Below are 144,179 nucleotides of genomic sequence, written 5' to 3' on the forward strand. Positions count from 1 at the left end.
AGTTAGGTTTAACTAGTTCTAAGTTCTAGGGGACTAATGACCTCATCAGTTGAGTCCCATAGTGCTCAGAGCCATTTGAACCATTTGAACCATTATATCTAACAAACAGATTACATAACATATATAGTTCCTTCCTGCTGACCCCATATCTTCTATCTAACTCAGCATCTCTGTATTTGTTAAAGACATCACTGACAGCTTATATCCCATCTTCTTCTCTTTCCTCCTCCTTCTCTTCTTCTTGTTCTTCCTCTTCTTTCCCACCTCCATCCATAGCATGTGACAGCCTCTTTAGACTGTCAGTTATTGGGTTAAATATATCCAAGGAAGACTGATCTTGTTGCAACTGCCCTAAATTCAACAGTCATTATTTCCATCAAAAAGCTTTCCGCGTTTCAATGACTTTGCACTTTGTCGTCGACATCCTGCTGTTATTATTTTTTTTTTAGTCATCAGTCTTCTGACTGGTTTGATTTGGCCCAGCATTAATTCCTCTCCTATGCCAACCTCTTCAGCTCAGAGCAGTAGCACTTGCAACCTATGACCTCAATTATTTGCTGGATGTAATTCAATATGTTTTCCTCTACAGTTTTTACTCCATACAGCTCCCTACAGTACCATGGAGATTATTCTGTAAGGTCTTAACTGATGATCTACCATCCCGTCTCTTCTTCTTGTCAGTGTTTCCCATACATTCATTTCCCCTCTAATTCTCCAGAGAACCTCACTTTTCCTTGCCTTACTAATACACCCAATGTTGAACATTTTTCTGTAGCACCGCACCAAAAATGCTTCAATTCTCTTCTCACAGTCCATGCCTCACTACCATACAATGCTGTGCTCCAAAGGTATATTCTCAGAATTTCATTCCTCAAATTAAGGTCTATGTCCGACACTAGCGGAATTAGCCAGGAATGCCCTTTTTGCCAGTGCTAGTCTGCTTTTTAAGTCTTTCCTGCTCCATCCATCGTAGGTTACTTGGCTGCCTAGGTAACCGAATTCCTTAGCATCATCTACTTCGCGATCACCAAACTTGATGTTAAGTATCTCATTTCTGTTACTGCTCATTACTTTTGTCTTTCTTCGATTTACTCCCAATCCATAATCTGTACTCATTAAACTGTCCAGTCCATTCAGGAAATATTGTAGTTTTTCCTCACTTTCACTGAGGACAGGAATGACATTAATGAATCTTATCAGTGATATCCTTTCACCTTGAACTTTAATTGCACTCTTGAACCTTTCTCTCATTTCCGTCATTACTTCTTCGATGTATAGATTGAGCAGTAGGGGCGAAATACTACACTCCTATCTTACAGTATTTTAATCTGAGCAATTCCTTCATGAGCTTCCACTCTTATTTTTCCTTCTCTGTTAGTGTACATTTTTATATTACCCGTCTTTCCCTATAGATTATCCCCTTTTCTCAGAATTTCGAACATCTTGCATCGTTTGAAATTGACAAACGCTTTTTCCAGGTCGACAAATCCTATGAACATGTCTTGAGTTTTCTTTAGCATTGCTTCGATAATCAACCGCAACCCCAAGATTGCCTCTCGGTGCCTTTCCCTTTCCTAAGCCAACACTGATTGTGACCTAACACATTCTGAATTTCCTTTTCCATTCTTCTGTATATTACTCTTGTTAGCAGTTTGCAAGCGGGACCATTTAAGCAGATTGTCCGATAAATCTCGCACTTGTCGGAACTTGGAATCATCAGCACTGTGTGGATGATGTTTTTCCGAAAGTCATACATTCTACACACCAACACGAAGAGTCGATATATTGCTACTTCACCAATGATTTTAGAAATTCTGATGGACTGTTATCTATCCCTTGAAATTTTAACGAAGGTGGTTTTGACTTTTCTCTGTGCTGAGTCAGTCGTTCGCATAATCATACCTTTTTCCATACAGCCATTTCACCTTAGCCTCCCTGCATATTCTATTTATTTCATTCCTCAGCAACAGATATTTCCTGAAACATTTTTGTACTTCCTTCTGTTTTCGGTCAACCGAAAAACTTCTTCTTTTTCCATGGTTTCTTCGCTGTTACCCTCTTTCTATCTGTATTTATATTTCCAACTTCCGTGATTGCCCTTTTGAGAGATGTCTTCTCCTCTTCAACCGAACTGCTTACTGGGCTATTCCTTATTGCAGTATCTATAACCTCAGAGAACTTCATGTAGCTCTCTCTATTCCTTAGTACTTCCGTACCCAATCTGTTTGTGCATCAACTCTTCCTCGCTAGTCCCTTAAACTTCATCCTACTCTTCATCACTACTACAATTGATCTGAGTCTATGTCTGCTGTAGGGTACAGCTCACAACCCAGTATCTGATTTCGGAATCTCTGTCTGCCCACTATGTAACGTAACTGACAACTTCGCGTATCTCCCGTCCTTTTCCGAGTATACCTCCCGCTCTTGTGATTCTTGAACAGATTATTCGCTATTACTAGCTGAAGTTTAACGCAGACCTCAGTTAATCTTTCTCCTCTGATTTTCCTAGCACCAAGCCCATATTCTTGAATAAAACTTTCTTCTACTCCTCCACTACAATTGCTTTCCAATCACCAATGATTAATACCTTTTCATTTCCCTTTACATAATTACCCATTCAATATTTACATATACATTTTCTGTCTCTTCACCTTCGGCTTGCCATGTCGATATGTACACCTTACCTATCGTTGTCAGTGTTGGTTTGCTGCTGATTCTAATGAGATGGACCCTATCACTGAACTGTTCACAGTAACTCACACTCTGCCCTACCTTGCTGTTAATAACGAATCCTATTCTCGTTATACATTTTTTGGTGCCCCTGGTATTACCCTATGCTCATCTGATCAGAAAACCTTGTGTTCTTTCCATTTCACTTCACGTACGCTAGTGTTTCTAGTTTGAGCCTTAACATTTTCCTTTTCCAGATTTGCTAGTTTCCCTATCATGTACAAACTTCAGGAATTCCACGCCTCATTTCGTAGAACGTTATCCTTTCGTTGGTACTTCAATATTTTTCTCACAGTCACCTCCCAATTGGCAGTCTCCCCTTATGGAGATCCAAATGGTGTACTAGTTCGGAATCTTTTGCCACTGGAGAGATTTTTGACTCTTTTTTCAATTACAGGTCAATGTCCTATCGATACGAATTATTAGTCTTTGGTGCAGTGATTTCCATTGTCTTCTGAATCCTCATGCCCTTGATCATCGCTAATTATTCCACGTTTTAGGCGGAGTTTCCCAACCCAAGAGGAAGAAAGTGCGCTGAACCTCCATTCGCTACTCCGCCCTGTTTGAAAAGACCATTGGCAAAATGAGGGTGAGACTGATGACCTCACCATTTAGTCCCTTACTCCCCTCAATCGTTCAGTCAGTCAAACTGAGGGTGACTTCTGATACCGATAATGTTCGGGCGCCATTACTGATGATTTTTATTCACAGTTTAAGTGGTGGTGGGGTTTGGACCTGGGACCAAGGAAGTTTTGATTACTAATCAAAGACGCTATCTCCAGACCATGGCTATCTATGAACTCTTTTTGAGACAGCATACAGCTTACATATACTCTGAGGCTACTGATGGTGATGGGCGTTAAGTGCTTTCGCTATTGCCTTGATAAATCCACTTGTAACTGTTAGTTTTTTTGTGGATTTTTTTATCTTTCTTTTTGACGTATACGTCACATTGCTGGATTCTAGCATTACCGTTCCAACACATCACTATTGCTCGCTACCACCTCGATAAGATTTTTTAGTTCCATTAATTTTGCGTTCATTGCCTTGAGTTTACTGTCAACTCACTGATGCCTGTGCTTTGCACCGCGGAACGAATGTGCGAAACACGTGTAAATGTATCCATTGTCCACATTATATTGATACAGTTACGTTTCTGTACACTGACATTTATGCAGAACCTTGTCCAAGTTTCGTCTATATCGACCCTCATTACTTTCCTAGTTTTGTAAGTAACCAGAAAGGTATGCTGTGCATTACTACAGCAATCTCCACATATGGCAACAAATTCATTGAATGACACGCTGGTTTCTACATGTGCTTGGCAAATGTGCCTAGAACTGTAATTGTCCTGTATGAACCTGCTAATAAGGTTTAAATTGTCATGAACCATCCGCTTCAGGGTCCTTGAGTACGTGTGGCACAAATAAAACGTATCAAGCTGCATATATCAGCCAAAGCAGAAATATTTCCGGATTTCATCGTAGTTTTGCGCTGTGACGTCATCAAATTTGACTATGCTGTTTGATTTTATTTTCTCAGTCAGTAGAATATCTCTGATTTGCTTGAACGTCTGGTACGCTACTCCCTCCATGCCATGAAAAATGTCCTGCAGTAGCTGATATTTTGGCTGAAATGGGGTTTCTGAAAAAAAAAAAAATACACATTATTGAAGCGAATTCCCCAAGGTTTTATAACAGTGTTAGAACAAGATTAGTCCTCCCACAATCTTAAGGAACAATAATTAAAGCACTAATGTTATGGGGAAGTAATGAACCGTTCCTCTTCTTCCAGTTTCGGGCACCATCATTGCAGGACCACTTTATTACTACAAGTATCTTGTGGTGTGGTTGTTTTGTCCACTTGGACATGATGGTAACTGTTCGTTTACATTAGGATACAGGGAATTTTATAGGGAAATAAATGACACACACACAGCGTTTAAACTTTTCAAATTTATAAACATGTGCATGTAGATGGGTATATATGAGCTTAAATAAGATCGTAGTTCTGTGCCCGTATCTGGCAAAGTTGATTCGCGCCTTCCTACATCCACTGATGCACAGCTTGAATCATAGAACTGATGGATGGAAAGTTTGGCGAGATAAGTCCCGTGGATTTCTCCACAATGCTGATTAAATCAGCACACATATGGCTGCCACCTTAGTCAATACTCTAGCTTATGATGTACAGAAAACCTGCTATACACTAAATTCGTAGAAGTCTGCAATTGTAGATGTACATGCTCTCTGTTGTTAAATACCTTGATTGTTCCAGGGAAGTCCCCTGCATAGATTGTATGATCACCCAGTATCATCGATGGCGCATCAACATTTCTATGGAACAAGACTGAAAGCTGCATTCACACATCCCACAGTCGACACCATTCATTCGCGGCGTTCATTCGTGGATAATGTAGCTTTTTTGTCACTAAATCAAAGGTTTTGAAATACTACCACCATGAACAACTCCTTATTCGACGCCATACCAACACTGACACACTCACAGTCTCTGGTCAGTTGGTTGCTGCTGCTAGATTTCCAGGAAAAATAATTGTCAGTTACACACTTTTTTTTGTCGCCTATGTACCTGTTAATCAGCATCGGCGTCAATACTTTACCCTTTGGCGGTTGTCTCATAAGGGAGTGAAATTTTTATCGATCACTGTAAATATATACAAGTCATAACCTTTTATAGACTAATACGCTGACCTCCATTGCCCGTTCATCATCGTCATAATCATCATCATTAACGTGAATAAGGTTATTATTATCTTTGACACTAAATGCAGGGTGATGATGTTCATTGTCAAGTTAAAAATGTCTGAATACAGTTAAAGAAAAATACCCATATCTGAGTGGTTAAAATGCAAAAAAAGTATTCTAAGCGGTTTGTGTGTGCTGTGAAATGGCGTGCTGAAGTCACAGCTGTAAATGTTACCACGAAGTGATGAGGTATGATAATTATTTAATATCACGCTGTGTGGATGATAAGCAGAGAGTCAGAGGCAACACAGTCACACATCCTGCCTTGCACGCAATTGCTAGATGCCATAAATTTGAAGTTATTGTTATTATAATTATTATTATTACCGCTGCAACATCACATAAAAGGTACCGTGTGTCTAGAGTTAGTCATAACTGTCAGTGGACACAAACAATATTAATGTGTACATCAACAAGGTGCTTTATGAACTTCAAATGTAACTGCTGTTATTAACAGATTCAGTTGAAAGTAAAAACATAAAATAAAAGAAATAATATATATTTATTTACATAGCAACCATGTTACAATATTCCTCCTTATTTCTATACATACTTTTGGGCTGTTACTGCTGCTACTGTAAACACCTCCATGTCCTAGGCCAGTAGCAGTTCTGCTAGAGCTGTAAAAATAAGAAAAACCCTCAGTATAACATCAAACAGACATAATAATAACAGTAATTATAGATGAGTGAATACTTACTGGAATCACTGTTATTATATGGCTAATGCTTCTTGTGTGTTGGGAGACAGTACTGACATTTTAAAAAGGGTATACAATTCTAGCAAACATGGGTTCCAAAGAGATGATTCATCTCCTTGCCATTCTGCTGCATTGCCATTATTTATGCTTCTCCGTTAGTATAGCTTTCCATACTTGATGCATAAAGCTGTGAGTATGTTTTTCTGATAGATATTCACAACAAACAGGCGTCTTAAATTCTACTTTCCTGAAAGCAAGCGCCTTGGCATTTGTTGTATGTGCTAACATCAAAGAAATGACTGCTCTCATGCCAGCGTCATGTATTTTAATAGTATCGCATATAACAAGTTATTCTCGTACCGTCATAATCACAGGCTTCGCCATCTCACAGCTTCTTTACAATACAACGATGGGAAAACTGCACTGCATTCAGACTGAAATTAATCGAAGGGTGGAGAGCATGAATGGCGTTGGCAGGCAGTTGATGACATCGATGAAAGAGGTTTGGTGGGGTTGGGTTGGGAGGCAGTGGGTGACGGGGAGGGGTGTTCTTAATAGGGCGGTAATGTGATGATGTCAGGAATCCCAAAATGCGATGATACAGAACTGCTAACGGATGTTGAGCCAACAGTTAAGCCCAGAAACTGCAGAGGCCCATTACTACCACTGACAAAGGCTACGATCTAAGTTAACCAAATAATGCAGAGAACAGCCAAAACTCAATATTAATTTATTTTATTAGTTAATGACTAGTTTGGAGCCTAAACTCATTATCAAATTATCTTAAAAGAAACAGATACCAAATACTAAGCACTTTGTGTATAACAAACCGTTGCCACGGTACAGAGGTAACTGATGAAAACTGGTGCATACCAACAAGCTATGCAATAGCATACAACAGCCACATGAATTTATGTTGTATTATATTTAGTATAAAACAGTGCAGGGCTGAACTTCACTCAACTAACTGAGACATCGAAGTGTGGAAGATATTAGGATGATTACGACAGGGGCTCTTATCAGATATGCGCAACTTCGTTTTACATTTTTTCTCTTTGCTCAGTTTTTTATGAAACTCTTCCGCGCAGTTGTGTACAGCATAACAAAAGACATATTTCAACTACACCCAGAAATCTTTACAAACAGACATTTAAGTACAATTTGTGACGGAAGGAAAAAATAGCCTGTATATCATCATGCCAGCGCCACACTCGAAAAATCGATGAAACAAATTTTGAACGTCTCGACGAATCTAGTAACACAAAAACAAATTTTCAGAACACCAAAAAACTGAATAACAGACAAATTTAAAAGACAACTTAGTACGACATAGAAAGACAGGAAAGTCCGTGATGAATAAAACCAAACATTCTGGTATAAAACAATTACATGGAATAGAACGTGCAATAGTGGTAGGCCTACATCTGCCTTTAAAAACATATTAACAGAGCCCCATACGCACAAAAAGAGCTTGTATTCATAAACGTTGTAAATTATCATACGTAAACGTAAGGTCTTTTTCACAGTGTGGAACTCGAGTCTTTCGCCTCCCAAAAAATGACTGTAGAGCAGAAATCAATAATAAGACATTACAATATTAATATAATAATATATTTCTAACAAAACTGTACAGAAGTGCTTCACCGGTAAAAGATAGATACATGAATATAAAAACTGAGGACGCCAAAGTTGTAAAGGCTAGTTTCTGTATCATATTGATTACGAACCTAAAATACAATACTCTCACATAAGTTAAGTTACCTAGTTTCAGAAATAAAACATAATATTCCCCCGTGGCAAGCGTACTTTCGGCATGTGAATTAAGACAATCAACCAAACTAATGGACCACGGGAATGGATATGTATCACGTTACAGATCCTCCTGAGGAGTGGTAGTGTAAAGTGCAGCACTAATCTGACTTGTCATGAAGCCGAGCTTATGAATGGACTGATAGCTGTGCGAATAAGCGAAAGTAACCAACACAGTGGCTTAGAGAAGCTCTTAAAATTTTCACAGTGGGGGTTGATGTTGCATATTAGTTGATCAAGCGAATACATTTATTTGTGTGGTACTCTGTACTTCTGTGAGCCAGTGAATCGGTTACTGTTTCTTATTCGCATAGCTCTCAATACATTCACAACCTCAGCTTTAAATTCGGTTCTCCTACCCCCCCCCCCCCCCATATTACCCCTCTAGCTTCAGACATGCATAACAAGAATGTACGAGATCTGAAAGAGTAACTATATCTACATCTACAAAGATCTCTGCAAGCCACCATACAGCGCGAGCCAGAGAATACCCTTTACAGCTACTAGTCATTTCCTTTCGTGTTCCACCTACAAATAGAGGGAGGGAAAAACGACTATCTATAAGCCTCCATGTGAGTCGCAGTTTCTCATATCTTATCTTCGTGGTTCTAACACGCAATATATGTTGGCGACAGTAAAATTGTTCTGCAGTGAGCTTTAAACGCCGGTTCTCACCTGTGGACTCCGCAACGGACCTTGACGCTCAGCTTTCTACCTAATTCTGCTCAGTATGTTCCGTACTTCCCTGTATAGCTGTATTCAATGACCCAGGCCACACGTTCCTTTTGTTAAATGTTAATCGTTTGGAATCAGAATTGTGATTGGCTTCGTTGCGTCACTTCATTTATGATTCATGTGCGGACGTAGTCTTATTACAGGACGTGTTGTTTAGTAATTTCTGCTTACCTGGCTTTTGTATGATCTTTAACGTAGCATCCGAATGTTCTACTAAGGCTGCCTTATTCTTTTGTGAAGGCATTCCCATAGCTGGGGTGAAAATGTTGGATTCTAGCAGGGGCATAGGCTGTCAACCTTTTAATCTTGCCTTGGCTCTTTTACATGCCCCTTCTGGCACTGGTTGCACAGTGGATCGTTCGCGTTTTTATAAAGAGGATATTGTTTATGTGTTGCGTATGAGTCCTCCGGGTATTCTGTTGGATGGTGATTTTAAATGTGTATTGCGTCATGCGGATCAATCCTCTAATTTTAATTTCTCTATTGAATTACATGAATTGGTCCGCTCTGTACGCCTCAAAGAAGTCTCGATATGTAAATACCCGACGTTAGTTAAATTTATCCACTTTACTGCGACTTCTAATAGCAGATAAGGTACTTATCAGACAGCCTGAGCGATTGCATTCTTAATGTTGAAGTTATCCCAGCTCCTTTTACGGATCACTGTGCTGTGGCCACAACTTTCAATCTTGAACAGCAACCATTCAAATTGTTTTACACTCCGTGGATGTTAAACGTCGCTCATCTAGTTGACCTCACTCTCGGAGACGTGATGCGAGCCGTGTGGAAGCGTACTCTACGGTCCAATGGGTAACACTCTTCCACCCTTAACTGATGGACACAGCTAGAAAAACTGAGGCTCAGGCAAACTTTGATACTTCTTTGTGCTGCCAAGGCGCCAGACTTTCGGAGAACTTACGAATATTACTATTCCATCCTGCGCGAGCTTTATGTTGCTTCGGATCACGCCCCTCTGCAAATTGTGGATGTTAGGCGTGTAAAGGCAAAATGGTTGACCTTGAAGAGAATACAAATCGAAGGTTTGAAAATCCGATCGAAGCGGAGTTTATTGGGAACGGAAGAACTGACTTCGTTCTATTATTTTCTTCGGCATCAGACCAGTGGCCGACGAGCTTGCATTCATTCTCTCACAACAAATGATGGACGTATCGTTATGACGCAAGCTGATATAGTGCGTATCTTACACCAGTACTATGTAGACATCTACTACAGCGATGAGTCCAATAAACCTTTTAGCACTCACTTGTCAGCATCTTCGATACGACAATTGCACCTGAACATAATGCAACGCTCTCTGCTGCCTTTCAGCCTGAGGAAGTTTACAAACTTAATGTGGGATCGCCTTCTCAAAAGTCCCCGGGTCTACATGGACTTCCAAAGGAATTTTACGTGTGCAGTTGTTGAGTGGTACCTTTACCTCCATTTTGAATGAAATGTTACAGGGAAGAGTAGTGCCGACCTTACTCAAAGTGGGAAAAATTGTCTAGTTCCGAAACGCACTGGACCGGCTGCTCCTGAAAGCTTTTGCCCACTTCCTTGGTTAAACTGTGATTAGGCTGGTCCTGGCGGAGGTTCGAGTCCTCCCTCGGGCATGGATGTGTGTGTTTGTCCTTAGGACAATTTAGGTTAAGTAGTGTGTAAGCTTATGGACTGACTACCTTAGCAGTTAAGTCCCATAAGATTTCACACATAGTTAGTAAACTTTTCCCATAAGATTTCACACATAGTTAATAAACTTTGATGACAAGACTGTGGCGAGGGCAGTTAATTTTAGGATGTCAGCTCTGATGAAGACAATTGTTGCAAAACATCAAGGCCTGTAGTCGAGTGTCGTGACGTGGTTTCAGTTGCTGTTGTAAAGTCCGTCCCATGTGCACTTGCTCTTCCAGGCGCCGGCCGAAGTGGCCGCGCGGTTCTGGGGCTGCAGTCTGGAACCGCGAGACCGCTACGGTCGCAGGTTCGAATCCTGCCTCGGGCATGGATGTGTGTGATGTCCTTAGGTTAGTTAGGTTTAAGTAGTTCTAAGTTCTAGGGGACTAATGACCTCAGCAGTTGAGTCCCATAGTGCTCAGAGCCATTTGAACCATTTTTGCTCTTCCAGACTTCAATAAGGCATTTGATCGTGTTAATCACGACTTCTTGCTTCAGATTCTGAAGGTAGTAGGTTTCACTGTTGACACACTGCGAGTGCTCTCAAATCTGTTTACGGGTATTTCGGCTTCGGTTGTTGTCAATGGCCAACTGACGCCCTCAATAAATTTCCGTAGGGGAGTGCCTCAAGGAAGCCCACTGTCAGTAACTTTGTTTGTGTTGTCTCTGGAGCCTCTACTTGGGATGCTAGCATCCCAGATGACAGGCCGGACGCTTTCCGGAGGGACTATAGCTATTCGTGCGTACGCGGATGACGTGATGGTTCTACTTCGCAATCCTGCTGAGGTACCTCGACTGAAGGCTGTAATCGATGATTTTTGTCGGAGTTCAGGTGCAAAACATAATGAAGGGAAATGCAAGCATCTTCCCTTGCGAGGTTTTGATGACGCGGTTGTTCCATGGGTTACTGCGGTGGATCGGCATACGTCTCTCGGTATCGTTGTCCACTCAAAGCGGCGGCGCTCAACTGGAAGTCTGTTACGGAAAAAATTCAAGGGGCGATACTAGAGCATGAAAGGCGTTCTCTTACTCTGCTCCAGGAAATCCGAATACTGGATACATAGGTCTTATGCAAAGCTTATTGTGTGGCCCAAGTTTATTCGCTTCCCTCGATGACGGCGAAGAAAAACTACAATTGTCTGGTCGTTTCTTACGAAAAAGACATGTTTTTCGCTTACGGTATCAGGTGATCATGAAGCCTCGTTCCTTTGGGGGGCTGGACCTGACTGATATATGAAGGAAGGCACAGATGCTGTATGCGCGTCGTACTGTTTTCACGATGACTCAAGAAACTCACACATTCACGTCTCCTTTATTTCTCTGTGTCCGTCCTGCTAGTCTTGATCCCCCTATTGATGATGGTCGCATAAACTATAAGTTAAAACACATATCTGACTTCTATCTTACGGTGAGCTATTTAGGGGCTGACATCTTATGGAGACCTGTCCTCACCAAGAAATTCCTAAAGACTCGTTGGGAAGCAGTCCCTTACTTGAACCTCGTTGAAAGAGAATCGCCGCAAACAGCCTGGACAACAGTTTGGTTCAATATCAGTCTTCCGATTTTGCCGATGCGCGTAGCGTCCTCATGGTATAAGGTAGTAAATAGCGTGATTCCAATGAACGTGTGACTATTCGTTATTGGGCTTAGTGACACGGATTCATGTAGTCGTTGTACGTCACCCGATACGATACGACATCGCTTTACTTATGAAGGTCATATCGTAAACTGGTCTTGGATCAGGACACGACTGGCCTTCTTTACTCGATCTTCTGAGACTGCATACACTACGGATATCATATTGCGCCCAGATTCTTCTTCCTTTCCACAGTCTAAAACCCATACCATTATGTGGTTACTGGGGAACTTCGTTCATTATGTTGTAGAAGGCGAGGGGGAAGATCATATGAACTTCGTGCAGTACATGGTCACTGCCTATTGGACATTCTTGCGAATGCCTCGATATCGAGACGTCTTCGCCAACATGTTGAATCTTGTTTTCCGTCGGTAAGGTGTTGGTTAATTTAATTTTTCTGATGATAAGTGTTTTTCTTTGTTATGTATGTTCCCACCTGATTTTCTTCAGCTCGTCCTCTCCTGGTTTCCCTGTTCGTTTTGTTTTGTGTTTTGACTCACCATCGCTCCAGTTCTATTGTCAAATGTGTATAGATGAAGTATAGATATACATGAGCGTATTCAATCCTTGCTATCAAATTGGGATTTTTCTTAGTTTGCTATTTAGAATGTAATCTTGTTTCGTTTTCCTTCTACTTTTAGATTCTATTACAAACTATAAAAATATATAAAGAACACAAAACAAAAAAATTAGAAAAATTACTAAAGACCATATAAAAATAATTGCTGATACATATTATGTGAGCTTGGTGGTGGTTTGTCGGCTATGTTATCGTTTTCTTCCTTTCTCCATTTATTTATTATTCTGTTGTCATAATTAATTTTTTCTCCCATTTGTAGCTTATATTACATAATGATTTGACTATGGTCTACTGAAGTGTCATGATAGTACAAATTCATTCTGATAATAAAAAAAAAAAAAACAAATGCGTCCCTAGAAAACGTATTACACGAAAGATTTTTTGAAGCAAGGCAAGCAGCATATTGCAGTTTTGTACAGAAAAGTGTCACCCTGCATTACTGTAAGAAAATGCACTGCTAATCTCATCTGAGCTACTTACTTGTTTATAATGTACATTATTTTCATCACATGCACAAAAACGTGAAATGGGAGAAGAAGCCTTATCCACAGCTGTAGACCCCGTGTGCATGTAAAATTGACAGACAACATGCCTGAAAATATTCGATACGCAATTTATTAGAAGTGCATTGCAGGTAATATGGCGTGAGCTTCATATGGAGACATACCGAAACAAAAATTTAAAAAAAGAGTCAAGAAAATTTAGCAGTAAATATCCATACAGGAGTATTAAAGAAGACTTAGCACAAATGAGGATTTTGCAGAAACAGGAGAGCAGTCATTCCATCCGAAGTCCTGAGCACATCTTTCATCAACATAAAGAAAAAATACTTTACCTACTTTTCAAAAGCAAAATCGATCTTAGCACAGGATCTACTGCTGAAGGTGAACACACACACACACACACACACACACACACACACACACACTCTCTCTCTCTCTCTCTCTCTCTCTCTCTCTCTCTCGCACACACACACACACACACACACACACACACACACTCTCTCTCTCTCTCTCTCTCTCAAACACACTCTATGGACCATATGATTAGCAAGTTTGGCTAACGATCGATAAGATTATGATAAAATTATTCAATAAAAGTAGTTTTGATCTCAAGTAAGTTATTTATTTCATTCGCTGACGGGTTTCGATCTGTTATAGGGGAGCCATAACACCATTTTACCCTGTAAAAAGGGCAGTACAGTTCCATATTGGCCAAAGAACTTAAAATAATATCATAAGAACAAAATAATATAAAAGTACTGCTGAAACACCTATCGGGATAGCGGGCGACAACGGTGAGTGGTAGGCCGCTCTGGAAGTTGAGAAGAACACTGCTGAATAAAGCTCAACCGCTAGTAGTTTTTTTAATAGCGAAAGTTCCGTCCACCATCTATGACATAACGTAGGTAATCGCCAATGTTTGTGAGACATGACTACATTTTGCGGAATCCCTTTACAAAAGTAAATACTTATTAGAACATGGTAATACAATAAACAGCTAAGGACGTTTTAAATATTATGTAGAAGTCGTGAATCACAAAAAGCTCAAAAACAGCGAAAAAATCGGTATTCAATGACAAAGGCTGATTTAAAAGTAAACTTCCCTCTACAGTGACTTACGGTAGACGTAAACGTAGCGTAGATTCTCGGTATGACATCATCTGGTAACAAAGTAAACGGTACGGCAGTCAACAAGTACTGCCCTTAGTCAAAGATCTTGCGGAGTTACCTGAAGTACACTCGACATGCATATATTATGCGCATGTACATGTGCAATTAGCTACCTGCTACACCGTTAAAGCTGAGTAGATGTAATGATATCGTTTAAAAGCTCTAGCCACTGGTTACAAGTCAAACAGAAGTATAAAATGGTACAATCTTACTTAAAAATTACAAAATGAGCATATTCGATTTACACATATTCACCAAGAATACAGCTGGCCTCCTGATCTCATGTGAATCTTAGTCAAGAAAGGCCGACAAAGCTAATAACGGTATCAACATAATGCAGTTATAAGGTTGTGTTTAGCTGTTAGGTACTGTATTTACATTATGTAAAATGTAGTAGCCAAAATAGAACACTACATTCTGTAAGAAGGGGCTTATGTAATAAAATAATATTTGCAAGAAACTCTAAGAATGTAACCTAAATTTTGTCACACACAAAAATATTTTAAATGGTGAGATATTCTAAATATTGAGATTTTTAAATACTAAAAAGGACATGAAGTGAGAAAAGGACAATAAGAATCATCTCATTTTTACACAGTACTTTGAAGTTGCACTAACGGATGTCATACAATAATATTTGTTTATTTGAAAACCCAGATATTACCAATAGTGCCAAATATCCTCTTAATTTTTTGCCTCCTGTAGTGTATATAAATATTATGAAAAAGCAACTGCTGCTGAAACAGTAAAGTAAGAGAATAGAAACATAAACTGTAAATTGCCATAAGGTATACTTGTCAGGTTCAAAAATGGTTCAAATGGCTCTGAGTACTATGGGACTTAACTTCTGAGGTCATCAGTCCCCTAGAACTTAGAACTACTTAAACCTCACTAACCTAAGGACATCACACACATCCATGCCCGAGGCAGGATTCGGACCTGCGACCGTAGTGGTCGCGCGGTTTATACTTGTCAGGTCAGACATGTAGTAAGTATGATATATAAATACAGTTACGAATAATGTGTAAGTGTCCTACAATTAGATTAACCAGATGTATGAGAAGCGTAAATTATGGGCAGGTCTGACTTTATACAATGTGCATAATAAAAAGAATAAACTTAAAACATTATGTACAATAAAAGTATTTTGTATTTGAAGAAAATTTCGTTCAAATGTAAAAAGACCAAGTGCAATTATAACTCAGCACAGAAGGTTCTGTGCAAACTTAATCCATCCTGGGGATCGAGAAGTTCAACGATTTTTGCCTGTTTTCGAAACATATACTGGCAAGATACCGATCCTTGAAATTTTAAGACCTTACCATAATCTCTGCAGCAGTTTCTCAGACTAGCCCACACATACAAAAGAATCAAGCACGGGACTTCACTCTATGCAATCTATATAAGTAGATATTGAAACGTTAATAAAATATTTTTAATTACGTCCTAAAACGTGACTATAACTTACATTTTTATGCACGCACAGTGATGTTCATGTATTATGATTTTGACAGATGATCAATGCAATGTATGTTGAAATGGCGGAAGTAGTTTTTGTTTGGTGTAATTATAATTTAACAACTTTCATATTTTTTTACTTTGCTTCTACTGTGAAACCTTGCTTCCCGCCAAATTTCATGATTCTGCATCAACGGAAAGTACCCTATAGATTTTGATCAGTGGGTTTGCGAGTTTCAAAATATATTACATAGATTTAAGCTTGATGCAGCATTCTGTTCCAGAGAAAAAGAGGTCTTAGAGACAGGTGGATAAAAAAGATAAAAGTATTTTTTTCGTTTTGACATAATTACAAATTAACGATTTTCTGATTTGTTCTTTACTTGTACTGTGAAACCGTGCTATTAGTTAAATTTTATGATTAAAGCTCAATGGCGAGTAGCTTACAGGTTTTGATGAGTGAGTCAAAATATGTGACATAACTGGCCGAATCTTTTGATTGCATTGACTTAGAACCTTAAAATTGTTACACTGCCAAGGGAGCATAGACCATAATGTGTGACATAAATTCGAATTTGGTACTCCAATCTGCTCACGAGAAGAAGGTGTCTTAACAGACAGACCGACAGACAATGAAGCGGTCCTGTGAGGGTCCCGTTTTTATAGACTGCGGCACAGAACCCTATAAACTAGTGAAGAAATAAATGGAAAGTTAACAGAAAAAGAAGGAAAATAGTATGTAACATATATCGAGAAAATCTGTGCTTGATTAAAATACGTAATAGATATAAAGACAACAAGTGATATAATAATGTCATATATATAGTGAAATCTATGAACGAGAAGAGCTGGGAATTTTAAACGAATTCATAAAAATATCGAAAAACTTCCCTCTAAAATCTTACAGCTCATTAAGGAAAGACGACTGTTACTATTTATGACGAATAGAGATTTCAGGTTCCTGTAAGGAATTAAGTAAACCAGTTTTAGGAACCATGGAGAGAACTTTGAGACTATTAGTAGTAATCTGTCTGTCTGACTTACGTAATTGTGTCACAAGTGTTACACATTATTTTACAAACTCTGGAGTTCAGATATAGCGCTACTACGGTTGTCAGTTGTTTCCCTTGACTTATTATGCGAAAGGTTATTCGTTGAAAGGGCTATGGTTAATTCAGTATTTCAGCAGTGTATTAATCTTTTCATGGACATCCCCTAGATAGGCCATTTTAGTAGATCTATAGTTGCCTTTAATTGTGGCTTGAACTAGATTTTCATAAGGCATTTTAAATTAGTAAACAGAGCATCAAAATATTCAATGTCATAGTTATTAGTTGTAGATCTGTTTGATCACGTTCAATCCCTTCTGAATTGCATCTGTTTCTTATGACAGCTTTAGAAACGTAAAATCATGGACTGAAGAAGTGCCTTTTATATCCAAATGATTACCAAGAAGAGGCGTTAAAAACTACATCACAAGTTATAGGTTTTCTGGGATAGAAAACTGATGTTTACTATTATGATGTAATTTGCTATCTAGAAAACTAATGTTGTTGTGGACATCATATTGAACAGTGAAACGCAAATTTAGGTGAATACTGTTAAGCATAATTGTCAGGAATTCAATTTCTTTTTGGAAGGTTTTATAGACCATGAGGTTATCATATACGTATCTTTTGTAAAGATGGCTTTACTGTGTGTATCACAGTTACGTTAAAATATTGTGTTTCTCGGTAATTAACAAATAAACAGCCTATCAGGGAGTTACCAAAGCAAGGCCATCTTTTTGAAAGTAAATTTTCTCTATATATGAAAAAGAGTTGAAGGATAAGTTAAGCTTGAGTAACGGAATGACTCCAAAATTTCCAGTAAGTTCAAAACTTTATGCTTGATGAGGCTATCTTTAATAATTGCAATAGTTTCTGTAATTGGAATAGTGGTGTAAAGCTTGGTAATATCCAGTGATTCACACGTAACACCAAGAGAAATACTGCCTCTGTAAATTTGTTCAGCTAATCGAGACGCATTTTTTAGAGAAATTTTTCTTGAAGACATAAAAAGGTTCCAGAATACTAGTTGATTTTCTGTCTTCTTTTTATGATGGACAATTCTTGTTAATGACAATGGGATGGATGGGAGACCTTAATTTCAGAACATGTGGACTCATAATCTTAAGAGAACTTTTGTGATTTGGCAGAAAAAGATAATTATTGTCATCATTTAATTGTTTTAAACTTTGTTTGAAACTTTGATATTAGCTCTTTTTCAACCTCTGTGATATCGTTTCTGGAAGAAATTTGAAAGTCTTAGAAATATAAGCCTGCTCATGTACTATAATTAGGATGTTCCCTTCATGTGCTTAGTATAGTAGCGTTTGCAGAGAGCTACACTATGTGATCAGAAGTGTCCGGACATTTGACTGACAATGACTTACAAGTTCGTAGTGCCCTCCATCGGCAGTGCTTGTATTCAATATGGCGTTGGCTCAAAGGAGTGCTGTTACTGAGGACAGGTGTTGATGCCGATCGGTGAGGCCTTGCACGAAGTCGGCGTTCCATAACATCCCATACGTGTTCTATAGGATTCAGGTCAGGACTCTGTGCAGGCCAGTCCATTACAGGGATGTTACTGTCGTGTAACCACTCCGCCACAGACCGTGCATTATGAACAGGTGCTCGATCGTGTTGACATATGCAATCGGCATCCCCGCATTGCTCTTCAACAGTTGGAAGCAAGAAGGTGCTTAAAACATCAATGTAGGCGTGTGCTGTGATAGTGCCACGCAAAACAACAAGGGGTGCAAGCCCCCTCCATGAAAAACACGACCCCACCATAGCACCACCGCCTCGGAATCTTACTTTTCGTACTTCACACGCTGGCAGATGACGTTCACCTATCATTCGCCGTACCCACACCCTGCCTTCGGATCGACACATTATGTACCGTGATTCATCACTCCACACAACTTTTATCCATAGTTCAATCGTCCAATGTTTACGCTCCTTACATCAAGCGAGGTGTCGTTTGGCATTTACCGGCATGTGTGCCTTACGAGCAGCCGCTCGACCATGAGATCCAAATTTTCTGACCTCCCGCCTAGCTGTCATAGTATTTGCAGTGGATCCTGATGCAGTTTGCAATTCCTTTGTGATGCTCTTAATAAATGTCTGTCTATTATACATTACGAGTCTCTTCAACCATCGGCGGTCTCTGTCAGTCAACAGACGAGGTTGGCCTGTACGCTTTTATGTTGTTCAAAATAGTTCAAATGGCTCTGAGCACTATGGGACTTAACATCTGTGGTCATCAGTCACCTAGAACGTAGAATTACTTAAACCTAACTAACCTAAGGACATCACACACATCCATGCCCGAGGCAGGATATGAACCTGCGACCGTAGCGGTCACGAGGTTCCAGACTGAAGCGCCTAGAGCCGCACGGCCACACCGGCCGGCTTTTGTGTTGTACGTGTCCCTTCACGTTTCCACTTCACTATCACATCGGAAACAGTGGACCTAGGGATGTGTAGGAGTGTGGAAATTCCGCATACATACGTATGATACAAGTGACACCCAATCATCTGGCCACGTTCGAAGTCTGTGAGTTCCACGGAGCGCCCCATTCTGCTCTCTCACGATATGTAATGGCTACTGAGGTCGCTGATATGGAGTACCTGGCAGTAGGTGGCAGCACAATGCAGATAATGTGAGAAACGTATGTTTTGGGGGTGTCCGCATACTTTTGATCACAGTGTATGTAAATATGGACTGACCTTTTTGGTTCATTTTTTTACTTCTTGTACAATTTATTATTTATACTATTTCCATATTTAAAATATGTTTATATGTATGACAACATTCATGAATCTTTCGAATTTCTTGAAAATGTTATTTAATTTTATTTGTCTCTTATCACGGACTTTAGCATTTTACATTCGCTATTACATTTTATGTAATGCCACTGTCTCCTACTGTCACTAATGGTATATCAGCCTACTTTTATATTATGTTATTCTTATGACTGTATTCAAGACCTTTATCCTCTAAGAAAGTGTATTACTTTATTTCACAGAGTAAAATGGTCTGATGTTTATTCTGTAATAGACTGAAACACACCACAAATTGAAATAAATTACTCACTATGGTATGAAGACTGATTTTACTGAAATAATTTCATGGAAGGAGTCCATCCCATTTCCTTTCAACTTTATTTCCACTGCTCTCCTTAAGTGTGGATGATCACAAGGCAAAGAACCAAGTAGTATCAGATGATATCAACAGTGGTAAATTATTGAGCCTATATGATGTATAAAGATCACGTGAAATTGATAGCAGATTATGTGAGGGAAAGTTTAAATTTGTTGGAAGGTTTCTGGGAAAGTAAAATTTAGTTGTTATGGAAACAACATACGATACTTCAGGCAGAAAATTCAGCATTACTGCTCCTTCGTTTGAAGTCCCTATCATGCGGTCAAGGAAATCTGAGCTCCTATGTTACAATAATGAAAGATTTAATACTTAGGACATCAGGTGTAGCAAATATGTAAAAACAAAGACTAGGCGTGTTCCCAGAATAAAATGAATACTGGGACAAATTAGGCGAAAGCTGATGAAGATAATAAACAAAATCAAGAATCAGAACTAAAACCAGGCAAAAAAATTATCAGGACATCGTCAAAATCATTTTGCTGAACTGAAGTTTAATCAAAAATTAGATTTCGTCTATGCATAATAATTATGTCACGTTCTTGTTTCTTAACTATATGAACAAATCTGTAGTTACTGTATATCTATTTCAGCAAGAGAAAATTTCAGCAATATATTAGATTCTTAGAATATCTCACGATGATCATATCGCGATGCTATATTTCGCTCCATGGCAATATATTTGCATTTGTGTGACCCCTGTCCCTTGTCTTACATGTGCCGTTGAAGAATTTATTAATTAAAATTCCGTCATCAGTCCTAACATCTTGCATTATTTTTTATATCCAGAGAGTCATGAAATTAAAGATAAGTGAAGCTGTTTACTTACTCAATTACACCTAACATAGCCATTAATATATAGACTGATTCAAAAAGAATATACATATTACAAAGTATTATATTGTCAAAACTATCAATCCGTGCGCCATGGCTCAGTTATTGGAAGAACGAATACATTGTCTAGTGTATATTCACTGTCGCTAGTCGTAGGTTATCTTCTGTATGGTTGGCTACTCCAGAGCAGAGATCATTCTGTGTTCTCTAGTTTGCTAAGAGTACCTCCGTGATTACGGTGAAAAGATGTTTCACGTCCAGGCACCAAACTACTCCTCCGAATGGACGGAAAATTTGCAGTTGGCATCGACGGTTTCTATACATAGGATGTGGGGTTAAAGGAAAGAGTCCCGGCAGTCCTTGTCTTTGCGACAAAAATGTTGCACGAAATCAAACCGCTTTCCAACGTATTCCTACAAAATCAATTCGTCGTACCAGTCGGAAGTTACAACTGCCAACAAAAACAGTTTGGCGTGCTTTGTGATGACGGTGATTTGAAGCCGTGCAGTTTACAGATGTTACAGGTTCTGCGTCATGACGACAAACGCAAGCATGTGGCATTTTCTGACGAGGTTTAGAATGCTGCTGACAATGATAACCCTTTCGCACAACGCATCGTGTTCAGTAATAAAGCGAATTTCTACGTTAGTAGGAAAGTTTACAAACGCAATGTCAGAATTTGCGACCTACAGAACCTACATGCACACATTGAACGAGTACGAGATTCACACGAATCTATATGTTTTTATATGATATCCCACTCATTCTTTTCGGCCCATTCTTCTTTGACGGAAACACTATTAACGGTCAGCTGTATCTTGTATTGTATTGTATGTTAACCGGGGGCCTGGAAACGAGCGGAGAGGCTCCGTCCCCGCCGCAGCTTCTGTGGTCCACAACACTACGACGACTACCGCAGTCCACTTCAGCCCTCTGCCGTCCCACACCGAACCACTCTTTCAGGGTTATTGTGCGGTTCGGCCCTCGGTGGACCCCCACAGGGAACGTCTCACACCAGACGACTGTAACTCCTACGTTTGCTTGTTAGAGTAATGGTGCTGTAAGCGTACGTGCAGAACTTGTTTGCGCAGCAAACGCCGACATAGTGTAGCTGAGGTGGAATGAGGGGAACCAGCCCGCAATCGTCGAGACAGATGGAAAACCGCCTAAAAGCCATCCACAGACTGGCCGGCTAACCGGACCTCGACACAAGTTCGCCGGGCGGATCCGTGCCGGGACCAGGCGCCCCTTCCCAGTCCGGAAAGCCGTGAATTATACCTCACGGCTAACCGGGCTGGCCAGCTGTATCTTACTATGTTACAAACGTGTTGTGTCCGAGGCTGTACAAGGACAACTTCATTTTTCAACAATATGGGGCATCCCCTCACTGGAGACATCAAGTATGTGAATCTCTGAACGAGACTCTCTACCAAGCCGTTAGATTGGTCGTCAAACACCCGGTAACTTAGCACTCCTCGTCTGATCTCCACGGCCACCAGATTTGTCGCCCTGTGACTTCTTCCTGTGGATTTTTATTAAAGTCAACGTTTGCGCACAACAGTACCGCAGAAACCAGAAGACGTGAAGAACCGAATCCATCCTGTTACACACCATTGACGATGGACGTGCTTACCCAAGTATGGGAGGGATTCTAGTTTCAATTTCGTTCTTGTCGCTAGTGGAGTGCATATTGAACATCTGTAATCTAAACATTTGTCCCAAGGCTCATACTTGTATGTTGTATACCTTAAAAAATATGTGCATTCGAAATATGGATTTTCTTTCCGAAACATGCTGCATTTACGTGCTTACCTTGTTAGTAAATCCTACAACGAAATAGTCCTTAGGGCGTAGGAGTAATAGCAAATAAACAGTAAACACGAAACGCTAACATTAAGGAAATATCACTTTTTAATTTTATTTGACGTATAGACATGAATAAATATTTATATACATTCATTTAATGAAAGTGATGAAGGTTATCTCTGAAACATAAGGTACCGTAGCGACATAAAAGGCAAATGAAAAAAGGAACTATAAAAGTTATTTATGTTTATACATGTCACTGACAAGCAATGCTTTAATTATTTTTAAAAATAAAATCGTCCTAGTAACATTCGTTATTGATGATATTCTGATGTGTAATTTTACGAGTGGCAGTTTTTGTATACCTATTGTACTAACCTGACAAAATGTTGCGTGGAGGCCGATTGGTAACTGACCCAAATTTAAATAACATGTGTCTCATATGTTCGATGTAGCTGTTAGATGTAGTGATATTGAATTCGACGAGTGGAAGCCGCACTTCTTCCACGATGATACCACATGAAAAAAATTCTGAAACTTTCTGTAGTATGGTTTCACAGCCTAGGCTTCTGTATGTTCGTTTTCAACTTTGAAAGACATGTTTTTCAGTCATCTCATTCTGTTACGTCTTGACACACACTGTACCATTAGGTCATCTGGAATTACGCGAAAAGTTTGATCGTGGACACTTCAAAGTTACGTTTCATTGATGTACGCTGCTCCCGAATCGTTTAATAATAACAAATGGAAAGCAGCAGTTTGCTTTTGTTCTACAATATTGTAGAACAAAAGCAAACTGGTGCTTTTCATTTATTAAAATGTTGTTCTACCAAGAACCAACGAAAGATTCTGCTAATACGTTTAATAATAGTACGAAATGCCAGAAGTCACTACTACCATTAGTTCATGCTGATTCCAGAAGCCATAGACAACTTCCGCAAACGTCTTCATCAGTGTTTGTCACTAATGATGACCCCTTAGTAGATATTATGACTGAAAATTGTATCATAAGTGCTTTCTATAAATTAATTATTTAGAGGTTTCTTGATTCACGTATCCAGAGATCTCTGAAATACGTACGAATTACCCTTCTATATGTGAATGTTATTTATGCTGCACCCTGTACATTCAGACAATGGCACTTCTGTATTCACAACCTAAGAGAACACAATAAAAACATCGTTTTAATATTTTAAGATAATCCTCAACATGAAACTACCTTTGTGAGCCTTCAGATACATCACTCTAGACACGACGATTGCACTCACAGCAACATAGAGTACACCATGATAGTTTGGAATGGAGATGGTATTACTACTAAACTTACGAAGAATGTTAATTGCACAGTTTCTCCTTAGAGAAAATAAGGTCACCATGAAAGAAGTGTCATGCTCTTGAGGTTATGAGCAACCGCTGGCTGTGCCCGACCTTAGACTTCGTTGCTGTCTGAGGTCGTGGTCCTTTGCGTAGTGGTCGTCGTGGTCGTGGTCGTAGCTGGCCGCAGAGCTTGCCGGAGAGACTCGCGGAACTCGGCACGTGTTTGTGCCACATTGCGATACGAATCCTGCAAATGGTTAACATCCAGTATAAGAGGCAGTATCAACTTTGTCCATTGCAAAGTAGACCAACTTTTAAGAGACAGCTGTCCTGTTTCCAAACAACAAAATGAGAGGTGTTTTCAGAGGCAATGCTCTAACAATATATTGAACAATCCGCCTCAGCTGTGAAAATTTGCTGGTCTTTACCATGGTTTTGGCTAGAATAATCTAGCCTTCTTCAGAAGCAAGACATTACTATAACATGCCAGAGTAAGGCACAATCAACATGACAAATTAAAACCTATAGTACCGAGGTTCCATGTCGAGTTAAAACTACTTAACTGAAGTCCAGTCCCGGCATCACTTCACCACGCGGTCGGTTGGCAGCGGCAGCGGCAGTGGCAACTACGTTGGCACTGAATGAGTCAGTGCCAACGTAGTTGCCGCTGCCAACCGACGGCGTGGTGAAATGATGCCGGGCCTGGACTTCAGTTAAATAGTTTTAACTCGACATGGAACCACGGTACTATAGGTTTTAATTTTTAATGTTGACTGTGTCTTACTCTGGCATGTTATAGTAATATTATGCTTCTAAAGAAGGCTAAATTGTTCTAGCCGAAACCTGGGTAAAGACCAGAAAATTTTCGCAACTGAGGCGGATTGTTCAATATATTAGTCTATTACAGTTGTTGACGGGGCTGCAATATGCTAAAAATTCTTAAACTCTAACAATCCTTCGAAGTATTTGCAAGCGAATTTACTGTACAACTCAAATAATTACAATTTTTTCTACCATTGCCAATAATAATAAACCCACCATCTGGATTCCAGGAATGTTATTCGACAGTTCATTGTTTACTCAGAACATTCTACAGAATTAAGTAATAAAATGTCATCAATCGAAGTTATTTGGCTGTAGAAATATCAATTTCGAGTTATATGATATCAGATTTTATACAATTTTTATGATGTTAATGGTGTAGCTAAGAGCTGGAGCCACGTTAAACAAAATGACTACTGATAGCTTTGCTTTACCATTCAACAGAGGTAGTAGGGCGAGACTTTTCTATCTGGCGAGTAATTTTTAATACGATTCCAACAAGATTCATCTTATGTTACAGTATGTTTGGAAATGGCTTTGGTTTTTATTCAAAATAATAAAAATTAGTTCTCTTTGCGTAAACAGTTAAGTAAAAGAAAGCGTATAAAAAGCATATTCATTTTCAAACATCAAGACTTAAGGCTTTAGCGGTAAATTTAACATGCAGTCAATAGTTAGAAAATAAATCAAAATCTTGCCTTCAAACAATTCAGTATGTTAATATACTGTGATTATCTTTATTCAGAACTGTTATACACCATCAATTTCTTAAGTATTGATTTTTGAGAAGGAAATAAATCATTGTACAAAATCGTTCTGTCTTCTACAACATATTTTGTCTCAGGAAAGTGAAAGGAATAATTCTGCCTTGCAGTACAGAAAAGTGAATATTACGATTGTCCTTTTCGTTGAAATCAAACTCAGCTAAAAAGGAGCAATAACTTCTGCTTCCAACATCTTCGTATTTTACCTAATGACATAACACGCCTGACAGACAGATTTCTAAATCAGAAGGACAAGTTTATTTGTTGTAAACCCCATAAAGCAATAATAGCTGTAATGGTTGTAGAAGTAGCAGTTTTATCTGTAAAATTCTGTGTACAAATGTAAATGAATTAAATACAGACTACTGTTATCCATGTAAATATTTTGGTCTTATATATAGTCCTGTATGTGAAGTAACTATACTTAAATTCGATTGTAATTACGTTAAATATCCAGTAAAGTGTCTTTCTCAGTCTCATTACGGTACATTGTACACATGACACCTTGTAACAAATCAGAAAATATATAAAAATATTAGCGACGGAAGTAATCTTATCAGATGTCATGTGTATTGCTGTGGGTGAACAACGATGAATGAACATGTGTTTTAAACCATAAACAGCTATATTCTTCATAAAAAACACGATATTTTTGCATTTGTCCGCCATGAGGATTTTTTTCTGTGAAAGCTTCTTGTAAACTGTGCCGACATATCATCACAAGCTATCCAAGTAACCAAGCCAGTAGTGGGAGGCGTAGATCAATTTTAATCCTAGCACCACTTAGCTCGGATCTGTCACATGGATGTCTAGGGGGGGGGGGGGGGGGGGAGGGCAGGCAAAAGTTGCCCTCACATTCTTTTCACTTTTTAACATTTTTTGTTCATTTGTTTATTTTCTTTTGATTATTTAATGATCTAGGAATTTCTTTACTATGTTGCAACACACTTTCCACAGCTAATCAGGAACATTATGACATATAAAAATACAATAAATAAAGTAATGAATATGAGAAATATTATTATATTTTTATCATGAATCTAACACTTTCATATACATAAATTTTATATTAACAAATCACATAGGAACGTACAATAGCAAACCACAAATAAGAAAATAGAAAATCAAAGTCAGAAATTACATATGAGTTTTTCCTTTCTACTCACTTTCACTTTCAATTTCACAACCTTTGCATATGATCGTTTTTGCAGAATGAGTGGAACCAAATATTTGGAATACCTGCAACAAACTATAGACACTTTTGTCATCTTGTCTTTTCCCTTTTTAGAGTTTTTATTTTTCAAACAGGTGTGACATCTTCCTCTTGAATAAATTCAACAGATTGAACAGTTGTAGTAACGCTGGGTCGCGTTTTCCCTAGAACACTTTCCACTGCAGAGATGACAGGCTTTTGTAAATCCATGATATTATTTGCTCTCTCATCCACAGCTGGTCTAACTACGTGTTGACCTAATTCTAGCAGATACAGCCTCCTTACATTATGCTTCTTCATATTCCAGTTTGGATCGCTTATCATTAAAATCATTCCAGCAGGCAATATCTGTCAAGGTGAAAAAGAGAGATAATGAACACCTTCTCGTCCCTAGTTTTACTGAATGATGTCGTGTCATTTGATCAATGCCGTCTGTGCCCCCTTTTGTTTCATTGTAGTAGAGATCGATGTTTGTCTTTTTTTTTCTCTCTGTCTGTCGACTCATCCACCTTGTTAGGATTGGGTTGTGTGGAAATAAGTAGGAGATTCTTAGTAGGCTTCAGTTCGGAGATGTATGAGACCAAGGTAACTGCAGCATTGCCTGTTTTCGGATCTGTGAATAAGAGGAAAACAGCGCTCGACCGTGTGTCTTCTTTAGCTGTTCTGGTATGTGTTTTCAGTTACTCTTCAATGTTCCCACCAAAGTTAACCTGTCATCATTGTAAAGAAGCTCGTTTAGGTCTATGCATGTATAATAACGATCTGTTGTTAAATTTCTTCCACTTCCTGCCAGCGGACTCACAAGGCGTCTAACAACTGCATTTGCACTCCTTTCTTCAGCAGCCCGTTTATCCTTCCCTGCATAGACCTAAATTTTTGGAACATACTGGGCGTGTGCATCGGATAACATCCTAATCAGAATGCCATATTTCCCAGGCTTGTCTTTCATAAAGACTTTAAAGGGACATCTTCCTCGAAATAGGGAGAGCATTTCATCGATCGTTAGATCTGCACTTGATATGTAATATTTCACAAACATTTCGTCAATTTTGTCGAAAACTTCACGAAGGGGGAAAGACTAATCCTGCTTTCGTCTTTCGGTTCCTGTTTCTTTATTATGAAATCTAATCAGCGACAGAAGTTCTCCACATCGAATACGACTCATTGTAGCAATGTAGATATTCTGTCCCAGTACGTTGCCCCGTAAGTCGTCAAGAGGCAGTCTAGTGTCATTATTTGTTCCCATGAGTATCAAAATACCATAAAGTTGTTGAAAGATTCTGACACACTAGAGATCAAGCCTTCATTAGTAAAACCTTCACGAACATTCACTATATTTTGTACTGACCTGCGCACTTGCCTTGGAGTCGCAGTAACATAATCCCTACCACTTTGCTGGAAGCTTTGCTGGAAGCAGCTGCATGCTGTTCATCAGGGGATGAACTCCGTGGACTTGACTCATTTTCAATTGCCGTGTCACTATCGTACGTCACAACTGAATAATCTTCTTCTGGATTACTTTCATCACCTTCTTTTGCTTCATTTATTATATCTGACACCTCTTCCTCTGTGAGAAACATCTGACACTGACATTTTATTAGAACTGCGAGTAATGTACAACTGCTTGAACAACAAAGGAGATTTATTTCAAAACAGCAATGGCAACACAATACATCGGTACCAACAGTCAGAAACTGCATTTCTTTCTGCCATATTGAAAAATATTTCAATGAGAAAAGTTGTCTCACCAATGTCAAGAAGGGGTGGGGGGGGGGGGTGGGGGGGCAAAAATTGCCTGCACTTAAATGTAATAGGCAGATTTAAAGACTTAAATAATTCACAAAAACTACAAAACCTAGACAGCACACACTCTACATACTTTTGTACAACTACCTAAATTCTTCCTTCTTCTCTCCAACAAATAGATGTTGTTGTTGTGGTCTTCAGTCCAGAGACTGGTTTGATGAAGCTCTCCATGCTACTCTATCCTGTGCAAGCTTCTTCATTTCCCAGTACCTACTGCAACCTACATCCCTCTGAATCTGTTTAGTGTATTCATCTCTTGGTCTCCATCTACGATTTTTACCCTCCACGCTGCTCTCCAATACTGAATTGGTGATCCCCTTGATGCCTCAGAATATGTCCTACCAACCGATCCTTTCTTCTCGTCAAGTTGTGCCACAAATATCTCTTCTCCCCAATTCTATTCAATACCTACTCATTATTTATGTGATCTACTCATCTAATCTTCATCCTTATTCTGTATAACCACATTTCGAAAGCTTTTATTCTCTTTTAGTCTAAACTACTTATCGTCAACGTATAACTTCCATACATGGCTACACTCCGTAGAAATACTTTCAAAATGGTTCAAATGGCTCTGAGCACTATAGGACTTAACTTCTGAAGTCATCAGTTCCCTAGAACTTAGAACTACTTAAACCTAAGTAGCCTAAGGCCATCACACACAACCATGCCCAGGGGCAGGATTCGAACCTGCGAAAGGAGAGGTCGCGTGGTTCCAGACTGTAGCGCCTAGAACGGCTCGGCAACCCCGGCCGGCAAATATTTTCACAAAAGACTTCCCGACACATATCTATAGTCGATGTTAACAAATTTCTCTTCTTCAGAAACACTTTCCTTGCCATTGCCAGTCTACATTTTATATCCTCTCTACTTCGACCATCATCAGTTATTTTGCTTCCCAAATAGCAAAACACATTTACTACTTTAAGCGTCTCATTTCCTAATCTAATACTCTTAGCATCACCCGATTCAATTCGGCTACATTCCATTATCCTCGTTTTACTTTTGTTGATGTTCATCTTGTATCCTCCTTTCAAGACACTGTCCATTCCGTTCAGCTGCTCTGCTAGGACCTTTGCTGTCTCTGACAGAATTACAATGTAATCGGCAAACCTCAAAGTTTGTATTTCTTCTCCATGGATTTTAATTCCTATTCCGAATTTTTCTTTTGTTTCCTTTACTGCATGCTCAATATACAGATTGAATAACATCGGGAAGAGGCTACAATCCTGTCTCTTTCCCTTCCCATCCACTGCATCCCTTTCATGTCCCTCGACTCTTATAACTGCCTCTGGTTTCTGTACAAATTGTAAATGGCCCTTTGCTCCCCGTATTTTATCCCTGCCGCCTTCAGAATTTGAAAGAGAATATTACAGTCAACATTGTCTAAACCTTTCTCTAAGTCTACAAATGCTAGAAACGTAGGTTTGCCTTTCCTTAATCTATTTTCTAAGATAAGTCGTAGGGTCAGTATTGCCTAACGTGTTCCAACATGTCTACGGAATTCAAACTGATCTTCCCCGAGGTCGGCTTCTACCAGTTTTTCCATTCGTCTGTAAAGAATTCGCGTTAGTATTTTGCAGCTGTGACTTATTAACCTGATAGTTCGGTAATTTTCACATCTGTCAACACCTGCTTTCTTTGAGATTGGAATTATTATATTCTTCTTGAAGTCTGAGGGTATTTCGCCTGTCTCATACATCTTGCTCACCAGATGGTAGAGTTTTGACAGGACTGGCTCTCCCAAGGCTGTCAGTCGTTCTAATGGAATGTTGTCTACTCCTGGGGCCTTGTTTTGACTCAGGTCTTTCAGTGCTCTGTCAAACTCTTCACGCAGTATCATAGCTCCCATTTCATCTACATCCTCTTCCATAATATTGTCCTCAAGAATATCGCTCTTGTATAGACCCTCTATATATATACTCCTTCCACCTTTCTGCTTTCCCGTCTTTGCTTAGAACTGGGTTTCCATCTGAGCCCTTGATATTCATGCAAGTGGTTCTCTTTTCTCCAAAGGTCTCTTTAATTTTCCTGTAGGCATTATCTATCTTACCCCTAGTGAGATAAGTCTCTACACCCTTATATTTGTCCTCTTGCCATCCCTGCTTTGCCATTTTGCACTTCCTGTCGATCTCATTTTTGAGACGTTTGTATTCCTTTTTGCCTGCTTCATTTACTGCATTTTCATATTTTCTCCTTTCATCTATTAAATGCAATATTTCTTCTGTTACCCAAGGATTTCTACTAGCCCTCGTCTTTTTACCTACTTGATCCTCTGCTGCCTTCACTACTTCATCCCTCAAAGCTACCCATTCTCCTTCTGCTGCATTTCTTTCCCCCATTCTTGTCAATTGTTCGCTTATTCTCTACCTGAAACTCTGTACAACCTCTGGTCTTGTCAGTTTATCCAGGTCCCATTTTCTTAAATTGCCACCTTTTTGCAGTTTCTTCAGTTTTAATCAGTTCATAACCAATAGGTTGTGGTCAGAGTCCACATCTGCTCCTGGAAATGTCTTACAATTTAAAACCTGGTTCCTAAATCTCTGTCTTAGCATTATATAATCTATCTGAAACTTTTCAGTATCTCCAGGCTTCTTCCATGTATACAAACTTCTTTTATGGTTGTTGAACCATGTGTTAGCTATGGTTAAGTTACGCTCTGTGCAAAATTCTACCAGGCTTCCTCTTTCATTCCTTACCCCCATTACATATTCACCTAATACGATTCCTTCTCTTCGTTTCCCTACTATCGAATTCCTGTCACCCATGACTATTAAATTACCGTCTCCCTTCACTATCGGAATAATTTATTTTATCTCATCATACATTTCATCAATCTCTTCGTCATCTGCGGAGCTAGTCGGCATATAAACTTGTTCTACTGTGGTAGGTTTGGGCTTCGAATCAATCTTGGCCTCAATAATGGGTTCACTATGTTGTTTGTAGTAGCTTATCCTACTCCTGCAATACCCCTATTTGATTTTTGTATTTATAACCCTGTATTCACCTGGCCAAAAGTCTTGTTTGTCCTGCCAACGAACTTCACTAATTCCCACTATATCTAGCTTTAACCTATCCATTTCTCTTTTTAACTTTTCTAACCTACCTTCCCGATTAAGTGACCTGACATTCCACGCTCCGATCCGTGGAACGTCAGATTTCTTTCTTCTGATAACGACGTCCTTTTGAGTAGTCCCCACCCAGAGATCCGAATGGGGGACTATTTTACCTCCGGAATATTTTACCCAAGAGGACGTCATCATAATTTAACAATACAGTAGAGCTGCATGATCTCGGGAAAAATTAGGGCTGTACTTTCCCCTTGCTTTCAGCCGTTCGCAGTACCAGCACTGCAAGGCCGTTTTAGTTAGTGTTGCAAGACCAGATCAGTCAATCATCCAGACTGTTGCCCCTGCAACTATTGAAAAGGCTGCTGCCCCTCTTCAGGAACCACACGTTTGTCTGGCCTCTCGACAGATACCCCTCCGTTGTGGTTGCATCTACGGTACGGCTATCTGTATCGCTGAGGCTCGCAAGCCTCAGCACCAACGGCAAGGTTCATGGTTCATGGGTGGGAACAAATAGATATATTACACAAATAAAACAAATACTGCAGGCAGTTGTTTTTTTGATACGACAAATCAGTGTCATACGGAGGCGTACAGACAGTCGTTTTTCCCTGTTAGAAAGTGGAACAGGAGGGGAAATGGCAAGATGTGGTGCAGGATATCCTCCGCCACAGAGCGTACGATGGCTTGCGGAGTATCCATGTAGATGTAATGGTTTTGTTAAGTATAAAATGTGACTGAGGTTGCCGTTTTGTAAGACAAAAATTTTCCTAGTGACATATTTTTCCTAAATTTTGAGGAAGCGTTGTACTTAAGAGTATAGCCAAGGATAGAAAGACAGAACATTTCAGTGAATACCAAAAAATGAAGGACACATGCAGCCTTTAAGAATAGGTTTATTGCTTTTCCTTAATTTATCTATCAAACATACATGAAAAAGGGATGGCCGCGTTTGCAGAGGCAACAAATTTTATAAATAATACTTTTAGAGATGAAGAAAATAAATGCTTAAAACTTATTTGAAAAATTAATAAATGTTTCTCTGCAAATGTACTAACCTCTAACTTTTTTAAAAAGAGTTATTTGCATCTGCTCAACGAACTGAATATATTAATAATCAGTGTGATACATAAACAGGGATCAAGAAGTAGGGCAGTACATTTCACCTTTTTGGGTATATATATATATATATATATATATATATATATATATATATATATATATATATATATATATATATGTTCAGATTTATATATACACTCCTGGAAATTGAAATAAGAAGACCGTGAATTCATTGTCCCAGGAAGGGGAAGCTTTATTGACACATTCCTGGGGTCAGATACATCACATGATCACACTGACAGAACCACAGGCACATAGACACAGGCAACAGAGCATGCACAATGTCGGCACTAGTACAGTGTATATCCACCTTTCGCAGCAATGCAGGCTGCTATTCTCCCATGGAGACGATCGTAGAGATGCTGGATGTAGTCCTGTGGAACGGCTTGCCATGCCATTTCCACCTGGCGCCTCAGTTGGACCAGCGTTCGTGCTGAACGTGCAGACCGCGTGAGGCGACGCTTCATCCAGTCCCAAACATGCTCAATGGGGGACAGATCCGGAGATCTTGCTGGCCAGGGTAGTTGACTTACACCTTCTAGAGCACGTTGGGTGGCACGGGATACATGCGGACGTGCATTGTCCTGTTGGAACAGCAAGTTCCCTTGCCGGTCTAGGAATGGTAGAACGATGGGTTCGATGACGGTTTGGATGTACCGTGCACTATTCAGTGTCCCCTCGACGATCACCAGTGGTGTACGGCCAGTGTAGGAGATCGCTCCCCACACCATGATGCCGGGTGTTGGCCCTGTGTGCCTCGGTCGTATGCAGTCCTGATTGTGGCGCTCACCTGCACGGCGCTAAACACGCATACGACCATCATTGGCACCAAGGCAGAAGCGACTCTCATCGCTGAAGACGACACGTCTCCATTCGTCCCTCCATTCACGCCTGTCGCGACACCACTGGAGGCGGGCTGCACGATGTTGGGGCGTGAGCGGAAGACGGCCTAACGGTGTGCGGGACCGTAGCCCAGCTTCATGGAGACGGTTGCGAATGGTCCTCGCCAATACCCCAGGAGCAACAGTGTCCCTAATTTGCTGGGAAGTGGCGGTGCGGTCCCCTACGGCACTGCGTAGGATCCTACGGTCTTGGCGTGCATCCGTGCGTCGCTGCGGTCCGGTCCCAGGTCGACGGGCACGTGCACCTTCCGCCGACCACTGGCGACAACATCGATGTACTGTGGAGACCTCACGCCCCACGTGTTGAGCAATTCGGCGGTACGTCCACCCGGCCTCCCGCATGCCCACTATACGCCCTCGCTCAAAGTCCGTCAACTGCACATACGGTTCACGTCCACGCTGTCGCGGCATGCTACCAGTGTTAAAGACTGCGATGGAGCTCCGTATGCCACGGCAAACTGGCTGACACTGACGGCGGCGGTGCACAAATGCTGCGCAGCTAGCGCCATTCGACGCCCAACACCGCGGTTCCTTGTGTGTCCGCTGTGCCGTGCGTGTGATCATTGCTTGTACAGCCCTCTCGCAGTGTCCGGAGCAAGTATGGTGGGTCTGACACACCGGTGTCAATGTGTTCTTTTTTCCATTTCCAGGAGTGTATATACATAAATCTGAACAAAGAGAAATATTACTTTCTATTTCAAAGATTTCTACTCTTGACAAAACGTTTAGTTTGAGAAACAAACAAACCAGCATCTTAACATACTTTTCATATTTGAACCTAATGTCTTCTGGCGTAAGTTTCTGAGGTAATGAAATTTAGAAAGGACTAATTAAGGAGAAACGAGCGAAAGCAGAAAACTACCTTCATTACCTAAAACTAAGTTCCTACATGACACATAAAGGTACGAACTAGAAAACTGTCCAACACTGAGCAACAAACCATTTGTCGTCTGTCTAATACCATAAAGTGCCTGACAAGGAAAGAAGTAGATTTTAAATCTAAATTGATATCGTTTCTTCCAGAAAATTTCTCTTACTATAGAACTAAATTATTAACTACGAATTAACGATATTATGGTACCGAAGATAGAGGTGTTTATTTTTGTCATTAACTTGAACTAGTTCGTGTGGTATGTTTAACTTTGTTACGCTTGAGCCCATGTGCTATTAGTAATCGCTAAGTAAGCTGAATGTTACACACGCAGATGTTTGGTAATCTGTAAACTCACTCGTCCTGCTAAATTTCAATAGAAATTCTCGCCATGATCTACTGAATATGAAATAATCGATTTACGTAACTATCTAAATATTGCAACAATAATGTCACTGTTTTACCACCACAATATTTTCCAATGATAAATAATTCTTCTTTCAGTTAATACTATAATAAACCAACATTTGGTAACGTAGGGTAAGAACGTTAAAGTTATAAACCAACTGGTTAGTCACTTAATGCAAGTGATTCTTCTTTTTCTTTTTCGTAGCGTTTATCATGTTTTCCAAGAGGTCTGCTTTTTCAGGATTTACGAAGTTTATTATTTAAGTCTGTGGCCGGATGCCCTTCGTGGGGACATCTGTCTGCATATAACGTGAACTTTGTTCTGTGTGTTATCGTATTTTATTTGTTTATGAATCGTATTATATGAGGTGGATTTAGGTAACTAGCCCAGCATTTGCCTAAACGAGCGTGGGGAACCGACTAAAAACTACACTAATGCTGGCCATTGTGCAAACCGCACGGATCCTATCTGGGTCTAGCTCATCTCCCTACCTCACAGTCTAGCCTACCCCATGTTACGCTGTAGAGCAGAGCACTTGACATGAATAATCAGAAAGCTAAGAGTTTTACCGTCTTATGTAAGTAGAGTGTGATTTTCCTATGAATGAACCCTATAAAACTAAAATCATTAGATAATATAAGTATCCAATAAATTAGATCTTATTTCAAATTATCAGCAAGCAGATCAGTGAAATTCATGATTTAGTATAGAACAAGTACAAGGATTTCGAAACGATGTTCATATTTAAGTACATTAAACTAGTTTGCTGCATCGCAAGAAGATCAGTATTATTGATTTGTAGATCGAATGACTCTCTTCAAAGCATTTTGACTTGTATTGAACTGGTGAGTATCTGAGTTGATAAGCACTAAATTGATACAATCCGAACATGAACTGCTATGTAGCAACCGCGTGTATGGAATTATTGAATCAATGTTGCTCTGTTGTATAATCCCAGAAGAAGATAAGACACTACAGGACTGTCTCATTAAATCCTTCGGTGCTAAACGCAAAACTAACAATTGGGACAACAATAGGAAAAATTGCTTTTATGTGTTATCTTGGAGGTGGAAGTGCGTGTAACTGTGGGGAATACTTGATGGTAATCTACGCCCATATGAGAAGAAATCTGTGGCTCGACTTACGTCGACATCAGTGTCAGTCTCCTGGATGAACATCAGAAGTATTCGGACGCCACTATGTAATGCGGAAGTAACCACTATGTGTTACGAGCGGGGACCACCATTATAGAACGAGATGGGGAGAATAGTGTGACTGCTAATAAACTCTTCCGAATCCTGAAATAGCCGACCCCTTAGAAAAAGTGATAAAGGCTACGGCAAAGAAGAAGGAGAATCACTTGTGTTAAGTGGCAACCAGTTGGTTTATAGCAGTAATAGCAGAATCGATCTGCCAGAAGAGTTCAGCGACTTAGAGTGTAGGCTAGCCATTGAGTGTCATCTGAAGCAGAAACTCATCAGGGACGTTTTAACCCTTGTAAAGCCGCCCCAGCCGACTGTGGGTGATGAGGCTGTGAAATAAAACACGAAGAAGCAACCACAGTTAAAACAGCAACAGGTAGATCTCCAGTACCGAAGGACAGGGCCCGTAGGGTATTGCAAAATGTGATTGCAAGAACTCGCATGAAATCAGCAGAAGGAACCACTCGTGACTTTGTAAGTGCTACCCGGCTAGCAGAATGAGTGTGGTCGAACATCTCATGTCTAAAGTTTCGGTAGCCAATAACAAACGACCTTGGAGGTGGCGTAAATAGAGACGCCACTCGACTGTGGAAAATTGTAAACGAGTGATTTGAGGTGATGAATCACTCTGTATCCTTTGACAATCCCAAGGAGGGGTTTGAGTCTGGTGAATGCCTGGAGAACTATATCTGCTATCGTGGCAAGTGACGATAGTGAAGTATAGAGGAGGTCGTGTTGTAGTACAGGGCTGCTTTTCGTGATTAACAAGACGCTAAGTGCGGAAGGATAAGAAATCACTTTACAGAACTGCGTGTTGCATACAGTAGAGAAACAACTCGGAGAGCGTGACTGTACCAGCATGACAATGCACTCTGTCATAAAGCAGCATCTGTGAGTCAATGTCCTGTGGACAACAACATTCGTTAAGTGGACTATCCTGCCCAGAGTCCCGGCCTGAACACAATAGAACATCTGTGGTGTGAGTCAGGACGTCGACTCCGTTCCGGACTCCAGCGTCCAGGATCACTCCCTTCTGTCTTTTCTGTTCTTGAGGAATGATTGGCGGCCATTCCTGGATAGACATTCAGACACCTAACTGTTGGTGTCCCCCAGAATAGTTTAAGCCATATAAAGACGAGGGTGGACACAGGTCTTATTAATGGCCACGAGTACACTGGATGAGATAGTTTATTCGGATGGTATTCTACACACAGCAGAGATGAGCAGTGGATCGCGACTTACGTTGACAGCAATGTCGACCTCCTGATTGAAGAGCCGCACGAGCCCTCGGATGTTGAGACGCGCGATCCTCAGCAGCTCCTGGCGCGTCAGCACGTACTCCGTGGTGGTCGTCATGTTGTCGCCGCCCTCGCCCGGCGGCGTGCTCTGAGGGGGAGGCTGCGGAATAACAGTGGAAGGTGTTAACTGCGTGTGGTAGTTATAACAGCAATACGCATAGACGATATGCCAGCGCAACAAGCAGAGACTGAGCGGTGATATGCTGAGACATTTGTGTGTTGATTCTGAAGGAGGAACGTTCATGAAATTGAACGAAAACGTCACTTTCCAATCAGTTTTATTTTATTTATTAGTACATCTCATGGACAGTAAGTGACAGAATAAAAAACTTTAGGTTCAGCTTTAAATAGCATTTCCCGAAAATTATGTTATTTTTTTAAAGTTTATGAGTCTATGAAGGCTATAATTATGAAATTTTGTACACTTATTTCTAAAAACCTAGTAAATTAGGCCTGAAGAGTAGGTTTTGTAATTTTCAGCGTAAGATGATGAATGGGGCAAAGTGCTTGGAATTTTGCACGAATTCATTATACTTGCAGTATTAAAATTCAAAATTTATTTAAATTCTCCTAGTCGATTTGCAAAGAGGTTAAACTAAAAAAAAGTATGGAAATCTCAAGAACAGTTTCTGACAAAAATGTCCTTATATTATTTTTTTAATAGAATTTTGTAATTGCACAAAAAGTCAAAAACATATAATCATAGAAAATCAAAAGTAAATCTGTTAATTCCATGTAAAACCATGGTACAAAATTTCATTACTGTAGCTAGAAAACGGTGCATTTGGTGAATATTTTAAATAATGTATGTTTTTCACGGACGTCCCCTGCTAATACAGTTACCTTACATGCCCAATGATACTGGCGCAGCAATAGTTTAGCTGTCTGATCACTAGATGAGGAGAACCACTATTTCCGCCGGACTTGGCTTTGGAAGCAGATCGGCAGCAGCCGTTCTAAGTAAACATTTCGGCACTTGAACTGCTGCTTCCGTATACAACTTATCTCGGGATATGTAGACGGGAATTTATGCCTTGGTCGGTTGGCGCCTGTGTTTAAACCACACGACAGAAATCAAACTAACCACACAACAAAAAACAATATCCTCGTGGAACGGAAGAAAAAATTTTAACATAAATAAATAGGTAATATTTTTATATAGAAAGGAATTCTTCGTTATTATTGAAAATGTTATGAACTGCCTTCGTCTGATTTGCCTTCATAATTACAGATAGTAAAACAGTGGTATGAATAACAAAAATAAACCTAATTTCATAATATTAGTAAAAAATCACGAAATTGTAAGTATTTTTGCAGTATGGAGGATTTACTTTATTAAAATTGATTCTATCCATGCACTTACTAAAAGGATATTTTCACAACTTATTTCAAATGGTTCAAATGGCTCTGAGCACTATGGGACTCAACTTCTGAGGTCATTAGTCCCCTAGAACTTAGAACTAGTTAAACCTAACTAACCTAAGGACATCACAAACATCCATGCCCGAGGCAGGATTCGAACCTGCGACCGTAGCGGTCTTGCGGTTCCAGACTGCAGCGCCTTTAACCGCACTGCCACTTCGGCCGGCCACAACTTATTTGTTTCCCTTCAAACAGTTAAGAAAACTCACTATAGTTGGCTGAAAACTGAAGATGTTTTACATTTACTTTATTTTTCAAATTCAAAAATGATTGGTCCTCTGATTTCTGTAGTGCCGTTCATTTACTTATAGTTTTTTATCGACTATGTCTGCTTACATGCGGATGTCTTGTTCGTGTGTACGTTGCACATTAATTTTCCTGAAAATTCGTTATTTTTAGCACTCGGAATATTCTATGCGATGCAACACATTTACATAATATCGGGAATACTTGGAAAATGGGGAGGGCGCTATGAGAATTAAAGAAATCTAATAATTCTCATTGCAGTACAGGAGTGGAGATAGAGATATTGAAAATGATATAATGAGAGGGAGGGACAGGTATAAGTATCAGGAACACAGAGGCTTGGAGCGGAGTGTACAGACACACACTGAAGAGGGAGGGAAAACTCTGAAGGTATATAGCATCCAATCCACATTTGAACCCTCCAACCACAACGCAGTTTTTTCACAGTCCTCTGTATTAGCGAGTGCACAGCACTTTCTGGCCACGGGCAAGTTAAGTAAATATTTTTTAAAGGTAATTATTCTGTCCTTGGTATTATTTCAGAAGCAGTACTGGGAAGATGAACCAAAGATGGCTTCTAAAACAATTAATGCTCTCGCATGTTTATATCTGAAGAAGCTAATGAGCCGTGGCGCCATTGAGTTAGTAGACTGTTCCGTCTGGCGCCAGTGGCTCAGGTGTAGCATCGACTACCCCTCTTGCCGACCCATTGCCAATATCTATGAGGTAGAGTTGCTACATGTGGATTGTGTCCTTAGAAGGTCTTTCCTTGCCGATATATACACGGGGTTCGCTGGCCCGAGGGGGAGTCACGAAGTTTGGGAATTGGCGGTAGCATCGCGACAAGAGAGAGTCACGAGGCCCGAGTGGCCGAAGCCACGAGCTGCGCTAGGAGGGCCTCTGCAGAGCGAAGATACCTGAGTACTTGACCGGCGCACCGTGGATCCATGGAATTGCTTGCTGAGAAATGGGAGTAACATTCTTTAAACCTCTTGGTGATGTGCTTCATTGTCTACCTGCCTTCCTATTATTTTCTGGTTTGTACCCGACCCTCAGAGTTGTACTCGGTCGCCTCTTTGGTCGCATATGTAGGCAATATTATTGTACTAAGACACTAGTTGTCGTTTGAGAATTTGTCCTGCTACTATATGGCCTTTCCTTTCTGTTTGTATCCATGTTCTAATTAATCAGCTCTTTGTCGTAAATACAGTCGGAACAACTCTACTAAGGCACAGATCGCCTTTAAACAAAAGAGGGACCTTGTGGTTAGATTTAGCTGTTAATCGGTTTAATTCTTTGAGTGTAATCTCATTTCTCAGTCATTAGCTATAATCTGAACAACCTGTTGTATTAAGGTGTTCGTTTCCGTGTTCGAAATCCCGGTAATTATTGGTGTATTTTAGCTGGACCTTGTGGTTCTGTCGAGTTAGTTCTCTTGTAATAAGTGTTCAAAAGTAATGTTTTCACACGTTCCTTCAGAGCGGTCTTAATAACTGACAATCAGTTTAACTTTGAAAACATTAACGCCAACTGTCACCATGGGATCCAGTCGCACCTTGGTTGCCGGTTGAAATTAAAAGATTGGTGGCTTTGAAGTAAGCCTTATCATTGTCATATTGTTTCCTAATATGTTTAACCCCTAAGCACAGGTGCGCATCTTAACCCCGAAACTTCCGACATAAAGCTTTCAAATTAAAAGTTAAATCATCTGTTTTGAGTAACTGAACCACTCTTGTCATCAGTGGGGTTTATATAGTTTTCATGTGTTGCAGAAGGGCATTTAATAAGAGAGACTGTGTCCAGCGCGGTAGTAAACACCGCTGTTTAATCCGATAACGGGCGGGCTGCAGGTCCGGCCATATTGTAATCATTGACATATTGTTTGGTGTTTTGCAATACAGCACTTCAGATTTCTTTTGCAAAGATCAAAAGCTTATTCAACTTAAGGCTTAGGATCAAAAGAATTTTTCAAGTTTTTCATTTTGTTAAAGAAAATTTTATGGTTATATGCTTCGATTATCTGTTAAACACAGTTTATATGTTGTTAAATAAATAGGTTGTGTGAAAAGAAAGTTATATTGGTGGATCCTCCATTCCCTATTTTTCTTAATTCCAGTAAGTACCACGCATGAAATAAAAATTGGAAAAGAGTACTGGTGGAACTACCAAGATGGAGAGACATTCTTCATGTTGTTGCAGTATGTGACACTGAACACATGGAGAAAATTATCTGTACTGAAGCAGTGTTTATGAGAGCATGGTTCCCTTAGTCAGAATGGTATATAAGCTTCAAATTACTTGAGATTGGTTGCTCTAATCTGGTATGTATTCAATGATGCCATACAATGTTTTGTTTTCAATGTTTATCTGATCACTAAGCAGACTTTTGTTGAGTGTCAATGTACTATATATTTGACAGTCTCTCTTTATGAGGATGTGTATGCTGCCACTCAATTTTATTATATTCATGTCTTTGGGTTTAGTGTTAGCTGTCGGATGTTATTTTTGATGTTGTGTGTACTGTGCTGCATGGTCTGATTTGTTCTTTATACTGGGTGTGAAAGATCTTAGTTGTCAGCATTGTGCATGACAAAGATTATCTCTGCATATCACATGTAACTCTGGTCACGCCCACTTTCTACGATATATAAGTCCACCGGAGGAGAAACACCCCTCTGAAGATGTCCAGCGCAGCTCTGGACGAAACGTTAGGAGCCGAAGAGTTTCATGGACCACGACCTTACATCCCGGAAGGTTTACCAGAAGAGGTGTATGATTGTTGGGAAATGGTAGATACTGGCTATTGATAGCGTATGTTTTTGGTTTTAATATCAGTGTATATTTCTATATTGTATTGTGTATTTTCTTTCCTAAGTATATTAATGAATGACAGAAGTAACAAGCAACTAATCACTGTTCAGCCATGGGGATAAAAATCATTGCTGTTGACACCAGTTCATTAACTAAAGCCGTTTTCCACTATAAGCTGGGTTTGAAAAGTGTCCTAGGCATGGACCGAGCGAGGTGGCGCAGTGGTTAGCACACTGGACTCGCATTCGGGAGGATGACGGTTCAATCCCGTCTCCGGCCATCCTGATTTAGGTTTTCCGTGATTTCCCTAAAATCGCTTCAGGCAAATGCCGGGATGGTTCCTTTGAAAGGGCACGGCCGATTTCCTTCCCCATCCTTCCCTCACATCTACATCTACATCTATACTCCGCGAGCCACCTTACGGTGTGTGGCGGAGGGTACTTATTGTACCACTATCTGATCCCCCCTTCCCTGTTCCATTCACGAATTGTGCGTGGGAAGAACGACTGCTTGTAAGTCTCCGTATTTGCTCTAATTTCTCGGATCTTTTCGTTGTGATCATTACGCGAGATATATGTGGGCGGTAGTAATATGTTGCCCATCTCTTCCCGGAATGTGCTCTCTCGTAATTTCGATAATAAACCTCTCCGTATTGCGTAACGCCTTTCTTGAAGTGTCCGCCACTGGAGCTTGTTCAGCATCTCCGTAACGCTCTCGCGCTGACTAAATGTCCCCATGACGAATCGCGCTGCTTTTCGCTGGATCATGTCTATCTCTTCTATTAATCCAACCTGGTAAGGGTCCCATACTGATGAGCAATACTCAAGAATCGGACGAACAAGCGTTTTGTAAGCTACTTCTTTCGTCGATGAGTCACATTTTCTTAGAATTCTTCCTATGAATCTCAACCTGGCGCCTGCTTTTCCCACTATTTGTTTTATGTGATCATTCCACTTCAGATCGCTCCGGATAGTAACTCCTAAGTATTTTACGGTCGTTACCGCTTCCAATGATTTACCACCTATGGCATAATCGTACTGGAATGGATTTCTGCCCCTATGTATGCGCATTATATTACATTTATCTACGTTTAGGGAAAGCTGCCAGCTGTCGCACCATTCATTAATCCTCTGCAGGTCTTCCTGGAGTACGTACGAGTCTTCTGATGTTGCTACTTTCTTGTAGACAACCGTGTCATCTGCAAATAGCCTCACGGAGCTACCGATGTTGTCAACTAAGTCATTTATGTATATTGTAAACAATAAAGGTCCTATCACGCTTCCTTGCGGTACTCCCGAAATTACCTCTACATCTGCAGATTTTGAACCGTTAAGAATGACATGTGTTCTTTCTTCTAGGAAATCCTGAATCCAATCACAAACCTGGTCCGATATTCCGTAAGCTCGTATTTTTTTCACTAAACGTAAGTGCGGAACCGTATCAAATGCCTTCCTGAAGTCCAGGAATACGGCATCAATCTGCTCGCCAGTGTCTACGGCACTGTGAATTTCTTGGACAAATAGGGCGAGCTGAGTTTCACATGATCTCTGTTTGCGGAATCCATGTTGGTTATGATGAAGGAGATTTGTATTATCTAAGAACGTCATAATACGAGAACATAAAACATGTTCCATTATTCTACAACAGATTGACGTAAGCGAAATAGGCCTATAATTATTCGCATCTGATTTATGACCCTTCTTGAAAATGGGAACGACCTGCGCTTTCTTCCAGTCGCTAGGTACTTTACGTTCTTCCAGAGATCTACGATAAATTGCTGATAGAAAGGGGGCAAGTTCTTTAGCATAATCACTGTAGAATCTTACGGGTATCTCGTCTGGTCCGGATGCTTTTCCGCTACTAAGTGATAGCAGTTGTTTTTCAATTCCGATATCGTTTATTTCAATATTTTCCATTTTGGCGTCCGTGCGACGGCTGAAGTCAGGGACCGTGTTACGATTTTCCGCAGTGAAACAGTTTCGGAACACTGAATTCAGTATTTCTGCCTTTCTTCGGTCGTCCTCTGTTTCGGTGCCATCGTGGTCAACGAGTGACTGAATAGGGGATTTAGATCCGCTTACCGATTTTACATATGACCAAAACTTTTTAGGGTTCTTGTTTAGATTGTTTGCCAATGTTTTATGTTCGAATTCGTTGAATGCTTCTCTCATTGCTCTCTTTACGCTCTTTTTCGCTTCGTTCAGCTTTTCCTTATCAGCTATGATTCGACTACTCTTAAACCTATGATGAAGCTTTCTTTGTTTCCGTAGTACCTTTCGTACATGATTGTTATACCACGGTGGATCTTTCCCCTCGCTTTGGACCTTAGTCGGTACGAACTTATCTAAGGCGTACTGGACGATGTTTCTGAATTTTTTCCATTTTTGTTCCACATCCTCTTCCTCAGAAATGAACGTTTGATGGTGGTCACTCAGATATTCTGCGATTTGTGCCCTATCACTCTTGTTAAGCAAATATATTTTCCTTCCTTTCTTGGCATTTCTTATTACACTTGTAGTCATTGATGCAACCACTGACTTATGATCACTGATACCCTCTTCTACATTCACGGAGTCGAAAAGTTCCGGTCTATTTGTTGCTATGAGGTCTAAAACGTTAGCTTCACGAGTTGGTTCTCTAACTATCTGCTCGAAGTAATTCTCGGACAAGGCAGTCAGGATAATGTCAGAAGAGTCTCTGTCCCTGGCTCCAGTTCTGATTGTGTGACTATCCCATTCTATACCTGGTAGATTGAAGTCTCCCCCTATTACAATAGTATGATCACGAAACTTCTTCACGACGTTCTGCAGGTTCTCTCTGAGGCGCTCAACTACTACGGTTGCTGATGCAGGTGGTCTATAGAAGCATCCGACTATCATATCTGACCCACCTTTGATACTTAACTTAACCCAGATTATTTCACATTCGCATTCGCTAATAACTTCACTGGATATTATTGAATTCTTTACTGCTATAAATACTCCTCCACCATTGGCGTTTATCCTATCCTTGCGGTATATATTCCATTCTGTGTCTAGGATTTCGTTACTGTTCACTTCCGGTTTTAACCAACTTTCCGTTCCTAATACTATATGCGCACTATTTCCTTCAATAAGCGATACTAATTCAGGAACCTTGCCCTGGATACTCCTGCAGTTTACCAATATTACGTTAACTTTTCCTGTTTTTGGTCTCTGAGGACGGACGTTCTTTATCAACGATGCTGATGTTCTCTCTGGTAAGCCGTCAGGTATTTTATCGTTTCGCCCAAGGGGGGGTCCCTCTAACCTAAAAAACCCCCGTGTGCACGCCACACGTACTCTGCTACCCTAGTAGCTGCTTCCGGTGTGTAGTGCACGCCTGACCTGTCTAGGGGGGCCCTACAGTTCTCCACCCAATAACGGAGGTCGATGAATTTGCAACGATTATAGTCGCAGAGTCGTCTGAGCCTCTGGTTTAGACCCTCCACACGGCTCCAAACCAGAGGACCGCGATCGACTCTGGGCACTATGCTGCAGATATTAAGCTCAGCTTGCACTCCGAGTGCGATGCTGGTTGTCTTCACCAAATCAGCCAGCCGCCGGAAGGAACCAAGGATGGCCTCAGAACCCAAGCGGCAGGCGTCATTCGTTCCGACATGTGCTACTATCTGCAGCCGGTCACACCCAGTGCGTTCAATAGCTGCCGGAAGGGCCTCCTCCACATTACGGACGAGACCCCCCGGCAAGCACACCGAGTGCACACTGGCATTCTTCCCCGACCTACCCGCTATTTTCCTGAGGGGCTCCATAACCCGCCTAACGTTGGAGCTCCCTATAACTAATAGGCCCGCCCTCTGTGACTGTCGGGACCTTGCCGGAGAATCGGCCACTGGCCCAACAGGCGAGGCATCCTGTGGTGGCTCGGAAACGATGTCATCACCACTAGGAAGCACCCCGTACCTGTTGGAAAGGGGTAAGGCAGCTGCCACGCGGCCAGATCCCACCTTCGCCTTTCGGCCAGGCACGCGCGAGCCCACCACTGTCCGCCATTCACCCTGGAGTGATGGCTGACCGGTAAGATGCTCACTGCCGGAAGACGCAGCGACATCAGGGGTTCCATGTGATTCCAAGGCCACCGAAGTAGGCATAGGTCTCACCACAGTTGCCCCAACGCCACTACGAGCCGACGCCTGCGCCTCGAGCTCGATGAGCCTAACAGACAAAGCCTCCACCTGCCCCCGAAGAGTGGCCAATTCTCCTTGCGTCCGCTCACAACAACCACAGTCCCTACACATGACTATGTTTACCCTACTCTATACGGTGACAAATTCCCAAGATAATCTTCTGATGAGCTACTCTGATAATCAAGAAACACTCACTGAAATACGAGACGCGAAAACTACGCTAGGTTTTCCCAGAAAAACTATTTAAAAGCTAAGCGCAGCAAATAAGTACAAAATAAATTTCTCTCCTAACGATCAAGAACTGTTAGTTACTATGCAGAGCAGATAAACACTAATAGAATCCCTTCCTTAGTGGAAGGTCGTATACAAAATGCAAAATAAACGCTTTATACAAACAGTACTCGCTGCTGCTGGTCCTCTCGCTCTGGCTGTCACAAGACAACTGCTGATTCAAGTGACTAGTGGCTAACGGCCGCGAAACAAACAAAAGACGGTTTTAGGGCGCTTTCTGTTCTAAACGATCAAGAAAACACTAAGAAATCTAACACGAAAACTACGTCAAGTTTTATCAAGAACTTTTAGTTACTATGCAGAGCAGATAAACACTAATAGAATCCCTTCCTTAGTGGAAGGTCGTATACAAAATGCAAAATAAACGCTTTATACAAACAGTACTCGCTGCTGCTGGTCCTCTCGCTCTGGCTGTCACAAGACAACTGCTGATTCAAGTGACTAGTGGCTAACGGCCGCGAAACAAACAAAAGACGGTTTTAGGGCGCTTTCTGTTCTAAACGATCAAGAAAACACTAAGAAATCTAACACGAAAACTACGTAAAGTTTTATCAAGAACTGTTAGTTACTATGCAGAGCAGATAAACACTAATAGAATCCCTTCCTTAGTGGAAGGTCGTATACAAAATGCAAAATAAACGCTTTATACAAACAGTACTCGCTTCTGCTGGTGCTCTCGCTCTGGCTGTCACAAGACAACTGCTGATTCAAGTGACTAGTGGCTAACGGCCGCGAAACAAACAAAAGACGGTTTTAGGGCGCTTTCTGTTCTAAACGATCAAGAAAACACTAAGAAATCTAACACGAAAACTACGTCAAGTTTTATCAAGAACTGTTAGTTACTATGCAGAGCAGATAAACACTAATAGAATCCCTTCCTTAGTGGAAGGTCGTATACAAAATGCAAAATAAACGCTTTATACAAACAGTACTCGCTGCTGCTGGTCCTCTCGCTCTGGCTGTCACAAGACAACTGCTGATTCAAGTGACTAGTGGCTAACGGCCGCGGAACAAACAAAAGACGGTTTTAGGGCGCTTTCTGTTCTAAACGATCAAGAAAACACTAAGAAATCTAACACGAAAACTACGTCAAGTTTTATCAAGAACTGTTAGTTACTATGCAGAGCAGATAAACACTAATAGAATCCCTTCCTTAGTGGAAGGTCGTATACAAAATGCAAAATAAACGCTTTATACAAACAGTACTCGCTGCTGCTGGTCCTCTCGCTCTGGCTGTCACAAGACAACTGCTGATTCAAGTGACTAGTGGCTAACGGCCGCGAAACAAACAAAAGACGGTTTTAGGGCGCTTTCTGTTCTAAACGATCAAGAAAACACTAAGAAATCTAACACGAAAACTACGTAAAGTTTTATCAAGAACTGTTAGTTACTATGCAGAGCAGATAAACACTAATAGAATCCCTTCCTTAGTGGAAGGTCGTATACAAAATGCAAAATAAACGCTTTATACAAACAGTACTCGCTGCTGCTGGTCCTCTCGCTCTGGCTGTCACAAGACAGCTTGCGCTCCGTCTCTAATGACCTCGTTGTCGATGGGACGTTAAACACTAATATCCTCCTCCTCCTAGGCATGGTCCATTTGGAAATGTTAAGTGCTTGCTTTCCTGTGACCATTCTGCTGACTTAACCAGCCAGTTACAAAGGGGCTTACAATTGGATATTGACTCAGAACCACAGTGACTCTTGATATTAATGTATCATTGCCAGAGGTAGAGAAAGTGATAAGTGACATAATGAAAATTTGAATTTGTAGGAAGCACTAATTGAAGGTGTCACAGAGCTACCTGCAATATGAGAAAAATGCTTCAACTGAAATTTAGTCATTAATGCATATACAACACATTACTCATAAATTATTTGGAGAGCAGCTTTTGTAATATATGTAAAGTATTTTTTTCTAAATATTCATAATTTTTCATATCTGTATTGTTCTATGGTGTTATTCTAATAGTCAATGACAATCAATCCAGATATGCAGTGGCACCAAGAAGCTTTATTTGGGCGTTTACATTAGAGTTGAGCACAGTTAGAAGAGGCTTATTAGGAGAACTATGAAACTGAATGCACAACTGACACTGAAGAGATTAAGTAGTAGATATGACACAGGCAGAATTCACTGAATGTATCTTATAAGTACCACACTTGGTCAGTAATATGAAGTCAAACCCACTCTTACAGAAAAGAAAAAATGTAAAATAGGTATGATAATAACAAACACATCAACAATTCTGTTATATCAGTGAGGTGTATCAACTCTGTTGTATCTATGAATAAGCATGACATATGGATACATTGTAGTACATGATTTTGAAAAAGATGATATATATATATATATATATATATATATATATATATATATATCCTATTTTTAAAACCATATATATATATATATATATTGAAATAAAGAAGGACAAAAAATACAGTATTTCTAAGTTGCTCCCATGATTCCTGGGTGTACTACCACATCTGATCATCGAAATTCCACATTAGTTTGATGGACAACCGTTCCACCACCATCAAGTGGTGCTGATGGACATTCCAGCAGCACCATCTAACAATGATGTAACTATTTTTGCTGAGATATTGGGGAGTTTGCTAATCGGATCTGGCAGTACAATGAAAATTCTGGAAGCAGCATGTATCCCGAGGAAGCCTCAGATCACATGTTACTTCTATGTTGGCTTTATTGATAGAAATTAAAAAGGAAAGGGTTTCTAGGAGAAATATAGGATGTAATGGGTTACAGAAATCGATGGTATGCATTAAGGTATGCACAATCCAGATAGTAAGCTGTCCATCTAAGATTTCTTGATGAAGTAAGTGTATAAACATTAAAAAGAAAGATTAACAGGATTGTAGGTTCACAATGTTACATGTAAATGCTCACAAAAAATTTAAAATTAAAAAGCAAAAAAAAACATACAATTAAAATGAAACATTATATTCAGCACATTTATATAATGATTTTCACTGACCACTAATACGTAAACAGAGTTCTACAGATTGCCTCAGGAAATAAATCAGCTATTCAGTTTGGTCAATGAAACTAAAATAGACTTTGAAACAGTCAATATTCAATGTGTAAAATAAATATAAAGTTTTGTCTAAAGTTATGTTGGAAATCTCTAAATTCAATACTGTACAGGTAATATGAGAGGTTCGATATAACACAAATGAAACAAGAGAAATGGTAAATATTTGTAAAATACTGAAGAAGCAGGAAATAATTAATCTGAAAACATTCAGGCTACCAGCCAGCAGTACAAATCATTTAACAAAAAAGGTAACAGAAATTACAATGAAATTAACCTGCAATGGCTTTGAGAGAAATGTAAACAATGAAATCCTGAAATATTATACGGAGGAACTGGTGTGTGGTGTAAAATGAGTTAATGGCTACTGTTGAACAGTGAAAATTGTAATTTCAGCTACCCCAGTGGAAAAAATGTTAAGTACATCAATGTGGAAAAATATGTAATGAACACAATGGATACCTACAATACAGGCGTAAACTCTATAACAATGTGAAGGAAACAGATAATGATGAACAAGTATATTATACAGTAAATTTGAGGAAAACTATTGCAAATGCGTGGTATGGATTGGCCTCATAGAGGGTTGTAGTCTGTAACAGATCCAGTATGTTAGAAAAATATAAAGAGGAAAAGAAGTGAAGTGAGCAGCTTACAGATTAAAGTTTCAAGTGAAATATGATAAAAGACATGCTTCTGATTAAAGAGAGAAGATAGTTAACACTGCCTATGGTTTAGTCTATAATAATGGAGATAAGACATAATGACAATGACATACAAATATATATGATAATTTGGGAAGATGAAAGGAAGGAAAACTAATAATTCATACATGTATGATGGAAATTAAAATGGACCTTCAGGAAGAAGAAAGATTTAGCAACTACAAAGAAATATTTCTGCCAACAAGTAAATATACTACTTTCAATATATTAACATGGAACAAGGGAAGAACTTGGTTTGCTTAATATACAACACATGTTAAAATGTAATATGAACAGTGGAAAAGTTGGAAATGTGATTTGCTACAAAATCATGTTAGAACTGTATGGAAGTAAAATGGTGAAAATTACATAAAGCAAGGAAACAAAGAAATTTGTGGAAAATGTTTGTGTGGTAGGTATTCATTTTGATGAAAGCAGTTACTTGGTTATTGAGAAGGATGCTATCATACTATCACAAATGCTATATTACAGTTACAAATTTTCTCTGGAAAACTTATATACTTGTTGATACCATGATGCAAGAAGGAGAAACAGCTAATATAACCAACCAAAAGACTGTATTATATTAACCAGTTCAGATTTGAGTACAGCATGTACATCAGTTTTTCTACAACTGAAAATTGAAAAATGTTGAAGAGTTTGTGTTTAGGACAGAGTGCATAAATTTATGATTAGTTCTGAACCCACAAGAATTTATTTGAAAGACTTTCACACTGCAGTTTGTTGTTTTTGTGCAAAACATTAAAATGCATTTCACTACAATATACGACATGTTAGTTTTCCCAGATTGTTTAATTTCTGTCAGCTTTTAGGCTGGAAGATATGCATGCTCATTACAATTTAACCTACTGTAAGATGGTACCACCTGAAGTGCAGTTATCTAGTTCTTCTGTTGTAAATATTTAATTACTTCTGCACTTACTTTAACTTGAAAGGATTTTTGGATTTTATGAGTTGATAACTGCCTACATTGCTGCTCTGGAATCACAAAATAAAAATGCATTCTCTAATGTGTGTAAATACCGTAGTTGTTTAGCTGACCTATTTACAGTACTGATGACTTCAATTTCCGCAAAAATTTGAGTGGTGCAATCCTAAATCTTGAGAGAATGAGGAAGTTTTGCTGTATACTCCTATGTCATTTCTTTCTTCTTCCATTAATGAACCATCTGCATAGATGTTGAGCCATGTATCTTGAGAGTGCCTCGGCATTGTTTCCAATGCTTTCATTATTAATTCATGTTTCAATTTTTTATCTATTAAGTATAAATGGTATTGCAACTTAGGAAACACAGTTTGAGAGAGTGGGAAAAGTGCCAACTATCAGCAGTTCATTTTTTGATCTTATGTCTTCCATCTTTGGCCGAGGTTAATGTGTGTTTCCAACTGTCAGTTGCAGTAGGCTCTAATCCAGTAAGAATTCTCACAGATAATAAGACTGTTGACTTTACTTGACCAGCTGTAGGTATTAACTATGGTTCTGGATTTTTTCTAACCGATTGACATTACTTGTAGTAGCTGTAATAAGTGCTACACTACCATATATTAAAATTTGTATTATGTAAGTTTTGTAACTGTTGTTAAGTACAGTCCTTGAACATCTCCGTTTACTACCAGCTAATCACTTCCCTACACCGAGTCTGTTTTTGTCTGTCTCAGCATGTTTATTTGTTTTGTTCTGTTAGTTTGATTTTTGATTCATATATACCCCTCAATATTTAGTGTGTTCATTCCTATATATGTCTACCATTCAATTTTCACAGTTACTTTTGGATGACAATGACAAGAAGATTGTGGCAATGTTTATGAAGTGTTGCACACTGGAGTGCTGTGTACTCTTGTGTGAAATCAGGAACGTAATATTACAGTTGCTTATCATTCTAACAGAGCAATAGGAAATGGAAGACTCTTTAACTATAACAACCAGGGAATACTTCTGATAATAAATTAAGTTATTGGAGTTCAGCGCATACATTCAGCACTTCTTTGTAGAATGATATCCAATTGAAGGTTGAAAAGCCAACAAATTGCCTTTGGTTCCATTCACATATTGGTGGGACAAATAGTAGTTTACTTGTTATCAATGTTAAATAATGGGATTCACCTCTGTGTTCTGTACTTTGTTCAGCTCTTTGCTTAAATCTGGCCACAATACATCACGTAATACTAAATATGGGAAACAGATACTTTCTGTCTGTAGAATATACAAATATAACAATAAAGAATTCAAATGGTTCAAATGACTCTGAACACTATCGGACTTAACATCTGAGGTCAGCAGCCCCCTAGAACTTAGAACTACTTACACCTAACTAACCTAAGGACATCACACACATCCATGCCCGAGGCAGGATTCAAACCTGTGACCATAGCAGCAATGCGGTTACAGAGTGAAGTGCCTAGAACTGCTCAGCCACTCTGGCCAGCCAATAATGAATTCATGAATGGTTTTAAGTAGTAGAGATAATGAGATGATATGGAAATGAAAATACATAACAACAGATGGAATAATCTTTTATTTGATGTTATATGGTTTGATTTTGCCTAGGTCAGGTAGAAATGCTTGTAGCAAATAGCATCAACAGATTAACATACATTAATGCCTTAAAATTTGTGTAGTAGAAAATCTTTCTCTCGTGTGGGACAAATAGATCTATCAGTTCAAAGGAATTCTTATTTTCATGTCAGGAGTTTTTATTGTCGTGTAAAAAATGTGTAATTAATGCTGACTACATATAGGTGAAATATTTTAATGGGTGTCAGATAAAGATTTTAATTTAACCAGAACTATTCTTAATCCTGGAGGACAATTAATAAATGTGGGTTAATCGAATACATGCAAGTTTTTTTCGTTCTGGTTTTCAGAATATACTGCTTGCAACTGGAGCAAGAAAATTTAAAGTATGTTCAAGAATAAATGTTTAAATTGGAGCAGAAAATCTGTTATAATGAGACCAACATAATGTACAACCAACACATCTACAAAAATATCCATAGTTCAATGTGATGAGCTTCCAAACAGAGTAGCTGATTACAAGATGATGATAGACAGAAAAATATACAGAAGAGTAAATATGGCCTGGACTACTTTTCTAAACCGAAAAATGGCTCCATCAAAAAGATTAAAATATGTTGAAAACTAAGTTTTATATCTGAATTTAATAATAGCTTGAACTAATACCAATAAATCATGAAGTTCAGTGCTAAAACCACTCGAAAATTTAGGTTCGCTAAGTAAACAATCGAGATATGCACACTTAGAATAACTGAGAAAGTCAGGGAATCACTCAAATGGACAATGGAACACAATGGAAAGAAAGGTGCAGTTATGACCAATATTTACATGAAATGGGGTGTGTGGGACATGCAGCCAGGTCAATGGATGGCTGATGCATCAAGGAAGATATCATGAGATTGAAGAAGATACAAAAAGAATGTGCTTAAATGAGATTATAATATACAAAGGAAGATTGTGCATATCTGAAGACAATAATGTTTGGGAAAGTGCAGTAGATGTCAAATGTTTCATTATAATTGTGATAATATTGGTCGTCATCATTCAGGGAGCTTTGGTTTACCCTGTGTACAACAGTATAGCTTACAAAATAAGGTTTAACAATCTTAAACATAAGTGAAAATTGTCATTAGCTAATGTAATGGTTTGGAATACAAATTAACATTATTTCTAGTTTTTCTCTGTAGCAGGTTACTACAATAAGTGTTTTTGAGCATAATTTAATGTAACAATCAACACATTACTAAGACAATTTGTGATCCACTTAAATCACTGCTGCACAGTTGATAGCAGTAACTTAATTTCTCCAACATCTTGTTTCATTGATGATGTTTTGCATACTTTTTGTACTAAGTCTGTGGAATAAAGTGGTTTGTGTTCTTGCTGTATTGATATGTTGTTACTACTTAGTATGATGTATGGACATTGTAGGTGCCAAAGGTGTCACTAGGGTGTACTGCACCATTGGTATAAGTAGTGTTTGGATGTATAATCTCAACTGAATTGATGTATATGCCAAATACAAAGTTGTAAGCAATATATTTTAAATACTTGCATGACATCAGCCATAAACTTGAGTCACACATTTATAGTCTTTATGTAATTCATAACAGATAGCTAAAAAAATTAAGGGGATACGGAATCGGATTTTGGGTTAAAAAATCGAATTTTTTTTTATTGGCGTATTATATTCTGCCATGTTTCCTCTTTAAAATGACGTATCATACATAGCTCTACTACAATTATAACTATTTTATTTTTATATATTTGTGAGATCGGGTATTGCGCTTCACAGTGGTATAATGTTCGCTATGTCAAATATCTGGGAGATGGTGACAATAAAGCATTCAAAGAAGTTTTGGAAAGCAAACCATATGGGAACAGTGTAAATATAAGCAAACTTGAATGTATAGGACATGTGCAGAAGAGAATGGGTGCCAGGCTGAGAAGGTTAAAATCAGTTATGAAAGGGAAAAAACTAGATGATGGGAAAACCTTGGATGGCAGAGGAAGATTGACTGATTCCATAATAGACCACATTCAGAACTGCTATGGCCTTGCAATCAGGCAAAATACAGGCAATCTTGAAGAAATGAGGAGAGCTATATGGGCTTTATATTTCCACACCGCATCCACGGATGAGCATCCACAACATGGTTTGTGCCCCAAAGGTGAAAACAGCTGGTGTAAATACAATAGGGGACTAACAACAGGAGAGAAATACATTCACCACCACAGTCTACCATCAGCCATCATGGCAGAAATAAAGCCCATTTTCAGAGATCTGGCTGACAGAAGTCTTCTGATGAAATGTCTTCACGGGTAAACGCAGAACCCCAACGAGTGCTTGAATAGTGTGATATGGCATCGTCTCCCAAAAACAGTGTTTGTCGGAATTAATACACTACATTTTGGTGTGTATGATGCTGTGGCAACCTTCAATCTTGGAAATATAACTAAATGCCAGGTCCTTCAAAAGTTGGGTATGTGTGTTGGTTCCCGTACGGTACGTGCTATGTTCTTTTTAGATCAGCACAGACTAAGGCATGCTGATAATATAATCAAGACATTAGTGAAAAAAGCAAGACAGGTGCAGAGGGGTGCCAAAAGAAGACTTGAAGATGATTATGAAGACTGTGAAGGGGGTATTAGCTACGGATCAGGAATGTTTTAATCTTCTTTCTCCGTTTCCCGTAAGTTTACTTTTTACTTCATCTAGGAACATTATCTCAGGTACTGGTCAACCTAGAAGTCTGAAATTTTTATGACGTAGTGACATAGGTCCCTATTACATACTGAAACAACGATTTTTTAATTACTTGATTTACAAAAGACTTAGGGGTGATAGTCTAGTAAAAAGCGATGGAAAAAATTTACTTAAAAATAAATGTACAATATCTCTGTAAGAAAATACTTTGACAATAAACTGTTGTTTCAGTATTGTTGTAACATATGAATGCACATACAGTAAAATTTTTACCTCTCTGTCTCCAGTAGTTTGTGAGAAAATGTTCCCTATAGTAGGCATATATTAACATTGCGGGGATAGGTGATTCCGTATCCCCTTAAATTATGTCTAATAGGATTGAATTTTAACATGACCTGAATAATATGCATCTCAAAAACATTATACAGTTGTTGCAGGATGTGGGTATAACATATTATACAATAACTTAGAATTACAGGTGTTTCACTGAAAATACTACGTTAAACAAGGAAGAAAGTATATGGGAAATATACTCATGTCATAATGTAGTCTGGTGTAGCCCTGTACCTCACGTAACTCTGGACCACCATGGAGAATAAATTTTTGATACCCCTTAATACATAGTGTTATTGTAGTTTGAAAAGAACTGTCTTTAATCTTTACACAGCTGTATTGCTATTCTTTGCTCCAGATACTGATATGAAGACATTAAAAGATTAAAATTGCATAAAGTGAATTAAAATATTTTCGTTTTCTGGAATTCATTTCAGCTAGCATTATGTAAAGACTAAGAAAATATAGCTACCAATTACTTTTACAGGCTATTGTTCTGGAGATTTGTGAACAATTTTCCTGACATATAACTTCATTAAACATTTACATAATTTGGTTTAAAGTTTAAGACCCAAACCTTAGATAGAGTACGGTTACCTGCTCTGTTGATGGTGCATCTCGAATGTTATCGTTGAGGATTTGGGAAATTTGTCGTATGGCGCTTTTTGTATCATTTCTCGTCTGAAACATTGAAACAAATGAAAATTATTCACTTTTTATACACATTCGATTACACCACAACACATCTGTTTACTTATTTTCAGCTTTTTTCTGTGTTGCAGTAAATATTGGTAACGAATTTCGTACATTTATGCCTATATTCCGTAAAATGTGTGACATTAATTAGAATTGTAACTGCAAAGACAGGAAAGAGAGAAACGAAAAAAAAATACAGTGAGGTGGAAGCAATTCGGATGAAAATACTCTGTAAGAAGCAGGTGTAGCACCGAATAATATCCTGCTAAAGATGATCAACGAGCCCTAAGACGGAGGCGTAATCAGATAGATAAGCACAGTATTTGTAAATAAATACAGAATAATTATCATCAGACTAACTATCGGACATACGAGTTTACGTTAGCAGAAGAGGCTGCAGCATTTAAGGCAGTCACAATATTGATACTCTCCACAGAAACAGAAATGTAGCATAAGGCTTACGGTTAAATTGGTTATCATTGCTTAATAAATGTGCTATTAAGTGTTACACAGCAAGAAATCGAAAGACACTATGAACACCTTGACCCGACGGTTCCAGTATTAGATACCTGTGGAATACGGTAATTAAAATGTTGTTCTTACGTGAACTTAATTCCAGACCAGAAGGAAACCATTTCTAAAGATGAAGCAAAGAGTGAGCATGTGATGGCTAGTGAGTGCATCTAATCTTAGGATCACAACACAGCATACCTGGAGGACTTGTACATGGTACTTATTGCTGTCTTAGATAATACATTTATACCACCCAGCCATAGAAGTTCAACGTACAAACCTAATAATACACGAAATTACAAATTTGTCTTATTGTAATTTTCATAGTCACTTATTGACAGTGTCCGTTAGGTACAAAGTTATATAGATAACACAGTTTACACACACATACGTTACCCTTGTTTCACGATGTAATGTGGTGTTTCAAATAAGGTGGTAGAAACATTGGAGTGCCATTCTGGTGATCACTTGTCTCATCTCGAAGTTTTCCTTTGTCCATGTTCGGTCAATCTCTGCTGTAAAATTCTTGATGTGTAACTTTCCTTTTTTCCTTCAACATCTTTAGTAGACTTTTCCGAAGCGCAGACATTGGTTAGCATCGGGTTTGTCCGTAGGTCTTCAGTGATGAAGGATTACCTCGTGAGCATGTATACGACTCTGGATCGAATTGGACACTCTGATCGCTTTCTTTGTATAGGGGATCCCCTTCACGCTATCTAGTGTCGTTAGGTTTTTCAGTGTGAGACGTTGTCTGCTGATTTCTGTGCCATACGTTAGTGTTAGCGAGATGTTGACCCTTAATATTCTCTAGGCTGTCTCTGGTCTGAGGGAGCTAATGTGTTCTATTTCATGGATAGCCATTGTTGCTTCACTGCTTCCTTTGTTAGATCTTGTGTGAAAAATTCTGCACTTGTTTGTATCGTGACACTTAGAAGTTTGAAATCTGGTACTACTTTTAGTTTTCTCTCTTGTATGGAGATCTCAGCCATCGCAGGCGCTCTGAGCAATATCATTTCTGTTTTGTCACATTTATTTAGAAGTTGAGTTTTTCGACTTAATCTACCATGACGTTTAAAGTTTCTTGTAGGTTTATAATGTCCATTGAGCCGGTTAAAATACCATCTGCATATGCGTATGAGATTGCACCCTCTCTTTTGGGTATGCTTACAGTTTTTTTCTACTCCAAGGATAAGTAACAGAAGACATACTGGCTCTCTCTGAAGTACGCTGTTCGATTGAAGTATCGCTGCTGATCGGGAGAGGTCGACTGAAATCCTTAAAATTAAAGGATTTTAAGTCTGTAGCTGGCATCAGCCAGCAATTTTGTGATTTTTAGTTTACTATTGCCTCACACACTTCATATACAGGTGCACCAACTCACATTAAAAGGACTGCAGTCAAGGAGTTAATGTGCAGTTGTGGGATACTGAAAAATATCACCAGTTACTGTGTATATTATGAGGTACGGTAGTGGAAAATATCAGTGACTCCTGGCCTTTAGAAAAAGAATCACGAGTTTCAATACATTCCCCTTTGAAAATTAAACTTCGGTGGCAACACAAACTGATGTTGCATATCTGTAATGCTTTTTAATCACTTCACTAGATGGAATTACTAGAGTGTTGACACTCAAACCATTTGCTGCAGTTGTTTAGAATGCTGTTTATTGTTTTCCAGGCTGTTAAACGTGCATATGTTGGCATTATTGTTTGCGGAGTATTCAATAAAATCTCATAAAATACACAGTAAATGGTAATATTTTTCAGTTTCTCACAAATTACGCATTAACTCGTAGACTGAAGCCCTTTTAATGTCAGTTGGTGCACCTATATACGAAGTGTGTGCAGAGCAAGGCAGTAATTCGAAAAAGTACAGAAAATGTGAATAATTGGATATTTCTTTGTTACAAGCGTGAGTCCTTCATTTTTTGGTGTCCTAAACGTCTATTTAGAAGACATGAATATTTATGTACAATACTCTCTTAAATTCCTTGCTTCTGTGCTGGGTCTGTGCTACAGTGAGTTCAGACCATTCTTAACCTCCAGCCTTTATCCACTATATCTCAGTAATGTTGTGTTACAAGAGTATTCTGCACTAAACAACTCCTGATAATGAAATGCATTCATTTTAGGTGGAAATAGGTATGTAAATTTTATTTTCATGTACATATTACGTTACCTGAAACTGATAACACAAAATCATGTCTTATTGTAGCGTGTACAGAATTTCTTGGGAAAAATTGCAGAAGAAAACTGCCTGGATGTATGTAAACAGTGTCACAATATTACAGCAAAACATGATCAAGGGCTGATTAATCTTTATGGTGTGAAGTAGAGGTGTCCACGAAATCACGCTCAAAGGATTAATTCTTCCAGCTTTAAATATCATGTACTTAATGGAGCTACAAGCGAGAGAGTGTGTTTCGATGTATTTACAGGAGTTTTTAGCGTCGGTGTGAGGAGAATAAGAAGACTACGAGCACTGAAAATCGCTGTCAGAATACCTGAAGACAAGAGAGGGAGGCATATTTCCCACAGCCTACCAAGAGCAGTGCATGGTTTAGTACGAGATCATATATAATTCTGTTCGTGGAAAGAACGCCATTATGTAGGCGGGCAAAACGATATTACTTAAAGTGCTGAAATCAACATCAAAGCGATACGGAAATTATTGCTTGAGAAACACCTCCAATAAAAAGTAATCTGTTACTTTTACTGGACATCCTTCACGGACAGTTTTAATAACAAATTTGGAAGGACACAAAGAGACGCTAGTTGCACTTCTGAGGAACTAAATGTTCAGCTGAGGTAAATGATACAATGAAGTGCAGAGCCGTGATTCAGCTCCTTCTTCATAGGCAGAGGAGCATACAATTTTACGCTTCTCTTCAACATCAGAAATCGGAAGCAGGTATATTAGAAGACCACACTGTTACTTTGTTGTTCGATTTAATGTAGAACGTCTTCCTACAAAAACGTGCAGTGCAACACGCGTTTTATGTAAGGAAACTTACTTTTAATTTATTTTGCTTACACATTATAAAGACCGGCAAAACCACAGTATACGTCTATCACGAAGATAAAGGCAAGAAAAGTCCATATGAAGTTAGCTCATTTATAAATGATTTATATAAAAGATGTCCCGTGAAAAACGTTGAACTCCAAGCGAGCAGCTAAAATAAGAATCACACCCTCAGCAGATTTGTGTTGTACCTAATTGTTTCTGGGAAATACAAAAATACTCTCTAGTGAGGGGGCACAGTTTTTTGTCCTGTGATTGGGATTTGGGCATTATAAAAAAGAAACTAAGGGAACAGGCCAGAATATCTACTGTGCATGACGTTTGAAATGTGATTCTTACAAGTTGTAATTCTTAAAGGTCCGGCGGTAGATAAATTCCTTCTTGAAGAAATTGGTGCTACTGAGAATTAGTCTCGAGTCATGTGGACGCTGTATTACAGGAATACGTGAATTTCTGAAGAAACTCAGAAGAGTGGCAGACAAGGAAATTTAACTTTCTCTGTCAGCACTTTTTCAACTTTTATTTTTGATAGTATCACACTGAGTTGTATTAGAGCTTTTACGATGATCAATGGACAGTGTTTTTGGGACTCCACCATGGCCCTCTGACTGCACCAGATAAGCTATTTTACTCATCAGGAATGGTTTCAATTAAGTCTAATACAGTAACAGACATGGAAAAATACCAACGTAATCTGCCTGACGAACACATTCATTTCTATGAAGAAATTTTGAAGTCCCCTGTAACGAACGATAGCCAAAACGACGAACAACTGGGGTGCGAAGTATTAATTTCTGTTGTAGAATTGTACATGACTATTGTGAAATGCAGAACTGTATATATTGTATAGTTTTCTTCAAAGATAACGATAATTTGAATAGAAGGGAGTATATGGTTTCAGAATTTTTTAAGGCACCAATTTCATGTTTAACAATTAATAACATTACTTTAAAATTACATTAGAAATCCAGTCTTTCGTCAAAGAACCAGGCTTTCATCATATTACATAAAATGTGAAGGAATACGCTAATAAGTAATAATTTTTAGATTTAAACGGTTTTTATCGATTTCCCACAAATGTATGACAGTTGATTTAAGCCCATTTAAAGTGTAAGATTTTTCCGTTCTATCTCTGGATTGCATTTATGATTCATGTCAACATTTAGATTTCACTTGCGGTTTTCCCTAATTTTTCTTTTGTCTCTGGATTCTTGTCCACAAAGTCAAAGACTTGTGAAGTCTATGAATTCCAAGTGGTTGCAAACAAAGTGCAGTTGCTCGCAGAGTCCCAGTGTGGGCTGTAACTATCGTATGGTGACCAAACTTTGTAGATATACTACGTGCTAATGGAGATCGGTATTTTTTTTTTTTTTTTTTGTCATCAGTCTTCGGACTGGTTTGATGCAGCCCGACGCGTGTTCCTTTCCTGTGTCAACCTCTTCGACTCAGAGCAACATTTGCAGTCTACGTCCTCAGCTGACTGCTGGATGTATGCCAATCTCTGTCTTCCTCTACAGTTTTTGCTTTCTACAGCTCCTCTAGTACCGCGGAAATCACTCCCTGATGTCTTAACATACGTCCTATCACCTTGTTCCTTCTCCTTGTCATTGTTTTCCACATATTCCCATCCTCTCCGATTCTGCGCAGAACCTCCTCATTCCTTACCTCATCAGTCCACCCAATTTTCAACATTCGTCTGTAGCACCACACCTCAAATGCTTCGATTCTCTTCTGCTCCGGTTTTCCCCCAGTCCATGTTTCACTACCGTACAATGCTGTACTCCAGACATACATTCTCAGAAATTTCTTCCTCAAATTAAGGTCGATATTTAACATTAGTAGACTTCTCTTGGGGAGGAATGCCCTTTTTACCATTGCTAGTCTGCTTTCTATGTCCTCCTTGCTCCGTCCACCATTGGTTATTTTACTGCCTATGTAGTAGAATTCCTTAACTTTATATATTTTGTAACCATCAAACCTGATGTAAAGTTTCTCACTGTTCTCACTTCTACTACTTCTCATTATCTTCGTCTTTCTTCGATTTACTCTCAGTCCACACTCTGTAATCATTAGACTATTCATTCAGTTCAGCACGTCATGTAATTCTTCTTCACTTTGATTCAGGATAGCAATGTCATCAGTGAATATTATCATTGATATCCTTTCACCTTGAGTTTTAATTCCACTCCTGGATCTCTCTTTTATTTCTATCATTGCTTCCTCGATGTACAGAGTGAACTGTAGGGGCGAAAGGCTACATCATTGTCTTAAACCCTTTTTAATACGACCACTTCGTTCTTGATCGTCCACTCTTATTATTCCCTCTTGGTTGTTGTACATATTGTATATGACCTGTCTCTCCCTATAGCTTACCCCTACTTTTTTCAGAATCTCGAACAGCTTGCACCATTTTATATTGTCGAACGCTTTTTCCAGGTCGACAAATCCTATGAAAGTGTTTTGATTTTTCTTTAGCCTTGCTTCCATTATTAGCCGTAACGTCAGAATTGCCTCTCTCGTCCCTTTACTTTTCCTAAAGCCAAACTGATCGTCACCTAGCGCATTCTCAATTTTCTTTTCCATTCTTCTGTATATTATTCTTGTAAGCAGCTTCGATGCATGAGATGTTAAGCTGATTGTGCGATAATTCTCGCATTTGTCAGCTCTTGCCGTCTTCGGAATTGTGTGGATGATGCTTTTCCGAAAGTCAGATGGTAAGTCGCCAGACTCATATATTCTACACACCAACGTGAATAGTCGTTTTGTTGCCACTTCCCCCAATGATTTTAGAAATTCTGATGGAATATTATCTATCCTTTCTGCCTTATTTGACCGTAAGTCCTCCAAAGCTCTTTTAAATTCCGATTCTAATACTGGATCCCCTATCTCTTCTAAATCGACTCCTGTTTCTTCTTCTATCACATCAGACAAATCTTCACCCTCATAGAGGCTTTCAATGTATTCTTTCCACCTATCTGCTCTCTCCTCTGCATTTAACAGTGGAATTCCAGTTGCACTCTTAATGTTACCATCGTTGCTTTTAATGTCACCAAAGGTTGTTTTGACTTTCCTGTAGGCTGAGTCTGTCCTTCCGACAATCATATCTTTTTCGATCTCTTCACATTTTTCCTGCAGCCATTACGTCTTAGCTTCCCTGCACTTCCTATTTATTTCATTCCTCAGCGACTTGTATTTCTGTTTTCCTGATTTTCCCGGAACATGTTTGTACTTCCTCCTTTCATCAATCAACTGAAGTATGGTTTCTTCGCAGCTACCTTCTTTGTACCTATGTTTTCCTTCCCAACTTCTGTGATGGCCCTTTTTAGAGATGTCCATTCCTCTTCAACTGTACTGCCTACTGCGCTATTCCTTATTGCTGTATCTATAGTGTTAGAGAACTTCAAACGTATCTCTCCATTCCTTAGTACTTCCGTATCCCTCTTCTTTGCGTATTGATTCTTCCTGACTAATGTCTTGAACTTCAGCCTACTCTTCATCACTACTGTATTGTGATCTGAGTCTATATCTGCTCCTAGGTACGCCTTACAGTCCAGTATCTGATTTCGGAATCTCTGTCTGACCATGACGTAATCTAATTGAAATCTTCCCGTATCTCCCGGCCTTTTCCAAGTATACCTCCTCCTCTTGTGATTCTTGAACAGGGTATTCGCTATTTCTAGCTGAAACTTGTTACAGAACTCAATTAGTCTTTCTCCTCTTTCATTCATTGTCCCAAGCCCATATTCTCCTTTAACCTTTTCTTCTACTCCTTCCCCTACAACGGCATTCCAGTCGCCCATGACTATTAGATTTTCGTCCCCCTTTACATACTGCATTACCCTTTCAATATCCTCATACACTTTCTCCATCTGTTCATCTTCATTTTGCGACGTCGGCATGTATACCTGAACTATCGTTGTCGGTTTTGGTCTGCTGTCCATTCTCATTAGAACAACCCAGTCACTGAACTGTTCAGAGTAACACGCCCTCTGCCCTACCTTCGTATTCATAAGGAGTCCGACTCCTGTTATACCTTTTTTTGCTGCTGTTGATATTACCCTGTATTTCATCTGACCAGAAGTCCTTGTCTTCTTTCCATTTCACTTCACTGACCCCTACTATATCAAGACTGAGCCTTTGCATTTCCCTTTTCAGATTTTCTAGTTCCCTACCACGTTCAAGCTTCTGACATTCCACGCCCCGACTCGTAGAACGTTATCCTTTCGTTGATTATTCAATCTTTTTCTCATGGTAACCTCCCCCTTGGCAGTCCCCTCCCGGAGATCCGAATGGGGGACTATTCCGGAATCTTTTGCCAATGGAGAGATCATCATGACACTTCTTCAATTACAGGCCACATGTCCTCCGGATACACGTTACGTGCTCTCATAGCACTTAAAGACAAAACCATATCGTCCATGGCGTTAATGTTTCAAGGGTAACGCACCAATGTGAATGGTACGCCTTTCCCGAAATGCCACACCAACAAATTTGGTCTCAAAACAGGCTTTTTTGAGAAAAGATAAATTTATATGTTCACATCAGAAGACCTTTACATCTATTTACGACTCGTAAACTTTCTTTCTTGAATTTCGGCTTTTCGGAACAACAATATAAAAACTTGCTTGCAAAATTCTGCTACTTATTGCTCTCATGCCCACGCATTTGTTCTTTTGACCGGACTGAAAGCAGTCGTGGTTCGAATCCGGCAAGCTATCCCTCTGTTCTCCACCCGTTGGTTAGGTGATGAACATCACCACTAAGTTTTATAAAGGTGCTTCATAGTGAAACACTTTTCATTTCCGTCAGCGTAAAATTAATTCACGATATTCTCTGCTGAGATAATGGGGAATGACATGCATGATTTCCACTACCTTAATACGTGTCATGATTGCTGCTATTATGATACGCGTTCCTTAATGCGAACAGTGTGGACAACGACTTTAAAATAAACTCCCGTTCTCTGCCTCTTCAGATAAACATCATCAACGACATCGTGTTATACGTGGATTATCTGAACGTTTTTGTGAAAATGTAGTACGTAAGCTAGAGAAAATAAAAGGGGAAATGGGTGGATTCATGTTAGATACACTGGAAATTAATGATGAGTGGTGGCAAGAAGAACAGGACTACTGGTCAGGTGAGTACGGAGTTATAAACACAAAATAAAATAACTGTACTGTAGAATTAAGTCTATTGATAATGAATAAGAAAATAGGAATATGGGTAAGCTGCTATCAACAGCATAGTGCGTGCGTTACCATAGCAAAAATAGATACGAAACCAACACCCACCGCACCAGTACAAGTTTATACGTGAAATAGCTCCGTAAATGTTGAGGCGGTTGAAAAATTATATGAACGTTCATGGCATATATAACATGTACCAATAAGACAAAATCTAACAAACTTTACGACACAGTAACACATGTTAACTCCATTGATAGACGTTAACGGTGTATCAGTGCACCAGGAGTCGAAATACAAAGACTAACAGAATTAAAGGATCACTTTACCGAAATCCCGTAATTGTCCACCGCGACACATAAGTTTGAAATTTCACTCAAAGGTGCCTACAACCTTCCTTTGCAATGGTGCAGAAACATGGTGCCCTGCGACGTCACCCTCGGGCACTGCCATGCTTCAAGCAGCAAAGTGTCGACACATGCGGAAAGAAGGCTGCAGCTCAGAAGTTCTTGTGAGCTGTAAGGTCGCTTAAGGATGTCACAATGTCACCAAATGTCCCCCGCAATTCTGTCCAGCCCCACCGTGGACGTCTCACACGATAACTAGGTCGTCATATCACCTCTTACCCACATTTCATCCTTTCTCTTGGCGTCTGTGGGATGGCGGTCAAACCCGCGACACACGGTGGTCAAATCACGCTGTATTCTGTCAATGAAATCACACCCCTGGGGGAGGGGGGAGGGGGAGTTAATTCCCACATATTTCACTGTCAAAAACGTCATTTCTATGTACGATTTCAGAATGTTCTTGACACCCTTTGTCACTTGTAGCACCGCCGAACGTTTCAAGCCTCCTATAAGCACATTGAAGGGCTGCATCGTCATTGAATGCGACTAAACAGCTGTGGAGTGCAACGAGACCACAAGGTTTGCTCCCGTCTACAGACTGGAAGAACTAGGAACCGTTTAAAACCATTCGACGAAATTTGAACGTGATCCGAAATACTCCCTCCTGTGGCGTGACCGCACGGAGTGGAACATTTACAAGTGTGAATGAGACGGCACAGGGTCCGTCTAAGACCCCGCAGTTCGGCAATACTTTCGGTGCCACCCACGAAACTTCAGTGAGCGCGTTATAAATGTACCTGTCATAAATGTCGACAGAATTCCAACCTGGAACCTACTCTAGCGCCTGAGCGTTAGGAATACCTTCCACACCCTTCCGGAGCGATCTGCCTAGCTTCAGGCACCACTTCAGCCAAGAAGCTGAATTGGTGTCGGAATTTCTGACATGTATGTTTGTTTATAATGTGCTTAGTAAAGTTGCTTGAGTAGCACGTAGGATATTGGGGAACTGGGGAGGAGGCGGCGGTGGTGGTTTGGAGATACACTTTGCTGTTTGATCCACGCATATGTTAAATTACCCACCCACGTGATGACGCCATAGGAGGGCGGAAAACAGAAGTGTTGAAGAAGCATAAGTACCCTTTAATGTTCCTGATGATGTTCAAATTTCGCCCAATGGTTCTGGACAGTCCTTAGTGGTTCAGCCTGTAACATCATAGATTAAGGGTCGACCTGCGACAGCAATCGCACAACTTACGTACGGGCCGCTACACGCCGCCGCGAGCGCTTAAGAGATGCCGCCACGAGCGCAACCGTATATATAAGGGTCGACGGAGTTCGGCCAGCTCTCATTTTGTTTGGCATCTCATTTTTGTCTATTCTCTTATTTCTTAGTTGCTTAGCTCTTATTCGTTTATGGCTCATATTATTGTGGTCTCTTTCAGCCATTCTGATTGTTTTGATTTACTCTCAATTCACAAGTGCTCATTTTGGCATTTCACGTTTGCATATTTCTCATTTTGCTAATAATACGCTCCTTAGCTTTTTACAGTTAAATTGTTTAACATAGTCTCATGTACTGTTTGTACCTTTCAGCCTGCTCATATTGTAAGTAGGCTGTTTAGTTTTTATATTGGTAATGCCAAGTAGCGCTCTGTATGAAAATCACTGGCTGTGCTGTGTGCAGTCGGTGGCTAGTTTGCATTGTTATCGGCCATTGTAGCGTTGGGCAGTTGGCTGTTAACAGTGCGTAGCATTGTGCAGTTGGAGGTGAGCCACCAGCAGTGGTGGATGTGGGGAGAGAGAATGCGGAGTTTTGAAATTTGTAAGACTGGATGTCATGAACTGCTATATATATTACGACTATTAAGGTACATGTTGTTCTCTATTAAAATCCTTCATTTGCTAACTATGCCTATCAGTAGTTAGTGCCTTCCGTAGTTTGAATCTTTTATTTAGCTGGCAGTAGTGGCGCTCGCTGTATTACAGTAGTTCGAGTAACTAAGATTTTTGTGGAAGTAAGTGATTTGTAAATGGTATAGGTTAATGTTAGTCAGGGCCATTCTTTTGTAGGGATTATTGAAAGTCAGATTGCGTTGCGCTAAAAAATATTGTGTGTCAGTTTAAGCACAGTCTTAATTAATTTTTCTAAGGGGACGTTTCATATGGCGACCCTGCCAGGATTCGAACCTGGAATCTTCTGATTTTTTCTTGTAGTTTATGTAATTAGTTTAGATTATGTTTATTGCCAGTGCGTAATAGTAGAGAGGATCTCCTTTGTAGTTGCAGTCTTTCATTGTTGTACAGTAAAACAGGTGTGGCACGCATTTAAATTTACACCAAGTATTTCGCAGCTGCGCTTGCAATTAACTAGATATTATTTTCAGCGCTATGTTAATGTGTTCTCTTATTTTTGCTCTTCAAATTGTGCTTTTCTGTGTTATCGTGTGAAATATTGTGACAATAATGGCGTGTGAAAAACGTAACAATAGGCTCCAAAGTAAACTGAGAAATAATAGTGACGACGAGCGTAGCTTACCAGCACCACTGAGTAATGAATTAACAGACATTCAAAGTAGTAATCTGGTAACTGTGCATAGGGAAATGGAGGGGGCGTCAAATAATGGTGTAGACAGTGAAACAGGTAGTGAACAGGGAAGCATTATCGAACGATCGGTCGGCAACAGCTCGCCTCAGGAATTGGGAATGACAGAACACAATATTGCAAATACTGTATACTCAGGTTTTGGGTTCTCACCGTTTTCTCAAATGAGTCATGACACATTTTCCGCTTGTCAAAATGTGAATGTTTCCGGTGAAAATTCACTGCCGAAAAGCATAGAGGAACAGATTCCAGACACAAATACATTATTATTGCAATTAATGCAACAAATGAAACAAAATCAGAGACAAACACAGCAAAAGTTAGACACAGTGGAACAAAATCTTAAAAAGTTAGACACAATGGAACAAAATCTTCGAAAGTTAGACACGATGGAAGAAAATCTTGGAAAGATAGATACCACACTTGAACAAACACGTGAAGGTTTAATTGCTGAGTTACTTAAAATCGAATCAAAATGTCAAAAAGTCTGTAATGACGTAAAAACACAAATTTGTGATCATTTCCAACCTATTTTTTCGCGTCATGAAAATGCATTACAGAATCACGAAGCAGCCATAAAAGAACTGCAAACTATTGATCATGAAAATCACGACACCTTGCAAGCTAAAATTGACTCACTTGCATCTACCGATTCGGTTACGCAACTTGCATAAACTCAGGAAAACTTAAAGGACACAGTAGATACGATTTCAACACAAATGGACACTCTGAAACTTGGTTCAGAAAAACACACAGAGGAAATAATTTCACTATCGGATAAAGTAGCCAAACTTTCAGATCATTTCACTAACTTATCTCCAATGGTAGATGATGATCTGAATGACACAAGACCTGTAGTCTTCACTGACACTGAAGAGTATGAACAAATTAGAAAATTCAAACAAAATCAAAATCAAATCAATACACAGTACAAAAGAGAAATCCGGGATGTACAAGATCAGTTGGCACAAGTAATACAAAAATTACATATTTCAGAGGACACTCGCGCTCCAGTACGGGAAGAGGGACATAGAAATAAGGAACAACCACAAAATAATAACACAGGACCCTTCGGAAATTATGAAAGAAATTGGCAAGGTGCATCGAATTTTGAAATGGAACCGCCGAAACGACGTAACAATGACCGACATGCGTCTCGCCGACACGATGATTTTGACTATAAGCTGTTCATTACTACACACATATTCAAAACATTTAGGAATTCTGGCAACGACATTCATCCACAAGCGTGGCTTCATCAATTCTCTCATTGTTTTCCTCCCAACTGGTCATTAGAGCACAGATTAGAATTTATGTGTGGCTATTTAGAGAATGAACCAGCTGTAAGAATGCGATCGGTCATTCACGATTGCTACAGTGAAGGAGAATTGTATCATGCTTTCCTCTCAGCATATTGGTCTCAAGCTACACAAGACCGAGTAAAACATAGCATCATAATGATGAAACATTTCGAACAATCTGAATTTTCCAGTCTTGTGAAATATTTTGAAGACATGTTGCACAAGAATCAGTACCTGTCAAACCCATACAGCCCCTCAGAACTCATCCGCATTTGCTTAATCAAATTACCTGAACATTTGCGACATATTATTTTGGCAGGACGTTGCAAAGACGACATTGAAGCTTTTCAGGGACTCTTACAAGAATTAGAAATTGACACAGACAGTCGCGGGATGCGAAAACAGCAAAACAATCACTACAGGTCACATCCGTCACAATTCCGTGACGACAGAAACAATAACTGGACACGACAAGTCGATTCTTACAACGCAAATCGTGACCAAAACAGACACCACCCATATGACAACCACTGGCAGAGTAATAATAGTTACAGAGAAAGATCGCATTTCCGTAGTAATGAATATGACAGAGATTACCATAGAAACTTGACAATATGGGAACAAAAACAATTATTATCAAGGGAGACAGAATAACTTCAGACGCAACAGTTCAGCGCGCAGTTACGATTCAGGAAGAAATTCCCCACCACGTGACCGGCAAGAAACAAACTATGTAAACTACCGGCAAAACGACAGACCTGAATTCCATCAGAACTGGCGGGATTCAAACAGAGCAGGGCACTCTCGACAAGGTGAATTTGTAGAAGTTAGGTCTCCTAATCCCAATAACGACGCACGCCAACAAAGAGAGAGACAATGACTCGCACCGCAGGCAGCCACGTGCGCCGGCTGGCTCAGAGAAAAATTACATAGACGCTAACCTTGAGAAAAATTTTAGCATTCTTTACCGATGTACCATATACCACATGATAATTCCACTGAAGCTGAAACTCTGCGTACTAGGAAGAGTAAAGGTTTACACCACATTTCACATGTAAAACCGTTTATTGAGAGATAATCTGCTTTTTAACTTAGTCTTTGCCATAAAACCTTTCACTTCACGCTACTAGTAAAACTTGTCACACTGAGAAACTGTTAACATGCAACAATGTTTGTAGTTAACTATCCAGTCTAGAACCAAGAGAACTTATTTAAACAGAAATTACGAATGCATTGTTATAGTGAACAGACGACCCAGTGTTATTTGTACATTCTTGCTTGTTTCTAGCACGATTACGTAACGACTGTCATGCTTACATACTTAGAACATGTACCGGTACTGCTAATGAGATTTTAATGCAACATTTTGGTATACTTGAAAATACATTCTGGATTTAAAGTACTTTCTGAGAGATATCGGATGACACAGTGGTTAGTTTATTTGACAGCTACACGATTATATCACGACGCTACTAGTGATTGACACAATTTATATTATTGCTTTTGTGCTGTATCTGTTTTACATCTCCACAGTTTTTCTGTATTATTCTGGAAAGTAAAACATGTTTTAGTAGTAACTTTTGTGGTATAGCTACAATGAGACAGCCTTTTTCGTAGCACAACAATACGTTACATTATAGTACTTTCTTGATCACGGTAAGGTACGTAATAACTACGATATCTATAAGCAAAGCATTTCACTTTCGTTTATGATGAGGTAAGTACATTGACTTCAGCAGAACTTTGCTTACAGTGGACGATAACTACGACAGTTCCACAGAATTATCTTACAGCAAGACGTACATTTAGCGCTACAGGACACGCATTTGAGTGATTAATTTTGTACTTAAACATTTATTTTTTAAGATTTTTGAATTACAATGATACAAAAGTTTACTGTGATACATTTCATTCCATTGCTGTAATCTGTAACACCTGAGGGTTGGTTGGTTGGTTTTTGGGGAAGGAGACCAGACAGCGTGGTCATCGGTCTCATCGGATTAGGGAAGGATGGGGAAGGAAGTCGGCCGTGCCCTTTCAGAGGAACCATCCCGGCATTTGCCTGGAGTGATTTAGGGAAATCACGGAAAACCTAAATCAGGATGGCCGGACGCGGGATTGAACCGTCGTCCTCCCGAATGCGAGTCCAGTGTCCACCTGAGGGTATAATTACATTAATCCTCAGGGGGGTACACGCTTACTTTGTGTATCATGTGTTTGGCAAGCACAAGGAGCCCTAACTAATACGGTATTTGCTTACACAACTTTACACATCGGTACCATATTTCTCTTACACGGCTATCTGATCATTTAACTGAGAGAGACAAACTTTTTTACTATGGCAGTGACAGATGTTTACGTAATTACACTGTTGGATAACTTCACACATACGAAATTGTATTTTGTCTGTACTTTGTGAACTGTTCATATTTTTTCGTGCCCATTGTGATATTATGAGAGCTTTGAATGACGTATTTGGTATGGGATCATGATTTTTAAAGTACGTTTGAGGTAGATGACACTATTGAAATGAGCAGAGAATTTTTTTTAGGTTTTGACATTATTGCAGAAAGCTACGACGTTTTTGAGATTTGACAGGTGTTTTGATGTTATTTTTACGACGACGATGTGTATTATGCTGTTGAGGTATGTTTATGATCAATAAGCTGATGTTATATGAAGAATTTGATTATGCTATGTATTTGTTAAGATGAAATATTGAAGAAGCGTCGACGAATATGTATATGTATAATAAGGTAAGGAGTAATGAATAGTGGTTAGGGACTCTGACTTGTGAAAAAGGATGTTGGAAACCAAGAATCGTACTTTAAGGGTTATGAAATGTGTGTAAATGCGTGAATGTATCACAATGCCAGCGAAAATTTTTTGGACACTGTTATATTCATAAGATTTTGTTTCTACACATATGCAACGCAAATTCTCGATCCGTGAAATTTTGTATATGAGACTGCCACTGTAGTGCAAACTGGTGTTATAAATATTTCGGTAAGAAAGTTAAGTGACCTTCACGTAATGCGTCGTGGGCACGATGCATTACATGGGCAGCTGCGCAACAGTCACCTGGAAAAAAACCATTAGTGTTTGCCTTTCAGAGGCACAGGTGGAGAAAAGAAGGAGGCCATTATCCTCGCTATTGACATTCCATTGTAGAAAGCATCGCAAATACGACACGCTCATTATTTGGAAACATATCGTACTTTGTGCTAATTACTGATATGCTTATGAATTGATGGGAAATATTCTTACATCTACAAACCTGATTATGACAAGTGTCTTTCTACGAGAGTTGCGAGCTACTGACTTACGAAATGCCACATAGCTATTAAATGATGTTTTTACGCTTTGGTTTGCGTAGTTGCTTATTTCATTTGATATCTGGTTTCCAGCTGTCTTGCAGCATTGGTTTCATAAAATAAAATTAAATGCATTTGCTAATGTGAACACTTTCTGTCAACAGATCTATTAAATAATTATTTTATGATCCACATTCTTCGAAAAAGGAGCTCTTGGAATGGAAAGAACAATAAGAAGGGATTAATAACAGTAACTGCATATATAATTTTCTTTTCAAGTACTTGGTAATTTTTTGTAGAATTAGTTTTTGTGGTGCGCCACTTTAATTACATAGACATTACGATGTAAATATACATTTCCCTTGTCTGCATTGTTGTCTTTAGTGTAATATTTTTTTCTGCTTAAGCTATGTCATGTTTAGATTAAGTTATTGCATTTGCTGCTGCTGTTTGCCAGGCATAGTGCTACTAAATTTCACTTTGTATTACTCTGTTAAGCTGGTTTTACTACTGATTTATTTTTCTTGTCGCTGCACATTGGCTCATATTAGTTGTAATGTTGCATTGCTCGGTAATTTAGATTTACTGAAGCTTGCTTTGACAATTTCCATTTTTTTTTTCATTGCTGTTTGTATTAATTGTTTTATGCTGCTGCATTGCCGCGTCCATTCGTTTAGCATCTGAGCTCAGTAGATTTAAGTTAGCTCAAGATGGGGTAGACTATATAAGAGAATGAGCTGCGATGAATTTGAAGAAATGCACTGAGAGGTTATACGAGAAAAGTACAGAAAGCAGGTATAGATAAGACTTTTTGGAAATAATGAAGAACGAAGGGAGATCTCCGAGAAGTAAAGAAAGTTTTGTTTGCAAAATACTGCAGTAAAACAAACCCTGTCCTTTCCTTGTGTTATCCACTATGTGTTTGTGTACCCTTGTGCATTTATGTTCTTCCTGTCTTTATATGTTTATCTGATAAGACTTATGTTGTAGAATTTTTCTAATACTCAGCTACATGAACTATGATGACGAATACTGTTATCCTAAAATATAATTTGCATTAATGATATGTTATTTACTTTGTACAGATGTTAGACATTATTAATTCTGTTTTGTTTTAATGCTCCTGTGTGAAGTTGGTGTTTCAATAATTATTCTGATCTTTTATGTATTTACTTATGTCATAATTCCTGTAACCCTGATGTATATGTCTATTTCTATTCTTTTGTGAAGCCTGTATTACTACAAATGTTATCTGTATTATTATGTTTTTAATGATGTATTTTGTACCTTTGTTATTGTATTCTTATGTTATAAAATTGTAATTGATACCAGTTCATCAAATTAAGTAACTTGTAAGTTACATTTCACTGCACACGTTTCTGTTGGTCATAGTATATGGACAATATGTGTGAAGTAGGGACTGATATTGTTTGCACGTGTGTTAATAATTCAGCAAGGGACTGGATGACAGCATTGCTGGTTCTAAGGACAATTCCAAAAACTTTGTGAGTGCACAAGTGGTGGTTATGGACTTGCTATATTCTCTGCAAGACTCTTCGATGATTGTGCACCTGCACAGTCGCAACGGATGGCTACTAGCCATCTCTACAAGGACTACAGTGGGGCTGCATCTTTGATGGGCCACCAATACCATTATTTCTACAAGGACTGCAGTGGGTCTGCACCTCTGGTGGCCCACCAATACCATAATCTCTACCAGGACTACAGTGGGTCTGCTCTGTGATGACCTACCTACCAGTATTCTTCAAAACTTCGAATGGCTCTGCTGTGGGTTTACTCTGTTGTGGCCCATTACCTGTCTGCATGTCAAGAGTCAGCACTGTCTTTCCGTTGGAAGGACAACACTACTTCTTCAAGACTGCATGGAAATCCACTACTTCCGTGTGCATTTTCTTTTACTGCTCAGACATTGAGAAAAACACTGCAGTTTTACTGTGATGAACGATCAGGACTGTCTTTATGGACTGTGAGCAAATTTTAGCTTTTGACCAACATTGTATCAATAAGTGTGTGCATTTGATATCTTTGTTATTGTAATTATGAAAAATTTCTTCAAATCTGTATTGGCCACAGCCCAAAACAATTTGTAAACTTTTTGTGGGGAGCATGGGGGCTATGTAAATAGGCTGTTTAGTTTTTATATTGGTAACGCCACGTAGCGCTCTGTATGAAAATCACTGGCTGTGCTGTGTGCAGTCTGTGGCTAGTTTGCATTGTTGTCGGCCATTGTAGCGTTGGGCAGTTGGCTGTTAACAGCGCGTAGCATTGCGCAGTTGGAGGTGAGCCGCCAGCAGTGGTGGATGTGGGGAGAGAGAATGCGGAGTTTTGAAATTTGTAAGACTGGATGTCATGAACTGCTATATATATTACGACTATTAAGGTACATGTTGTTCTCTATTAAAATCCTTCATTTGCTAACTATGCCTATCAGTAGTTAGTGCCTTCCGTAGTTTGAATCTTTTATTTAGCTGGCAGTAGTGGCGCTCGCTGTATTACAGTAGTTCGAGTAACTAAGATTTTTGTGGAAGTAAGTGATTTGTAAATGGTATAGGTTAATGTTAGTCAGGGCCATTCTTTTGTAGGGATTATTGAAAGTCAGATTGCGTTGCGCTAAAAAATATTGTGTGTCAGTTTAAGCACAGTCTTAATTAATTTTTCTAAGGGGACGTTTCAATATTTTGATGTTCTTTAAATACTGTAGCCGGCCGTGGTGGCCGAGTGGTTCTAGGCGCTCAGTCCGGAACCGCGCGACTGCTACGGTCGCAGGTTCGAATCCTGCCTCGGGCATGGCTGTGTGTGATGTCCTTAGGTTCGTTAGGTATAATTAGTTTTAAGTTCTAGGGGACTGATGACCATAGAAGTTAAGTCCCATAGTGCTCAGAGCCATTTGAGCCATTTTTTAAATACTGTAATAATTATCGGAAGAATTTCTTCCCTTAAACTTGTGTAAAGTATTTTCGATTTAGGATTTGTTCTGTGACACAGGTGGAAGGTTTTAATATAAATTATATACGAAACTGTGCTTTAAGAGGAATTTATTTTTTCAGTTTGTACTACATCAGACGACGATTTTGTGATATGAGGGAGGAATTTGAGGGACAAACCCATGCAAATAGTCTTAAGTGATCCCGTTTAAAAATAAAAATTTGTGTGACACTGAAAGACGTGACACTGTTGGCACCGAAAATTTTTATACGTCACAAGTCCTTTACAATCACGTCGCACACCCAGGTGGTGAGGTCACGTTCAATGGCGATGTAGCCGCACAGGCTCCCTAGAGAACTGTTGAAATGTCCGAGAGTGTCAGCAGTGTCAAAGGATGCCGGGAACACTTTCTGTTGATCATCGCACTGCACTTTGTTGTTTTCCACCACGAAATGTGTGCGAATCAACGCCTCAGGGAGAGGAGTCATGTCCTTGACGGCCTTTATGCCACTCCAGATGCGTATTCGTGTCGATTCTGAACGGCGGTGCGACGGTGTGTCTGAAATGTTTTCCTCGGCCCCCCCCATAAGAAAACCACGTGATTTCGACGCTGGGTATCGCGGTTTTGATCTCCATCGCAGAGACATCAAAAGAGGTGGTGATATGTGGGTAAGAGGGGCTGCGACGAGCTTTTCATAGCGTGACACGTCCCCGGTGGCACAGTGCAGAATTGTGACATAATTTGGTGCCAATGTCATATCATTAACTCACCTTATAGCTCGAATGAACTACTGAGATATGGCTTCCTTCTTCCTCGTGTGTCGACAGGTCGCTGTTTGAAGCGTCCGCGAGCCAGAGGGCGACGTCGCAGGGCACCACGCTTCTGCACCATTATACAGACGAAGGTGGTAGGTACCTTCGAGAGAAATTCCGCAGTATTGCGTCGCAATGGGAGGCGATTGTGGGGTTTTGAAAAAGTGGTCGCTTAATTCCGTTGCGCCGTATAGTTTGATCATAGAACATTACTACAGACTTTAACCTGTGACTAGATATTAATCAATTAAAATATCGCGATATTCTACCAACATCTGTTGTGTCATGAAAAGTTGTGAACTCACCTCTCTGAGAACCCTGAAGAATGTAAAGAGCAATCGAGGCAGCTGGAACAGTGCGACCTGTCGCCGTGGTCGCGTAGAGCTCTGCTGGGACTCCTGCAACAGTGACACAAAACCTCTAAATGCTAAAGTACATGTCAAGTACACGGCACTGTCAATGAATTGGCACAAAACGGCACTTTCCTGTAACAGACGATTCTCCTTGAGTGCTAAACAGTATACTAAGCCAAAAAGTAACTGTAGGAAAATGCGACTTCTTGAATGCGATTACTTAGCTGTAGGAATAACAAATACGGGAGCAATGACTAATTAACTCTATATAATGGATCACAGCGAGAGTTGACACCCATACAATATTCTTTGATGAATACTACGTACAATGAAAGGGACGGGCCAGGCTAACTCGGTAAATATTTCCTGCTCGTCAGCGGGGTAGTTACATCGGGTAGAACGAGTTTTCTGTTGTTTAGGCCACGTGAACAACACTAAGGGTATTCATTTTATGACCACATTGGATAAAACACATTTTGGAACAACGAAAACGATTTATTTTAGCAACATTTGCACTTAAAATCATTGACAAAGTTGGCGAGACACACGTCAGTGAGTTGACGTATTTTGCAGATTTTCATTCGATAACGTAGTAGAGACTAATTTCTGAGGTAGCCCATCTTTAAGAAATAAAGTTTTCGTTGCTCAAAACCGTTCTCAAAGGAAAACATGTGGTGCTTATTCCAATCATCTTGTAGGTCTGAGATTTTTTTTAATTTTCTTTTTATTTTTTTTATTTGGCCTTTGAGTGTGTACTCAATTTATCCATCGGCAACACATAGTGACAATGTACACATAATTGAATAAACAAATACAGAAATACATATTTACAAGAATAAAAAGCTTAACTGTTACAGGTTTGTACATAATGTTTTAAAAATTGAATTGAATTGAATTGGAAAATAATTAAAAGTGCCTTGGCTTACAATTCACACCAATTCTAAGAAAGGAAGTCTTCATTGTTAAATAACGTGCTGTAACAATAATATGTAGTACTCACACAAGATCATCTATCAAACATCTGTTTAAGGAGTTGTCCATTCTGACTTTTGCTTCACAGTATACTTATTCCCATATGAAATTTGTTCTAAACAATCATATTCCATTTCAGTTTAAAAGAAACAATGACTTTCATAATTACAGTACGACAAAGTAATGGTATCAGTTACTCCACATTAAGGTTATCCTTAATACAAAAAAAGAGTGCACAATAGTGAAACCAACATTTTTGATCAATTATCCAGCGATAAAATGTGTCTGACAGACAGCAAAATTAAATTTCAAAAACTGAAAAAGTTTCTCCTTGACAACTCGTACTACTCAGGAAAAAATATTCTGTAATTATTATGTGTGAAAAGTGGTGGGTAGGAAGTAGGAATTACTAGTTCACATCGGTATGTTAAAAAAAATGAAAATGTATGAAAAGCGTATACATTCAGAACGTCGCTATGTTTACAAGTTAATTTGTGATGTGAATGTAAAATGACTCCTTCCACATCATTACGAATTATCGTGCAAGTGGTCGATGGAGCATGAAAAACACAAAGTTAACTCTGTATCGAACGACAGACTGCAGCAGAAATTTTCCACCGTCATATTTAACAATCGGCTGATTCATTAGTCTTTCACTTTGTTCTCTTCTTAAAATACGCATAGAAAACTTAATGTTGATGAAACAAGTGAAATATTTTGTAGTAATCAATTTTATGTGACTAAAAACACACTGATCAGCAGAAACATTATGACTACTGTCCACCGTGAGCTTGGGTACCACCTCGTGACGTTACGGACAGATGATGCGGTATGGGAAGTATGTAACCGGTGCAGAGAATGGGGAACCAATCTAACGACAGTGAAGGTAGAAAATGTAGAAAATGTAGAATGGGGTGACCAGTATCCAAGCAATGTTCGGCAATATCAGGTCTACTTGGATGCTGTACTGAGTATAAACCGCATACACGATTACAGCAGCCAAGCAGATCTACTATTGCCAAACATTGCTTGGATACTGGTCACCCCATGTTATATAATAACACCGAGATATTAGCATGCACGTCCAGCTATTGGGATAGTGTTATTAAGGAGGCAGTTGAGATTAAATTAGCGAGCAACCTCGTTAACAGGTATGGAGGCTTGGTTTAAACTCTGTTTGCAATCCGGCTCTCTCCCTTGTCAAAAAACAGAGGGACAGAATGAATGCTAGCTCACCTGCGGGTTCATAGTCTCACTATCGATATCTCTGACTTTGGTCATCTTTGGTGGCACTAGTGTTCAGTGTGTGTGTTATCTTTCCTGCATCAGTCCGAGAACCGAGGTTTTAAGTTTGCATGTACGTCGCCTGTCCGTTGCTGTTTGCCTTGAAAATGGCGGGGTGTTCTCCCACCGAAATATCGGCGGTCGCTGAAAGTGTTACCTGGCTGAATTCCCGGAAGTTATTTGAAAGTTGTATACGCCAGACAAAACTCAGGTCTGACAGTGATACAGTATTTTGAAAAGCATCATAGTGAACCTACGGTGTTGTCATCCCCTCCAAGTTCGCGTTATCTGAACCCTATTGAGCGGATCTTTGTGCCTTTATACCAAACCTCAATAATTTAGCGAAACTGCGTGACCTGTGCACCCATCTGCTGCGACATCTGTTACGTCGCAAAATAATGTACCTGGTGTATCTACGAAAAAATTACTACGCCTTCCCTGGCAACACAAGCCATATAGCGGAGGAGTGTTGAGCAACACCCTAGTCCTGCGATGTGAACGTTCTGGCGCCAATGTAACAAAATAACGTCACAGAGAGAGAGGTTCCGTCAATGTTATGACCATGCACCATGAAGTAACAAGAGGAATTCACACTGCAAGCAAGCTCATTCAGGAAGCTGACAAAGTGATGGGGCTAGTCAGTCAATCTGAAGAATGAATTTGGGCAATATTACCACTCTGGCTAGGTTCCTTCAGGAGACGACTGAACAAAACAAGCAGAGTGAACGAAGTCGTCGACAGTGACGACTGGCTGCGACGACCTGCTGCTCTTTCTGCGGTGGGCTTGCTGTTGTTGCCAGAGGAGTCTCATACACATTCCTCAGATCAGACAACCAGTCTCAGTTCTGCTCAGTTTGCTCACGTATTCTCAGACACTCTTCACGTGTATACTTGAACCTGTGCTTCACCGGGGCACACGATGATTCAGGCAGTCACCTACACAAGCATTAGGCTCTGGGAACTATCGGCATGCGCCTAAAGAGAAGACTGCACGAACACTACACTGCATCTTCACACCGCCGAGTCAACTACTGGCTACTGGATGACTACCTTGACTACTGACTACCTCCTGAGTGTGGCCACCTTCCGCGGGGAGGGGGGGGGGGGGCTATTCGGATCGAAATTGGTTGCTGTCTTGTAGCTTGCCATCCTGTCTTTGCACGACCACCATGTCACTGAACATCGCCCAAAGTGGGCACACGCCTTTCATGTCGAGCTTGCTGGGGGTGACAGTTTGAATACCGTGCTCTCCTGTGCTGTATTCCTCCGCCCGAAGCGAGGCAGCAGCCTGGTCGGGACTGTCATTCATCCACGCGTGATCTCTGGCAGCGCTGGCAGCCCTGCTGACTCCAGCGAGTGTCCGATGATGGCTCGTTGGGCTCTGCAGCTCACTACGTCATCCGGGGGTCACCGGTCCCTCCTTCACCGGCAACCACACCTCTGTGTCCAACACGAACAAAATCTCAACCTACCAGTGACGCGTTACTGGCGGCTCGCCTCTCCATTCCAGTCCCCACCACTCACAACTCACGCACGGGTGAAGGACACGACGTTACTTCCTGACCAATGCACAGCTGTTGCCTCTTCTACAGGAGAGCTCGCATCCAGGGGTTCTACAATATTATGTCAAGCGTAACAAGGACTTGTCGAATCCACGCCACGCTGAATCGCTGTTGTGTAGCATTCCAAAGATTGACCATCATGGTCTTACGCAGATGCAGATAATGTTTTGGCTGATCAATGCATAATACATACTTTTATAAGTACGTGGCGTATTTTTTAATTAAGTACCGTTTTGATATTAAAAAAACTCGTGCTAAGATATCTGAATAATTTTGTTTTTACAGGAAAGCCTGTACCTTAATCTGCTTTTCTACATAATTCCCGTCAGTAGTGAGGCACTTGTCATAACGTTGTACCAGTTTTGGACATCCTCCTCATAGAAGTCTGTCGCCTGACTTGTTAACCACTGCATCACCACTGTTTTGACTTCGTCATCGTTTTGAAGACGTTGACCGCCCAGGTGTTTCTTCAAAGGCAGTAACAGATGGTAGTCACTGGGCGCAAGATCGGGGCTGTACGGAGGATGATCTAGAGTTTCCCATGGAAAAGATGTGATGAGATCTTTGGTCTGATTCGCCACATGCGGACGGGCATTGTCTTGCAGCAAAACGATGCCCTTCCTCAACTTCCATGGACTGTTGCTTTGATTCTGGTGTGATGTAGGCGACCCATATTTCATCGCCTGTAACAATTTGGCTTAAGAAATCATCACCGTCGTGGTACCGCTCAAGGAAAGCCAATGCACTGTCTAAACGTTTGGCTTTGTGCACATCAGTCAACATTTTCGGTACTCAACGTGCGCACAATTTTCGGTAATTCAAGTGCTCGGTCACCATGCCATAAAAACACTACGAGAAACATTAGAAAAGTCATTCCGCAAGGAGGAAATCATAAAGCGTCTGCTTTCTCTCACCTTATTGTCCACTTCCTGCACCAAACTTTCATTAACGACCGAAGGACGCCCACTCCGTTGTTCATCATGCACATTTGTGCGGCCATCTTTAAATGCTCTCACCCACTTTCTTACCATTCCATCCCTCATAATGTTTTCTCCGTAAATGCACAGATCTCACGATGAATATCGATCGCTTTTACGCCTTTAGCACTAAGAAATCTTGTAACAGCCCGTACTTCACAGTCGGCGGGACTCACGATTATCGGAGGCATCTTAAACACTCAGTACACAACGTAACCAACGATGAATCAGACTGTAATGGCTTCAGTGCGTAAATTAAGGTACCGGCTTTGATGTAAAAATAAAATTATTGAGATATCCTAGCACGTCTTTTTTTTTTTTAATTTTAAAACGGTACTTACTTAAAAAACACGCCTCGTATTTCAGACGTCGTGCATCACGTCACAGTGTCGAAGGCTTTTTCTAGGCCACCTAATCTGATGAAAGTGCCTTAGCCTTTCTTAAGTCTTCCTTCTTCTATCAACCGTGTGCCCTGGATAAATTACAGTGTCTCCAGCTTGACAGCAGCAGGCACAGCACTACGGTACGTCGACACATACCTGATGCAGAGGGCGCAGAGGCGTCTCCTGACAGAGGCAGAAGGCTACCAGGGCCGCGCAGTACAGGAACAACAGCCGAGGCCACATGTCTGCTGAAACACAACCTAAATGTAACGATAACGGGTAAAGAACTACAAGACGTATGATACAGACAATGCACGAGATTCTTAATTGGTTTTTCAGTGAAATGATAAATCATTTCATAGGGAAGGCTCTAGATGTGGTGTCGTATGTACATTTATTAGAAAAGTGTGTAAATCACCTGACATAAAACAGAATACAAAGAAAAGCTATTGAGTTAAGTGAATGTGAATTCAAATACTTTATATAAGAGATTCTTACATACACCATTAGGTAACTTTTTTTCTTTTAGAGAATTTGGAGTTCTGAATATTAGACTTAAAATTGAAAATTCTGCTTCGTGACTTCAATTAAATTTCATACCGCAAGTCCTAAGACAGACTAACTGATTAACTTATTAATCTCTTACAATGTGTCACAAATGTTACAAGAGACTGTCCGATACGATAAGGATAGTGAAACAGCAGTCGGCCAGATACTGTATTTATTGCCAAACAGATGTATGGTTAATATTAATATTAATTAGCATAGCTGTATTAAGGTAACTACATTTATTGTGTCACCAACAGTTTTCTTCAATGAATCGTCAGTTGAGCTGTATTTCAACAAACTGAAGTTTTGTTTTATTCAACTGGAGGTCATCCTATGGTATTTTTTGAACAAAACCAATGACGACATAACAAATGTACATTAATAAAGCTGTCGTGGGTTTCATTTACACTCACACTAATGAGCTGTGGAGCACAAGATGATCAAGTTTATTTAGGTGTGTTATTATAAGACTGGGATGACACGCTAATGTTTCAAATCAGAAGGTAATTAAATTTGCATTTAATAATGATTCCAGAGAAAAAGATAACTATGCCAGAAAACGAACCATTAATGGAAACATTTGGACTTTTAATTGTATACCACAGAAAGTAATTTTAAAAGAGGTGTCACAAGATAGTGTCAATGAAACATTGGAGTCATTATTCTGAAATTATAAATTTTGCTTTGATCCTCCACTTCGAAAGAAGAAAATGAAGGTTAAGATAAAGTCAAATACATGGGTAAAACTAGGTACAAATATATCACCAGAAACTCTAAGAGCGTTTAATACAGCAGCAAAATAAATCAATCAGTTAAATCATTAATTATAATGGAAAGCAGAAATAAAGTAACATACAAGATTCATCACAATCAATGTACACAATCCAAATAACGATATGACAGTCCCCCAAAATTAAAAAATCACATTTAGACTTGTATGTATACTGATTATAACTGATGTAAGAAATCAATTAGTAAACAAAAATAAGACGTCTCTTGTCTTAAATGGATCTTATGGCATTAAACAAAGTTCATGGAAAATAAACTTTCAGTTAACTCATCTAATCAAGGTTTCGCTTAATATGGAAATATTTCAAAAAAATCTTAAATTGCTAGTTATAAAGCATTTCGCCGGCAGCTGTGGCCGAGCGGTACTAGGAGCTTCAGTCCGGAACCGCACGCCTGCTACGGTCGCAGGTTCCAATCCTGCCTCAGGCATGGATGTGTTGATGTCCTTAGATTAGTTCGGTTTAAGTAGTTCTAAGTCTAGGGGACTGATGACCTCAGATGTTAAGTCACATAGTGCTTAGAGCCATTTGAACCATTTTTTAAAGCCATTTCACATAACGTATGATACAAGAGATGTTAGAAACTGTAGATGTTTCATTATTATTTAGCTTTTATAACATAATAAGAATCATGCATGGAAGGTTACTTACTTGAATAAGAATGAAATACAACTTAATGCTCTAAATGGCTCCAGGAAAAGCAAATTTACTTAAACATCAGACTGAGTTTACAAAGCAAGTCATCAATGCTACAGAGAAACATGCACTTGACTATTGGTTCCTTCTAGACCTACATAAAACCTTTCATCTGATCTATCATGATCTAATACTTTGGCAGTCATATATACATGGTATCTGTTGAGTTCCCCGTAACTTAAGTCTTACCCTTCTGGTAGGCAACAGGTGGGAGAAATAGGCTACGTAATTGAAAGTAATTTTTTTGTGTGTAGGAAAGTTAGCTATGGAGTACTTCATAGCTATGGGTCAGGCCATCTACTGATCTTAATTTTCATAAGTGATATCACTTTCAGCAGCAGAGGCAGAGATTCTTTTTCTTTTTGCAGATGATAGTAGACCATTATACTAAAGGGCATAATGTGACTGATTTACTGCAGAAGGTTCTGTGAAGCAGAAGAGGCAGAAAGACAGTTTACAAATAATTGTTAGAAGAAACGTTATAGATGAGCTTTAGAGAAAAAAATTAGTTCTGTAAGTAATGTAACCCTTTTATTAGGGAGCCATTTCATTGATTTAACATTCCACATAAGCTTTCTAGGAGTTTGGGTGGTTGATTATATCAGCTGGGAAAAGGGTATGTGATTTGAGAAAACACACAGTGTTCAATTTTGTACAATAAGTACCGCCATACGAACAACTGGTGTAGTCCACGAACGGGAGTCAACAAACACGTTAGAAGGCTCCAAACATTGGGTGTACATGTTTATGGAAGCTTATATTGGAAGAAGCATGTTACTGAGCTCAATGAAGTTGAGCTACTTTCCCCCTTCATATAACTGCTAGTCTCTGAAACAAACGATTCACCCTCAGTACTCATTTTGCATATTTCCACTGAATAATGTCTTGTGGAGTACTTTTGTGGGTTGCTCGCATCTTATAAAATAGTGATGGCACAAAAGCGAACAGTAAGAATAATAAGTGATGTTCACACACAATACACCATGTAAATCCCTCTTCAAAGAGTTAGACATTTTAATTACACGGTCCCAGTACATATATTCCCTAATTAAATTCGTCGTAAATAGTGCATCACAATTTCAGAAGAACAGTGTCGTCCATAGCTAGACCACTACAGGAAAAATGATCTTTATTACCCATCATTAATACCGTCAGTGGCTCGGGAAGGTGTTCGACATGCAGCACCAAAAATTTTGATTATTTGCCCAATTCCATAAAATGCGTGACAGGTAGCAAAGTAAGATTTAATTGTAGCGTAGTCAACTCATTCTATTCGATGGGCAAATTTCTGTTTAAAAGCTGGTAGTCTGTAGAAAGAAGAAAAAATTGTTTCAAATGCAGTTTAAGAAGAGGGCTAAATCATTATGTGTTCATTAACGTTAACGCTAATCGTGTACACATGTCCTATAAAGTGATTCCCCACAAATTATTACACTAAAAGAATTTTTCAAATGATCCATGGAACACTTACTAAGTGGATAGTGGCTTTTATAAACCTGATATAATGTTGCGTGCATTTCCAACTGGAATAATTTATTTATGTTACTATAGGTTAAAAAGGTCCGTGATGTATTTCATATGTGTCATATACACTGATCAGCCAAAGAAAGTAGTACACCTTCCTAATATCGTGTAGGGCTACCGCCAGCACGCAGAAGTGCCGCAGCACGAAACGACATGAACTCCACTAATGTCTGAAGTAGTGCTGGAGGGAATTGACACCATGAATCCTGCAGGGCTGTCCCTAAATCCGTAAGAGTCCAAGGGTGTGGATATCTCTTCTGAACAGCACGTTGCAAGACATCCCAGATATGCTCAATAATGTTCATGTCTGGGGAGTTTGGGGGTCAGCGGAAGTGTTTAAACTCCGATGAGTGTTCCTGGAGCTATTTTGTAGCAATCCTGAACGTGTGCGGTGTCGCAATGTCCTGCTGGAATGGCCCAGGTCCGTCGGAATGCACAGTGGACATGAATGGATGGAGGTGATCGGACAGAATGCTTATGTACGTGTCACCTGTCAGAGTCGTATCTACACGTATCGCTCCAAGTACACACGCTCCACACCATTAAGGAGCCTCCACCAGCTTGAATTGTCCCCTGCTGACATGAAGGGTTCATGGATTCATGAGGTTTTCTGCATACCCATACACGTCCATCCGCAAAATACAATTTGAAACGAGACTCATCCGACAAGGCAACATGTTTCCAATCATCAATAGTCCACTGTCGGTGTTGATGGGCCCTTGTGAGGCGTAAAGCTTTGTGTCGTGCAGTCATCAAGGGTACATGAGTGGGCCTCCGGCTCTGAAATCCCATATCGATGATGTTTCGTTGAATGGTTTGCACGCTGACACTCGTCGATGTCCCAGCATTGAAATTTGCAGCAATTTGCGGGAGGGTTGCACTCCTGTAACGTTGAACGATTCTTTCCAGTCGTAGTTGGTCCCGTCCTTGCAGGATCTTTTTCCAGGCGCAACGATGTTTCACTGGATTTCTGATATTCACAGTACACTCGTGAAACGGTCGACTGAAAAATCCCCACTTCATCGCTACCTCGGAGATGCTGTGCTCGTGCGCCGATTATAACACTATTTTCAGACTAACTTAAATCTTGATAACCTGCCATTGTAGTAGCAGTAACTGATATAACAACTGCGCCAGACAGTTGTCTTATATAGGCGTTGCCCACCGCAGCACCCTATTCTGCGTTTTTACATATATCTGTATTGGAATACACATGCCTATACCAGTTTCTTTGGCGCTTCAGTGGATAAGGAAAATCTCTAACGCTGAGTGTGTGTGTGTGTGTGTGTGTGTGTTTGTGCGCACATATGAGTCTAGAAGTGTAGTACAGGGTGATTCAAAAAGAATACCACAACTTTAAAAATGTGTATTTAGTGAAAGAAACATAATATAACCTTCTGTTATACATCATTACAAAGAGTATGTAAAAAGGTTTTTTTTCACTCAAAAACAAGTTCAGAGATGTTCAATATGGCCCCCTCCAGACACACGAGCAATATCAACCCGATACTCCAACTCGGTCCACACTCTCTGCAGCATATCAGGCGTAACAGTTTGGATAGCTGCTGTTATTTCTCGTTTCAAATCATCAATGGTGGCTGGAAGAGGTGGCCGAAACACCATATCCTTAACATACCCCCATAAGAAAATATCGCAGGGGGTAAGATCAGGGCTTCTTGGAGGCCAGTGATGAAGTGCTCTGTCACGGGCTGCCTGGCGGCCGATCCATCGCCTCGGGTAGTTGACGTTCAGGTAGACGATAAGGTTTCATAACTAACCTTTTTCGTAGGACTCTCCATACAGTTGATTGTGGAATTTGCAGCTCTCTGCTAGCTCTGCGAGTCGATTTTCCTGGGCTGCGAACAAATACTTGCTGGATGCGTGCTACATTTTCATCACTCGTTCTCGGCCATCCAGAACTTTTCCCTTTGCACAAACACCCATTCTCTGTAAACTGCTTATACCAACGTTTAATACACCACCTATCAGGAGGTTTAACACCATATTTCGTTCGAAATGCACGCTGAACAACTGTCGATTCACTTCTGCCGTACTCAATAACACAAAAAGCTTTCTGTTGAGCGGTCGCCATCTTAGCATCAACTGACGCTGACGCCTAGTCAACAGCGCCTCAAGCGAACAAATGTACAACTAAATGAAACTTTATAGCTCCCTTAATTCGCCGACAGATAGTGCTTAGCTCTGCCTTTTGTCGTTGCAGAGTTTTAAATTCCTAAAGTTGTGGTATTCTTTTTGAATCACCCTGTATTTGTAGAAGAACTAGAAAATAAGATTTTCATTGCTGTTGTTGTGTGTAACTAGCGACTCATCGCTACTTCGTAGGGTATGGCCGGACGACTTGTCTGATGAAGAGGTAATTTTATTTACAGGTCACTGGCTAGAGTTACAATTAGACTTCTGGGAACAAAGTAGGGTAACTGAATATTAACTCCAAATTCTGCTGTAAGCTATCTTATTCAAACAGTGGATGCCAGGAAAATTCTCAGGGGTCATGACTTCATCGAGGCACATCATCATAGTTTAGCCAGTTTGCACTATATTTACAAATTACATACAGAAATCTTGCTCATGAATCAGAATATCTGTTACTGAAAACCATATAATAATACCTAGAGCAGTTCCTGAAATTATCATTCACATACAAACAGAAAAACGTGTTAGTAACATTCATTTGTAATACGTAGCGAATAAGACACAATTTTGTGTTCTTGATAAATTATGTAAATAAGTTTCCTTTAATTTGCGTCTATGGTCACAAACTTTTTGTTAACAGATTACCACTTTTGGTTTATAATGACCATCATCAGATCAGTTTTATAAAAACAAAGTGCTCATGTGCTGCATTTAACATTTGACGATGCCACTATGGCTGCAGTACATTAGGACTTTGTTTTTATAAAACAGATCTGATGATGGTCATTATAGACCGAAACCGGTAATCTGTTAACAAAACGTTTGTGACCATAGACGTAAATTAAAGGAAACTTATTGTATACACTGGTCACTGGTTTATTCGCGACAATGTCGCAACTTGTCAAATTATATGTAAAGTCTATATATCTCTTTCGAAGTGACATTTCTATTTCATTGTGAACAATGATCAGAAACTGAATAATAATAATAATAATAATATTTATTATTATTATTAGAAAAAGAAAAACTCAGACCTACACTATCAGAGCCACTGGGAAAGGAGTGATGTAATGAAGGGGGTAAGTTCCATTTCTCCTACATAGCTTTAGAGATAACAGGAATTGTTTACAAAAGCACTGAATGTTGGCTGTTCAATATCAGTGACATTTAAAATGTTTGTATAGTTTATCAGATATTTAAAAAAAATGGTTCAAATTGCTCTGAGCACTATGGGACTTAACATCTGAGGTCATCAGTACCCTAGAACTTAGAATTACTTAAACCTAACTAACCTAAGGACATCACACACATCCATGCCCGAGGCAGGATTCGAACCTGCGACCGTAGCGATCGCGCGGTTCCAGACTGAAGCGCCTAGAACCGCTCGGTCACACCGGCCGGCTATCAGATATCGGTATGATATGTGTTTCTGTGCGTTACTAACTAATACTAAGGAATGTTTACTGTCATCAAAGTAGGACAAAATATATGAACGTATATTCCACAAAGCAATCTTAATAACATACAGGTGTTGGCAAAGTACGGAACATACTATGGTGATGTGTTTCTTGTGGAGATGGTTGTGAGATCATATATGAAGAACGAAACATGGAATGCTCAGATGGCAGCAGTGGTGATAAAATATTAACAGAATGTGGTACACGCGGGTTCACATATAGTGTATGGTGCAACGTTATCTACAGTCTCCTGATTGGCTCATGCATGCTACCTCGACAGCTGGATTAATCAGCTTACTTTAGTATCTTGAGAGACGTACAACGAAAAAATGTGCTCCTACCAGTTCTCCGATCCATACGGTTCAGGCAAGAGGAGACTCCGATGCACTTCAGATTGGATGTCCTCAAGGTTTTGGCAACCATCATAACAAGAATGTCTATTGGATGCTGAAGTCTGCTGCATGAACAGATTGTCCACGAAAATGCAAAGTATGGTCTGTGTTACTCCGTTTAACTTCAGCAACATGGAACAGTCAGTTGATCTCTGAGTAACCGTTCGACAGGACACATCGTTGCCACGTGCAGTCACTCTGAGTGTGTACCGTCAGCTAGTACTTGGGTTAATCATAAATGTGTAATGTTAATAGAATCACCTTGTGTTGATCCTCGAATTTCTCCTCCCCTCTCTGCCCAGGCTGTCTTATTCCTCAGGTAGAACCTCAGACACCACTGACGAATGGTGTTAAGAGCCTGACCCTGTGCAGATACATCGGAAAAATGATGATTGCTATTGCCAGTTAATAGCACATGGCTCTTTAACGGGATAATCATTTGTTCACTATGCTATACAGTGTTATTGTGCAGCACCTTCCACCCACCGAATACACCCAGAGCTTTAATTTATATTCCCCAGACTGTTGTCTTACGTTACCCTTGGTTTCCTCCAGTCACCAAGTGCCTGAAGCTCATTTCAGCTTTGACATGACCTGTGGCTTTTCCTCTAGTGTGCCAGTGTTTATGAGAATACATGTCTCCACCACCCTTATTAGGAACAGCATATCTTGATGATTTAATATTTTAACACTATTTCAGGTTTTGGGTAGCTACAGACAAGGTGCTGACGAGTGCCGCAATAATTTTCGTGTCTTACTTTTAAGGCGTCGGCATCAAGTTGACAAGTTGTGCTCGGTAGGAAATGCACTGATTAGCCAAAGCATTATTATCATCTGCTTTATAGCTTTTTAGTCCACATATGAAACACTTTACAGCAGCGAATCTGTGTGGCTTTATTTCGACAGATCCTTGACATGTCTCGAGAGGTACGTGCCTACGGATGACTATTCACAGATCACACAGTTCCCACAAATTACCAGCCTGTGGAGGTGCGAGTAGCGTCTCAGATATTTTCCATCGGGTTCAGATGAGGCAGCCAGAATATCAGCGTGAGTTTACTGTTATGTTCCTAAAAACACTGTAGCTCGTTCTGACCTTTTGGCACCGACAGTTATCTTGCTGGAAGGAGCAGTCACCGCCAGGAAAGACATTAAATGTGAGATGCAGCTGTTCCACAGATATGTTAACGTAGCGCGCAGAGTCATGGTTCTTTGTATTAGTAGCGCAGGTCCCATGGAAGTCCAAGTAAATCTCCCCCATAAGATAATATTACCCTCAGTTGGCTGTGTCTGTGGCGCGCCGCATGGTCAGAGTAGCTATTCGGCTGGATGGCGGACTATCTGGTCAAGACCGATACGTCGATACTTCTCCACTGATCCACCGTCCATTCTCGATGATCCCTTTAGGGGTCGTCTGCTGTGGAGCCCCATGTTCAACAGTGTGTGCTGAAAGGTATGCCCCGAAACACTTGTGTCTGCGCCATTATCGCTCTCTCTCTACAGATCTGCCGCAGATCGCTGCCTGTCCTCCTCTACAGCACGAATAAGCTTCACATAAGCTTCACGTACTGCAGTGAAGCCCCGTCCTACACCTTACCGCCTACTAGTGGTATTATGTCCTGCAGCCACTTTCCATAGTTGCTCACGACTGTAGCACGTGGCCAGCCGTTAATCTCCGCTGTTTCCAAGATGCTCGTCTCTAGGCGCTGGGCCATAACAATCTGACCTTTAACAAAGTCTCTTATGTAAGTGGATTTCTACATCTGCGGTCTGTATCGTCGTTAGTGTGATTCCCCACCGCGGCACCTAATTGCAACGTCATTAGGCGGTATGCAAGCTCGCCCGTGGATCGAGGTGAATTCGCTGTGGCTCAACTGCGTACGTCACTGTAATTGAAAGGGTTCCTCCTCAGGTGACCGAAAAATGATGTGAACTGAGAGTAGTGTCCACAGCATATTCCTTGTACTGTAATCTGAAATTTGGAAATTTGTGGTAATCTCTTATGGGACCAAACTGCAGAGGTCATCGGTCCCTAAGCCTACACACTATTTAATCTAACTTAAACTAACTTACGCTACGGACGACGCACACACCCATGCCCAAGGGAGGACTCGAACCTTAGACGGGGGGAGCCGCAGAGACCGTGACAAGGCGCCTCAGACCGCTCGGTTACCCCGCGCGGCCCAGAATCATGTTCGACATGACTCGCCCCAGTACAGATGACAGCATCGCCAATGCACTGCCCTAAATTCCTTCTTTAAGAAATGATCTGTATGTCAGAAACCGTGATTCTGATTTACGCATCCAGAGAATTTACATCAAACAGTTAACGATTCCTTAACTAGAAAGTCATACATGTTGGAGCTATTTGGTTAGTGTATTCATTAAAATAAAGAACATCGTCTTGCTCTGCATTGTGCTCAGCAAGAAAATTCTGTGACCGCGTAAGGGAGCGTAGCCTGAGCTTTTACTTTTTATTACAACAGAACATGCAAAGTAAATTATCAATTTATACTCAAAATGAACTTCAAATCAATCTTATTTGTTGTTCCCCCGATCGTTGTCACCTCCGATAAAAATTTTCTGGTGTGTTTTCGCATGTTTGATTTTGTAAATTTGTGATAAGATCTTATGGGACCAAACTGCTGAGGTCATCGGTCCCTAAGCTTACACACTACTTAATCGAACTAAAACGAACTTACTCTAAGGACAACACACACCCATGCCCGAGGGAGGACTCGAACCTCCGACGAGGGAGCAGCTCGGACAGTGAAAAGGCGCCTTAGACCGCGCGGCTACCCCGCGCGGCCTGTAATCTGGACTACGTCGGCTATATTATACTAGAAATACGTGGTTAACTCATATTAATATGACTACCACTTATGTTCGAAGACAACGCTTAGTAACCACTCACAGACCGCAGGTAGCAGCACTAGCAGTGGAAGATACATGAAGCCTGTGGGGGGAGGGGGGGACTCGGAAAACAATGCAGTTTTTATCGTAATGCGGAAATGGAGCGATTTATCTCATGTCCAAAGAGGCATGATCACTGGCTTTCGGGCCAAGTGTGAAACCATTTCCGAAATGGCGATGTTTGTTCAACTGTACTGGTGTCGCCGTGGCTGCAGTATGCTGTGAATGGCAAAATGGTGCTATACAAAACCGACGCCGAGGCTACTGTGGTACACCACGGGGCATAGATGACACGGACGAACGACGACTGTGGAGATGTGCAATGGCGAATAGGAGTGCAACTTTTGAGCAACTGACCGCCCAGAGGGACTCCGCAACGGCTGTTCAGTGAAAGTTGCTGCGTATGGGCCTTCGCATCAGATGCGAGATTTACGCACCCGTGTCGCCTAATTTTCATCGAAGATAGAGGCTGAAATCTGCACGCTAATAACTCAACAACTGAACATTCACTGAATGACGACAGCTACCTTTCCACATGAATAACGTTTTATGCTCCATCAGACCGATGGCAAATACACAATCGTCGGAAGGATCCAGGCCGGAGGAGGGAGCACTATTGTCTGGGGGATCTTTTTGATGTATTCCCTGGGTGCTCTCTTCATTCTAAATGGCACAATGAATCAACAAAGTAAGCATCTATCCACGGGCACCATGTCCACTCCTACATGCTTTTTGATCTTCCTTGGCACAGTGGTATCTACTAGCAGGACTGCGTGCCACGTAGTTCTCAGTGTATGTGCATGGTTCCAAGAACAGCAGGTCGTGACTGCTGTACACCCCTGGCCACCAAACTCCCTGGATTTAAACCCAGCAGAGAATCTGTGGGACCAATTAGATCGGGCTGTTGACGCCATGGACCCTCAACCGATGCACCTAGAGCAGCTGAGCACGGCGTTGTAGTCAACAAGGGACCTTGCAGAACGTCATTGACTCTCTTACTGCATGTCTTGCCACGGTCCGTGGCACAAAGGGTGGTCATTCAAACTTTTTACATGCGGTCACTTTAATGTGACAGGACAGTGTAAGTACTGCTCTGTGAGTGGTCATTTCAGTGACGAAGCTCTAGGTATATCAGTAAGTCTAGCGGTACATTTCCAATGTAGTTTACAGTGTAAATGCTGCGAAGAACATGAACGAAACAAGGCATCAGATATGAGCTGACAATGATTATTTCAGATTACACTCAGCCATAAACGTCTGCCAGCTGGACATTATGACATTCGAAAGAAATATCTACAGTTAATCTTGAAAACAATATTCAATTACCGGAATTAAATCATGAGATACGCGAGGACGGCGAAATGTGAGAATATGAAGTATTTGAGACGTGGTGTTACAGAAGGCTTTTTTTTGTTCTGTTTTTTGGTTTTCAGCCTTCTGACTGGTTTGAGGCTGCCCGCCACGAATTCCTCTCCTGTGCTGACCTCTTCATCTCAGAGTAGCACTTGCAACCTACGTCCTCAGTTATTTGCTAGATGTATTCGAATCTCTGTCTTCCTCTACAGTTTTTGCCCTCTACAGCTCCCTGTAGTACCATGGAAGTCATTCCCTCACGTGTTAACAGATGTCCTATCATACTGTCCTTTCTCTTATCAGTGTTTTCCACATATTCCTTTCCTCTCCGATTCTGCGCATAACCTTCTCATTCCTTACCTTTTCACTCCACCTAATTTTCAACATCCGTCTGTAGCACCACATTTCAAATGCTTCGATTCTCTTCTGCTCCGGTTTTCCCACAGACCATGTTTCACTACTGTACAATGCTTTATTCCTCTCAAAAATTTCTTCCTCAGATTAAGGCCGATATTTAATATTAGTAGACTTCTGTCAGCAGGAATGCCCTTTTTGCCATTGCTAGTCTGCTTTTGATGTCCTCTTTCCTCCGTCCGACATTCGTTATTGTACTGTCTAGGTAACAGAATTTCTTAACTTCATCTACTTCGTGACCATCAATGGTTCAAATGGCTCTGAGCACTATGGGACTCAACTTCTGAGGTCATCAGTCCTCTAGAACTTAGAACTACTTAAACCTAACTAACCTAAGGACATCACACACATCCATGCCCGAGGCAGGATTCGAACCTGCGACCGTAGCGGTCTCGCGGTTCCAGACTGTACGCGCGGTCACTCCGGCCGGCTTCGTGACCATCAATCCTGATGTTAAGTTTCTTGCTGTTCTCATTTCTACCACTTATCGTTACCCTCGTATTTCTACGATTTATTCTCAACCCATACTATATACTCATTAGACAGTTTATTCCGTTCATCAGTTCATGTAACTCATCTTCACTTTCATTCAGGATAGCAATGTCATCAGAGAATTGTATCATTGATATCCTTTCACCTTTAATTTTAATTCCACTCCTAAAACTTTCTCCTATTTCCATCATTGTTTCCTCAATGTACATATTGAACAGTAGGGGCGAAAGGCTACATCCTTGTCTTACATCCTTTTTGATAACAGCACTTCGTTCTTGGTCGCCCACTCTTATTATTCCCTCTTGGCTGTCGTACACATTGTATATCACCCGTGTCTCCCTATAGCTTACCCCTACTTTTCTCAGAACGTAGAACATCTTGTACCATTTTACAATCTCAAACGCTTTTTCTAGGTAGACAAATCCTATGAACGTGCCTTCATTTTTCTTTAGTCTTGCTTTCATTATTAACCGCAACGTCAGAATTGCTTCTCTGATGCCTTTACTTTTCCTAAAGCCAAACTGATCGTCATCTAGCGCAACCTCAATTTTCTTTTCCATTCTTCTGTATATTATTCTTGTAAGCAACTGGGATGCATAAGCTGTTAAGTTGATTGTGCGACAATTCTCGCACTTTGTCAGATCATGCCGTCTTCGGAATTGTGTGGAGGGCATTTTTCCGAAAGTCAGAAGGTATGTCGCCAGACTCATACAGCCTACGCACCAACGTGAATAGTCACTTTTTGCCACTTGCTGCAATGATTTTAGAAATTCTGATGTAATGTTATCTTCTTATGTTCTGCCTTATTAGATCTTAAGTCCTCCAAAGGTCTTTTAAATTCTGATTCTAATACTGGATCCCCTATCTCCTCTCAACTGACTAATGTTTCTTCTTCTATAACATCAGACAAATCTTCGCCCTCGTGGAGGCTTTGAATGTATTCATTCCATCTGTCCACTCTTTCCTCTGCATTTAAAAGTGGAATTCCCGTTGCACTCTTAATGTTACCACCCTTGCTTTTAATGTCACCGAAGGTTGGTTTAACATTCCTGTATGCTGAATGCTGAGTCTGCCCCTCCTACAATCATTTCTTTTTTGATGTCTTTACATTTTTCCTTCAGCCATTTCGTCTTAGCTTCCCCGCACTTCCTATTTATTTCATTCCTCAGCGACTTGTATTTCTCTATTCCTGAGTTTCCCGGAATATTTTTATGCTTCCTCCTTTCATCGATCAACTGAAGTATTTCTTCTGTTACCCATAGTTTCTTCACAGTTACCTTCTTTGTACTTATGTTCTCTTTCCCGATTTCTGTGATTGCCCTTTTTAGAGATGACCATTCCTCTTCAACGGTACTGCCTAATGAGCTACTCCTCATTGCTGTATCTATAGCCTTAGAGAACTTCAGTCGTATCTCGTCATTCCTTAGTGCTTCCGTATACCACTTCTTTGCGTATTGATTCTTCCCGACGAATGTCTTAAACTTCAACCTACTCTTCATCACTACTATATTGTGCTCAGAGTGTACGTCCGCCCCTGGGCACGCCTTACAATCCAGTATCTGCTTTCGTTATCACTGTCTGACCATGATGTAATCCAACTGAAATCTTCGCGTATCATTTTCCACTTATACCTCCTCCTCTTGTGATTTTTGGACAGCGTATTCGCTATTTCTAGCTGAAACTTGTTACAGAAATCAATTAGTTTTTCTCCTCTCTCACTGCTTGTAACAAGTCCATGTTCTCCTGTAACCTGTTCTTCTACTCCTTCCCCTAGAACTGCATTCCAGTCTCCCATTACTATTAGGTTTCCATATCCCTTTTCATACTGTATTACCCTTTCAATATCCTCACACATTTTCTCTATCTCTTCATCTTCAGCTTCCAACGTCAGCATACGCTCGTATATACCTGAACTATCGTTGTCGGTGTTGGTTTTGTCGATTCTGATAAGAACAACCGTATCAATGAACTGTTCACAGTAACACACTCTCTGCCCTACCTTCCTGTTCATAACGAATCCTACTCCTGTTATACCTTTTTTGCTGCTGTTGATATTACCCTATATTCATCTGACCAGAAATCCTTGTCTTCTTTCCACTTCGCTTCACTGACTCCTACTATACCTAGATTGAGCCTTTTGCCTTTCCCTCTTCAGATTTTCTACTTTCCCTACCACGTTAAAGTCTCTGACATTCCACGCTCCAACTCGTAGAACGGTATCCTTCCATTGATTATTCAATCTTTTTCTCATAGTAACCTTCCCCTTGGCAGTCCCCTCCCGGAGATCCGAATGGGGGACTATTCCGGAATCTTTTGCCAGTGGAGGGATAGTCATGACACTTCTTCAATTACAGGCCACATTTCCTGTGGACACATGTTACGTATCTTCAATGTAGTGGTTTCCTTGGTCTTCTGCATCCTCGTGCCACTGATCGTTGCTGATTCTTCCGACTTTAGGGGCAGCTTCCTATCCCTGGGACAAGATAGTGTCCAGATCCTCAGTCTGCCCCTCGGTCCTCTTTGACAAGGCCGTTGGCAGAATGAGGGGTGGCTTCTTATGCCGGAAGTCTTCGGCCGCCAATGCTGATTATCAATCAAAATTTAACCAGCGGCGGAATTCTAACCCTGGATTGAAGAAGTTTTGATTAGGAATCAAAGAAGCTAGCCTTTTTTTTTTAATTTTTTTCGGTATCGTTCGTTGCGTTTGGTCTTGGCGGACATCACAGGACATCTCTTCAAGTTGATCGTTGTTTCCTTTACTCATTTTTTTTCTTTTTATTACAGAGGGCTAGCGCCTCTCTGAGCGAACACGCTGAGCTATCGTGGCGGGTCCCTAGACCATGGTACAGAAGAACATTGAAAATTAAATAGAGCGTAAGATAAGAAACGAGGAGATTCTCTGCAGAATCAGTGTGGAAAGGAATGTTTGGAAAACTAAAAGAAGGGATGTGATAATGCACCCGTTAACAAAATGTGCCACATATTGCATGGATCTAGAAGGACTGTGTAGAGAACAAATTATAGGGGAAGACAGAGATAAGGATTTGCTCCTAAGAGTCGTCAGGAGAAGTCTCTCTGTTGTTTCGGCAGATATCTGCAGTTCAGTTTTTGCGGTATATACCTGAGGCCACAGCAAAGAAATACTACTCATAGCGTCTTTAGTGAGGGGCCTAGTGTCGACGAAAACCTGCGGTTTGTTTCCCGTTACGAACAAAATTAAATTGGAATTTCTCGTTGTCATTTGGTACAGCCGCCCCAAATTAATATAATGCCATATTCACTATACCGAAATATGTTTACAGGGAAATTAAAACTGAAGGAAAACGAGTACTGGAGCTGCGACTGAGCAGCGCTGCTACTCGACGGTACCAACCAGTGCAGGCCAGGGAAGTGCTGTAGTTGCTGGAAAACTGCTTATTTTTCGTGTTTTCATGCCCTTGTTAATACATACCGATAAAATGAATATCACAATAGATTAATTTCGGACCGTTCTATCGAATGCGCACGTAAAATTTCGCTTTAAATTCATTTTGTACATAACCGGGAACATACCGATGCTCTCCATCGACACTGAACGTTTCATGAAAGACATGATTAACAGTATTTGTTTGGTTTGACTCCAGTTGCACATCGCTGGAAAGAAACAGCAAATATCTGTCGAAACACTAGCCAAAATGCACCTGACGACCCTTACGAGAGACACTCTGTATACACTAATTCACTGAAGACGTTGGATGTAGTTGATGTTCTGATATGTAGAGGTTAGTACAGAGATAAACGGTGGCGAACCGCTTCAAAGCAGCCAGGAGATGTTTTCCACTTGAAAAGAATGTTTCTTCACAAATAGTAAGTGTGTAGCTGCAGAAACTGATTACTAACCGTTTTAGAGCTGCCTGTACACTACTTTTTCTTAGAGTAATTAATCTCTGATGTGTTATCTCCTTATTCTGCAAATAATTTCAGGTGTTGCTTCTGCTCCCGCTCTTAAAAGATATGATTATTACAGATGTCGCAACAGCATTTCAATTACTTGAGCAAGCTGTCGCGGTAACTGAACTTGGGCGTCATTAGGGCTCCTGACACGCAATGGAGGCGGTCTCATAACGCAAAAGCTGAAGCTGACGAAGAGGCAGCGTCTGTTGCAAACCGGAGGCTGGCGTCTTATGTAACAGCGGCAGGAGCAGCTCCGCTCGGACTGCTTCCTGGTGGATTTCCTTCTGGCACTGCCAGGGCTATCTCCGTGTGCACCCCCACCGTCGAAATTGTAAGCCACTTCCGTGAAACATATTCGGCGTTCCTATGTAGTTGATATGTACAACACACTGTTTCCCATAATACGAAATTACCAGTAGAAGCTGAGATATTCGTGTTGTGTCAGATTAGCGTCCACTGTGACCCGGATAATGGACTAACAAAATTACCTTTTGCTTGTTTCGCTTGGTTTGTCTCATTCAATTACAACTATTTTCTTTCTGATACGGAAGGTGACCGAGATTCGCCGCGCGGAGTGGCCGCGTGGTTTGAGACGCCATGTCACGGATTGCGTGGTGCCGAAGGTTCGAATCCTCCCTCGGGTGTGTATTGTTCTTAGCATAGGTTAGTTTTAGTTAGTTTAAATAGCGTGTAGGTCTAGGGACCGAGGACCTCAGCAGTTTGATCTCTTAGGAATTCACACACATTTGAACATTTCAACATTGGACCGAGATTCGGGCAGAAGCCCAAAGTTCACTTGATCAGTCTAAAATTTTACCCTTCAACTTACTGTTTTATGCCACATAAAACCATCATCACTGGAGTTTGGAGATTATCAGCCATCTTCAGACTTACATTCTATTGAATATACAAAGTATCCACTGACCACTTTGCATAACGGACGACCGGCACGAAAAAGTCGGAGGATGCCTTAAAGTTTATGGTAATAGTTACTAGAAGACAGGGTTTCACACTACTTTATACAGTTACAATGCCTGACAAAAAGCGAAGCGCACAGAAGTCATCGGATGTCAGTGCGCTTCATACACGTACACACCATTTGCACGTATGTAAATGTTTAGATTTGCAATTTTCTGTGACAGGCAACGGCCTTCGGAGTGCATTTATGTTATTCCTGTTCAGTGTTGTTACCATTCCTGCTATTGTATGTAACAGCCGCAAAAGCGTCAGTTTCTGATCACTGAAGGTCATGGATATGTCACACATGTGAGAGACAGCGTTATCTGGTGCTGACAGAGTTTCAAAAAGGTTCCATTGTGGATCTTCATAAGGCCGGCTGGTCGAATCTAACAGTCAGATTTATGGGGCATTGGGATGTTTCCTGTCAACCACAGCTCACCATCACAAGGTAGGATCACTGTAGGTTAGATATATGTAGGTTAGATATATATATATACTTTTCATTCCAATAGAAACATGGTGACGATATCCTGCAAGACGCAGAAAATTTCAGAAACAAGAATACACAATATGTATTCACAAAGAACAACAGATACGCTAATGTGCCTTCCGCACATCCTAAGTGAAATGGTCCCCATGAATGAGGAGTAAGCTAAAAACAATCTCAAATATATTTTCATTTAAAAGGTAGTAATAAACTTGCCACAAAAAATGCATGTGTTCAATACAATGAGGTACATATAATTCTTAGGCTGTTGTAGCCATGCATCATGAAATAGAAAAATAATTTCACAAAACTTATTTCCAGTGATCGCATTACCACATTGAATTTCCGCACAATTATTTGATATTATTAGTAACATACACAAATCAGTCAGTTCTGCTAATAAATGCATCAGTGTAGTAGAAAGAGCTGCTGGTAAACTTTTCGTGATGTGATGTCGTGGTTCGAGAAACTCTTCTGTTCCTGATGTTTCGTCCACGACTGCGCTGGACATCTTCAGAGGCGCTCCTCCGCTGAGTCTTGCCGAGTGGACGAAACATCTTGGACCACGACCTCAAGTCCCGAAAGGTTTACCTTCAGCTACATCATTCGTTCGTGAAAGCCTGCATTCTAGGAGTAGAAAGAGTTGGCCAGCAGTGAGTCCTTTACCCAGATGACTATCGTCGGCGAGTATGGCGGTGACTTGGGAACAGTCCCGCTCTTCAAATGTCTTGGAGAGCCACAGCAGTGTTACACCTGGCACTACGGTGTGGGACTCTTCGAACGTGACTTGAGGTTACTGCTGGTAGTGACTGGGAGAAGTCTGACGGCACACGAAAGCCCTTCGCCCTCACGTGTTATCTCTCATGCGGCACTATCGTGATGCGATTTATCAACACAACAATGCTCGTCCACACATGACATATCTCTATGAACTCTCTAGGAGATGTTGAGGTACATATGTGGGCAGCAAGGTCCCCAAATCTGTCCCTGTTAGGACATGTATGGGAGCAGCGTCGATGTCGACTCCGTTCTGGTGCCAATATCCAGGATGTCCAAGTCCAGTTGCAAATACTGTGGCTCACCTTACCTCAGAAGAGAATACAATGGCCTTATGAAACCCTTTCCAACCGAATAAGTGAATGCATCCAGAGGAGAGGAGCTGCAAAGTAATGCTGATAAGTGGGCTCATACTTCCAAGTTCTTTGTAAATCTGACTCTACATCACATACCATCAGAACCCATGAAGTTTCATTTAGCTTCCTTCTCCCTTTCTATGTGCCTTATTTTTTTGTCAGATGGGGTATTTTGAACTTTCGTCACCTAAATTATTCCAAAGGCAAAATGTTAAAATTTTTACATTGGTAGATTCTTGCCTACCAAATTCTGAAAAACCCAAACAGTCCCATTTTTGTTTCAAATTCTGGTTTGATGATCCTTTCCAGAGTTGGTGCCAATTTATTCTGGGATACGTGAGTGAACTGGGACACAAACAATTCTACAAACTAGGTAATGGGACAATGCGATACTCTAGACTGATTCTCATCTGAACACATCACTGGACAATGATTTTGGGGGGCTTTGTGGTTGCTTTGTCTTACATCATGCTTCACAGACAGAATCATCAACTGTACACGTGAAATATTTTCTTGCTCAAGAGGAAGACATTAATGAAGTTCCACAAGGATCCGTATCGGGTCCTCTGTAGTTTCTCATTAAATATTAATGATCTTCTAATCAGTACATCAATTAATTATTTTTGCAGATCATAGGATTATAACCATTGCCAGTAGACATGAAGCAACAAAATGTAAGTACTGTATTTAGAGGGATTATGGGCTGAATTTCCACGGATTATCCTCCTCTTAAATTTAATAAAACACAGCTTACTCATTCCTGCTGCTCAAAGAGTACAACACAACTGATAAATTTAAATCATGGTAAATTCTTCAAGTTTAGTGGAGTACATACTGATAGCTGAAACTGAATGAAACACACATTTTACAAATCCTTAAACAGCCCAGTTCTACCTCATTTTAAAACTGCAAGGCTTGGAAGGATACATTAAGTAATGTCAAAGGGAGCCACATTGTGGGGAAACTCATGAGTGAGAAAGAAATTTTTTATTGTACAAAAGCCTCATATTAGAGTATATCTCTTAAACTAGAGGATTATATATTTTCGTTACAGAATCACAATGCATATTTTCCCTCACGTACTTTGTTGCATATAATCCATTATGGTTCACAAAGGGTTATGACATCTATCATTATAGTACCAGAATGAAAACCGACCACCATTAATTTTCATTAAAAGTTACTTAAGCTCACAAAGCGGTGACAAATAACCTTGCAAAAAATGTTTAGCCATTAAGATAATGACATTAAAAGCTTGAGAGATAGCAAAGCTAAATATGAATGTTACATGAAGTTTTTTCCGCGCAAGTACTTCTATTCCACTAAACAATTTTTATTTACTGACTTGTATCACGAAATTACCATGTATAGCGGGAAGTGCAGCGTTTTAATATTGGATTTCGAAACCAGGGCCTCTATCAATGAGCTAAGTTAACTTTGTTGAGCAAACCGCTCCTGCGATGAAATACTCCTTGTCAGAACAGGAGTTGAAACTCAATACAGACCTGCTAACAGCTGATCTAAGGAGGAGAAATATATTTGCAATTTTGTACCTTCAGACGAAATATGTGAATGCGTAATTTGCTTCATTGTGTTACACTGGTTGCTTCAAAAATGGTGTTGTTGGACGTTTAGTTTCGAAGATCTGACGACATGAATGTCATATAACATTTGCATACTCATTGCTAAACCAGAGGTGAGATGGGTGAGTTACAATTAGCTCACATACAATCAAACAATGACTCAGTTCGACTGACGATGTGTAACTACAGGAAGCACGTGAAATAAACGGGGTTAAAAAAATCTTTTTAAATCAAATTCATAAACTCGATGAGAGGGGACAACGCATGGAAGAGAAACAAAATCACGAAGTAGGTAGTGTATTGGTGATGTCACTGAAAATTTGCTAATTTTACATAGGGCACAAAAAAGTAAAGTTTTTGAAGATTTTGAAAATTTGCATCATAAAGAGAAAGGAAGCTCGCAAGCCCCTGAATTTTTATTTATCAGCTCTGCAGAATATACTGAATGTCTTAATCCTTACATCATTTTGATTATCAAAGATTTATATTATACACGGCTATCAATTAAATTTTGTGTGAAAGTGAATGTGTAATAAAATATCCTGTATCTGTATGGTCTCATAAACATATTTGGAGATTGTGCATAGGACTTCGTTTTGGTATTTTTTTATTCCCTTCAGTCACAAATTTCTAACGGTAAGTCAGGCTTGTCTGCATCTTCATTCAAGGTGTGTAAACAGTACGCAAGATATAAACTACACACTTAACAGTTGCAGTAGTTATCCACAAATGTAACGAAATATGGCGCAAAACAAAAACGCAAAATTGGTTTGAAACATGCAAATCGGTTATGTCCATTGTGTGCAGAAGCTGAGTCTCATAAAGCACGTATTGTCTAACTCCCAGCAGAGGTACTGGTGCCTATAACTGACACCTATGGTTTCCGCTACAGCAGCATATTGGCACAATCTCGGAAACCAAAGTCAGCTCTTGGAGATCCAATTTCTTGGCTTTTCAGGTCGATTATGCACATAGAACGCACAGAACGAAACGCGTATTCAGCGATGTGTCACAGACACGTTTGTTGTTATCATTTTTTAAATCTTTTTCCTGTACTACAATATCTACTTGCTGGATTTTTAATTCGCAGGTGAACGAATAAATAGTAAATCACATTACGTTCTGTTTACTACGGATGTTTGTAATAACAACAAAAACGAAACGTTATAAAATATCAGCGGTACCACATAACTGAAGCGGTCTCCAGTTAACAACGCGTAAATTCTTTAAAACCGGATCGTTAACCTCCGTATTTACCTAATATTCCAAACCTCGATTACAGGTTTGTGAACATACCACATGTCACACACATGTTCTACATCGAAACTACATAATAACCAGTACTAGAAACATAACGCAGATCCTTATCTGTCCTGAATATGAAAGCAGAAGGAGACGTGTCTTAATGTAAGATTTTCAGAACTACCATTAATTTCAGTCACACTTCCTTGTGTTCTTCTACCTGTGAGGGAACAGTGACTTCTTAACACGATTAATCATAGCCATTTTACTAGACGAAATACTGACGTTTCTTTTCTTAAACTTCATGCTTGAAATCTTACAGGGGGCGCAGTCTTTGTAACTGGTCAAAAGAAGAAAGTGGTGATTCACTTAAGCGGATTCCAGTTGAGAGACCTGTTTATGCAAGAGACGTCTTCAGTAAACCTGTCGGCGCCGTAGTTGTCACACTTTCTAGACGCGCGTTGCCAAACTCTTTGTTTACCTGCCAGAAGGCCAGAGCTCCTTAACATTCACGAAGCTGATTACGATCGCTAGAATTCGCCTCGAGGAGGAGGCAGTGCCGCTCGACGTTGTACCTGTGGGGTACGTAAGTGGAAGTCGTACCTGATAGCACTACAGAGAGTTCGTGACCCGAAGCGACCTCCACCTCAGACGTGTTTGTGCCTCTGCATCATGGCTTTTAGCATGAAAGACTTGATTATCAGTTTGTACTACACAGGAGGTTTGTTCAGTATTTTAAAAAAAGATAAATGCATCGGCAAAGATGAAAGCATGAGAGTGGAGAAAACATTGTGGGCAAATTAGCACATCAAGAGTTTGCTTCATTTGCTGAAATTTTTTGACAAATCAGATGCACTACTATGCGTGGTCAGCAAATCATAGACCTTTAGGATAGATCTGACGTTACCATGGAACCCATAAAAGTCAAATTACCAGACAAGTTTTTCATTAAAATTGTCTTAAGTAAAGGGTGAATGCCATACTTAGAAATCTAGTTACGTGAGTTGGTAAATATGATTACCTCTATTCCAAATCTGTGAGCTTCCGACGAGGCTGAAAGGACTTAATTTCATGCCCATTTTCGGAGAAATAAAACACCAATCAAACCTAAGGAAAATTCTCCGAAGGGAGGAGAGAACCTGTAAGATCCACATCACTACAATACTGATGACATACAGTTAAAAAGTCACACGAACTTGTTGAAGGCGAGCGGCTTTTAACTTCAGTTTCTTTTTTTTTGTTATCCACGCCAAGCAACATTTAAATAATACATGAAGTGTATTTGCAGTTGCGAATATGTGCAACCATCATATTTATAATGAAATGAAGACAACAATAATTTGTGCCAGGCAAGGACACGAACCGGGACTTCAAGCTTATTAGCCTCACCATTAGGCTACCCGAGCACGTTTCACAGCCTTACCCACACTTCTGTATGTTGCCAGCATGTGTTTACAACCTGCACTCGTACATCCACTGTGTATATCCCTGTACAAAGGAAACGTTTTAATTGAAAGTTGCTTGCTCAGTGTCGGCAGATAAATACGGTATCGCACTGTTTGTGTTGTTCAGAAGTACGGTGCAACTGCGAATACGTTTCATGTACTTCATAACAGCTGTAGCCGCCACGAGGAACATTTCACAATACTTCTGAACAACAAAGGCACTGCAATATCGTATTTCAATTAAAATGTCTACCGTGTACGGGGACATATGTAATGGATGTACTAGTGGAGATTGTGCACACATGGTTCACGACATATGGAAGTTTGGAGTCTGGCCACGAAACGTGCTCTTATAGCCTACTGGTAAGGCGACCACTCCCGATAAGTGGGAAATCCGGGCTCGGGTTCCAGACGGGCACAAATCGTCGTCGTCGTCATTCCATTATACAGCTCACTGTTGTCCATATTCGCAACTGCGAACACGTTTAATGCATTTCTTAACGACTGTAGTCACTGCATCCCTGTTCCTTCGGACTTGTACGCATGTCCAGAGGAATACTGCATCGTACTTCTGAACAACATAGGCTCTGGAATATCGCAGTCACATTTAAATAACCTTATCTCGAGACATCAACGTTAGCTTTCTTGTATATACTTGTATAGCATCCGCTTAACTGTTCATTTCAATAATGAAAGCTAAAAAAAAATAATTGGAATGTGTGTGCTATTTTAGTTTTATTATCAACCCATCCGTGACACCTATTATATCAACATATCGTTTGTGATGCAATGAAGGAAGATTAGAATTGAACGTTCCGTCGATAATGAGGTCATTAGAGTGTACAGGCTCAGGCTGGTGGAGGTAGGATAAGCAAATTGATTGTGTCCGTTTCAAAGGAAATTTCCGGCATTTAGGGTAAGCACAGGAAACCTAAAACTGGATGCCCAAATCTTTGACGCAATACTGAGGTTTTCCTTCAATAGTGAGGCTTAAAACCTTATAGAGGGGCAATCTGTGTAACGGGCCGAAAAAAGAAAGTGGTGTCGCATTAACCGGATTCCAGCTGAGGGCTCGCCATTCTCCCCATCGCACATAGTGACCAGTTCAATTCTCTGTAAGAAAAGACGAAAAGAATATCGATTCTTAGTTTACCCAAAATACAGAAACTGAGATGAGAGTGTGGATATAAAAAAGTAGAAACAAGTAATTACAATTTTTAAAACGTGGTTATATCAATAGCATTTTTAACGAAATTTAGGCCCCTTCTAAAGATAAATTAATACTGAAGAAACCTAATAAAGTAAGGCTGTTAGAATAAATATACAACTCAATATTGAAGGAAATATTTGAAAACTAAGATTAATCATTCTGAAATCCTTAAAACATTCTCAGTGAAACTGAATATTTTTGTGCGTGTAGTTAAAAGAAAGTCATTGTTTGCGTCACAGATGCCTGATCAAATATCGATAAAAATTATTAGTGTACAGTGTAAATCAAAAATCAATATTCTAAGTATAAATAATGAGAGCATTTCAGGAATTTTGAATTATATGTATTTTTATCACTTAGTACTGAGTCCCCTTTAAGTAATGAAAATATTTGTTGGATCCATACAATTACGAGGGAAAGTCACAAAGCAAAGGGACTTTTGAGAAAATGAATATTTATTCTACTGATAGAAAACTGAAACATACATTATTTTTCTACGAAACCTCCCTGCACTTCAGCTCACTTGGTCCAGCGGTTCACAATTCATTTGATTCTTCTGGGGAAAAAAAGAAATGTTTTGCGTGCACCTGTAACCAATTTTGCACTGCACCAATGACTTCTGCATCGGCTGCAACTATTGTTACCTTGAGTGCTTCCTTCAATGGCCCAAACACATGGAAATCGCTTGCAGCCAGGTCTGGACTGTATGACGGATTTTCCAGCAATTCGAATCCGAATTGCTTTTTTGTTTCGACTGTCCGTTCGGTAGAATGTAGCCCAGCGCTATCTTGCGGCAGGATGACATCTTTTCGTAATTTTACGCGAAGTTTGGATCTGATTACAGGTTTCAGTTTAGTTTGCACCACATCACCACAGTTCTCACTGTTCGCAGTTTCGGCTCTTGGGATGAAATGAACAGCTACAGCACCTTCCATGTCCCAGAAGAGTGTTAGCATTATCTTACCAGCTGATGACTGATTTTTAAATTTCTTAACTTCTTGTGATGATGGGTGTTCCCAAATTGTGCTCGCAGACTTACTTTCCGGTTCGTGGTGATGTACACACATTTTTTCTGAGTAACGATTTGCTGTAAACATCCATTTCCCTCGTGATCATGACGGGTCACATGTTTACGAGAGACGTCCATCCCTCGCGAATCATGCAGCGCTGACAAGTCTGTCGCTGCCCACCTTGCACACACTTTGCGAAAATTTAGCTCCTCCTGTAAGATGGAATACGCTGAACCATGACTGATATGTGAAGTATTGGCGGTTTCGACTACTATCATTCTCTGTTTTCCATCACCATACCCTCAACTGCTTCCAAATTGTCCTCATTTGGTGATATCAATGGCCTGCCCGATCTTCCCTCGTCACCTAACCGACTCTCACCATACTGAGATTGCATTCGGCTAATAATTTCCGCAAACAAAAGTGAATCAATGCCTTCATTTCTCCTTGGTGCAGACCGACATGGGGCTGCCATGTTTCACGGTCTGCTACAATGCAGCGTTTAACGTGGGAATAAGATTGAGACGTTCTATAGAATTGTTGCAGACGACAGTACTTCAGCTCTGGATACTAACAGTCGACAAGCCCTACGGCGAGAATTTGCAAAAGTCTCGTTACATTTTGACTTCCCCTCGTATATGCTGATGAAAGAAACGAATAATTCCAATATAACTACACGTAGTACAAGAGGAAACAATTTTTAAGTGTGTATGTGTAATTTATTTATCTAATAATGAAATCATAAACCTCCACAGTAAATAAATTCCTCGTTTTCTCTCTCCAAGACACATCGAAGGGATTTTAAAGGGATTAAGTTTTTAATATTGACAGTTGTTGTAGTTTTTTAAGAGCAACGTTAATAATATAAAAGTGTAAGGTGATTTAGTGAAGTAATTAATGATTTGTATGATGTAAAGTAACCTGTAAGTTTTCTCCCAGAATACTGTTACATTGATGAAGTAGTCGTAAATGTGCAATATTTTTTGATGAAGTTCCTTTGGAGTGGCGATGTTTTAGTTTTCTTTGTGGCGAATGTGTCAGTAATTATTTAGCATTTTCAACAGTAGACTGTGCCGTGCAATAATTATGTGTTATACATTGACAATGTATTTGATTTATGAGTTTCATTCAAAAAGAAATTATGAATTCTCCAGACTGAAAATTAATAATTGAGATTTTTGGGATGATAAATTTTAGCTGTGCTGATAAATTACAAGAAACACTCAAACAGTTGATATTTTCAAAATGAGTAAGTTACCAGTGTAACAACTGCATTCTTAGATCATGTTTAGGAGAATCAGAGCGACTGACCTACGTTCTGTGTTTCATGAGAAACTGCTGAAGCAAATGATTCATTGGAAATTGTTCGATTCCCTTTGTAGATAATGACCATATTAGACTCAGCTCAGACTAAGTAGTAAATTTGTTTTAAATGAAGGAATGGAAACCAGAATGAAGTCGCATATGTAGATAAATATCTTGAGTGTATAGCACTAATTTTTAAGAAGCTGAAGTTGTGCTGCAACCAAGTAAGAAGTACTTTGTAGTCAAGTATCGATTGCCTTTTATTTTAATCTCCAATATCAGTCCACTGGTTCACAATTAATGATTATCAATGAACGGTTGGGCTACGTTGAGAATTACTTCAAATGGCTTTGCTTTTTAGATGACCTGAGGGGACACAGTGCTAGTATATGTAATGTTTGTTTTTCTGTAATGTTGTTGTGATCAGTAAAATTTTGTTAGTATTATGAAAAGCCTGACGATCCTCAAATACTTCAATAATATGTTAAGAAAGTACAGTGGTATTACAAACTGCATCGGGCGAAGTGTGGACTGAGAGCTGATGGGAGGCGTTCATCGAAGTACCCCGATCACGATCTTGTGCAGAACTGAATGCTGCTACCATCACTGTCCCTGTAGATGTTTATCTTGCCTATTTTCACTCAGTTACCTTGTAAGGTTTTATGTTTTGGAGCAGGTGTCTCCACTCACGAAAAGCATTCTTAACACACAGACCGTGATTTGCTGTGTCAGTTCGCGAATTTCGTGTAGGCCATAATTCAGGTGCCTGAGAATTCTAACTCTGCCATGCATGTACAGATAATCCAACATAGGATTTGTGGTTGAGAATATTGATTCATTCTGAAGAAACTGCAAAATTCATTCAGTGAGCACTAGACGGAAAACGATATGCCCGAGATCAACGCATGCTTCTGTGCACTGTTCAGCAGGTTTATTTTCAATAGGCTTCAGGCAAAACTGAAAAAAAAACTGAGTGATATACCGCAAGAATTCAATTAAAATTTGGAAGGTTTCCTTGTTGCACACACCTTCTATTTTGTTAATACTTGTATACTTTTTTTTTAAGCTTATAATTGGCAATCCGTAATCTATGCACTAACTCCTTCCATAAAGAAGTACCTTTGACTTGCTTGGTCCTATGGAACGATTTAAATAAACAAAGTCAGAGGAAAAAGTCATTAATTTAGCAACTCTTCCTCACACCATAATACGAGAGCTGACTATAAAACAGAACCCAGTGGAGGAGGAACCTTGTAGGAGCACGCGGTCCTCTGGGCCTGATCGCGTAAAGTAAAGTAAACGTAAGCAAGGTGGCTATAAAGCAACTGGAATTGCTGTCACCGAGCAAGGACGCATGCGCCATAGACGAGCGACCAATAGCTCTGAATCGTAAAGCCTTCTCAGTCGAATGAGGTATCTGTGGGGTCTTAAGCAATTTAGTATGACCATTATCTTAATTTGTATAAGAGCTGTTATTTTGTTTGCCGCAAAAGTAATAAGTTTAATAATAGAGCAAAGAACTGTCGTGAAGTTTCACATCAAACTTGAAAAATCCTACCGAAACCTAAACTTTACAGAAGAAGTGTATAGCGAAGACTTTTTTATCACGTAAGCGAGTTTTTGAGTGTTTCAAGCATTCTAAAGATGGCCGAGAAGACGTTGAAGATGACTCACGGCCGGGACGTCCTTCAACAATAAAAATAGATGAAAATATCGAAAACCTCGGTAATGTGATTCGATCTGAGCATCTGTTGGATAATCGATTGCTGAAAGTGCAGCATTGAGAGAGAACACTTAAGGAAATATTGAATAGTCAATTTAATATGAGAAAAGTGTGTCCAGAACTCTTATTGAAGATCCTCGCGATCGAACAAACAGAAGGTAGTCAAAGTGTTTGTAGTGACACTTTGGATACCACTGAAAATGAACCTAATTTCTCGGAAAGAGTGATATCGTGTGACGAATCTTTCTTTGTTTCTAACTTATGATCTGAATCGAAAGGCCCGATTTTACCGAGAGCGGAAGAAGCTCGAATGAGCAAATCAAGACTAAAAGCGATGTTTTTTTTAAATATTCATGGTTTGTTTCTTTTTATATTCATGGAAACGTGTATCTTCAATGGGTTGCAGAAGGTCAAATTATTAATCAACGTTACTAGCTTGATATTTAACAAGGAAATAAGCCAAACATCAGTGCAAATTGAGAAGCTATTTTATCTACGCTATAAGTTTCGGATATTGAATATGCTACCTTCAGGCCCCTTATGTGCTTCTCAAAAGTTGACGATGTTGACGTACAGCGGACATCTGCTTCTGGTTGTCGTGAATTCTCAAGTACCTCCTTCGAAGACTTTACTGCAACTCGTCAGTACATATACACAAAATGTTTTACAGCAATAGACACGTTATTTTGCAGCCACACCTTGAACGTACGCTACAGTGTCCCGTATGCTACAACGTTCTTAAGCCTTCGCCTTCAGGTACCAGTCTGTCGCTCTCTCTATCTTTCACATGCCGGGCAGTTATTTGCAGTTACGCAAGCGGCAGCGAGTCTGCTAGATGTTGGGGTGGCAGCAGCAGCAGCAGTAGGCCACCTCCCGTCCTTGGAGACTTTTACTTTCTGCTTACCTCTGGCTTGCCGGCGGCTGGATGTGCGCGGACCGGTCCTCCTTTGTAGGTCATAAGGGCGCGGCGGCGCCTAGGGCAGCGACTGGGCCCACAGACAACCTGGGAACACCACTCGTGACTCAGCCGCCAGGACCGTGTGTGTTTCTAAACAACCCACTCGAACTGTATCCAATATTTAGTAAGTTCCGTCTCTCGCTGTAAGGCCGCGTAACTATTAAGTCTGGGGCAACACAGTAACTTTCTACTACACAGAACTTCGGATGTCGTCAGATCCCTTACGTCTCATTCTTTATGTCTATTCGATTATATTCCCTGGCTAGATTTGGGTATTCTGTTACGTGGAATAAAAGTGAGAATCATTTGAGTTTTCAAACGTACTCGTGCATACCTTTTGGTAACTATTAATAGCAGTACTTTAGAGCATGGCCGTGCTAGAGCACTGGACTCCGCCTTAGAGATATCGAGTTAAATCTAGAGATACGGGCGGGGTGGTTTCCCCGTTCCAGTCCCTTCAAGACGGCCGCAGGTCCACTCAAACGAGTACCGGGTTTTTTTCCCTGGGGTAAAAGGTGGTCGTGGCGCTGGGCTCGCCCCCCGCCCCCTCCCAGTGCCTTGGGGAAGAAAGATTGTACCTTATTTGTAGACAGGCCAATAGCCCGGTCACTGGCCTGTACCACGTACTTTACAGTTTTACCTTTACATTGAAGTATGCAATCATTTGATATTGTAGTGATTACTGTGAGGCATTTTCGTCAGCGTTAGCCCCGACAGTGACAGCGATTTATAATTTTTGGAAACTATTCATCCACTGATTTTCGATCAGTCTACTTTAATTCTGTAGGCCCTTTGTGTCGCCCCAGTCGTCAGTTATCCTAAGGAACGGCTACGTTGAGTTGTGCGTCAGAGGGTACCAGTTAAGACTGTTTCTCCACTGGAGTCAGCGTATAAGTGAAACTTTAGCTAGACACCCTCTTTTCTACAGAAGACGTTAGGAAAAAAAGGGCCTTCTGCGTTTCGAATATACAGTATATAGATAAACTTGGGAAATTACATTAGATCCTCACATAGGCTGGTGAGGGTTCCAGACCAACGAATATTAATCCTTCATTTGAAAAGATTGGTCTTGATCACATAAATTGCACAATTTACAATTACTGTTTTCTTCCATGCCCATTTTCAGATCTCTTACAAACAGGAAAACAGTGGTGTGACGAAGGAAGTTCAGTTATCTGAAGCAAAATCTACGAAGAGGCCTGTCGTAAATTTTGCTTCACCTAACTAAACCTAGTTGGTTACACCACTGCTTTTCTATTTGCAGCAGATTTAAAGATGGCAGTGGACGAAACCGATAATTTACAAATAAAGTACCATAACATGACCACGGACTCATTTACAGACTTTATATCTTCAGTGAATGTTAATCCGTTCCTTGGATTCCAATCGGGCATGGCTTACTTTTTAGTCTCGCAAGCCAGCGCATTGGGCATTAAGCAGTATGAGGCTAAATGTACGTTATACCACTCATCAGGAGAAATTAAAGCATTCAAACGTCAAGGAAGGGAAAAGAGACAAAAAAGGAAAGGAAAGACGAAAAAGTACTGGAGTTACAGCTGAGACTTCCGCTAACAAAGTCTGCATAAGATTATGGTGCGTGGGCGCTCAGTGAGGTATAAAGACAAAAGATGAAATTTGTTGACTTTGGAACTAGGGAAATAGCTGATTCGCAGACGTAATTGGGCAACTCATTCTGGTCGAGTGCTTGTAGCACACGGGAACTTGCCCTCGTTCCTATATGAGTTTGGAGAAATTAATTCAGAATGTAACTCAAGTGTCATGTTCTTATAGGAATGTACTGTTCGAAGACTGCTGTCTAATTACTGAGCGGTAGATAAAGCAGACCAAGTCTGTAGTAACTGCCCAACTGCATTGCACATACCCAGGAGTATAAGAGTTTTGCGACAACGAAGTCATTACAGACGGAGTTTTAGGTTGGTGCAGGGTGAGGAAGTTAATCACCCGTGTCCGGTCCAAAGCTGCAATCCCGGCATTTCCCTTAAGTGACCTGGGGAAACGAAACGACAGAAAACAAATCAGGGTGGCCGCTCTGTGATCTGAACTGGCGTCCCCCTGAATGTGACACACAATGACGGTAGTTCTCCGCGGAAGAGGAAACTTGTTCATTGTGCCGGTTACGTACAACACACCGGAATTTAAGGCTGGTAGTCCCTTCTATTTGGAACCTCTTACAGAACCTCGCAATATTCGAAGATAAGTGAAACATTTTCCTCTTTTTCATTTAAAATGGGAACAGCAATGTTTCATGTTTTAGGAAAATATGATCAACATATACACCTCCTGGCACGTAAATACAAACTGACGGGCCAATCTTTCATCTTCAGAACGAAACCTAAAGGCTACAAGAATTTATTTTACTAGGTAATATGGAATTGCGACCTATTGGATCGAAGCAGTTTTGACAACAAAGTCACATGAAATCCAACACGTTACACGTGCAACTCTTTCAAGACTTTGGCGAATAGATAATGGGTTTCCGACGTTTCATTGAGAACTGATCGAATAAGCCCCTTTTTTACTGCGCTGGAGCTAAATATCATACCATAAGTTGTACTCAAGAAATTATTTATGAACTAAAACTGCAGAGAGATTACTGATAAGGAAAGTATAAATTCTTACTGATGGCAATGTTGTAAATCAACTCTTCTGTCGAAGTCAACTTTATTGTTCTATCATCTCCCGAGATGTATACAGGATCACAAGAACAGACTAACTACTGGGATGCAGGAGAGAGAATGAGAGAGAGAGAGAGAGAGAGAGAGAGAGAGAAAGGTGGGAGGTGGAGGGGGGGAAGGGTGGAGGGGGGGAGGAAGGGTGGATGGCAGAGTGAGAGAGACAAGGGGAGAAAAGAGGTAGTGGTAAAAACAATAAGTTTTATAATCAGTAATGGAGGCAGATAAGTAGTTTAAGTAGTTACTATGATACCGTAGCCTAATCGATACCTTCTCCTAAAGTTGTCTTACTATTCCTTTTCCCTTTACCACACTAATCCTTTACAACGAAGTGGAGAAATTCGTAGCAAGTACTACATTTTTCCTGTCCTACAAGTACTAAACTCAAAAAATAAATCTAAGTATGACATGTGTGGTACCGACTATGCGAAATACTTTTTGGCTTTGTTTTACAGCTTTATTATTAGGTTTCGATTTATAAGCCCATTTTCAACTATGTAAACTTCTTAACATTTAGTTTCTTGCCCAATCACCTATGACAAACTGAAATAATTGACGTTTACTAAAAACGGCTTAGATGTTTACAGATCTTTTTGGATAATGTGTAGCATGCCTTTCGAAGCTACATATTTGATTGGATGGTAAAAGTCTTTTTTTTTCTTTTTTACTACTACCTGATACCAAATCTTCTCTCTCAGTGAAAACCAAAGTTCTTCCTAATTATGCGACTCTGTTTTACTCAGTCTTATTCTCATAAAGGACTAAATGCAAGACGTCATTTGCTGACAATCCTAATAGTCTACTTGCTCTGTTGAGTTACTTATAATCGAAGCTCCAAGGTTATTCTTGTAACATATTTTCACTTGAAATTGCAGCCATCTCTTTTCTCGATAGGGTTCATTCCTATAGACATACCCACTCTATTTCTGAGACATGCGAAGCTCTCAGTTTTCGTTTACTATTGAGGAACATGAAATCCTCCAGCAGGGTAGATTATGCCTCCCGCAGTTCCTCAGCCCAGGCAAATGCTCAGACGGGTCCTTGAATAAGATCATCCTAGTATTCCGTCTGTTGTTACGTCACCGAGATGGAGCAATGGGTAAGACAATAGATCGTACCCGCGATAACTGGATTTCAGTTCTAGTTCCAGCCATCCAAGGCATAAAATCGGTTTTTTGTACTGAATTGTTAAGTTTTATTGCCTGTTATGCAAATTGGAATATTTTTTTTTTTGCTGTAAATAAATCTAAACAAGGTCTCTTTATTTGTAGTGGATATACACATATATATGGGAAAAGTGGTAAGCCATTTTATGTTCCGTTCGTACAGCTTAAAGTCTGTGTCCTACAGCTCGACGATGCTTTAGGGAAGAAAGAGGTTAGTCATAGAAATATTGACTGTTGTAACATACGTATGCAAGGAAAAATGTTGCATTTCCAGGGCCTACTGACACAGGTGTCTCATCGCATCATACTAACAGTAACAGTGGAAATATTTTGATTCTGAGTTAGTTAAGCCAAGTTTAAATTAACATACAGGAATCCTCAGTTTTAGTGTGTTTACTATTGATTTTGGAGCACTGTGTTTGTTGGTGCAGTGTTGTCATTAGTGAACCTTGGTGACCGACGATAGATGTTCCTTTTATATCGTTTTTCCTGCAAGATGCTGGAGGACGACAGGTCAGCTCTGACCGACGAAAACATTGAAATAAACACATCTGCAAATCGCGCTAAGAACGTAACGTGGACGGCTAAAAGATGCAAATGAAAGGCCCCGGGCGCAGTCACACGGACGAGGTAAGCTTGCAGCTGCGAACTGACGTGTTACAACAGTATACAGACACCAGAAAGGTCAAACCTAGCCAAAGACTAATACTTTAGCTTACCCAAAATCAAAGACCAGAAGTCTTCACTACCTCATAAGCAACGTATTACTGCTTTCAAAATATGAAATATGTTAAGTGACCTGTAATAAGCTAGAAAATTAAATGAATAAAACGTTTTTTTGTTCATATAATCTGGTATTATCCTCTTTTGCTCCTGAGTGGATTAATGTTACACTAGTTTATATTCAGTTTTATATTTGCTATAAATGTGTTCATATAACAACTAAAATATGTTTGTACTCCAATAATAATAATAATAAAGGAAGGTTTCAATAACACAATACTGGTGCATGATCATTGAGTTTCATTTTGTGAAATTGTTGTAAAATTTCTTAAATAATAAAAATTAGTTTTAAAACGATATTATGATCCATTATCGGTGCGAAATTAATTTAGTGAGTAATAGATAGGACTCATATTAGACTGTGAAATGAAATAAAAATAAGAATTCGTATAATTTTAAAATAAGACCTTCAGTTACCAAATAAATGTAAAAATAGATCTCATCACTATTACGGTAAGATATTACAATAATAACTTAGAGCGCCTCAGTCACCTGGAGCAAATTCACGAAATATTTCTACGAGTGTACATCACACAGTTTACTTCGAACTATTTAATGGCTAGGTGCTAAAATGATTCAGTCACTTACTTAGCCGTGAAGGTATCTGTACGCTTGGTAGTTACTTTTAATATACGCTGGTGACCTACCTCGGACCGGGGCACGCAGGTTTCAAAGCGTGGCGCCGCACAGCGGCAAGTTGGCTGGGTCCTCCGGTCGCAGGCCGCCTGCAGGAGGTTAGTTCGCACTGGCCGGCTGGCCACGCGCTTGTCGCGCCAGCAGCTGTCGACGAGACGCCAGAGACACCTGGCGGCTGAAGCAGCAACTTGCCGGGTGACCAGCGGCGTTAGGCTCGCGGGTTTTTCTGGCGTGCTTGCGTGTAGTTTTCCCCTGTTGTATCGGTTGTTGTCTGTCGTAATGCAGCTATTAAAGTAGCTCTACGAGGGACTGTAATTATGACATTTTCTGTCCCGCGGCAGCTACATAAAAAAAATTGACAACGCTTGAAGGTCCGTGCAAATTGAAATGACAGGGACGAAAGAGCGTAAGGCCTTCGTCATCCAAGCAGCTGTAGCTTCTTTCGGAACACTGCAATACCCTGCAGGTATTATGCAGGTATCAGTGGCAACGCGGATACAATTGTACATTGTGTATGACCATTACCATTTTTTCTTAGCAAATACCATACTATCTGAATTTTTTTCTTTCATATGGCGACTCTCCGCCTCTGAGAGCTAGACTTTTTAGTTCACGCCATTTAGGTGAGTTGCGTGCCGCTGATGATGAGGTGATGATGACGACATACAGACCCCGAGGGGAGAAAATTTCCGACCCGGCTGGGAATCAACCCTGGGCCCATTCGGCTGGCATCCAGCTACACTGACCCCGCAAGCTTCCGAAGACGACCATTGTACCTGATGATTCTTAGCCATTACAAGTCGTTTGCACCTGCGTTCATACCGACACTTTGCAAACGAACATTACTGCATCACAGACCGTACGTCCTGTTGTGTGCCATTCACACAAGCAGGAAGGAAATGACTTTGTGCATGGTGTATTTTAAAGATAATGGATAAGCGATATCAGCTATAAAACAGATACGATTGTATGTTGTGTATGACCATTTCATTTATTCGTAGCAAGTACTATGGTATCTAACGATTCTTGGTTATTAGATGTTCTTTACATCTACATTCATACTCTGTAAACGACAAAGTGCGTGTCAGAGGGCAAATCCTGCTGCCTTCCATTCACACAACTAGTGCGCAAAAGGAAACAGCTGAAATTACTCTAAATATGCTGTAATCTAAAGTTTCCGTGGAAATAGGACTGAAAGCTGTAGAAAATTCTTTGAGTCCCATATCAGTTCCGTAGTATATTTCTACGAGGGTAATCAAAAAAGTAAGGTCTCCTATTTTTTATAAGCACATAGACCTGTTTATTTCTACAATGATTTACATCAGTTTACAGCTTGAACATTTAGCTATTTTTCGACATAATCACCATTGCTGTCGATGCATTTTTGTGGACGCTGTGGCACTTTTGGCATGCCCATGTCGTACCAGCTCGCCGCCGTTCTGTTCAGAAAGTTATGAACCTCTTCTTTCACCTCGTCGTCGGAGCTGAATCGCTTTCCGGCCAAATGTTCTTTTAACTTAGGGAACAGGTGATAGTCACTGGGTGCCAACTCATAGCTGTAGGGTGGGTGGGTGGTTATATTCCACTGAAACTGTTGCAGGAGAGCAACGGTTTGCCAACCGATGTTTGGGCGACCGTTGTCATGGAGAATGTGTACACCCTGCTCAACATTCCTCTTCTCCGTTTCTGAATTGCCCGTTTGTGTTTTTTCAGAGTCTCACAGTACCTGTCAGCGTTAATTGTGGTGGTCCCAGTGGGCGTTAAGTTGACCAACAATACCCCTTTCTATCACAAAAAACGGTTGTCATGACTTTACCGGCAGTCTGTGTTTGTTTGAATTTCGGCGGCTTTGGCGAAGAAAGGATGCCGCCACTGGCGTTATTGTTGCTTGGTCTCAGGTGTAGAGTGGTGTGCCCAGGTTTCGTCACCCGCGACAATTGAGTCCAGAAAGTTGTCCTATTCTGCTGCAAGGCGGTGAAGAAATGCGGGGGAAGCATCAACTCGTTGCCGCATGTGGTCCTCTGTCAGCATGCGTGGCACCCATCTTGCGCACACCTTCCGGTAGTTCAATGTTTCCGTTAAAATTCTGTGAGCGGTGCTTCGGGAAACCTCAGGAACCAACGTGCAGAGATCATCCAGGGTGATCCGCCGATCTTCACGCATGCTTTGCTCAACCTTCTACACTGTCTCCTCAGAAACTGAAGGTCTCCCGCTCCTTTGTTCGTCGTGAATTTCGGTCCGACCAGCTGAAAACTCACTACAACACTTACGAACATTTTTGACATCCGTGCACGACTCACCATACTCTTCCGTCAATTGGCGATGGATTTCAATCGGCGCAGTGCCCTTTGCGTTCAAAAACCGAATAAACCGCGCGCAATTCGCACTTGACGGTAACATCCACATTTTCAACAGCTGCCAAGTCAAGACTGAGCGCCTCAGCGCGGCGTGCGCATGTTTACACACAGCGCGTGAAGCACTCTTCATAACAGTGTGACCAACTGCCACACAAACAGAGTTCTGTACTTATAAAAAAATAGGAGACCTTACTTTTGGGATTATCCTCGTAGATTCCTCCATACTATTTCTTGAAACACTGTTATTACATTTTCGTTGAATTCTTGACGTCTCTCGTCCAACTTCTGCCAGGTCAGGTTTCCCAGTATTTCCGTTGAGCTTCTGCACCTCATGTTGTCAAGTTTCTAGTTCAATTTTGGTATTCAATGAAAGTGACGTGTGTGCTCTTTTCATTCGATGTCTCATAACTGATATCTGTACACCGGTTATTTTTCAATCAGAAGTCTTCAAGAGTCGATGTGTTGCGCCACAGAGGTTCTAAGTACGAGCAATGTGATCTTTGGTTGTCACTAACATTGTCGTGTCCAGTGGAGCATTCAGAGAGAAGTAAGCGGGAATGTTTGGTGCTGGTCACGCTGCAGAGCAGTCAGGAAATAACTAGCACAACACAGACGTGCAAATGCAGAGGATGTTGCGTTTTGCAAAAACTTTTGTAAAGACTTGTCTGAAAAGTGTCAAGACATTCAGGTATTGTTGTCGCTACATTGCTTGCTCAAGCCTAATTTATTATGTCGAGAAAGACACACTGGTGCAATTACATTTTAATAAGATTGGAGTTATACACGTAAGTTGCGTGTGCTGTCTGTAAATCTGGTGAATTTTCGCTCGTGGCTGTAGGTGTTTTAATTTCGTTTCTTGATTTCTGTTTTGGTTTTCACTTCAGGAAACAGGGAGGAACAGCATTGTACTGGCCGATACTAGTGTGGAAATCTGGTTGAAAATTGTACTCGAGTTGCCATGCCTAGGAGACCGAAGAGTCGATTCAAACCTGGTTCAGTGCGACGTGTTACCTGAACAAACTACACTGGTGTGCTAAACTTAAGGGGGAAAAAATTTCTCATGCTGCGTCAGTGGCAAGTAACAAAGGTCGATGAAACTTAGAGCATGCAAGCAAAGAAAGAGCTACTGAAGTTAATGCAGAATGTGACTAAAAAAAATATTTACTTTAAGTAATACTGTTATTCAAAGACAGTCACCAGGATTCATGATGGTCCCTTGTATACCCAGCGACGTGCTCCCATTGTGGTCACAAAGTCGGTATGAAGTTCACGTGGTGGGGCGTTTCATTCCTCCACCAGAGTGGATGACAGCTACTTGATGGTCGCTAGTACACGTGGACGTGCCGCAGTTCGTGTACCAACGCATTTCGCACAGCGCCGGTGTGGTTTAAGTCGGGGGAACGTGGGAGTCAATCCATTCGCCCATCCCCGTTGCAAACAGCAAGTGCAATGTTCCTTTAGCTATCTACACATTTTGATTCTTCTGCCGTCATAATAATTTCTCGAAAACCAAGCAAGAATTTCACATAGAACTTTAGTATTACTAGAGTATAGTACTTATAAGATGTTGTGCAGTAATACGACGCATAAACAAAAACTTCGAACCATTGAGCGATGTGAAGCCGTTGTAATTGTGGATCTCATAACCAGAAGAGTTTCCGTGACTTGTGAAAGGGAAGTCTCACTCTTCAACATCTGGTATTGGTGGAGGTGGCTGCGCTGGTGAACAACAGATCCGCAGTTCTTAAATATTTTTCTTGATTATCACATTTTGGAGTAGTTCCACAATTTATTCAGCTAGTCTTGCCAGATAACTGCTTTAATTTTCTGCTACCTCTTTCTCTATTCCCACTTTAACAAGCGCAGATTTCCCAACAAACACAATCCGCTAACATGGGAAAGCTTTTTCGTAAGCGCTTTCCATACGACGGGAGGATTCTGACACTGGAGAGGAACAATATTCGCATTCCGCTTCCAACACAGACGATTCAGTCTGTAAGCGGGTGGCACAGCTCTGTCAGTGTAGCTATGATTAGTTTTTCAGTGTCGATACAGTTCTTTCTACAACCCTAATAAAAACGCTGTTGAGCGCCACATACACTCCGTTACTTTCACTGATGCTCTTCCTAACTTATAGCTTTTCTAGCGAACATTTGACAATAATGAGCAACTTACTACCCAAGCTGCCGTCTTTCAGCTACGTGATGTCACTGCGATGTCCCACCGGCCGAGGTGGCCCATCAGACTAGCACATATGCGAATTGGGGTTCGGGTACCCAATTAGGCTTTACGTGGTTTTCCTAATTTACTTAAGACAAACGCAGGAAAGCTCCGGGTTAAAAGTTACGGCCGATTTTCTGCTTTATTTTCGCCAATCCGGACATGTCCTTCGCCTCTATAGACTTTGTTGACATGACGCTGAACCCTAATCGTACTTTTTTTTTGTGATGTCTACAGATCTTGCTCTCTCCATGAGAGCATTTAGTAGGTGGTCAAGATTACATGATCACAATGTTACTGAATGTGGATTGATAAACTGCTGAGGAAAATATGTGGACCCCTTCTACTGCCTTCCCACTGTCTATGAGGACGACTGATGAGCTACCTCGAGCCAATATGGCCTCCAAACGCTTATGTCAACTTTCACAGTCTATAACGCAATGAGTAGCCGCTGTGATCATTGTGAAAGAAGGACGCTAATAGCTATTTCCAGTAGGACGTGGAGAAGTAAACACATCCGTACCCCAAATGTGGGCACTTGCTATCGACTGGCTGAATGCTCGCACACATTTTTTTCAGATGCGACTGTGCTTTCCTAGCAACGACTTCAGATTCCAGACGAATCATGTAATCAACGCAATCAAAAAAATGGTTCAAATGGCTCTGAGCACTATGGGACTCAACTGCTGTGGTCATAAGTCCCCTAGAACTTAGAACTACTTAAACCTAACTAACCTAAGGACAGCACACAACACCCAGCCATCACGAGGCAGAGAAAATCCCTGACCCCGCCGGGAATCGAACCCGTGAACCCGGGCGTGGGAAGCGAGAACGCTACCGCACGACCACGAGATATCAACGCAATCCAATATTTCACCTCAGAAATAATGTATTTCGTCGCCCCACCCAAATATTCTCACTCTGGAACCATTGAAAGTAAATGAAGTTTTAATTCGTCTGGGTCTAGCCTTATTAATTTATAGAACAGAAGAACAAACGTATTCCTCTTTTCAGCAAACATAGACAAAACATAACTGTCATAAATATCCTGTATAGTGATTAATAGCTAATATCTACGTTAGAAAATATCGTCTACCAAATTAGGGCTTGTTATTGCCATGGAAGGTACAGAATCCAGTTAATTCTGAGCCGCTACATACGATTCTGTTCATCGCACATGAAAACGGTTGTGGATGGCAGGTTACCTTGGAGCCAGAAGATGACACAATTTGGTGTCGAAACTAGTAGCATGTTTTAATAACAATAAAAGATTTTGGACTGAAATACAGCCGCTGGTTAGTTATCACTGTGCAGATACGTCGTGTCTGACTGCAGACCCACTTTACTCGATGGATTACTAGAGAAAGCCGGTAATGACCGTACCTAAAACAAAAAAAGGAGTTGTGGAATGAGGATGTTTTGAAAAGAGGTTATAAAATAAACATCAATAATAATTAAAAACGGGTAAATGAGTGTAGTGGAAGTAATCACGAAATGCTGAAGTAATTTGATAACAAAATCGAATTTTCCAATTCTGCTATTTTGGAAACAACGCAACTGACGACAGCCATAATGAAGAGGTTATAAAACATAGACTGACCATAGCAAAGAAACTGTTTTTGGGTTATATGCTGCTTCAAATGGCTCTGAGCACTATGGGACTCAACTGCTGAGGTCATTAGTCCCCTAGAACTTAGAACTAGTTAAACCTAACTAACCTAAGGACATCACAAACATCCATGCCCGAGGCAGGATTCGAACCTGCGACCGTAGCGGTCTTGCGGTTCCAGACTGCAGCGCCTTTAACCGCACGGCCACTTCGGCCGGCTATGCTGCTTCCATGGCTTTCGGATGTACTGGCAATTTTTGTTGTCGAAAGTCCACGAATCGAATAAATTCCATCAGCATCATCTGATGATGGCGGAACCGTTGTCCGCCGAAATATCGTAGAGTTTCAACGATCGGATGCGGAATCACACCCAAGAACCAAGGAAGCAACACAGGTGTTTCTGACAGAGAGACGTTAGCTTAAGTCGAACATTAATTGACGTGTTAGCATGTCATTTTTGAAAGTATTTTTATGGAGAGTAGACTTCTACTGAAATGAAACGTGCTCAATAAACAGTACAGATATGTGGAAAATAGACTCTTCAAAAATCTAGTTTTACAGGAGAATCCAGACGACTAGATGGGTAGTCAGAGTTTGTAATGAAGAGGCACTGTACTGAATTAGGGAGTAAAGAGTATTATGGAGGGAAGTCTGTGAAGCAAAAACCGCAGAAAAGACAAAGATCTTACACCAGTAACCAGGTTAGTGTAAATATAAGCTGCAATAGTTTTTCTTAGATGAGGACCTGGCTCAGGATAGACTAGCGTAGGGAACTGCATTGTAACGTTCTGCTGGATGGACACTACAACAGTATCAGTCGAATAAAATTTAACTAGTGATGTTTCTCGAATATGGTTTCAACAAACGAAGTTGGAATTTGCAATATTTTATTTAACTGCTACATTTAGATATATTCCCGTTTCTAGTGTCTACCTCTATCAATCAATCTCCTTGGCGACACTGTAAAAATTGTAGCTCCTTGCAACTGTATATGCTTATTACATTGTTATGTTATACTGGACAGCGTTCACCTGAAACTTATTTCTGGTACTACTTACATTCCTCCTGACGTGGAGAAAAAATCAAATTGCGTAACAATAAGAGATTTCACAATTTTACACTGTAAGATTACTTGATGTAATGTGTCAACGACTAGTTCTGCTGTCTGTCATTAGAGGTCTAAGCAGGTCATGAAACAAAAGTTATATCCGTACTTGAATATTAAATTGTTAAAAATGTTAATCGATTAAAACATACTTCTCATGCCGGAATAACGTTCACTTGCAGGTATTATGAGGTCAATGATCTGCTCTGTCATACGTTAGCTTAAATGTTTGACTGGCGCTTTCTTCTACTCGCCGAGATGCCTCAGGAGGAGCCGTTTGCGTGAATCCTGGTACAGCCGGTGGTGGAGGAACTTCCTGCACCTAGTTAGGGAGATTTTAAATGTGATGTAATAGGAATAATTGCGAAACAACCGCAATAACACACCGCAATGGCTTTCTCTGCTTCTGAGTAGGGAGGGAAAGCACGCCTCACGCCTTTTCCAGGGTTCGGTGATGTGTGCCCACGGCCGCTTCGCTCCAGCAACGCTAGTGAACGGAAATCACCGAAGAGGAACTAAAGAAGACAGCTGTGCTCAGTGCTAGAAGTGGTATCATTGCCTATACGAAAGTGAGTTACAACGCATCTGGAGAGACAACTCGATATAGGGCACTTACAGTGCTCAGCGACGACCACCAAGAATTTATGGTGTTTTATCCTTTGTCAGCATCATTTATTGACAATTGCATGATGGATCACGAATAGAGCCCTAATTATGTTAACAGTGATCGTAGGGATCGAGTGATAGCTGTACAGAAACGTACATATCAAGTGTCAGTCACTTGCACCGATGGAATATTGTATGAATTTCGTAGTGACATCTGACGTCTCACGCGAGAAGCACTCCTACATGTACATATGAAATTCATTAGAGACGGAATACTGGGAGAAGGTCAGGATGTTGAGCTGTTGTATGACTCCTAAGTTACTCGGGACAACGAATAGTTTAACCTACCTTCCGGCCATCTATATTTAGGTTTTCTGTGATGACCCTAAATCACTTACGGCTAATATCGGGGTGATTTCTTATAAAGAGAGCAGTCACTTTCGTCCCTTAAACTCTTACAATCGGAACTTACATTTCGTCTGTATTCATATCGTCATAGGACAGTGAAATTTTATTGTCATTCCTCCTTCCTTCTTTCCACAACGTCAGAAAGACGAAGTATGGGCAGGAAACCTTAAGGAACTACCGAAGATTGGAATAGGCTAACAGGGTTTTAAAGCCCACACATCCCGAATACGTCTCCGGTGTGGTAACTATTGTGCCAAGTCAGCGTTATCTTTTTCGTCCCGTGTGTGGACCGTTTCGGTCGCAGCTCCGAAGCCTGAAATCACTGGTTAACGGAAATTTGTTTAGGTAACTTCCAGTGTATATCAGCAGCTGAAATTTGCCTTAGACACCACGAGTGGCATTAACTACTAGTAGCAAAAATCACTACGGCAGGTTTCGACATGACAAGTCTGTCCATTTCCTTGTTAGTTCTATCAGATTCTGTGCTCCATGTCGTTACTGGTGGAACGTTATTTCAGTAAGATACTGGAAGATCTTTCTATTATTCGTCTGTGTCCAAGTAAGTAGTTTACACAGATCTCATATGTAAGACGAAAGCAACACGACTGATGTGACACAACAGTTAGCACACCGGAGTCGTATTCGGGACTTGTGGGCTATAAAACCCTGTTCGCCTATTCCAGTTGAGATCTTCCATGATTTTCTTAGTAATTAATATGAATCATTGGTAGTTCCTTAAGGCTACCTGCCCATACTTCGTCATTCTGACGTTGTGGAAAGGAAGGAAGGAAGAATGACAATTAGATTTCACCGTCCTCTGACAATATGAATACAGGTGAAATATAAGTTCCGACTGTGAGAGTTTAAGGGAGGAAATTGGCCGGTCTCTTTATAAGAACTCACCCCGACATTAGCTGTAAGTGATTTAGGGTCATCTCAGAAAACCTAAATATAGATTGCTGGAAGATAGTTTAAACTACTTTTTGTCCTGAGTGACTTACGAGTCATACAACAGCGCAACATCCTGACATTCTCCCAGTATTCCGTCTCTAATGAATTTCATCTGTACATGTAGGAATGGTTCTTGTGTGATACCTCAGATGTCACTGAGAAATTCATACAATATTTCATCGACGCATGTGATTGACAGCTTCAGGTCCGAAGAACACGTTGCTGAGTTATGACAGAAGCCTCCGTTTTATGGCAGTCTGAGTAAGAAACGCTTGGATGTGAAGGCGCCAAATTCGCTGGTGAATTGCGAAGATTTCTTCATCGGGGTCGGGAAGGACAACTACGCCACTTGTCGCAAGATGAACGAACGTCCGCGGTGCAAGCGCAAAGGCAACCGTTGTTCTCCATAACACCCTCTGTCGAAAGCCGCTTACTGAAATCCACATCCTTGACGACGTGTGACCACCCTAGCTGTCATTTCGCGTGAAGTTATCCTAGGAGCGCTCTCATCGTACAACCTTGAGCAACTGGTTAGGAGCCGGCCGAAGTGGCCGTGCGGTTAAAGGCGCTGCAGTCTGGAACCGCAAGACCGCTACGGTCGCAGGTTCGAATCCTGCCTCGGGCATGGATGTTTGTGATGTACTTAGGTTAGTTAGGTTTAACTAGTTCTTAGTTCTAGGGGACTAATGACCTCAGAAGTTGAGTCCCATAGTGCTCAGAGCCATTTTTTGAACTGGTTAGGAAACCAACTCGATATGGGAACATATGAGATGTCCTGGAGACAAACAGACCTGATCTTTTTGAAGAAGCTAATGTATGTCAGTGGAAGTTGCAAAAAAAAAAAAAAAAAAAAAAAAAAAAAAGAGACAGCATAGGGTTTTCTTGTTTGGGAAAGCAAATATAAGTGTCATTAATGAATATCTTCATAGTTCAGAGCATTCATAGCAAGACTCAAAGACATTGAGCATCGTTGGTCGGAATTGTCCACAACGTGCTAGAGAAACATTTGCCTAGCAAAAATATAGGGGAGGTGAAAGATCCACCCTGGTCCAACAAACGTATTAGGAAGTTGCTGAGAAAGCAGAGAATTTTGCACAGTCGTTTTAAACGTAGTCACTGCCACGCTGACAAACAGGAATTATGAGAAATGAAGGCAGCTGCCAAAAGGTCTATGAGAGATTCTTTTAACGAATTTGAAAGCAATATTTTATCTGCAGATTCTAAAAATAGCCCCTAAATAATTTGGTCGTACGTAAAATCTATGAACGCTACAAATAATTCAGTACCTTCTCTTGCTGCCAGTACGGGTAATGTAACGGATGAAGATAAACAGAAGGCCGAAGTTGTAAACCTAGCATTTAAAAACTCGATTACGGTAGAGAACTGCAGCACCACTCCCCCTTTCAACTGTCAAAAAAACGCAAGGAAGGCTGACATAGTGTTTAGTGTATATAGGATCGTAAAACAGTTAAGATCCTTCGACGCCAGGAAGGCATCTGGCCCAGACGGTATCCCCGTAAGGTTATATGTAGACTATGCTACAAATATATCACCATTCTTATCCATCGTCTATCAGAGATCAGTGGAACAGCGGAAAGTTCCACGGGACTGGAAGAAGGCCCAAGTCATAGCAATCTATAAAAAGAGTAGAAAATCACATGCAAATAATTACCGGCCAATTTCACTGACATCGATTTGTTGTAGAATCATGGAACATATTTTGTGTTGGGACACAATGACCTTTCGAGACTCTGAGAAGCTCATCTGCAGAAACCGGCACGGTTTTAGGAAACAGCGGTCATGCGAGACACAGATGGCCTTCTTTGTGCATGATATACGACAGGCTCTAGATACCGGCTCTTAAGTTGATGCCATATTCCTCGACTTTCGAAAGTGGTTCGACTCACTTCCTCACTGTCGATTTCTCCAAAAAGTGCGCGCTTACGGTCCATCAGATGACATATGAGGTTAGATATAAAGTTTTCTAACAGACAGAGAGCAGTATGTCATCCTGAAATGGAAGACTTCAACAAAAACAAGTGTACCATCAGGTGTGCCCCAGGGCGGCGTAATACGTCCGCTGCTTTTTACGATTTACATAAACGATCTGGTTGATGATATTGACAGAGGCATTAGACTGTTTGCCGATGATGCTGTAGTTTACAGGAAAGTAGTAGCACACGAAAGTTGTGAACAAATCAATGAGGAAATGCTGAAAATAAATGCGTGGAGTAATGATTGGCAGTTATCTCTCAATATTAGTAAGTGTAACCTACTGCGTACAACAAAGCGAAAATCCCCATTAATGTACGAGTACAAAATAAATGTCCAGTCTTTGGAAGCGGTAACATCTGTCAAGTATCTGGGTGTGACTATTCGAAATGATCTCAAATGGAACGATCGGATTGCACAAATAAGGGGTAAGGCGAACTCAAGATTGCAGTTTATTGGTAGAATCCTGAAGCGATACAGCCCTTCAACGAAGGAAATTGCTTACAATACCTTAGTTCGTACAGTCTTAAGAGTATTGGTCATCTGTATGGGGCTCTTACCAGTTGGGTCTTATTCAAGAGGTTGAGAAGGTCCAAAGAAGAGCGGCAAGATTTGTGACTGGTACATTTAGCCATCACGAGAGCTTTACAGATCTCATAGAAAGTTTGAAGTGGGACACTCTTGCAGATAGACGACGCACTAAACGGAAAGGGCTGCTCACTAAATTCCAAAGTCCGATCTTCGCCGAGGACGTAGAGCATATATTATTACCGTCAACTTTCAAATCACGCAATGATCACCATTCATCGATATGATGGTCAACTGTGGTCCTGAAGAGGACCAAGATGATGTTTCTGGTGTGAAAGGATCAGCCGCCAGAGAAACCTGACGCCCAGGGTACGCCCGATTGCAAGTCTTATCTTGGTCGGAAATCATTGCAATCTCCGTGGAGGCTCCTTTCATGTACCGAAGTCGACGCCTCACCTGCAGACGCCAGAAGCTGATGAACTACCACCTGGTCACAACGAGAGCTGGCTGGTGTGGAAATATTTAAACAGATTACCATCAGGAGTTGGACGATCCAATCTGAAGAGATGGGGATTCATAACAGAAGATACGTCCTGTGATTGTGGACAAGAACAAACCACAAGCCACATGCTCCAGTGCTTTTTGTGCCCTACATCCTGCACGAAGTTTGATCTCCTGCAAGCCACTCCAAGCGCCTTGGAGGTTGCAAAGTACTGGGCACATGTAATATAAATACAATTTGTGTATATATATGTACATATTTATTGATGTGTATGGCTACTGTAAATTTGTATGTTTCTGATTCGAGAATAAAATAAATTATCACCATTCAAAGATGAGGGAAATTGGAGCCCGTACCGAGGCGTTCAGACAACGTTTCTCCCTTGCGCGATCCGCGAACGGAACAGGGTGGGGGGGAGGGGGGGAGGGGGGTTGGGAGGAATATGACTTTGGCGCGAATAGTGCCCTCCGTCACATGCCGCTTGGTGGTTAACAGAGTATATATTTAGATGTAGATGTGGACGAGAATGGGAAATTCAACATCACCTGGGAGATGCTAGTTAACGTGTTTTGTGATTTACGCAAGGGAAAGGCTCCTCAACGTGAAATAGCAGGGCATGAGGTCACAAAACCCGTACTGCTCCATGTCAACTTATAGCTACGTCGTCCGTTGTGAGGACGGATTAAAACAGATTGTTTGTTCGCTGTCATTACGAAGCGCAGTGCGCACGATCATGTAATTCAAGAGGAATCTCGAATTGATGCTTTGTTAAAAACGACAGCTAATATTCCTTTTCTTTGCAGTACTGTCCAGTAAATGTAAATTTACTTTTTGCCAAATGTTTGTAGCTGTGTCGCTCTAACCAAACTGTAAACTCTCCATTAATCTAGACTTGTGGGTTAGGGAAGTCCTCCGAGTGTTTAGAAGTTTGCTATGGAGATACGAAAAGTATAATAACTAAAGACTTCAACAGAACAATCGGAAAGATTAAGTAACTTGCGAAATGGTGGTTAAACGTTTAGGCGAACGTTTATGTAATGTACACATCCTGTTAGGCATGACTGAAGCATTTTACGTTACAGTTTGCAAGTCCTTTGGTGGCAATGAAACTAAAGATAGCTATACTACTGAAGAATTTGTGAGTAGTATTGACACCTTGAGTTAACAATTATCTCCGAAAGGAAAGTCAAAGACTAAAATTAACACGTTATACAAAGATAAAGCGATGGTGCAATATATGAACTAACGTGGTTGTTACTGGTACAAAGGATTAAATTGTTTGTTACAGTGTTTCATGTTCATTATAGATCAACCTTATTTTGAAAATGAAATGTAGTACACTCTCATTCAATCGTGCAAGACATAGAAAGGCAACAACGTAGTCCATGTCTGCATCCACACATTCATACATGATAGTGACAGTAATCGGTCTGGATAGTTCAGTGTTGTTTACGTTATTTGTTTCTCTTCAAGGAATGACGAGAAACTTCGCACTATGTGTGAAAAGTACAATGTTTTGCACAGTAAGCCTTGTTTGAGTTTCAATAAGGTCGGAAAAAAGGGGGAAAATTACGTTTCTTCGTGAAAACAGATCCATTCTTCTCGACTATTGGTTAATACATAAGAATTCTGAAGCATTATCATCGGCATCTCGAACTCACATTGACAAATATACACGGAAATTTCAGATTCCCTCTAATACGACGAGTGTAATTTAACCAGTAGACGGACGGTTTTTCCGTTTAAATTACCGCTTTTTACAGAAATAAAATGATTATCGTCATTCATTGCAGCTTCCTGCCTACCAAAGTGACAATATTCTTAGGTTTCAGTGACTAGTATACTAACTTTCTCCTCTCTTTGTTTTCAAAATCCAATTAAATATGCAGAGAGCTCTCCAGAATATGTCGATCTTAGACAAGACTCATTTATAACAACAGCTCAGTTTTCTGTAAAAGTGTCGAAGTCTACCTGCTACTCACAGGGCTGTCAGTTGTTGTACTTAATATCTGTTCATAGAATACAAAAGAATATTATACATTATTCCACACTTTTTCAATAGTTAGAAGACCAGATAAAATATAAGTTACATTTCTCTGCGGATATTTAGTTACCTTTCGATCGCGTTCAGTCGCTCGCGATGCAGTGACACGCTGGTGTTCAGGTGTAACAAAATAATACATTGTGACTTTCATTTTTATTTATCCACAGTATCAAAATAAAATGTACGCCTATCCAAGCGTAAGATGAAAAGAGAAGAGACTATTCGGCAACAGTAAAAAGGCAAGCTATCAGTATATGAAGAAGCAGTCAGTTGTTAAATAGTACAAGTTTGTTGAGGGAAGAAGCTACTTTCCGTTAATCACTCTCGTTTGTTCTTAGGTATGAGTAGCTGGCAAGTCTTGTACTTCATGTTGTTTTGAATAATAAATTAACAAATTTATCAAAATTGTCTTCCGTTAACATAGTCACCTACAGATTTCCCATTTATGTTTTTATGCCGCGTGTCTTTGTTTTAGAGACGGTGTGTCAGGAAGGACAATGTACATTGATCTAAAGCTGTGAGGGCGACAGTGGATCATTTCTTCCTGTTTGAGCGCTGTATTCCGAACAGAAGTTGCACCTTTAAATACGAAGGTGCATTCAATTTTACTGCCACTACTTAAGGTGGAAATGAATGTAAGACTTTTCACAATCAATCTTCTTATCGAACAATGGTACGTTCATCAACACTACGGCCTGATAACACTCACCAATCAGTAACATACAGAGATTTCATTTTCCTTGCAGCAATTCACATTAATACTTATTGAGATAATTAATGTTTTGAGACGTCTGCTAGTAAATCTAAAGCGCCATGCTAGCTATCTGCGAAGCGTCCTTCCGACGGCAAACCTTCAATACATACACTGCATTCTGTTGAATACATTCCTTTGATTATCATTTTCACACTCGCTCGTTGCTGCTCGCAGTCCGATACATTACACTGGCGACCGCAACGGACGATGTCGAATATTGCTATATATTTTACCAATATGTAATTACTGTATGTGCATGTGCGACAAATTACTTCTTTGTTGCATATAATACGTCGATGCGACGGCTGATATGAGGGGAAATAATATGAAAGGAAGAAACTGCAAAATTATGTGTAACATCGGATGTCCTGATTCTTGGAGTTTGTGGGAAAATGTCGTATCCCATCATTAATTACAACAGTTAGGAAATTGCAAGACACTTAATTACAAGCATTGCTGAGTTGAGAATTGGTGAAATCAAGACGACTGTTGGCGCGCATATTGCAGTTAAGATGTCGATGCGACGCTAGTTTCTTTGACATTCCAACGAGGTTTTCCTAGTGAGCTGAGCGAGATAATTTATCATTGCCAAATGTAGAACGTTACTGTAGGCAAAGCGAGAGAATTTAATCTTTTATTTTGTGGTATGACTAAAATCATGGAACCTTTTATTTTGTGGTATGACTAAAATCATGAAACCAACAGACATAATTCAGCCTCCAAACAAATGGTGGGAAAACAATATGGGGAAAGCCAGACTCCGAAGTAGTAGGCGCGACTGCCATTGAGATCGAGGCAGGAATTCATGCGTGTCTTTTAGAAACAGTTTCGTAACAACCGTCTGTAGCGCCAGATCCTTTGGCTTCAATATTTCAAAATTTACAAAATATTATAAAGAAAAAATTTCAAGTTTATGGCACAAAGCCTTGACAGTGAACTAAAATGTGCATGACAGATAACAGTCAGATCAACTGAAAAACAATTTCGAGCTAATGGCACAGAATCCTTACAATAAGACAGACGCATGAATAAAACAGAATTTCGAGAAAGTAACATAAGAACTATCCGAACAAATAAGTGTTAAGCTTGATCACGTTTCAAAAGAACAGTCAGGAGAAACTGCCACAAATTTCATAACAATTAGTACCGGCATCGATGCATTTCAACAATCATACCGCTCAGTACCGTGAACATTAAAACAATTATCGTGTGAAGTAGGAGCGCTGAAAACAGAGCAGAACAGTATGGAAACTTCAACACAGCAGCGTACGAACCAGTTCCAACATTCAACTATGAAGCACGAAAAATAAATCAATGAAAGTTTTGATGCACAGCATCAGGACTGACAAGCTATGTTTCTCCCTGTTTGAAGGCATAAGAAAAAAAAAACCGACTCGCTTAACACAAACCAACAGTAGCACATATAGCTAACGTGTATGGTAACGCATCCTTCAACGGAAGACGATACAGAGAGGAAGCAGGACCAGTTAGTCTACACACTGATAATTCATTTTATCAGGTGAGGGCAGGGCCGACTTTATCTTGAATATTACTTAAAGAAAGCCTGTAATAACGTAGGAAATTCCGGGTATTCTTACCTGAAAAGAAATCACCCCGCCCACTTGTATTTATAAGGAGCTTCAGAGCTGTCTCGCCACAAACATGGACTGACCAACAGGAAATACAGTTTGTCATGGCATATATACATGTTGAGGGAGCGCTTTGATCAACGGAAGCAACTGAAAATGCACAACATATGCTGATATCGAAAAGGCTTAATAAATCAGTACCGCTCCGCTTCACTTCAAGAAAGATTACGGAAACGAGTCTATGATTCGGAGACCTACGATCCTAAACGGGCAACGAGAGGTATTTAAAAGAACTAGATACTGCGACGAGCAGACGGCAAGGAAAGATGTGGTTAAGTTGTTAAAGTCCATGTTGCCAGTGCTCAGGAAGGAGAAACTCATACGTGCACAGGAAGATAACGTGGAGCAATTCGTGTGAGCACTGGGTTCGTTAGGTCCACTACATGAGGACGCGAAGAGCACGTCTGGCAGTCTAGCTACATATGGTAACGGCAACAGCAACGACGGCCGTATACCGGAAGAATAACGATAATAAACTTAAAGCTGTACTTCGTATCTGTGAGCTAGCATGTGTCAGTTGTCAAGAAAGTTAAAGTAGCAAAAAGGCAAAGTGATCTTCATTATAAAGCAATAAGGAAACGGATAGTAAATGTGTTATCAGTGCCATTGAAAGAGCCCCTCTTAAATAGTTACTCTTGGCTAAACGCTAAAAGTGAGGTCATGTGTAACCATACCTTCCAGGATTTAAGGGGGCAATCAAGTGAAATAAAATATTGTGACGTTATTTCCAATTTATCTGTACTGTCATAATAAAATATACACCCATCCAAACATAAGATAAAAAGAGAGGAGACGAGTCAGTAACAGTAAAAAGGCAAGGTATCGATATATAAAAAAAACGGTCAGTTGTTAAACAGTAGAAGCTTTCTGAGGGAAGAAACTCCTTCCCGTTAATCACTCTCGTTTGTCCGGCTTTACAATGGAGACGTAGGTATAAGTAACTGGCAAATCTTGTGCTTCATATTGTTCTGAATAATAAATTAGCATATTTACCAAAAGTGTGTACCATTAACGTAGTCATCTATAGCTTTCTCGTACATGCATTTATGCTGTGTATTTTTTTTTTTTTTTTTTTTTGTATCAGAGCCGGTGTGTCAGAAAGGGCAACGTACATTGTTCGAAAGCAATCAGACCGACTGCGAATGGCCTCTTGCTGTTGGAGCATTACACTCCGACTAGAACCAGCACCCTTAAATACGAAAGAGTATTCAATTTCGCTGCCACTATGTAAGGTGGAAATTAAAGGAAGAGTTAGCACTTTCATCAGCACCTTGTTCCCAGGTGTGGTTGGCATGGGGCAGGAAGACAGTTCAGGACTTAACAATTGGCAGTTTCAAACGCGGAAACCGTGCGAAAACTGTCATATTTCGTAATTATTTTGGTTGACTTCCAGTACGTGTGGGCAGTTAAAATCCTGCATTCGGGTTTTTCTGAAAGCTGCCTGGCTATTGGACAAAAATCAGCACGTTATTCGACATAACGAGTTTGACCATACCCTTGTAAGATGAAGAAGTAAATAGACTGCGCTCGTCTCAACCTCCCCACAGTCACTTCAAATGGCTTAAAGAAACGGCAGAAACCTAAATATGTTTAGCTGGAAGAGGATGGTAGTATGTTCTTTCTAAGTGCAAGTCCACTGCGCTAACCACTTCATTAACTCGCTCAGTAGGAGGCAGATAATGAGGCATGATTTACGTTCATGTAAGCTTTAATTTATTTTGGTACTCACAATGGGATGCTATATTTCCAGATAACTAAGATATACTCCTGTCATAGGGGTGCGAAAGAAGCTAAGGGGCAAATATAATTAGTGTCACAAATCCTGGAGTCCAGCTGGCATGGGTGCACAATGTGTGCAACTAGTTAGTTAAGGACCACTTTCGTTCAAGGCTGGGTTGTTAAATGTCTTTTATAGCTGGCTGTTACAGAACACGTTTGGAGGTTTCCCACACTCATCTAGAAAAACGTTGCTTTCAAAGCACATTTTGTTCGATTTAGTTATGCCAGTCAACGTTGAATAATGGAAGGCGTAAGAGTAATCCTGCTAATCTTCCAGCGTGGTCGGACTTGAAATATTATATGCAAAGCATATGTTATAGATGGGGCCAAAGTTAAATAAGTGTTTTTCAAGGCGATGATTATCTGATTTGAGAACAATTAACGTGGCTTTTGCTGGTTATTATGTTGGTATCCAATCAAATCTTCTCAATCATTATAATTATTTACATTTCAGATTATAACAACCAGTATCAGCCTAACATTATTAGTGTATGAATAGAAATATTCTTGATGATTAACTAGTTGAATATCCGTAATGGATATTAAAATTTTGTTAAAATTTCCAGATTTTATCTTCTGTAATTTGTTGCAATCATGTAAATTCCATTCGTATCACTACGGGCCATACACCCAAATATCTACCTATATTGTCCAACACATTTCGCTATTTCTGATCGGTTCTGATCGGTCTTGGTACCTATATTTCTGTTACTTTTCTACTAAATATTCAAAATTAATTCTCACTTAAAATTTTTCCCTGTCAGTTATCTTTTCAATTTGGTCCTAACTTTTTCTGTCTCATTTTTTCGGTTATATAGTATGCTGATAATCAATTTTTTTACCACATGAAATTAAATCATAAAAAATGATACCAAACGTAATGTTGCCCGGAAATGGAGCATCGGTCTTAGTATAATATTTGAGGTCATGATGTAGCAAGCAGTAATCTACTCTACTTACAACACTGAAAAGAGTCAGATTTGTTCACAGCACGGGTTATTGGGAACAAAATAAAACGTGAAATTCAGTTCAAGGCAGGCCGCGCACCACTTTCACTGCTGATCAAGTATGTTGCTCAGCTTCGGATAGAACTGCTCTGGGGCACGTGCTCCACTCTCTGATGCAGGCACCCTGCACTGAGGCGTGACGCCTGTCGGGATGTAACAGAGTAGCATCGAAACAATTTGATTTTCAACTTTAATTTCCCCGTTACTTTATTTAGCTACAAAGACCCCATTTTAATAAATGAATATTACACTATACACTAACATTCAAAATACACAGTACAAAGTATTCGAAGATTTTGCCTTGAAAGGTGATTCTTAAGTGTTTACCAAATCAAGGTATCACAATGTACTTTTTTTTTCACGTCTCTACCAGTTAAGATTTCTTGAGATTTCTGTTACGCGCTCTTGTCATTCAAAGCATCCTTTGACGAATCGGATCCCCCTCTTCTTATACTCTCAACGTTACCTATTAATCTCACCTGGTATGAGCTCTGTACACTTTAGCAGTATTCGAGTTTGGACCGTAAAAATGTTTTCTGTTCCATCTACAAGTTTTCCATTATCCCATCAATGATTCGTAACTACTATGTGTTTTACCTACACGTTTTACTATGCACACATGGTTACTGAATTCATTGATTTTAGCTTCTTGGGAAGGATAGAGATAACTTGCCCTTCACCGATTTTCCTACTTAGACTCCCAGCCATTTGCACCTTCGTGTCTATGACCGTTGCTGCTCCATCGCTGATTGCACTCTCCGTATGAAGATTAACAAAGAGACCGACTATGACTAGCCAACAAGTCCAGCATATTTCTGTCACACGTAATGCTCTGACCCATCTGTTCCACGTAATTTCAGAGGAAGCTTTGTAACTGTTACAAAGGCAGTTTTGTGTCGTTCGTAGCTTCTGAAGTAAATTTTCTAATCGTCCGTGGGACAAAGTATTCGTCATTAGGATGTAAACATAGATAGCTCCAGTCATAGGTTTTTTCCAGAAGTTGGAATCTTGCCTGTTTATTGATCACTTTCCTTTCTTCGCGTTACCCTGCTTTTATTTCCGCAATATGTTACGTGAGTGTGCTTTAATCAGTTTTGATTAATCGTAAGGCACGCGGTAACTTTTCTGCATGGTCACTGTAGTAATTTGGCGTCTTTGGGGAGTCAGTTTGTTTTCGACCAATGGGATGCTCTGTTCCATGTTCTGTTGGACGCTAGCTGCTGGAGCATGTTTTGAGAGAAGGCAGACTTTGTTTGGTTGATGTCCATGCTGTTGTGGGGATTCTGCAATGAAAAGAATTGGGTGACACCACTTCAGTTTACTTGCCATGGCGAAGGTTAGTTATAATGGTGGGATTATGTTGGCATCGCTCGGTTATGACCATACCATGAGCAATAATGCGACAATGTGCTCGCAGGTAGTAAAATGGAAGCTCATACTTAGTTGAACTCAAGCTGATCATAGTGCCCTACATTATCTTTACACGTAGTCGTACCGTAAATTCGAAGTTTTTAACCTCTCAGGAAGTAATAGATACCTTATGCTCCTTCAAAACCGGGAAATGTGGACATGACGCCACCATTGCTCGTCATGAATCTGAATCTTGTACTTGTGAATATGAACAGCCATGCAAATTTGTAAAATCATGTCTTTGTGTCACTAGATCGTACCACGCTGCAGCTACATCATCTTCTTGAAATTTGTGGCCTCGCTTCACGATCAACAAGTATTCAGGCGATGTCGGAAATCAAATACCGAATTCCGATCTCACGAGACATTAGTAATTAGCAACTTTGCTTTGGATACTATTAGGTTGTAGGCCCAGCAGAGGTCGTTCTAAGAGTGTTGTGTCACCAACTGCAGCTTGTTACGCATTGTGTGAACAGATTTCGCGCATTAATGTGATGTTAAGTGAAGATGGTGTTCATCATATATATGTTCTTTCAGATGGTATTCAGATTTTTTACATTCAACGTCAATGTTTACGGAACTGAGGAGACGTCAACATTGTACAACTGTACGATGTAAGTAGAAAGTTAACACTTGTTCAAGTTAGTTCACTGCCTTGACGAGTCAGTAATCATCATTTCCCGTAGGAGCATTGAGGACATGACCACTCGTACTTCGTTTTGTCGCAGCCAACGGCTAAAAAATAAAATGGACTTTTGAAAATCGCTAGGTTAAAAATTGTTTTAGTCAGTAAAGAGTATTTGCGTGAGCATTGACTGATAACCCTCATAGACAAATATAGTGATCTCACATGGCAGATTTAAACAAGTTTATATTTTAGCTCAGATGGAAACCCAGTTCTAAGCAAAGAAGGGAAAGCAGAAAGGTGCAGGGAGTATATAGAGGGTCTGTACAAGGGCGATGTTCTTGAAACAATATTATGGATATGGAAGAGGAGGAAGAAGAAGATGAAATGGGAGATATGGTACTGCGTGAAGAGTTTGACAGAGCAGACTAAGTCGAAAAAAGGCTCCGGGAGTAGACAACATTCCATTAGAACTACTGATAACCTTGGGAGAGCCAGCCCTGACAAAACTCTACCATCTGGCGAGCAAGATGTATGAAACAGGCGAAATACCCTCAGACTTCAAGAAGAATATAATAATTCAAATCCCAAAGAAGGCAGATGTTGACAGATGTGAAAATTACCGAAATATCAGTTTAATAACCCACGGCTGCAAAATACTAACACGAATTATTTACAGACAAATGGAAAATCTGGTAGAAGCCGACCTCGGGGAAGATCATTTTGTATTCCGTAGAAATATTGGAACTCGTGAGGCAATACTGACCCTACAATTATCTTAGAAAATAGATTAAGGAAAGGCAACCCTATGTTTCTAGCAAAATAACTGATGATGGTCGAAGTAGAGAGGATATAAAATGTAGACTGGCAATGGAAAGGAAAGCATTTCTGAAGAAGAGAAATTTGTTAACATCAAGTATAGATTTAAGTGTCAGGAAGTCGTTTCTGAAAGTATTTGTATGGAGTGTAGCCATGTATGGAAGTGAAACATGGACGATAAATAGTTTAGAGAAGAAGAAAAAAAGCTTTCGAAATGTGGTGCTACAGAAGAATGCTGAAGATTAGATGGTAGATCACATAACTAATGAGGAGGTATTGAATAGAATTGGAGAGAAGAGAAATTTGTGGCACAACTTGACTAGAAGACGGGATCGTTTGGTAGGACATATTCTGAGGCGTCAAGGGTTCACCAATTTAGTATTGGAGGGCAGCACGGAGGGTAAAAATCATAGAGGGAGGCCAAGAGATGAATACACTAAACAGATTCAGAAGGATGTAGGTTGCAGTAGGTACTGTGAGATGAAGAAGCTTGCACAGGATAGAGTAGCATGGAGAGCTGCATCAAACCAGTCTCAGCACTGCCAGAGCGAGAGATACTTCATCAGCGAAACACCCTACACTAGCAAAGATAGCTGCGAGGAACGTTGGCGCCATTGAAGGAATTCTATACATCAGGAAATGCCGTGGAATATTGGAAAACAGGACGCGTGGTGGACAACAGAAGCACTCTGGTCTCATTACTGCTCCATTTTTACAGAACTGGGTTACCAAAGATTTTTTTACAAACGCGGGTAATTGATAAATAAACAGAGGCAACGGTGCGAGGAAATAATTTTACGCCTTCAGATTCCCCAATTTAACCTTCCTCGAAGTATCGCAGCGTTTTATCGATACAATACAATACAATGCCGTGGTATTTCAAAAACATTTACTATATCGCGAAAGCCTTAAAAAGAGCAGCATTTTAGTCTTGATGTGAATAAAAACGACGCTTTCCGCCAATAGTAGACATGCTCATCCATGAGAACTGGGGATATCTTTGAAAAAGCTAATCGATTCTAAAGCTGAAAGTTTAAGATGGTTTCTAAGATTTGACTACTGTCCGTCGAGTATCTCAACTCACTCACTAATCTGGATAATTATAGAGGGTCTTCAGTGATGACAATATTTCACATTTATGTATTTATTTTCTTAGTTAGCCCCTCAGTGCTACCAAAATCTATGTAGAACTTAACTCATTTTACTTACCAGCTACCTTGCAGCGTCAGTGAGTTAATGAGTTACCTTCAGATTTTGCACTTTCGTGCTGCAAATCACTATGAACAGTGGTGTAAACATAATAGTACCCACAACCTTTGCGTTTGTGGCGCATTGCACACGAAATTGGCCTTGTTGTAACAGAACTGCTAATATTAAGGATTCTTAATAACTGTGTTTGTGGATGCTTTTAGATCTGGAGCTAGTATAACTAGCTGATCATGTCATTCAAATCAAATTCTTTCGTAAATTAACATCTTTAAGTAGAGTCTTCTTACTGTAATCGCAGAATATAGTAAATGAAAAGCACCAGTTTGCTTTTGTTCTACAATATTACTTTTATTGCTAACCGGTTTCCGGCTTACAAGGCCATCTTCAGACATTTACTGAGAATTATCACCAAAGAAGTTAAATGTTAGCAGACAACACTAGAAGAGAAGTAACACATCTAGACTGAAGTAGAAACATACAGTAAGTAACATATTTGCAATGAAATAGTAAAAACTGAACAGTACATAAATAACAATGGAGTTGACAGGAAAACCTTTAGCACAAAATAGGAATAGCATGCCTACATAACAGTTTCTATTAATAAACAAAACTAATAAAATAAGACAAAATTAGTACTATTCATGGCTGCATCAAGAGGTATGAAACATGGAGAGTGATGCACAACCAATTGAAAAAGAAGAAACAGTTGTCAATGTGAATACAGAATACATAAGGATCTTAAGCAATATCTATAAGTTAAACAGAAATTAATAAATGCAGGAAAATGGAGGTGTTTAAGGGAACCTATAGTTTGAGAGTGTGGTGGTACTGCATTTTAACATTAACATTATAATAAAAGCAGTGGCTGTGTACCAGTTTTCATTAAATAAATGAGCAAAGTAAAATATGAACAGTATTTGATGAGACAACTACAAGGGGAGTTAAACATGGACAGTAATACAAGTACAAGTTAAAAGGAAACCCTTAACTATTGAAACTACAGCCTATGTGGAATACAAAGACAACTGCAACAAATAAAACAACTTAATGAATACAGGAAAATGGGAATATGTAGGAAGAGAGAGTGTGGGAAGTAATGAACAACAAAGATGGTTATATGAAGTTTAGCAGAGGGGAAGTGTTGAGTTGTGTCTGGTCATTTAGGATGAGATCAGGACTGTGGGCAAGATGTTTGTTAATTTCCAGGGCTTCCAGCAGGTTGAGTTTATGGCCTTTGTTTGCTAAGTGAAGTACATGGGACACTGGCTGGTAGTTGTGACCCTCACTCAGTACATGCTCAGCAAATGCAGAGTCTGAATTCTGCAACCTCCAGCTGCGTGCATGTTCAGCCAGCCTAGTTGATATGTCTCTGCCTGACTGACCATTGTAAAATTTGTCACAATCAGAACAGGTGATTTTGTATACCCCACTGTTGGCTGATAGCTGGAGCTTGCTTTTGCTATTAAAAACACACTGGGCTGTTGTGTTCCTGACATAGTAGGAAACCCTATACTTGCAGGATTTCAGTGCTTTGGCTACAATATGTGATACCTGACCTAGAAATGGTAGTATACACCATTTCTTGCAGACAGTGGATAGGGAAGCAGGTGGGGCTGTTAATATGCAGAATATAGTCTTTTTTGCTGCGCTACGCATCCGCGAGAGAGAGTAGTTGAATAAATTACTTCTTTAAGAAGTGAGCTGTATGTCAGAAACTGTGATTTTGATTTACGCATCCAGAGAATTTACATGAAAGAATTAACGATCGCTTAACTAGAAAGTCATATATGTTGGAACTATTTGGTTAGTGTATTCATTAAGATAAAGAACATCGTCTTGCTCTGAATTGTGCTCAACAAGAAAATCATGAGACCGCGTAAGGGGGAGTAGCCTAAACTTTTACTTTTTATCACATCAGAACATGTATACCAAACTATCAATTTATATTCAAAATGAACTTCAAATCAGTCTTTGTTGTTACTCTCCCGATCGTTGTCACCTCCGATAAAAATTTTCTGGTGTGTTTCCGCATGTTTGATAGTGTAAATTTGTGAGAAGAAATTATGGGAGCAAACTGCTGAGGTCATCGGTCCCTAAGCGTATACACTACTTAATCGAACTAAAACTAATTTGCGCTAAGTACAACGCACACATACCCATACCCGAGGGAGGACTCGAACCTCCGACGGAGGGAGCCGCGCGGACCGTGACAAGGCGCCTTAGACTGGGAGGCTATCCCATGCGGCTATTTGACAGTGACCGATATTTCGACCGAAATGTCGTTTAATGCCACATAACGGATATGTTTTATTGAAGGAATCGCTTTTGGTTTGTTACATCACCTTTACAGCTGCCATTTAGATTCTGGGGCACATTCCAGTGAAATGTTGTAAATTCCGTGATTGTTCTTTACTTAAGTGAAAGTTTCTGGCTGTTATGCCATGGTGAAATTTATTTCTTAGAAACACCCAACATTTCATCACTTTCCCACCCAAATAGCCTCAGGAGTTAACACACCGCTTTTGCTCTACAGGGTGGCTCGTCGGCTCCAGATGGAATCCCCGTGGTCGGTTAACGACGGGAAATGATGTGCCGTTCAGCCCGGATGTAGTTTTCAGGCAGTTTCCCACATTCGACTAGCTGAATAGCCAGCTGGTACCCATGCTAAACTTCAGTTACACAATTTCAAAGGTTTAGAAAATTAGACGCAGAAAATTGGGCACAAAAATGCCCCCAGTTGTGGGGGGAATGGTCTGTAACGATGGGGACGGTGGCCGGAGGGCGGGGGGGGGGGGGGGGGGAGGGGGGGGGGAGCGCGACGACGCGAACAACCCCATCACCCTCTACTACAAATCCTTGCAGATACGGGGTAATGGCCTGCAAAAGCAAGAAGACCCAAGTTTCGTCCCCACCTCCAAAGATCATCTTCAAGAAGGATAGTAGACCCTATGAAGGTTACATTTGTACCCTGACTGAAATAAAATTTCATTCTCCTTCGCTCCCATGCAGATGCGTGACGTCACATTTCTTCAGAATTCGAGTGTAATTCATCTTGATTGGTTGCTTACGTCCACTAGTGCTAACACTCCTCGGTAGTAACTGGTAGCAAGTATTTGATCTTAAAACGTGACAACTGTTTATTCTGTACCGTCTCATAGGTGTAGAACCTGTGATATTCGCTATTTTTGACTTCATTAAGACAGCAAATACGAGTAGTTAATACTTTCAGCCAGAAGGCAAATACTTTTTTTATAAATAATGATTAACGTATAATGAGGCGTCGCATGGCGACGGTGGAATTTTCTAAATAATGTAATTCGTCGTCTTTGGGCGGCAATATAAACAGAAAAATACGGATAGATATGCGATCCTTCACTATTTTGTTCGCTGGAGAACAAATGAAGCCTTGAGCGTTAAAGAGACTTCTACTGTTTTTCTCAAGTAAGACGGACGCAGATTTGTGGTAGTCTGATCTAATTTTTACTAAATGTATAAAAACGTGTTATGTCTAAGTTTGAGTGAAGTGTAAAGAACTGTTATAACTTACCGTGACGACGCACGAGCGACTCAAAGAAGACAATGGCTATATAAAAGAGCGCTCAATGGACATGATACGGACATAAAAATCTACCGTCATTGTAGTACTAAGCTTAAGGTACGATATATGTTTT

At 40.2% G+C, this 144,179-nt stretch overlaps 1 protein-coding gene across 5 annotated transcripts; it reads right to left on the bottom strand.

The window, feature by feature from the left end:
- Positions 1-5,978: 5,978 nt before the first annotated feature.
- LOC126251578 (uncharacterized) lies at positions 5,979-117,065 on the bottom strand. 5 transcript variants are annotated; one of them, XR_007545759.1, is made up of 7 exons: positions 116,946-117,065; positions 82,092-82,183; positions 76,710-76,802; positions 56,263-56,346; positions 37,342-37,497; positions 23,931-24,167; positions 5,979-6,115 (listed from the first exon to the last, which is right to left on the bottom strand). XR_007545759.1 is itself a non-coding variant. In XM_049952109.1 (7 exons), exons 2-6 carry the CDS (start codon positions 82,176-82,178, stop codon positions 24,033-24,035), a joined length of 555 nt encoding a protein of 184 aa, XP_049808066.1. In that variant the 5' UTR covers positions 82,179-82,183; positions 116,946-117,065; the 3' UTR covers positions 5,979-6,115; position 24,032. The 5 variants fall into 5 exon arrangements, 4 of the variants coding, with proteins under 4 accessions (XP_049808066.1, XP_049808065.1, XP_049808064.1 ...); XM_049952109.1 differs by having other exon boundaries at positions 24,032-24,167; XM_049952108.1 differs by lacking the exon at positions 5,979-6,115 and adding an exon at positions 111,603-111,701 and having other exon boundaries at positions 22,732-24,167; positions 82,092-82,180; positions 116,946-117,038.
- Between the last annotated feature and the right edge of the window lie 27,114 nt (positions 117,066-144,179).

Source organism: Schistocerca nitens, chromosome 4 (genome assembly GCF_023898315.1).
Source record: "Schistocerca nitens isolate TAMUIC-IGC-003100 chromosome 4, iqSchNite1.1, whole genome shotgun sequence".
Classification (NCBI taxonomy): domain Eukaryota; kingdom Metazoa; phylum Arthropoda; class Insecta; order Orthoptera; family Acrididae; genus Schistocerca; species Schistocerca nitens.

Coding starts and splice junctions, on each gene's coding strand:
- LOC126251578 (XM_049952109.1), bottom strand. CDS start 82,178: ATGTGGCCTCGGCTGTTGTTCCTGTACTGCGCGGCCCTGGTAGCCTTC. Junction 56,347..76,709: donor TCTTCAGGGTTCTCAGAGAG/GTGAGTTCACAA, acceptor TCAATGTTTCAG/ACGAGAAATGATACAAAAAG. Junction 24,168..37,341: donor AGGTCGACATTGCTGTCAAC/GTAAGTCGCGAT, acceptor AACCATTTGCAG/GATTCGTATCGCAATGTGGC.